At 54.9% G+C, this 118,928-nt stretch overlaps 7 protein-coding genes across 20 annotated transcripts in view; 3 read left to right on the forward strand and 4 right to left on the reverse strand.

The window, feature by feature from the left end:
- SHMT1 (serine hydroxymethyltransferase 1) overlaps positions 1–1,545 on the forward strand; it is a 24,974-nt gene extending 23,429 nt beyond the window's left edge. For both annotated transcript variants that reach the window (XM_059149692.1, XM_059149693.1), the window contains exon 12: positions 496–1,545. In XM_059149692.1, the coding sequence (XP_059005675.1) occupies positions 496–668 (173 nt within the window). In that variant the 3' untranslated portion in view covers positions 669–1,545. The remainder of the gene's footprint in view (positions 1–495) is intronic.
- Positions 1,546–4,882: 3,337 nt separating this feature from the next.
- Positions 4,883–14,199, reverse strand: SMCR8 (SMCR8-C9orf72 complex subunit). The gene is made up of 2 exons (XM_059149691.1): positions 11,840–14,199; positions 4,883–6,515 (listed from the first exon to the last, which is right to left on the reverse strand). Exons 1-2 carry the CDS (start codon positions 14,197–14,199, stop codon positions 6,062–6,064), a joined length of 2,814 nt encoding a protein of 937 aa, XP_059005674.1. The 3' UTR covers positions 4,883–6,061.
- A 692-nt stretch (positions 14,200–14,891) lies between these two features.
- On the forward strand, positions 14,892–42,524 carry TOP3A (DNA topoisomerase III alpha). 3 transcript variants are annotated; one of them, XM_059149688.1, is made up of 19 exons: positions 14,892–15,364; positions 19,724–19,783; positions 20,731–20,804; positions 21,646–21,721; positions 22,875–22,983; positions 23,822–23,965; positions 24,105–24,275; positions 24,544–24,644; positions 26,762–26,836; positions 28,036–28,118; positions 29,549–29,756; positions 31,147–31,332; positions 31,526–31,655; positions 34,244–34,357; positions 34,458–34,623; positions 36,157–36,300; positions 37,929–38,051; positions 39,903–40,564; positions 42,464–42,524. In XM_059149688.1, exons 1-19 carry the CDS (start codon positions 15,185–15,187, stop codon positions 42,502–42,504), a joined length of 2,847 nt encoding a protein of 948 aa, XP_059005671.1. In that variant the 5' UTR covers positions 14,892–15,184; the 3' UTR covers positions 42,505–42,524. The 3 variants fall into 3 exon arrangements, with proteins under 3 accessions (XP_059005671.1, XP_059005670.1, XP_059005672.1); XM_059149687.1 differs by having other exon boundaries at positions 14,899–15,364; positions 41,837–42,524; XM_059149689.1 differs by lacking the exon at positions 20,731–20,804 and having other exon boundaries at positions 15,227–15,364; positions 41,837–42,524.
- Positions 42,525–47,926: 5,402 nt separating this feature from the next.
- MIEF2 (mitochondrial elongation factor 2) lies at positions 47,927–52,997 on the reverse strand. 5 transcript variants are annotated; one of them, XR_009347801.1, is made up of 5 exons: positions 52,768–52,996; positions 50,622–50,776; positions 50,249–50,429; positions 48,544–49,972; positions 47,927–48,451 (listed from the first exon to the last, which is right to left on the reverse strand). XR_009347801.1 is itself a non-coding variant. In XM_059147465.1 (5 exons), exons 2-4 carry the CDS (start codon positions 50,763–50,765, stop codon positions 48,918–48,920), a joined length of 1,380 nt encoding a protein of 459 aa, XP_059003448.1. In that variant the 5' UTR covers positions 50,766–50,776; positions 52,768–52,996; the 3' UTR covers positions 47,927–48,451; positions 48,878–48,917. The 5 variants fall into 5 exon arrangements, 4 of the variants coding, with proteins under 4 accessions (XP_059003448.1, XP_059003449.1, XP_059003447.1 ...); XM_059147465.1 differs by having other exon boundaries at positions 48,878–49,972; XM_059147466.1 differs by having other exon boundaries at positions 47,927–49,972; positions 52,798–52,997.
- Positions 52,998–54,188: 1,191 nt separating this feature from the next.
- On the forward strand, positions 54,189–67,154 carry FLII (FLII actin remodeling protein). Of its 2 annotated transcripts, none has more exons than XM_059147456.1 (30): positions 54,189–54,338; positions 55,927–56,037; positions 56,354–56,425; positions 57,609–57,689; positions 58,013–58,098; positions 58,221–58,382; positions 58,589–58,692; positions 59,092–59,267; positions 59,363–59,520; positions 60,156–60,240; positions 60,641–60,788; positions 60,973–61,109; positions 61,310–61,522; positions 61,806–61,985; positions 62,660–62,742; positions 62,879–62,953; positions 63,199–63,282; positions 63,385–63,556; positions 64,107–64,211; positions 64,301–64,492; positions 64,629–64,817; positions 64,931–65,070; positions 65,156–65,402; positions 65,542–65,696; positions 65,785–65,845; positions 65,933–66,061; positions 66,144–66,250; positions 66,347–66,452; positions 66,547–66,612; positions 66,700–67,154. In XM_059147456.1, the coding sequence occupies exons 1-30, from the start codon at positions 54,276–54,278 to the stop codon at positions 66,832–66,834; spliced, it is 3,822 nt and encodes a 1,273-aa protein (XP_059003439.1). In that variant the 5' UTR covers positions 54,189–54,275; the 3' UTR covers positions 66,835–67,154. The 2 variants fall into 2 exon arrangements, with proteins under 2 accessions (XP_059003439.1, XP_059003440.1); XM_059147457.1 differs by having other exon boundaries at positions 60,976–61,109.
- LLGL1 (LLGL scribble cell polarity complex component 1) lies at positions 67,114–84,115 on the reverse strand. 5 transcript variants are annotated; one of them, XM_059147463.1, is made up of 24 exons: positions 79,886–80,470; positions 79,365–79,461; positions 78,512–79,150; positions 78,284–78,365; positions 78,065–78,195; positions 76,954–77,112; positions 76,712–76,874; positions 76,498–76,633; positions 76,110–76,164; positions 75,793–75,947; positions 75,487–75,710; positions 75,205–75,272; positions 73,979–74,132; positions 73,798–73,902; positions 72,712–73,004; positions 72,019–72,164; positions 71,631–71,786; positions 70,296–70,588; positions 69,537–69,801; positions 69,228–69,342; positions 68,938–69,050; positions 68,539–68,659; positions 68,305–68,381; positions 67,114–67,746 (listed from the first exon to the last, which is right to left on the reverse strand). In XM_059147463.1, the coding sequence occupies exons 4-23, from the start codon at positions 78,302–78,304 to the stop codon at positions 68,306–68,308; spliced, it is 2,949 nt and encodes a 982-aa protein (XP_059003446.1). In that variant the 5' UTR covers positions 78,305–78,365; positions 78,512–79,150; positions 79,365–79,461; positions 79,886–80,470; the 3' UTR covers positions 67,114–67,746; position 68,305. The 5 variants fall into 5 exon arrangements, with proteins under 5 accessions (XP_059003446.1, XP_059003442.1, XP_059003441.1 ...); XM_059147459.1 differs by lacking the exons at positions 78,512–79,150; positions 79,365–79,461; positions 79,886–80,470 and adding exons at positions 80,518–80,615; positions 83,955–84,115 and having other exon boundaries at positions 76,498–76,630; XM_059147458.1 differs by lacking the exons at positions 78,512–79,150; positions 79,365–79,461; positions 79,886–80,470 and adding exons at positions 80,518–80,615; positions 83,955–84,114.
- Positions 84,116–91,034: 6,919 nt separating this feature from the next.
- Positions 91,035–116,619, reverse strand: ALKBH5 (alkB homolog 5, RNA demethylase). 2 transcript variants are annotated; one of them, XM_059147892.1, is made up of 4 exons: positions 114,755–116,312; positions 105,673–105,753; positions 96,071–96,226; positions 91,035–95,254 (listed from the first exon to the last, which is right to left on the reverse strand). In XM_059147892.1, exons 1-4 carry the CDS (start codon positions 115,522–115,524, stop codon positions 95,077–95,079), a joined length of 1,185 nt encoding a protein of 394 aa, XP_059003875.1. In that variant the 5' UTR covers positions 115,525–116,312; the 3' UTR covers positions 91,035–95,076. The 2 variants fall into 2 exon arrangements, with proteins under 2 accessions (XP_059003875.1, XP_059003876.1); XM_059147893.1 differs by lacking the exon at positions 105,673–105,753 and having other exon boundaries at positions 114,755–116,619.
- Between the last annotated feature and the right edge of the window lie 2,309 nt (positions 116,620–118,928).

Raw genomic sequence — 118,928 nt, forward strand, 5'->3', positions numbered from 1 at the left:
TGGGACCGAGCAATTGAGACCCAGCCGCTGAAGGGCAGTTCATGTTCAGGCGGAGTGTGGGGGACAAAAGATAGTAAGAATCACCTTAAGAAACCGTTTAGTCTGAGAGGGCGGTACACTTGTCCTGCCCCAGGAAGAGGGCACACGAGAATCATTTCTGAGGTCCAGCTTCACACCTACGGCTGCTGGGCACACATCGATAGTTGAGCCTCAGGTGTGTTCTTGGGCCCACTGAGCTGCAGCACAGCACAGTTCTAGAAGCTTGTTCTATTGCTTGTGATCAAAACACCTGTCCAGGTAAGAATCCTTGCTGCTCTTTCCTTCTGTACCTCTCCCATGTTAAATTTCTTAGGCCAAAGTTCTAGCATGGTAGTTGGGCGTTCACTCCAGCACGAGTGGGGTTAGAAATGAAGGGATTCTGGAGGCATAGATGGGGACAAAATCATGGCTATCTGCCAGCCCACACAGGACTCGTTTTGTCTTCTGCCGGCACAGGAATAGAACTGACTTTGCAGATACAGAATGACATTGGGGCCAAGGCCACCCTGAAGGAGTTCAGAGAGAAACTGGCAGGGGACGAGAAGCACCAACGGGCCATCAGGGTGCTTAGGGAGGAAGTGGAGAGCTTTGCGTCTCTATTCCCTCTGCCTGGCCTGCCTGAGTTCTAGAGGAGCTGCCCGCCTGCCCACACCTGCCCAGGAACCTGGTGTCCTTCTGAGTCGAGACGAAGACTGGCCCCATGCAGGACCCAGCTGCATCAACTTCTCCATGCCCTCTGAGGGGGTTTCTTTTTGGGCTTTCCTCAAATTAACCTCCTTCATGAATTCATGAATCAAAATTTGTTTTTAAGACCCACTGTTAGTAACTTAGTAATTTTGGGACGTTTTCAAGGTGTTTACATCTGACCCTTTCTCTCAGTTGTATAAATAGTTCTTATGGAAAAATGAAATACTTAGACTGGGTTCAGGGTAAGCGACTGGAAAGACCTCAGTAGGTGTACTCACCCTTCTCTGAGTTACTGGGTTCCCCCACACTGCGATAGACAACCACTCAAATTCAGAGCTGCCCCTTCTTGGTATCTTACTACGTGGAGGGCTGCCAAAGTAGGACTGACTGACAGCTGTCAAAACTGAGAAATTTTGAAGCTTCTGGTGAGTTCTACAAGGTGCTGCCCAGTATGGTAGGAGTTTCTCCACAGCGGCTCGGGACATTGTGGAAACAGCTTCCTTCACCCCCCACCCCTGGGGGCGGGGGTTGCTAGGTCTTATAGGGTGAGAACCAGCGGTGGCGGCAGTGGGGGGGGTTCCCTGCCCTGTGCAGGATAACCAGCTCCCTCCTATAATCAGGAAACCAAATGTCACCTTCCCAGAGAAACTTTATTTTTCACAAAGCTGAAGTGCAAAACATAGATGACCATTTTTAATAATAAGCACAATCAAATTTGTAACCACAGAATGTCTACAAGAATTATAGCTTTAAAAAATACAACCAATTTTTATATTTCAAAAATATCTGAACTCAAATAAATTAATTTCTTAAAAAGTACACTTCTCAGACTATTTGTTTGGCATTGACTCTGGTTAAATTCCAGTGCAGCCCCACCCAGGAGCTGCAGTCACGCGGGTGTCCAAGGGGCGCGTGCTGGGACGAGCGCAGCTCACGCGGTGGTGGGACTCAGCGTTCACACGCGTGGACAAAGGAACATGCAGTAATAAAATAGCTCTCCAAAAATAACAGATACGAATTCATCACAGACTACGCTTTTCACTGTGGCCTTTTTAAAAGGTGGCATTTTTTTTTTTTAGCCCAAGCTGTACAGCCAGCCAGCATTGGGCAGTCAGTGAGCGAGGCACCCCATAGTCCTGCCTGGAGGGCGCCCCTGGGGCCTGGGGTCCAGCATGTTCTTGGCGTTCACTCCAGCACGAGTGGGGACGGGCTGCTTGCAGACTCCATGGCGGGTGGGTGACACACCAGTCCCCATCTGCCTTAACTTTGGGAGCCATGATCCTGCCAAGCCAGTCTTGGCTCCCCCTTTCCGGAACTGAAGACAAACACCACCTCCAATATCCCCTCGCAACGTGGCCTCCATTTTGGAGCTGAACAATTATTCCCAGGAAGCTGGGGCTCCCTAGCAGCAGTTTAATTCACTGCAAAGTGCTTGCGCGGGGCTCCCTTCTGCCCCAGCCCCCACTTCCTCCTCCCCACGGCCATAACCAAACCTTGACAGGTAAGATCAGATTAGGTGAAGGCTCACAGCTTTCTCTGAGGGCTCAGGAACACTTGGTGTGCTCAGACTTTTGCAGCTGAGACTGGTGGTCTTTCCAGCCAGAGGCAAAAATTTGATGCTTTTTCTGTTTCAAGGTCTGTTAATACCATATCTCCTTGGAAGATTCCAGTTCCATCACTTTCTATCACAGGACTGGGGAAGAGCCAGAGGGCTGGCTGGTGGGCTTCAGAGCACAAACCAAGGCACTTTCTTCTGAGCTTTCTAGGGAGATGGGAAGTAAAACCGGATTGCTGGCTTGGGAGATGGGTTCCTCAGAAGGTGATCGGTACTTGTGGATGGGTTCCCCACCAGCTGAGTGTTACCAGCTGGGCAGTAGCATGAGATGCTTCCCTGCCTTGCAACACCCCCAGGGAGGTGGGGGCATGCATCCAGCACTGGCAGAAGTGGGTGGTCAGTGTGTAGGCGAGCTCTTGCTGCTCTCAGCCTCCGAAACACATCACGGAACTGTAGCAACCCTGGCACTTGGGGTACAATCTGTTGACCTTCCTGGTATTTGAACTGGGCTGTGTTCTTTGTCTGAGGTGGAAACCTACTGTACCTTAAATATAGCAACAAAGAAGTTAAAAGCTGGATGGGAAATGACGGCGGGGGGGGACCATGGTTCATTTCCAAATTCTGGTGCAAGTCATGTAACTTCAGCCACTACAGTAAATCATGGATAAGTCACGATTTCTAAAATCTGAAGATTCTACCAAAGGAGCAAGATCCCTAAGGAAACAGCGGCTCAGGTCAGAGCATCCCAAGGGCCCCGGTGCTACAAAGGCTCTGATGACTCTGTCACATGGAGTTTCTAGAAATCACCGCTGCAAGGCCACTAGCTGATCAGCCTGCTCTCGGCCTGGACCTGCTTGAAAAAGGGTTGGGGGTGGGGCAGGAAGTGTGACTAGATGAGAATTAAAGCCGAAATAAACCCCATACACACTTCTGGTGCCTGGGACTTCAAAGGGAGTCAGGACTGACAAAGTAGTAAGAGGCACAGATGTCCTCTATTTTCTGCGAAGTGTTTTTAACACGTTTTATTTGAGACAAAACTCAAATGAAAATTCATAAAGAGAGGAGTCCCACTGTATAGGGCTCCCCCCACCTTCAGATTGAGATGAAGGACTTCCCAGTGGGTTCTCCAAAGTGGAGGGGGTCTGGGAAGTGCAGGTTCACGGTGTCCAGCGCCTCCCAATCTGGCTCTGTCCCAGCACCACCTTGAAATCCCTCTGGAAAGAAACACCCCTGGCATCCAGCCATCCTTTGAAATGGCCACAATGGAAAGTTAGACTTTAACCAAAATTTAAAACCTAGAATCTACCTACTGGTCCGTGAAGCCATGCAGGAAGGTTAAGGAGAAAATCCTTCCTTAGTTGAGCCGGAGGCCAGCCCCAGGACAGGACACGCCTGTTCTGCTCACCCCCGCCTGGTCCCTCGCCTCAGCCTCCTGGGCCTTTGTAACCATCCCTGAGACAGAGCTTCCACGCAAACCCCCTCCAAAGTGACATCTACTTCAGAGCACTGTAGTGATGGCTTTTGCTGCTGGAATGCCACGGAGGACTGACCTTCTGCCTTGATCAGTTTCCTGGGTGACAGCACGGTGACACCACTGTGCTGTCCACGATGGTGTGACACAGAAAAGAAAAGTTAACGAAGGTACCAATGATTACTTTCAGTCTCATCAGTGGACCCCAGAGACCTTCCCGTGCCATGGAGATAAAGTGTCGTAAGGTCATGTCCCTGGAGGCATGAGCAGACAACAGTGAGCCACCCAGTTTGAGAACAAAACAGCATCTTGAACATGAGCGACACTGGAGGCAGCGATGAAGCGGGGAGGCCACGGAGAGAAACAGGCTTCCTACACAGCCTTCACCACGTGCAAACACAAGCTTCGCCTTTCGAAGCTGCCAAGTCGTTCCTGGCGACTCTTCTGCGTGGGAACATATGCAACGGGCACAGGTACAAAGAAAACCCATGGGATGTAGACAGACCATCTGCCACAGAAGGTTCTTTCTCAATCCCAGGCTCAGAAGCAAAATCACACACCTCCTTCCAGGACTGGGGGCCCTGACAGAAGCCGACGGCCGGGAGCCAATGGAGGAGCTGGACAAGGAAGGGGCCACAGGAGTGACATGACACGAACACTCGTCTTGGGTCCCTGCCTGCCCTACACGGCCTCCGTGGTGCACCATGGAGCTGCCGGGGAGGCAGATCTCGACAGCAAGACCCCAAGGACACAGTATGCAGCGCCCAGAGACGTGCACGCCCAGGAGCAACCGCCTTCTGGCCAGTCCGGGTCCGGGTCTGCTGCACAATTCTCTCGGACCACGTTAAAAAGCTGTCATACTAAGGGTTTTCCCTACTTGGAGGAAAAAAACGGGGGAAAAAGAGTATAAAAATTGCAAGGTTGCAAGAAATTCTCCATCTATAAACCAACAGCAACTGTGTCAGGGGCATTAGGGAGGTCACGGCGAGTGAAGTGGGGACTGTCTCCTTCCCTGGGGGGAGGGCTCACGTGGGGCTGGGAGTGAGCTGCTGCAAGGTGAGTGGCCGCGGTGAGGTAACCATACCTGGGGGGCTCGAGTGCGGTGGAAGTGAACAGGGGTGAGGTTTGTGTATTTGCGGGGGCGGCGCGGGGGCAGAAGTGAGCAGTGGGGAGGCTCCCATGGGCCAGGTCCATGAAGACAGCCATGCAAGGAGGCTTTCCTGGCCCTGGGTTCTCGCCAGCTGGGCTGCCTTCCCAGACCAGACCAACCAGCTGGGCAGAACCCCACTGTCCCCATGCCCAGGAGACCCTGCAAGAGGTAGTGAAGTGGTTGCAAAGGTTTGCTGTGGGTAGAGGACTGGGGGAGGGAGGGGGACCTCGGCTGAGACCCAGCACATCTGCCGACCGTCCCCAAGAGCACAGTGTGGCCTCATGGCCTCCAGCCTCCCAGAGGCCTGCTGGCTCCCCAACCCTTGCACAGTGCTGACGGCCTCGAGGCCTCGCGGCCCTGCCCGTCTCCCAGGCTCTCTAGCTACGAGTGTGGTTCTCACTCACAAGCAAGGACGAGTGCCTAACTCTAGCCACTCCTGCTGCCCCGGAAAAAGCAGCGGCAAAGACCACCCACTGGCACTTCTGTGCCTAGTGCGGAAGCCAGGACCAGACAGGGTAATGCTCGTTCTCCCTACAGCCTCGGGGCCCAGAAGGTTCCGTGTCTGCCAGCGCCCAGCTGAGGCAGAGCTGCCTCCCTCCACCTCACTCATCCAGGGGCCTCCTCCGGGATGGTGGGCTCTATGGGGCCGGAGGGAAGGACCCCAGGTGGGATCTGGATGAGGCAATGGATGGTCTGTCGTCCTGTCCCCCACTAAACTGTTCCAGGGAACGGAGTGCTTCCCCTGATCTGGCCACCCAGTGTTTGGGAGCTGACCCTGCCAGCATGCCCCTCCTGTCTGGGTTTCACCTTTCTGCCCTTCATCCCGCCCCATCGAGAGAGTGCTGGCTCCCTCCCGGCCTGCTGCCCAGTCCTCAGGAAGCCAAGTGGCCCCCCCTCCCGACCACAGGAGCCACTCCTTGCTAGGTGGAGTCGGGTCTGTCGCTGTCCTCACTGACGCCGAGAACCAGGCACCCACCTCTGCCCGAGTCCACCTCCCAGCCCACCCAACGCCACCCGGGGACCGGGGCTGCCACCTTGCGTTCCCTCCCCCGATGACACCAGAAGTCTCAAAAGCTCAGAGGCCTGCTTGCTCACGCGCCCCCCCCCCCCCCCCCGTACCCTGGGTCACAGGTCTCGGTCACAGTAGCTGGGGCGGATGTCAGATCTTGTACAAAAAGCTGGGCACGTAGTCGAACCTGAGCGTGGGGCAGCCGGTTCCGGGAGCCTCCTGCGTGTAGCGCAGCTTCAGCAGCTCGGCCAGGTGCTGGACCACCTTCACGTCCTCGTTCACCAGGCCCAGGGTCAGCTTCAGAAAGCTCGCCTGGCGTCCAGCAACCACGTCCGGGGTCTCCTGGTCGTGTGCGGGCAGGTGCAGGTGGTGGCAGAAAGTGTAGAGGAAGGCCTTGGAGCAGAGCTCGGTCAGCACGGTTTGGACGTGCAGGTAGTAGGTGCTGCCCCGCTTAATCTGCGTGCGGTGGTCGGCCAGCCGGGGCACCAGGGCGCCCCGGTATAGGGGGCAGCGGAGGGCCTTGTTGTCTAGGTCCAGGACGCTGGTGTAGCGGCTATAGCGGCTCAGGGCGTGGAGGCTGCTGGTGCCAGCGGGGGACGCCACCCTGAAACACACAGGCCAGCGTCAGGAGGAAAGGCTTGGGCCCGGCCGGCTCCCACCAGCCAACGCTCCCTCGCTCTTTCTGGAAGGCAAATCTGACCCTGATGCCCTTCAAAGGGCTCCTCACCACCCTTGCGATCAAGTCTGAGTGCCTGGGCGTGGCCCATGGGCCTCTCAAACCCCATCTGTGACTTCCACGATGACTTCCTGGAAGCCATGCCACACTCTCGGTAGGGCCTCAAAACCCCGGGCCTGTAGGCTCTGCCCAGGGAACCCTTCCCTCCCATTTGTCCTTGCCTCTACGCCAACTTAAACCTTACCCAGCCACTCCTGATCCCCTCCCTCAGCTTCTCTACTTTTTTACTTTGTGACCTTGGCCAAGTTCCCTACCCCCTCTGAGCCCCATCTGTAACACAGGGATAACCAGTCCTGCCTCACGCAGTCACTGCACAGACAAAATTGGTCGTGTTTAGGACAGTGCCTGGCCCTCAGTCTTGACAGCCTAGCACCGAACAATATGGGGACGGCCATTTATCTCCTGTCTCTCCCACCGCACGGCGCCTCTGCGGGCCGGGACTGGCTGAACTTGCCTCAAGCCCAGTGCCCGCTACGGCCCGCACAGAGCACAGGCAGGCAAGGCTAGCCCAGGGAGGGAAGGGATCAGGGTGACCCACCCTAGTAAGCAGCTCTTTAAAACCCTCTAGATCAGTCTTCCCAGAGAAGCCAGAGTCGGCTGGCCTTGCAGTCCGGCAAAGGTCTGGCTGACCAGAGATTTCAGACCAACACACGTCTGGAATTCACAGCTTGTGTTAGGTCTCAGGTACTGCGTACAGAGGAATGACAGGCACTTGGGGGACCAAGGCAATCTCATTATATTTTTTCCTTCCTGGGTGTTGTCATGTCCTTGTACAGTTAACAGCATCTGCTGTGTGCCAGGCAGCAACCTGGGGGCAGAGGAGGGAGTGAGGTATGAGCCTGGTCGGCTGGGAAGATAAAACATGCCCAGGGGACCCCGAGTGAAAGAGGGAGCACCAGGGCCAGGAAGGTTCTGGAGGAACGGGCCTTATAACAAAGGTGGGCTCCGAGAACCTGGGATGGCATCCGGACCACACAAGAGCAGGGTCACAGACGAAAAGACAGAACCACACAGGCCATGCGTCCTGGAAACCACGAGGCGAGCAGTGGGCTATGGCCCTCGTCACATGGGTGATGAGGCCAGGCAGCTCCCTGGCTTCTCGGGGACCCAGGCCTCCTCAGCCACACTACCAATGTGCTCAGGCAACCTCCACCCCAGGAGGGGCCCCGTCCATAATGCCCCCAAATGCCAAATGCCCCCTTGAGCTGGGCACATCTGGCCCCTCCGAGGTTCTGCTGCGGTGGCAAAGCCAGGCCTCCCCTCCCCATGCTCCTGCCCCTCCACTCCAGCCCCCTTCATGCTGAACACTCGGCCTCAGGCCCGGCCGTCCCCAGGGAGCTCTGGCACCCCACATCTCCCCACAGGAGTCTTCCCACAACACTCCTCACCAGGGGGCAAGGCAGCATGGAAAGCGGCAAGCCCACACCTCTGGTCCCGGTGACACTGCAAGGTGACTGAGAGCCTCCGGCTTCACCTCCCACACCTTAGATTCCTTAACGTCCGTCCCAATGCCGGGGGTAGGCTCTGGGTGGATGCGAACACCGAGGCCCAGAAAGGGGCCGTGACTCACGCAAGGTCCCCCAGCTGCAAAGTGGCTGAGGCAGGACTCAACCAGGGCCTCTGACCCACCTCCTAGCACCTCCTCCCATCCGTACTGAGTTGTCCAGGGCTTGTTCCTGCAACTTGGCAAGCAATACAATTTTCCTTCATTCTGATGTAAAATAATGGGAAACCAACATGGTTATCTGCCCATCGCGTACCCACAAGTGATGGATCCAATGCATGAGCATCTGCAGGCAGAAGGCCTACTTTAGGGGGAAAAAAGTCAAGCACTAATGCAGCTGGCAGCTATGGAGGGGGGAGTCTTTAAAAATGGTTCATCATCAGAGCTGGTTTTCACTGCAGTCCAGAGCACCTGAGTGGGGAGAGACTCTCCTGGGTCTCAATTCTCAGATTCCAGGTTAACCTAGCACACAGGTTAACCCAGCTCCCCCAGACCGGAGCTCCCCCCATTCCCATCTCCACCCTGGGCAAGGAAGTTCACGGCCACACAAAGGCCCCTCTTCTACTATGACTCTTTAATGCCCATCCTAAGATGGGCATCCTCCTGCCTCCCAGTTTCAGCACTGGTTCTGCCAGCTGGGGTGACTCACCACTGATACCCATAGCTCTGAGCACTTCCTCAAAGGGCGAGCACAGCAAAGGGTGTTACGTTCTTTCCAGACGTGACCCTTTCCTGCAGCTCTCCACACATGAAGCCTGGGAAGCCCGGCTCACAGGTGCGTTCAACAAGCTTTGCTGGGTGAATGAGAGACAGAAGAGGCCTGGTCCAAAAATCCACAGGGCCGATCGTAGAAGCATCAGAACCCACAGCGCCCCTCCCTACCTGCCCTGGGCCACAACTCCACGGCTTTTGTCTCTGGATACATTCAGATGGTGTCTGCCATCTACCTCCCAGGATTTCCTCGGGAGAGCTGTGGCAAATCCAGTCCCCACTCCAGTGACATGCCCCCTAGCGAACAAGGCCTAGAGCCCCCGCACACTATCTCACACCAGAGCAGGACCCTCTGGAGGCAGCCCTTGCCATTCCCCAACACCTGTGCACGTCTAGAAGTTCTGGGAAGGTGAGCACTGGGAGACGCTCCCCCTCTCGGGACTGTTTGCAATGCTCTCGTCTGTCACTTCTGATGGGCCTCTCGCCTCCTCAGAGGGATGGCTAAAGGCTCTGAAGGTGGGCTGGTGAGGGCCCCACTCAGCATTGGCGGCCCTGGCCAGCCTCCCTTCAGCCTGTGTGCATCCCTGCCAGGTTATCAGAGACGCGCTCTCACTGATCAGACACAGACCAGATGCAATGGGCCTTTCCACACCCGCTCTCACGAGATAGGTCTTGGCAACTCCGTCTATAGACAGAAAGAGCCTCAGACGTCAAGCTGACAGTATGGTGACAGAGCGGGGACTGGTGTGAGGGACGCTCCCCAACCCCGAAGACGGTGCTCGGCCTGTCACGGGGATGCACCACGGCTGACTCACCGTATGATTCTGGCTGTGGGCTGAGGGGCTAGCGTTTCACAGTCCTCTATAAATATTTGGGTAATGATCATCCAGGGATCCGACCCTCTCATAGTGGAGGAGAGACTTGTTCATGTGCCCACAGTGGCTGACTACTGGCCCAGGACTCAGACCACCTCCTGCCTTCTCCTCCACCTCAGGGAGCCCACCCACCAGCTACCCTCTCTTGCAGCCACAGACTTTATAAACTGACCACAGCAGGCTTCCCAAGGCAGCCCCGCTCAGGCCTCAGAACCCTCAACGCCGTACTCCCGCTGGGTACCTGACGGAACGGAGCTGGCAGAAAAGATTACTTCTTTTGCCATCCCAGCCCGTTTTTAAGGAGGGAATTTCAGGGAAAGCCTCTGGGAAGGGCAAGACTGTCTTGAGCCTGGTCCTGGATAAGCCAGCTGACAACAGACTGAAGTGCATTTTACATTCTCCATCTTTTGGTGGAGAAAAAGGGAAAAGGGTCAGGGCTGGGGTGAGGGGAGACACTCGGAGAAGTGGTATGTGTATGCAAGGGACAAGAACCCGTTCTTCCACCAAGATCAGGGGCAAATGCGATCCCTGAAAAGCCCTTGCCTTGCTGGGACAGACAAGCTACACCTGAGCACAGAGCTGGCATCAGCAGAGGGACCGGATCCTGGGAGGAAGGACACAGTCTGCAAGGGCGCCCAGGGCAGCCTCTCACTCCCGAGCCTGTGTCTGCGCCCATAAGCAAGGGCCCTGCTCGGTCTCCTGGGCGGCCCGAAGAAGGGGCTGCTCCAGGGGTCTGGGCCATGTCACACCAAGTCCCCATGTCATCACTCTTTTCCCACACTGGCAAGCTCGTCCTCCTGGTGCCTCAGCCAAAGACCCCCAGCCTTCCCCAGGCAGCCCCTCCCTCACTTCCCACACGTCACTCAGTCTCCCCCTCTGTTTCCTTAAAACACACGATGCACCTGCTGTTGGCACTCCCCTTCCTGTCACCCATCTCCCCTGGAGAACTATGAATTCCTCCAGGCCAATTCCCTTGCTCAGGCACCTCCAGACGACGCCCCAGCACCCACCAGCACAACCAGTGAGCCAAGGCAGTACGTGGAGGCGCCACCTGCTTAAACACCACTGCCACGACCCCACGGAAAGCCTAACACAGCAAGAGTTAGAGCGAGGGCGGGGTGACTCCTGCAAGAGGGGCAAACACAAGGCCACTGGAGTGACGGTGACCTCGCTGATACTAGGGAACAATGCAAAAGGAGAGTCGAAAAATTGGAACGAACGACTGCTGATTGCAGCGTGGCAGAAATCCCTTCTCTCTTCCCATGGGCATGGGAAGCACAGGCTGGCTGTGTCAGCACCCCTGTCTTACAGATGTGCCAAGTGGGTGCAGAGACGGGAACGAGGAAACGGAACACCGTGCCTACTCCGAGGGAAAGAGACCCTTGGGCCAGACAACTTGTCAAGTAGTATTTGAAAAAAACACAATGAGTCTACTGCAACATAAGCATTGTGGGAAAATGAAATAGAAAGCATTCAAGCAGAGAAGTGGCTCTTGCATTTCTGGAGGTTGGGGGGGCGAGACAGCCTTCTAAGGACAGTGGAATGAAAGCCACGGGGGTCCCCTGATGTCCCTGTCACAGTGATGGTTGCCATCTTCTAGGACTATCACAGCCCTTTCTCAGAAGCCAACCTCTCCTCCGTCATTTACACCAGAGTGTGAATTTGAGAATCAGAAAGAATCTGAAATTTAGAAGTCTGGTTGCTCCCCAAACCTTAACGTATACCAGAGAAACTCCAGGTCTTGCCCTAGACCAACTGAACCAGAACCTCTGTGGGGGGCAGGGAGATGACCCAGAACTCCATGATCTAGAAAACTCTCCTAAATAATTCTGACACAGCAGGTCACGGGCCAGGGCTGGCAACCAGCACTGAACGGCAATCCCTCCAACGACGGATGACGAAACAGAAGACCAGAGAAAGGGAATGATCTGCCGAAAGTTACAGAAGGAGCTGGTGTTGAGGGCCCAGTCTGGAAGCCAGGTCCCCCTACTCTGGGCCCACCACGTGAACCTATGCACCTCCCCCAGAGGGCTGTACGTCCAAAGCCTCGTCTCTAACAGGATGGGGCCCTTCCCCACCCGCCCCTACAGGCAACCAGTTACCTCTGCAGGCCAATAAGCTTCCACTTCTGAAAATCCGTGATATGCAAAGGAGAACAGACCCAGTGCTTCACCGGTTTGGCATAACGGCTGTGGTTGGGGACAAAGATGGACAGCGCCGTCACCAGCTTCCTCACTATGGCCTCGTCCTCCCCCAGGACCACAAGTGTCCTTCCGCTGAGCAGGGAGTAGATGGCCGGGTGGGCAAAGGGGTACTGACGGATGAATTTTAAGGCGTTCTGGCCGGCCCTCTTTTTATGCCTCTCGGAAGAGGAGCCGCTGGAATGAGCGGAGGCGGGAGTCCGGTCTGAGCTGGTGGAGGTTACACTGCTCATGTTGCTGGCAGTGTCCGAGCAGGTGTCCAAGCTGGTCTTACTGATGTCCCGGCTCGCCAGCAGGCGATCTGGGTCCAGTTCATCAGCAGGGAAGCCTTCGGAACTGTCGTCTCGGGAAGGGTTGGCATTTTCCAATGCAAAGTCCACATGGAACCCCTGATCCTTCTGCCTATAGCGCTGCGGGGGGATGCTCACGACTCCGTCCTGGTCCAAGGGCATGTGGGCTGGAGGGGAGAGGGGCACCCGCAGACTGTCACTCTCCTTCCCAATGCAGCAGGAGGTGTCTATTTGTGACGGGGGGGTTTCTAAGCTGCCCTCCTCTGCCTCACCCAGCTCCGGCGGGCTGACGCTGGCCCGGAAGTGGATGGCTCCGTCACTGTCATCTGCATAGGATTCTTCTTCATTAATGGCACTTGGGTAGCTGGCCTTAAAATCGTCAGGGATGAGGGCCTCCGAGGGGCAGGTGCTGAGGACTTCAATACTGTCCTCGCTGATGGTCCTGTGGCTGACCGCTTTGCTCCGGACCACCTGGGGGCTCAGTGGCACCGTGAGGCTGGCCTGGCTGTCAGACTTAGGCAGCACAGCAGCGGACTTCTCTGTGCCTAGAACCTCGATGCTTTCGCCACTGCTGATGCTCCCTTTCATATCCATATCCAGGTAGTCCAAGTTTTCCTGGGGGTCAAGACTGCTCATTTCTGTCACCTCCACTTCCTTGTACTCCTCATCTCCAAGTTCCTGCTCCATCTTGATGGGCACAGACTCCACACTGGACTTGTAAGAACCTACGCTAATTAACACTTGAGGAATTGGACATTCCTCCAAAGATCTGGAAGGCGGCCTGCCTGGACCAGGCCTAGGGGGTGCACTCTCTTGTTTCTCTGCCACCCTGTCATCGACCTCCACAAAATCTTCGAAGAGAAAGTTTGTTATATGCTGTTGTTTTAGAAGTGCTCTGTCAATCTGGCTGGTCAGGAGGTAGCACAGGTCTCCTCTGAACATGTGCTCTATGTGGCTGAGCTGAGCCAGGGTCTGGGTGAAATATTCAGTGTCACAGAGCTCTTCCAAGGTCTTCAGCTTCTTGTCAAAACACTTGGTGGACTTTGCTTTGATGAGTTTTGGGGTATAAGCAGGTCTGCAGGTGTAAAGGTCTGTGTCAGCAGACTCATCAAGGTTAGAGGTAGCGGCTGCCTGGCTGGCCTGATCCTGGGTGTGTTCCGACTCCCCAGGACACGGAGCAGACCCCTGCAACTTTCGATGCGGGTACGAGCGGATCTGTTTCAGCAGGTCTTGATGTTCAATGATGGACTTCTCTACACTGGCCAGTTCATTGGCTTTCTCAATTGCCTGAGATGAGTAAAAGCCTTTGTCATTGGCTTTCTTCTGGATCTCCGTTTCCGTGTGCAGCACTGTCCTGGTGTAATCCAAGTCTTTCAGTTTTTTTTCAAGTTCTCCCGCAAAAGCCTTCCTGTTGCCTGTCTTCAAGCACTCAGAAGCTTTGGAAAATTCAGCCGAGAGCTCTTGAAACTGCTGCATGATTTTGTGCTGGTCCGCTGAGATATAAGCCATGCAAAAGGGCCTCACAAAGCCCCGGGCCTCTAGGTCGTACAGGGTAAGGTGGTGCACATAGGCAAAGGCTCCCTCCTTGGAGTCTCCCAGCACCACCTTGGAGTCCTCCACAAAGTTAAGCTTGGGGTAGGCAGAACCAGGGGGATGGCCCACAAAGGAAGCCTGGTAATCCACAGACATGATCCGCAAGGAGAAATAATTGAGATCGAAAGTACCAAAAACTTTGGTGTCATTGGGGATGGTCAGCAAGGGCTGGGGTCCCACCTGCTCCGAGAACTCGGAAATAAGGATGAAGTCCCGAGAGAACTTGGCCCCGGACAGTTTGGACCATGGGTTGGCTCCCTGGCTGGCGAAGGGGAAGAGTGGCACCGAGTACTCTTCCGGCAGGGGGGGCTCATTGTAAGGCTCCTCTTCGTACTCCTCCTCTTTGGTGAAGGCCACCACGTCAGGGGCGCTGATCATATTTCCAGATATACGGAGAGAACATTGAGAGGAAGTGAGAAAGAATGAAGGGGTAATCAACGCAGGGAAGCCAGGCCTCTGGAAGAGGAAGCAAAGTCCCTACGGTCTTCTTCGCGCCCTTAGGGGTACCAGGCTGCCCCTCACAGACTCGAAGCCTCGAACTCCCACAGTCCCGAGAGGTATAGCTCCTCTAGAGCCCTCAGAGGCCCATGGACTCCGCAGGTCCAGAAGACCAGGTAGGCCGGTTGTCCTCTTCCTCCTTCTTCTCCTCCGGCGAGAGCGTCCAGCGCAGGACACCTGCAGCGAGGTCACCGGCACTCCCCCGACCCCACCGCGACAGCGACAGCCCAGCCCTGAACCGGTGCCTAACGTGGGGCTACGAGCCGCCGCAAGAACCAGTCAAGCGTTGTCGCCCCCACTGCCCGAGGGCAGAAACCGTCGCGGCTCCTCGGACGCCACAACCTGGAGCCAGCTACCGCGGCGCCGCCATCTTGGTGTCACATGACTCACGGTTTCTGCGCCGCGTGACCCGGAAGCGTCCGCCTAGCTTCCGAGCGGGACAGAAAAAGATTGTGAGCGCGCGACAGGTCTGGGCAGAACCGTCCAGCGGCCTCTCCCAAGGAGGAGTCGACTCACCAACCGCTGTCGGGAAGCGAAGGAAGTGGGGCGGAAGAACGGAAACTTGCGGGGGACCCGGGAGCGCAGGGAGGTCTGGGGATTGTAGTTCGCAGTCCCGGGGCGCTCGTGCCCGGCGGATGTAGCGCGAGAAGGCGGGCGGAAACGGGACGCCTTCGGTGCGGGATTCCTGGCAGAGGCAGCGGGTCTGAACTCCGGCGGGCTGAGGGGACGTGACAGGCCGCGGAAGGTGGCGCTGGCGGCTCCCGGAGGCCCCAGTTCGTTAAGGAGGGCGCCGGGTGAACCTCACGTCTGGCTTCTCTATCATGCGTGAGCACCCGGGGGCCGGCTGCGGGCGTGGGGCCTAGGGATGATCTTCCCGGTCGCCCGTTGCGCGCTCAGCTGGCTGGAACGGCCGGGAGCCCGGACCTTGTCCCGCGCTGCCATGGCGGTGGCCTTCCGAGGCGTGCGGAAAATTCTCTGTGTGGCCGAGAAGAACGACGCGGCCAAGGGGATAGCCGACCTGCTGTCCAACGGTCGCATGAGGCGGGTAAGGAGGCGTATTTCCGATCAGCTGTGCGGGTGCGGGAGCCGACCCCACTTCTCTCACTCCTGGGTCATTGCATTCGCTTCCTGTCTTTTCCCAGTGATAGGCATGCAAAAATATAGTTAAGACGACGCTTCACCCGTGTACTTGAAAACCTTGTGGCTCCTCGTCCACAGCAGCGGTTCCCAAACTTGTCTGATAATCGGAACCAGCTGGGGCGCCGCCTGTTCTGTGGGTCTGGGGTGAGATCAGAGAAGTCTGTATTTTTTTTTATTATTATTATTTATTTGACACAGAGAGAGAGAGAGAGATCACAAGTAGGCAGAGAGGAAGGCAGAGAGAGGGGGAAACAGGCTCCCCACTGAGCAGAGAGCCCGATATGGGGCTTGATCCCAGGACCCTGAGATCATGACCTGAGTTGAAGGCAGAGGCTTACCCCACTGAGCCACCCAGGTGTCCCAGAGAAGTCTGTATTTTAACATTGGTCCCTGTGATTCGAAAACTCAGGTTGTTGGGAACCACTGAACAGAGTCCTTTAACTTGGCAGTCAAGCCCTGTTGGAGCATTACCAACTAACTAGCTTTTTGGGATTAGAGGGAAGCTCAGCCTTATTCCTACTAGTACAAACTCCAAGAACAGGCAAGTAAGGAATGAGTATGTGTCCTAGACACACTGCAGGTGCAAAGGAAGGGGAAAGTAAAAAATTTTGTATACGGGTTGGCACAGAGGCAGCAAAACTGTTCAGAAAAATCTGTCCAATTAAAGTGGATCATGAGGGACGCCTGGGTGGCTCAGTTGGTTAAGCCACTGCCTTCTGCTCAAGTTGGGGTCCTGGGATTGAGTCCCTTGTCAGGCTCCTTGCTCAGCGGGGAGCCTGCTTCTCTTTGCCTCTGCCTGCCTCTCTGCCTCTGCCTGCCTCTCTGCCTGCTTGTGCTCTTTCTCTCTTTGACAAATACATAAATAAATAAAATCTTTTAAAAAATATATAAGGTGGATCGTGAAATGGTTTTCTGAAGGTCATTTCTAAGAGTATGGGGCAGAAGAAGTTCCCTGCCCTTTTCTCTTTAAACATCCCAAGGTTGTTAGACCTCCATTTCTAGCTCCTGGATAGTGGGAGCAAGAGCTGCCATTGTATCTATAGAGTTCAGGCCCCTGACCCCTCACACGGAAAACTCCAGTAGCTTTCTCCCTCGCCTTTCACTCTTGAAATTCTCCATTGCCAAAGTGACTTTATAAAACACAGATACAACCCCAGTAATCCCCCACTTAAAACCTATATGGTTCGTCTTAATTGATGCAGAAAGCGCATTTGATAAAAATTTAATCCCCTTCATGAAAAAAGGTATTTTTTGAAAATCCTATTACTAACTTTAGCCAGAGGATGAAAAACTGAAAGCTTTTCCTCTGAGATCAGGAATGAGACAAGATTGCCTGTTTTCACCATTGCTATCCAAAATTACTGGAAGTTCTAACTAAAGCAATTAGGCAAGAAAAAGAAATCTAAATTAAAAAGAATTAAAAATATGTTTATTTGAAGACAACATAATCTTATAGAATAGAAATCCTAAAGAAGCCACAGAAGACCATCAGTGCTAATAAATTCAGCAAAGTTGTAGGATATAAGATCACAAATTAGTAACAATGAACAATCCAGAAAGAGAATTAAGAAAACAATTCCGTTTACAATAGCGTTCAAAAACACATGGCGGGGGTTGGGGGCGCCCGGGTGGCTCAGAGGGTTATGCCTCTGCCTTCGGCTCTGGTCATGATCTCAGGGTCTTGGGATCGAGCCCCACATCGGGCTCTCTGTTCAACAGGGAACCTGCTTCCTCCTCTCTCTGCCTGCCTCTCTGCCTATTAAAAAAAAAAAACAAAAGACACATTGAGGGGCACCTGGGTAGCTCAGTTGTTAAGTGTCTGCCTTCAGCTCAGGTCATGGTCCCAGGGTCCTGGGATCCAGCCCTGAGTCGGGCTCTCTGCTCAGCAGGGAGTCTTCTCTCTCTCCCTCTGCCCCTGCTTGTGTTCCCTCTCTAGATGTCTCTGTCAGCATAAATAAATATTTTAAAACAAACAAACAAAAACACCCACAAATTGAAAACTACAACCTTCTATGTGTATACAGTTTTTTCATGTTTTTTTAATATTCAGAGAGATAAATCTTTTTTTTTTTTTTTTTTTTGGACATAGAGATCACAAGTAGACAGGCAGGCAGAGAGAGAGAGACAGGGAAGCAGGCCCCCCACTGAGCAGAGAGCCCCATACAGGGCTTGATCTGAGGACCCAGAATCATGACCTGAGCCGAAGGCAGAGGCTTTAACCCACTGAGCCACCCAGGCGCCCCCAGAAAGATAAGTCTTAATCCTGCGGTGCATTTAGTGGCAGCAGTGTGACAGTTCCTACAGTGCACTTAGAGAAGGATTTGTTTTTGTTTTTGTTTTTTAACAGAGTGGATGACACTGCAAAAGAAAGCACAAAAGCTATATTCTTGGTCTACCAGGCAGTTGTTTTTTTTTTCTTTTTCTTTTCGTTCTCCAGACTCCAGAAATACTGTAATTTGGGATCATCCACCCTTCCCTGAGCACCTCACACAAATGGGGACTTGCACATAATTGCGTTCCATCAAATGGGAATTATTGGGGGGCAGGTTTGAAATTTCAGGAAAAGCATTTCACATCCTCGAGGCTAACACTGGGAGAGGAAACCACCTGGATGAGCCCTGTTTTGGGGTCATACGAATGTTATAAGACAAGTTATTTCTCTTGAAAGGTGTATCTAGAACAGTGGCATTTTTGTCTGCGTTCTCAAGAGACCCGAGGGACAATGGGTGTGCGCACCTTAGGAATTACTTGCGGCTAGGCTGGGGAGAGGCTGAGTAAGCAGATTTTAGCCTTGTTATATATCAGGGTCTATATTATTGTTTGTTAAGGAAGGCTTCAGAGCTTTCTTAAAAAGTCAGAAAAAGTCCCACTTTCTTAAAAAGTCCCACTTTCCTGGGGGGAAAATAGCTGCAGACCCTGCTTCTGATAAAAAAAAAAAAAGTCAGAAACTACTGATTAGACAATTTCTGATCTCTATTACTAAAAGGCTTAACTAGCAACTAGAGTTTGTAAAGGGGGATTTTTTTTCTTGGTGATATTGGCAACCAGTGAACTCTTAAGTATCTGATACTAAAATAAATTCCCTCTTAAAATTTGTCAGTCTGGGGACACTGACATGGCTCAGTCAGTTGGGTGTGTGCCTTCAGCTTGGGTAGTGATTTTGGGGTCCTAGGATCCAGCCCCATGACTGGCCCTCAAGCAGGGAGTCTGCTTGAGAGTTCTCTCTCCCTGTTCCCCTTCCCCTGCTCATGTGTTCTCTTGCAAATAAATAAATTAATTAAATATTTTTTAAGGATTGTGATTATGCCTCAAAGAGAACCTCATTTAGTATTCCACTCAGAAAAATTCCACTCAAAAAAAAAATAGTGAGACAGAGGAGAATCTTCTCGACACTGACCCTTATTGGCCCTGGAATATTTTTCCACTTCCCAGTAGGCCATTTTCTTACCTTCTGGGTAGTGTTGGTGCAAAACTCACATGTGTAACTACTGTTAATATCCCTGTTGAGGAATGTGGGATCTACTCAGAGAGAGTCTTAGTCATCCATGATTGCAAGCTGAAGAATTGTTTTATAGACTGGGTTCCAGTTCTGACTGGGGCTCATAGTATCACTGGATTTTTTTTTAATAAAAATTTTATTGATTTATTTGAGAGAGGGAACAGAAGCAGGGGCAGTGGGAGAGGGAGAATCAGGCTTCCTGCTGAACACGTGGGGCTCGATCCCAGGACACTGGCATCATGACCCAGGCCAAAGGCAGACTGAGCCACCCAGGCGCCCCAGTATTACTGGATTTTAGAGCCAGAGGAGAACCCAGAGGTAACTTTATTCAAAAACAAATTGATGTTTTTGAAAAGCGAACGACTTACTTGTGCTCACAGTTGTCAGGTATAATTGGACAGCCGGAAAGTAGTACAAGTAAATGGGGAAGAAGGAGAAAATTGTCAAGAGAATTATGTCCTAATCCTTCTGCTTTTAATCTGTGATACGACCTTGGACACTTCCATTCTCACTTATGAGAAGATGTGATGTTAGCTGACCTCAAGGTTACCTTCCAGCGTAAAAACTCCATGGATTCCACCAGTCGTGCTTGGAACTATTTTGAGGACCTACTTCATAAATGGTCTTAGTAACATAGCCTAGTTTTTGTCTTTAGGACGTAATTTAGGATGTACAGTCTTACCGCTTACTAGTGCTCTGTTTCACCTTTAAGGCTGAGGAATCTCTTGTTTTCAATCGATCTATTATATTTTTGTTTTGTTATAGAGGGAAGGATTTTCAAAATTCAACAAGATCTATGAATTTGATTATCATCTATATGGCCAGGTAGGTGCTGTAATATTTCTCATAAAGCTGAAATGTGCTTTAAGATCCATGGGCCATTTGGGGGTACATTCTGGAGTTTTTCGTTGTGGCTATAAAAAGGGCAGCTGTTTACTACAGGTCATCCCTAAATTGTTTCTGTCTTGAGTTACTTGATTGAGAAGAATGATCCTGGCCGCTGTCATAATCTTTTAAGAATAATGACTGTTAAGACCTAAAGATCTCTAATGACAGGTGACCATTTTATAATTTATATGGAAGTCCCACTTTTTAATTAAATGTGGTCCCATCTCTTTATAATAAGAAAGAAGCCAATACACAAGAGTTTGAGGAAACTTTAAATCCCATCAAAGTCATCCAGTGCTAGAATCAGAATGGTGATAGTGTTCCTGTGGTATTTGGCTTCAAAGATAGTGTATTTATGTTCATATCTTATTGATCAACTAGGTTTGGTTTTATTTTTTTAAAGGAATTTTTTTTTAAGAGCCATTTTGTGTTTTTAGAGCAAAATTGAGAGGCCAGTAGAGAGATTCCATATAGAATTCCTGTCCCACCCCCGCCCGCCCACCACCGCCACACACACAAAACACACCACCAGCTCCCCCAACCCCATGATCAACATCACTTACCAGAGCGATGTGTTTGTACCGTCGAACCTACACTGACACATCATAGCAGCCAAATCCATACTTTACATTAGGGTCACCTCTTGGTATTGTACGTTCTATGGTTTGGATGAAAGTGTAACGTGTATCCGTCATTATAACATCATGTGGATATTCCCACTGCCCCTAAAGTCCTCTGTGTTCCGTCTGTTCCCTCCCCACTCCCCACCAAGGCCCTGGCAACCCCCTGCCTTTTTTTCTTTAATAGATGTTTCTCCCTTTTATTTGGATGATTTGGGAAGATACGGTTGCTAGGAGACTAACTCGAATTTTGTTACCATTCAGAATGTTACCATGATAATGACTTCAGTTTCTGGACATTTGCTGGCTCATGATTTCCAGATGCAGTTTCGCAAATGGTCAGTACAATTCCCAGGGGAAGAACTTTCTGATTATTACAGTAAGTTGCGAAATGCTACAGGAATTTTGAGGCATGTCGATCTCACTGCAGAGCTTACAATACTCGGGCAACTGTCTCGATCCTTTCAGACTGCTTTAACAAAATGTCATCAACTCGAGGGGCTCGTAAATGATAGAAATTTGTTTCTCCCAGTTCTGGCAGCTGGAAGTAGGGGATCAGGATACCAGCACAGTCAGGTGAAGGGCTCTCTTCCCCATTGCACTGCTAACCTCTCACCGTGGCCTCACCTGTAGCAGGACCTAGGGAGCTCTGTGAGGCCTGTTTTCTAAGAGCACTAATCCTGTTCATGAGGTACCATCACCCTAGTGACATCATCACCTAGGAGAGTCCCCACCTTCTAACACCATCACACTGGAGTTAGGATTCCAACATGGGTGTGTTGAGTGGACAAACCATAGAGACCACAGTGGTGGCCTAAGATCAGCTGAACCATTGTGAATTTTTGCTGTACGTTTAGAACGAACAACCACTCGGATGTGTATTTCCCTTAAAGGAACCAGACCTGTTTCACGTAGCCACTGGATTACATTTACACTGTTGCAGACATGCACAGAAGAGTTCCAGAATTTCATATAGGCCACTCCTGTTGTCACAGAAAGCAGAAAATACTTTGTGCAGAGGGTAGTAGCCTTGCCTTTACCCCTCTGGCGGTCTCATGTGGGTCTTTTTCTGTTGGGGGTCTATCAGAGAGGACACTGGAGCAATTTTTTCTCATGAAAATGGGAGACTTTCTGTCCCGTGCTGAAGTTGGATGTGTTTTGTTTTCATTTCTTTTCTAGGCAGAGCTGCAATCCCCTGGTCCTCTTTGAAGCAGAAATTGAAAAGTATTGCCCGGAGAATTTTGTAGACATCAAGGTAGGATGTTCTGGAAGACGTGTGGTGCTGGAGTTGAGCAGCTTCGAGTAGAAAATAATTGACCTGCAATTCCTGTGTTCAGAATGCATTAGAACTCAGAGATCAAGTTTCCCACCACTCTTAGTACCATGATTTTATTTATTTTTTCAGCATAGTTTTTTTTTTTAAGATTTCATTCATTTATTTGACAGAGAGATCACAAGCAGGCAGAGAGGCAGGCAGAGAGAGAGGGGAAAGCAGGCTCCCCGCTGAGCAGAGAGCCCAACGCGGGCTTGATCCCAGGACCCTGAGACCATGACCCAGCTGAAGGCAGAGGCCTAACCCACTGAGCCACCCAGGCACCCCTTTTTAGCATGTTTTTTAAAGATTTTATTTATTTTAGAGAAAGAATGCGATCGGGGGAGGGGGCAGAGGTAGAGGAAGAGAAAATCCCAAGGAAACTCCCCACAAGTGTGGAGCCCCACTCTAGGGTCAATCCCACAACCCTGAGATCACGACCTGCGCTGAAACCAGGAGTCGGATGCTCAACCAACTGAGCCTCTCAGGCGCCCCAGTACCATGATTTTAAAAATTACTCCCACTTACCATATAAATGAAGCCGTTTAAACTATGTAGCCAAGGAACTAAAGTAAGCCTTTTTGTAGTAGCAGTTGTTTAAATCCTGGGGATAATACTGTTAAGTTATTAATCCTAGACTCTAGCCCTTATTAGAATGGAGAGACAACAAGGTGTGAAAGGTCAGTTGACAGCAAGCACTCAGGGTGCCTGTAATTAGTTCACTGCTGGCTAGGAAGCCTTCTTGGGGTAAAACTCAATTTAGGGATTTTATTTTATTTTACCAGAACATTATCAGAACCATGAGAGTTACAAGTGTGTGTTAGAACTGAGTTTCAGGTTTTGTCAGACTAGGGTAGTTGTATTAAACCCTCAGGCTTCTAGAAGCTTGCTTACAGGTCTGTGATTCTGAGCTGGAGGATTGTGCTAGTGGCCTTGGCATCCTTAGAGGAGGTAAGAGCAGTGTCCCAGATCTCTCTGTCTTGCCAAGTTGCCATATTCCAAGAACATCCCTAATCTTTGTCAAATCTCTTTAGCATAGAGGTGTCAAGTGATTGCAGTTGTGTTCTCACTGCTCTTTCTCCACTGGGAATTTCAGAAAACTCTGGAACGAGAGACTCGGCAGTGCCAGGCCCTGGTGATCTGGACCGACTGTGATAGAGAAGGTGAAAATATCGGGTTTGAAATTATCCACGTGTGCAGGGCTGGTAAGTGCTGTGGCTTCGAGTTCCTGTAGTTTGGGACCACAGAAGTAGATGGTTCCCCTGCATGGACGGGCCGTGGCTGAGTTCCTCCCCAGAGAGTCTCCCCCGACCCCTGGATCCATCAGTTCTCCCCAGCTGTGTGCCCTGGAGCAAGTTAATAAACTCCCAGGAGCCTCAGCTTTCTGGAAAGTCTGGCCAGTCTGACACACAAAGAATAATTCTAGAATGTTGTGTTTGTTTGCTGTATTCTTTGTACAGTGCCGGGATGTTAACACATACTTGTTGAAATGAACTTGAATGACTCGAACAGGACCAATGATTTAGGGTAACTTAGAGGAAGTGATGCACAGCCCATTCTCAGGCTTCCGAGAATGGACGGTTTCCATTTTCCCAAAATATGTTTTGAAAGCTGTAACGACTCCTGAGAATTTAAGTACATTAACTTTCAGGGATAGTGTAGGCGTCCTGTGTTATTTCCACGCCAGGACATGAAATTCCCCCCCAGGATCTTTTAATTGACAGTATTTTAATTTTCCATAAAAGTCGAAGAGAGCAGGTGAGATGAGGATCCTGAGAGGCTCACCAAGGGAAGAGCTGAAACTCACTTGAATTGCTAAAATTCACACCACTGTTAACATTTCTGATCGCACTAAATTTAGCAGTCATGGTGGAGTTTTCCTCTTTGGTGGCTAGCGTGCTGTTTATTTAACCTAATCAGAGAATTGGTTGCCTCACAGCATCTTGAGATGGTTTACCTTCCATTCAAGGTGGTTTAAGAAAAATGAGCCTTTTATGCTGGGATGGCCCCATGATTTGACTTTGACCCTGGTGACTTCCACAGTGAAGCCCAATCTGCCGGTACTGAGAGCCCGTTTCTCAGAGATCACCCCCCGAGCTGTCCGGGCGGCCTGTGAAAACCTGACGGAGCCCGATCAGAGAGTGAGCGATGCCGTGGACGTGAGGCAGGAGCTGGACCTGAGAATCGGTGAGCCGCCAGCTAGCTCCTTTGGGGATCCACGTGGCCCAGTGGGTGTCGGGTTATGGAACTGAGAACGAGGTTTCTGTGTAAGCACCTTTGCCCTTGCGGTCCCCCATTTTCTCCTTCCTTCTTCCTCCCTTTGTAGGAGCCGCCTTCACTAGGTTCCAGACCCTGAGGCTTCAGAGGATTTTTCCCGAGGTGTTGGCAGAGCAGCTAATCAGTTACGGCAGCTGCCAGTTCCCAACCCTGGGGTTCGTGGTGGAGAGATTCAAAGCCATTCAGGCTTTTGTGCCGGAAATCTTCCACAAAATTAAAGGTAAGGCTGGGGGAGTTGTTTATGGAGCCCAAGGGCCCGGCAAGACCCAGGAGCATAAATGGTGCTAATGTGTGAGTCTTTCAGCCTTGCTGTCCCTCCTCCCACCCCATTACGGGGTTCAGAATACACTTAGTTTTCTTAGAGACCCAGAATATTCCCAAAGCAATGTTTCGTATTCCTTTGGGCTTTTACTGCAATGTACTTTGTCCTGTCTGTCCTATCATGCGGCTTCTGTAAGTCATGGCCTTCCTGTTTGTCCCCAATACAGTAACTCATGACCATAAAGATGGAGTCGTAGAATTCAACTGGAAAAGGCATCGTCTCTTTAACCACACGGCTTGTCTTGTCCTCTACCAGCTGTGCATGGAGGTAAGAAATATTTGGAATTTTAATGATCTGGGAAGACCATTCTGCAGGTTCCCAAGCCGCTCCTTCTCTGTTAGCAGAGGTGGTCCTGCTCCATTTTCCCACTGAACCAAAGCTTTCTGCTTGCTTCTTAGGATATCATTTTTGGGGAACCAGTAAGACTGGAAGTCCATAAAAACAACACTAAACAGTGTGAAAGTAAAGGGTCCGTAGACCTTTTAGATAAAGTCAGAAACTAAGAACTGTATAGCTTCAATCTCTCCCTGCAGTAGAATGCTGTCACCAGAGATAACTCAGAAGCCTCTAGACCAGTCTAGAACAAGAGACTCCTAGAGCTGGAAGGAGTTTGGACAGTATCTGGTCAAGCTCCCTCTTCCACTGGTTAGATGAGGAGATCTAGAGAGAAGAAAGTCACAAACAAGAATTTCCTGCAGGAACTGATGCTAGCAAGTAAAAGGATAAAGGAACAGAGCCCGGGAACAGGGACGGGACTGTTCTCGGCGTGTGGTCATAGAAGGCCTCTCACAGTGAAGGTGCAGGTGATTAGCAGGAGGCGGCCAGCCACAGAAGGGCCTGGGGGGAGCACAGGTCAGGAGGCAGCAGCACGTCAGAGGGCTACCGGCCAGTCAGCGGCCAAGCTGCAGCCCTCAGACCCACCTTCTGTGCTGTGATGCTGCTGCTATCTGGCCAGCGCATACTTGACAGCATTAACCGTGGCAGCTGCGTGCAGTGATGCCAAGGAAAGCTCAAATATCTGTACTTGGATGAGTCACGTGTGCCTCTGGCAGGTTTATTGTCTATTTGATGGGGGGGATGGTAACTTGTGAGCACCTGCTACAGTGCCAGACACTCCATATGTTATGTAATTTGATTCAATCTAGATGGTGCCTGTGGGTGCAGTGGTACTGTCCCCACCTTTCAGGTAATGCATGAGGACGTGAGTAACTTGTGCCCAGACACTCTGCAGCCAGTAAGGAGCAGAGCATGGCTGGATCCCAGAGTATCAGGCTCTCCAGCCCGTTCCGAAGACCACACTGCCTCCCAGGAGTCGCGCTCCGCACCGCACCACCCTTTGACCCTCGAGGTCACACAGCCACCCTGCATGTCTGTGACACTGTGCATGTATCTATTCGTTAGAAGAGAGCTGTGCTTTTTCTCCTTTACTGCGATATGGTGCTGGAAAACCTAGCCAGTTGGATATTTTGAGTTTCTCATAAAGAGCACCTGGACCAACTCCCATTTGCAGAGAAATACGGATTTTGAAACACAAATGTTCTCATCGATGAATCAGTTAGGCTGAGTTCTTTGTCCATTTGTAGTCTCTTAAAAGTGTGAAGTTGGGCAGAGCTCCTGGGCGGCTTAGTTGGTTAAGCATCCAGCTCTTGATTTCAGCTCTGGTCAGGATCTCGGGGTTAAGAGGTTGAGCCCTGCATTGGGGTCCACGCTGGGCGTGGAGCCTGCTTAAGATTCTCTCCATCTCCCTCTGCCCCGCCACACCCTGCTCACTCTCTCTCCAAAAAAACAAAAGTGCGAAGTCAGTCTGAAGATTGAGTTCTCCGGGGCACCTGGGTGGCTCAGTGGGTTAAGCCTCTGCCTTCAGCCCAGATCATGACCTCAGGGTCCTGGGATCGATCCCCGCATCAGGCGCTCTGCTCAGTGGGGAGCCTGCTTCCTCCTCTCTCTCTGCCTGCTACTCTGCCTACTTGTGATCTCTCTCTCTCTCTCTGTGTCAAATAAATAAATAAAATCTTAAAAAAAAAAAAAAAAAGATTGAGTTCTCCAGCTTGTAGTATGTAGTTTTTCCTAAGTTTAACTTGGTATTAATTCTGAATTTAAAAAAAAAAATTCTCCACTGCTTGCGTAGATAGGAAACAGTTCTTTGGAGATGCACCAGCTGCTGTGAGGGCTGGTGCAGTCGCCCCTCAAAGCCTTGGTTTGAGCAGGAAGGGGTGATGTCTTCACCATACTGTGGGCTACAAACTGACCTGCCTCGAGGTCCTCTCACGCCCAAGCAGGGCCCTCTGCTAGTGGTGTCCAGAATGGTGAACTGAGGCTGCCCAGGAAAGCCGGAGAAGGTGCACCAACAGGTTCATATGGCCTCTGCTTTTTCTGGCTTCTAGGATCCCAGGGCAACCGTGGTGGAGGTCAGGTCTAAGGCAAAGAGCAAGTGGAGGCCTCAAGCTTTGGACACTGTGGTATGTTCCAGAAGAGTGCGCCAGGCGTGCAGGAGCTCTGACTTCCCGTGGTTGGGACCCGGTGGCAGCGAGCATCGCCCTTCCTGGGGCCATGCAGGGAGGTGCTTGGGAAGAACAAAAACCCCGAAACAGGGCCCACTTAGTCTTCTAATGCTGGGTTTGTTTGGTTGGCTTTTTTTCCCCTAAGTTAATAAATGCAATATAGCTGCTTTCTGTGGGGTTTGGGAAACAAAAAGAGGAAGACCCATCACCCCTCTGAGTGTCTTCTGTTTTTTTTCACATGGGTTGTGTTTTACATCGTTGTAATTGGAATAGCTTGGTTTTTATTTTCTGCCTAAGCATTTTTTTTTAATGTTTCTGCGTTATCTGTGTAAGCATCATTTTTAAAGATCTGCATTAAGAGCCTACCTTAAAAGCAACAAGAGTTTTTCAAATTTTGAGATCCAGGAAGAGCCCTCCAAGACATAGCTTGGAGTTAACTACCATGGGTGGGGGGTGCCCTTTCCCAGTGACCACTTTGCAGGAAAATTCAGAGTATAGTTTCTGTCGGAATTCACTCTGGAGATTGAAAATACAGAACAGCAGCTAAAAGAAATGTGCGGGGACTGGTGGGCAAGGTGTTGTTTATCTGTGACGTGTGTGTGTGTGTGTGTGGTTGGATCGACAAGGGGCAAGGGGATAGTTATGGATTGATTTCCTATAGCAGATGTACGTGTAATATTCCTCACTGGCTAAGTATGCTTTGACATATAGCCAGCAGCACTGGTGGAATGTCTCCAAGGGCAGGACTGCCAGTTACCTCCCAGAGTTCTTGACGAATGGTACTCATCATCCAGGAGAAGTTACTAGGGCCCGGGTGGTTGTCCCACAGTGTGGTTCCCAGGCTACCTGTATTAGAATCTGGGTATTAGCTGGCTTGCTGAAAAATGCAGATTTCTCACCTCAATCCCAATCCTCCTCTGTCAGAATCCCCAGTGCTCAGGGCCTGGGAATCTGTCAGCTTCCTGGGTAATGCTTGCTTTTCTGCCCATCAGATCTGCCTGGCAGGCCGAGAAAGCTTCCCTCAGCACAGCCTTTTCCCCCTCTGTATGACAGCAGCCAGAGTGACGGGCGAGGCATTTGTGTAGATTAGTTGTGTGGCTGTGTCGTGCCTTCTGACTCCACACTACACCCTAACTTGCCTGTAACACGTTTAACAGGAACTTGAGAAGCTGGCTTCTCGAAAGTTGAGAATAAATGCTAAAGAAACCATGAGGATTGCCGAAAAGCTCTACACTCAAGGGTAAATATTCCACACTTGGGAATAGAATTCAGTGCATCTTTGTCAAGGTGAAATATCTTATTTTTTTAATTATTTTTTGGAGGGAGAAAAGAGAGAGAAAGAGAGAGTCTTAAGAAGGCTCCACACCCAGCATGGAGCCTAACACACCCCTGAGACAATGATCTGAGCCAAAATCAAGAAACAATTAACTGAGCTACCCAGATACCCCCAATTTTATTTTATTTTAATTCTTAAAAGGATTTTATGTTTAAGGAATCTCTACACCCAACATGGGGCTTAAACTCACAGCCCCGAGATCAAGAGTCACACACTCCACCCCTGAGCCAGCCAGGGGCCCCAGAGTAAAACATTTTAGAGCTTACGGGGAAATACAGACTGTCTAGACATCCCCTGAGCTCCAAAGTAGAAGAATTTTGACGCTGGGTTCTCTGATACGGAAAAGGCATTTCAAAATCACTTCCTAAAATACGAGCCCGTAGAGTAAATTCACATCCCACCGTTGACTTCTCAGCAGCTGGCCCCAGGGCCTTGGCCGGTGGCACATAGCACCTTTAGGAGTCGTTTCCCATTGTATGCCATCCGGGGACAGTGTGGTCCACACTAACCAGTGTGGCAGCTGCTCACAACAGGGAACTACTGAGCACTTGAAATTGGAGTTGTGCTCATTGGGACGTGCTTTAAATGTAAAATACACATTTGGTTTTGAACACTTGTATGGAAACAAGAACGTAAATGATCTCATTAATGCCATTTAAGTAGCCAACAAAAAAATGTCAAATTACATGGAGGTTCCACATTATGGTTTATTAGGCAGCATTATTTTTGTCTTTTCTTTTAGCATTATTTATTTATTTATTTATTTATTTAGTGATTTTATTTATTTGAGAGAGGGCTCATGCGGAGTGGCAGAGGGAGAAGCAGACACCCTTCTGAGCAGGGAGCCTAACCTGGAACTTGATCCCAGGACCCTGAGATCATGACCTGAGCCGAAGGCAGACACTTAACCAACTGAGAGCCACCCAGGCGCCCCAGCATTATTCATTCTTTGCTCAGAGCAAAGTCATAGAAACGTGCTTTGTTGCCACGGTTGAGGCCGTGGAGGTCTCTGGCAGAGCAACGATGCTGGGCTGGGACCATGTACCCAGCCACACAGCCGCTGGTGAGCCGAGTAGGAGTGTGTCCCGTCCCGTGCCGTCCCTCTCACTATTCTTTGGCTTCTTGGAGTATCTTCAGCAAGCAGCCCTGCCGTTGCTCACTCCACTGGGGGCCCCATGTAAGAACTTCCCTCAGCAAAGGGAAGCTAGGTTGCCTTCAGGTGAGCCCCCTAGGGCAGATGGGGCACGGCAGGTGTCTCTGGGGGTTTCCAGTTTAATTCAGTTGTTTCCAGAGCAACTGTAGCAATTTCTTCTATTTGTTTGCCTTTGCTCTAGGTACATCAGCTATCCTCGCACTGAAACAAACATTTTCCCCAAAGACTTGAACCTGACTGTGCTGGTGGAGCAGCAGATCCCAGATCCACGCTGGGGCGCCTTTGCCCAGAGCATTCTGGAACGGGGTGGCCCCATTCCACGCAATGGGAACAAGTCTGATCAAGCTCACCCTCCCATCCACCCCACCAAATACACCGGCAGCCTGCAGGTCGGTTTCCCTAACTCCTGCCTCCTGGAACCCAGCAAGGGGAAGGGGAAACAAAGGGCCAGTAGCACTTGAATGTACTTTGCGGGCTCTTACTTTAGGAACTAAGTTATTTTGAAACAGCTCTCCCGTTTTAGCAAAGAGACGTCAGTGTCAAAATTCTGCTTCACCGTCCCGCTTGGCCTCCCTGAACACTCCCACGCCTGTCCTGGGGTGGGCTCTACTCTGTCCAGCCGCACTTCCTGCTCTGTCAAACCCTCCACAGCGGGCTGGGCGGTTCCCCTTCCCCGTGTCCTTGCACAGCTCCCACGGGGCCCCCACAGAACTGCTTGGTCTTCTTGGCCCCTCGTTAACTAGATGCATCCCCCACCGCCCAGCCTCCCCAGACGGGACCGGGTTCCACTGCCATCCTAACACAGGTGGCCTCCTGTCATGGGCCAGTAGTGGCAGGGCTTTGAGGCAGCCCTGAGAGACCTCAGGCGTCTCACCTGCTCTGGCCATTGGCTGGGGGGATGCGCTCCATGAGGCCGAACTGGTTGGGCCGATTTGCAGGCTTAGCGCAAAGCTAAGTCCTGTCTGGTCTTTGTTTCCTTCTTTTATTAATACACACGGTCCTTCTCTGGCTTTAAATGTGATGATATGTTCATTTTATCATATATTAGGAAATTCAAAAGATTATAAGGAAGAGGCATTTGCCGTTGCCCGTATGCTGAAATATTTTCAAGTACAACACTTAACAATTGCATAGATGTACCATAATTTATTTTGCCAAATCGGTTCTTTAAGAATAAATTGCTTCCAGCTTTCTGAGATGTGATGACAGTTAATGTTTGTGTGACTGATCGAGCCTCACTAGGCCCTTGATTACTTACTTGGTAGAAAATCACCACAAACGCTGGGAGCCAGGGCTGCCACCTACAACTTTCCTGCGTCTAATATACAAGGGGTCTCTTGTTAGCTGTTATGCTTTTTCCTCGTTTTCTCCTTGAGCTCAGTTTAAAAAAAAAATGGGGCGCCTGGGTGGCTCAGTGGGTTAAAGCCTCTGCCTTCAGCTCAGGTCATGATCTCAGGGTCGTGGGATCGAGCCCTGCATTGGGCTCTCTTCCCAGCAGGGAGCCTGCTTCCCTTCCTCTCTCTCTGCCTGTCTCTCTGCCAGTGATCTCTCTGTCAAATAAATAAGTAAAATCTTTAAAAAAAAAAAATGGGTTTACATAAAAAGATTAGCCTGGCACTCTGCATGGGTGCAGGACCTACATAGGAGCCCTGTGCCCTCTTCTGTGCAGAGCTCGAGGCAAGAAGGTGGTGTAAACCAGGCCAGATTACCAGTGAGGCTGCGGTCCTTTGGGTGGTAATATTCTGGAGCGAGTTGCAGACTCTTCTCTTGTCTTTCTAGGGAGACGAGCAGCGACTGTATGAGTTCATAGTGCGCCATTTCCTGGCCTGCTGCTCCCACGATGCTCAGGGCCAGGAGACCACTGTGGAGATCGACATCGCACAGGAACGCTTCGTGGCTCATGGCCTCGTGATTTTGGCCCGCAACTATCTGGACGTGTACCCGTATGACCACTGGAGTGACAAGGTAATAAAGCGCAGGCCCGGTCAGAGGTCAGAGTTCACGTCCCCCGTGGGTCTTCAGAGAGAGGGGAAGGCAGTCGTGTTCCCGGCCCTGGTGCGGTCCACTGGAGCAGGGCCATGCTCTTTGAAATGGCAGTTGTCTTTTGCCTCAGTGCCATGAGGAGTGATTGGACTGACGCTTCTGCTGCTCCCTGTAGACCCTCCCTGTCTACGAGAGAGGCGCCCGCTTCCAGCCCAGCACTGTGGAGATGGTGGACGGGGAGACCAGCCCACCCCAGCTGCTCACCGAAGCCGACCTCATCGCCCTCATGGAGAAGCACGGCATTGGTCAGTAGCCTGTTGCCATGGTGACCAGTGGCTCTTGTACTTCTGGTCTTTGCAGCAGCTGTGCCATAGGTGTCCTCTTCTTCACCCCCTCTACAGCTGAAGGGAGGCTCATTTATTTAGGCAGGGGGCCGAGGGAGAGAATCCCAAGCAGACTTCACTCAGTATGGAGCCCAGTGCAGGGCTCTGTCCTGTGACCCAGAGATCGTGACCTGAGCCAAAATCAGGAGTCAGACGCTCCACCCACTGAGCTAACCAGGCGCCCCACTGTACAAGTTATTAAAATCTTGGTCTGAATAAGTCCACACTTACGCTCTTAACCTTTGCTCCACTCCAGCTGGATAGGGATGTGGATGTGTCCCAGAACTCAGAGGTCTGGACTGGGAGCACCCTGGCCATGTCCTATCCGTGAACTCAGGATTTTGGGCCCATGCAGGGGTTTGTTTTTATTTTGCATAAGGTACCAACATCTAAAACTTGAGGGATTCCACATAAACGTCTGTGTTTTTGTCTTGGGAAGTGTTGGGAGGTCTGGCAGCCCAAGCCTTCCCTCCCAGGTAGAAGCAGTCGGTTGAATTGGGGTGACACCTGTCTCTTCTCACTTGGCTTCTCTCACTGCTTGTTCCCTGCCAGGCCCCTGTGGCGTCTGGGTCAGCCACCCTGCAGCTAGCCACAGGTGGCTGTGTTCTGAGTTTTTGTTAAAGCGTTTCCCCTAATTGTTTAGAAATTGAAATGAGGTTAAACAAGAAATTGGGCCAGAATTGTTTTTCCACAATAGGTCCCCTGGCCCCCAGTTTACAGGCAGGTCCCTTGTAACTGATCTGCTGCCCCTTGTCCATTTTTATTGTGACGCTGAGGAGAGTCTCTGCCAAACCTAGTTCAGAGAGGCAGCAGCATGATGGAGAGGGAAGTGCTGGGAAGGGGAAGTGGGGCTCCCTGGGCGTGTCCCGGAAGCAAGCTGTTCCCCGGGGCATGGCCCCCTCACGACCCATTAGTGGCTTTTGTCATCCCGGGCAAGAAGGGCCCCTTCTGGAATCCGGTGGCTGTTGTTGGACTGTCCAGAGAGCCTGTCTGTTTAAGTCAAATTAGAGTTTGTGTGCCCATCTGGATGTACTCATTAAAACCTTGGTCTAGGCCCTGGGACATAGTGAGGTATAGGGCCTAGGCATCCTGTTCCCATTAAGAGCTCATCTCACAGGAGAAACCGATGAAAGCAACACAAACACAGCCTGCTGGGCTCTGCAGGGATGGGGCAGGGACCTTGAAACCTCACAGTAAGAATTCCTGGGGACTGAGCTGGCCCAGCACAGGCAGAGTCCAAGGGAGCACAGAGGGACTGGGAGCACGTGTCCCTGTAGCGGGGGCAGATGGGGTGGTCCCAGAAGGCGAGGCTGGAAAGATGATTGCAGCCCAACTGCAGGGCCTGGCACACTGACCTGAGGGGCTTGGGTGCTGGCCTGTGGCTCGCAGAGAGCCATTTAAGATTTCTGAGGAAAGGAGCAAAGAGAGCTACATTTCTTAAAAATGTTAACGGCGTTGTTGAGACATAATACATGTACTGTACGATTCACTGATCTAAGATATACAGTCGGTGCTCAGTACAGTCACAAAATCATGCAGCTATCACCTTAATTAATTTTAGAATGTTTTTATCCCCTCAAAGAAACGCCGTATCCCTTAGAAGTCTCACCCCATTCCCCCTTCCCTCCCATCCCTCCAGCCCTGGACAACCACTGATCTTTCTGCCTCTGTAGATTTGCCTGTTCTACACAGTTTGTATACTTAGAGTGATAAGGCATGTGGTCTTCTGTAGCTGGCCTCTTCAACCATGTATTCTCAAGGGACATGCTCACGGTAGTGTGAATCAGTACTTGCTTCCGTTCCGTTCCCTGTACTGTTACCTTGTGTGCTAAGACCACAGTTGGTTTCTCTGTTCATCGGTGGATTGACATTGGGGTCATTTCCGGTTTGGGGCAGTTGTACACGCTTGTGTGCAGGTTTGTGTGTGGGTGGGTTTGCAGTTCCCTTACGTGGATAGACCTGCTGGGTCCGGTGGTCACTCTGGGTTTATGTTTTGAGGAGCCTCTGGACCGATCTGCACAGGGGCTGCCCCGTTTTACGCTCTTCCAGCCACGCACGAAGGTTGAGGTTTCCATGCATTCTTGCCAACATTTGTTCTCTGTGCTGTTTGCTGATGCTTCACGCCCAGTGGGTGTGAAGTGGCATTTCTTCGTGGTTTTGATTTTATATCTCCTCGATGACAGAACTTGTTTTCAGAGATCCCTACAGCCACAGTGTAAGAAAGGGGTTGGGTGGAGGATAGAACCAGAAAGGCGGAGGCCGAGCACGCTATCCTGATGCAGAGGACGTGATGTGGGCTCCAGCCGTGGCTCTGCCATGCGGAGCAGAGGAGAAAGACGTAGAGGAGGCTCGTTGCTGGCGTGGACAGCTCTAGTGAGTGAGCGGGCATGAGGGGAGATGCGGTTGTTGCGTGGGCCCAATGCAGTGGAGGAGTCCAGGCAGAGGAAGGTACCCATGGGACAGCAGGGGCAAAGTTTGCATGGCCCTGAGTAACCGTAAGTGGCTTTCAGGGACTGATGCCACTCACGCGGAGCACATCGAGACAATCAAGGCCCGGATGTACGTTGGGCTCACGGCGGACAAGCGGTTTCTCCCGGGGCATCTGGGCATGGGGCTCGTGGAAGGTGAGCAGGAGTTCAAGGTGGGTGGTCGCGGAGCTGTGCAGCTGGAGCCCCTGAGGGGTGCTGCGTGGGGCCCCACGGAACACTGCTTTTCTCCCTGCAGGTTATGACTCCATGGGCTATGAGATGTCCAAGCCTGACCTCCGGGCCGAGCTGGAAGCTGACCTGAAGCTGATCTGTGAAGGCAAGAAGGACAAGTGGGTGGTTCTAAGGCAGCAAGTCCAGAAATACAAGCAGGTTTTCATTGAAGCGGTGGCCAAAGCTAAGAAGTGAGTCCAGACCCCGCTTGCCTGCACGCAAGGTCTTTCAGCTCTGCCTCCTGGGCCTTGACCTTTCCCTGAGCAGGGGGGAGCGGGTGGGACCGATTCAGCAGAAAGCAGGTGGTGGGCCCGCGGGTGTTTGACTGTCCCCCAGCCCGGTTCACCTTCTGCAGGGCAGTCCACATGCAGCTCCTCCCCCTTCCACTTTTCCTCCTGAGTCCTCTTCCTTCCTAGAAAGCCGTGGCAGCTTAGAAATGGTGGGCAGAAAAGTCTGGGCCGGTTATCCCAGGCAGCTGGCTCTAGAGATGCCATCCTCTGAATTTTAGTTCTGTCTTGAGTTAACAGGCACACAGTTCCAAGTCTGTAAACTCAGGGCTGCTGTGTGGAGTGTGTGGAGGTGGCCGTGTAGCAGGCAGTATGTGTGCATGCCATCAGGAAAACACACCTTTTCTGCCTGTGCCACCTCGGGAAAGAAATGGACAAGCAGGGGCGCCTGGCTGGCTGCATCGGTAAAGCGCATGACTCTTGATCTGGGGATTGAGGTCAGCCCTAGGTTGGGGGTAGAGATTACTTAAAATCTTTTAAGATTTTATTTATTTGTTTGTTTTTAGAGCCTGAGATAGAGTGCACACGAGCACGCGTGCAAGGCGGGGAGGGACAGAGGGAGAGACAGGATTTCGAGCAGACTCCACCCTGTGGGTAGAGTCCCAACACAGAGCTTGAGCCCAGAGATCAGCACTTGAGCCGAAATCAAGAGTTGGACGCCCAACAGACTGAGCTACCCAGGCGCCCCCAAAATAAAATCTTTAAAAAACAAACAAACAGATGAGCTCGTTTAAATGTAAACCCAGACAGACAGACACTTCAGGAGCGTGTGCAGGGACTCTGTACAGTTTTGTTTGATGTGGGGTGTGATGAAGCGGAAGTACCTGCACATAGCTGGGTCCCTCCTGGGAGCTGCCGGGGGCCAGAGAGGAGCCAGGGCTGCTTGGCTGACCCAGCCGTTTCTGCCTCTGTTCTCTGCATCAGGCCTGTGGTGAGCAGCCAGCTGCTGTCTCTGGTCACACTCAGCTTATGTGCACATAAGAATATTGTAGGGGCAGCTGGGTGGCTCAGATGGTTAACGCATCTGCCTTCATCTTGGGTCATGATCCCAGGGTTCTGGGATAGAGCCCCACGTCGGGCTCCCTGCTCAGTGGGGAGTCTGCTTCTCCCTCTTCCTCTCCCTCTGCCCCTGCTCGTGTATGCACGCTATCTGTTTCTCAAATAAATAATATCTTTATTTTTTTTAAAAAGATTTTATTTGTCAGAGAGAGAGAGAGAGAACACAAGCAGCAGAAGTGGCAGGCAGAGGAAGAGGGAGAAGCAGACCCCTTTCTGAGCTGGGAGCCTGACGCAGGGCTCGATCCCATGACCCCAAGATCATGACCTCAGCTGAAGGCAGATATTTAACTGACTGAACCACCCAGGCATCCCAATAAATAAAATTGGAAAGAAAAAAAACCCACAAAGAATATTGTGAGTGTTTTGCTCTTTCTTCAGATTGGATGAAGCGTTAGCCCAGTACTTTGGGGAAGGGGCCGAGGTGGCCCAGGAGGAAGCCATCTACCCAAGCATGCCGGAGCCCATCAAGAAGTGTCCACAGTGCAACAAGGACATGGTCCTCAAGACCAAGAAGAATGGCGGGTCAGTGCCCAACTTGCACTGTACGTCTGCTTGCCCAGCACTTGCTGGGTTGGCTGGACACTGTCATTTGTGTCAATATTTAAGGGTGGGCTTGCCGTGGCTGCTGGACTAGGTATTGGAGAGAAGGGTAGCTGACGGGGACCTGGCCTTGGAGGCGTCAGGCACTCTGGGATTCAGAGGAGGTGTGGGATGATGGCACTGCCGCATCCATTGTGGATAGGACATCGCCTACCCTGTGCACTTCCACCACACACCCAGGTTTTGTGTCCCAGAGCAGATTATTTAGCTACTGTGCCCCTATTTTCTTTGCTATAAGCCTAGGGCAGTGATATCTACCAGGGGAAGGGTGAAGATTCAGTGAAATGTGTCCTGGTCAAGAAAGGCAGAATTTGGGGCGCCTGGGTGGCTCAGTAGTTTGGGCTGCTGCCTTCGGCTCGGGTCATGATCTCAGGGTCCTGGGATCGAGCCCCGCGTCGGGCTCCCTGCTCCGCAGGAAGCCTGCTTCCCTCTCTCTCTCTCTCTCTCTCTCTCTGCCTGCCTCTCTGCCTACTTGTGATCTCTGTCTGTCAAATAAATAAATAAAATCTTTAAAAAAAAAAAAAAAAAAAAAAAAGAAAGGCAGAATTTGATCCCAGGTCCTCCCACCCCTTCATTTCTCCGACCCCCTTGGGTTCCCTGACTGCCGACACGTCACTGGCTCGGGGGCAGAGGCGGCCAGCCTGGCTCTCAGAAGCCAGAGTTTAGTGGGCCTGACCTGGGGCTTGGGCTGCCCACAAGCACAGAAGCCAGTGCCGGGGCGGGCTTAGCCCAGTGCACGGTAGCCCCGTGTAAGTACTTACCCACGGGCTGTGGGGTTAACCCGTATGTGCTCCAAGTGCTTGGTCACCCGGGGACGTCTGGAGATTGTCCTGGGGGATTTCCCACTCCGGGGGTTATCTGGCAGTTTCCATTTCTGACTTTGTAGATTTGCTGTTTGAGTAATTGGGGTTTGAGGTTCAGTGGGTTAGTTTTCCCTGGTCCAGTCATGCCCAGGCACACTCAGAGGATGTCGTAAATGGTGTTCCCATTGGCTTCTCTGGCTCTAAAGTTCATGACTGGAAGCCATAAACCATTGGCCAAGAACAATGTGGTTCAGGTGTCAGGAGGGAAGACCCCGTCATCAGGGTGCTGTTCCCAGCGACCCCACCCAACACACCTGCCTCCTTGGGCAGGTTTCCAGACCACCCCCTGCCTGTTTGCCTTGCTGTGACCTAAGTTCTGTCGTGTGGGGCAGTCAGGGAGCATGTGAGAGCGCACAGCCCGGAGCCTGAACGGAGCCCTTGGGACTGGGCCTTGCCATGGCCCAGCAGTTAGTTGGTCAGTAGGTTGCTGGTTTCTAAGTAGAAAACAGAGTCAGCAATGGCGGTTTCTTTTTCTTAGGGAGATGAAAAATAAATGCAGGCCAGTTTTGCTCAGTCATTCAGTACCAGTGACTGCATATATCCATTCATAAATCCTCCAAAAAAGCTAATGCGTCCTTTAATCGGCCAGCGAAAGCTTCCTTGCCAGATGGGCAGTGCCCCAGGAATGTGTGTTTCCTGCAGTCTGGTGGCTCCAGCCCAACCCCGCTCCCTGTGCTCCCTCTCCAGGTTCTACCTCAGCTGCACGGGCTTCCCAGAATGCCGGTCAGCCGTGTGGTTCCCTGACTCTGTGCTGGAGGCCAGCAGGGACGCGAGCGTGTGTCCAGTGTGTCAGCCGCACCCGGTTTACAGGTGAGCTGGGCCCAGGTGAGCTGGCCGGTTTACAGGTGAGCTGAGCCTGCGGGGTGCTCGCCATGCCCAGCAGCAGCTGCATTGGTGGTCTCGAATCGGTTTGGGTCCCATCCCTGCCTTTGCAGTGTGGAAGCTGGGCCTGGGGGCAGGTTCCTGGGCAGCTCAGGAGGCGCCCTCCACGAATCTGAAGAACCATGAGGACGCCCTTTCCCTGACCTTTCCAGCTAGATTGCTGCCCAGTAGACTCTCGGGAAGTGAATATCCTGCTGTCGGATAGCGTTTCCAAGCTCCTCGCAAGAGCCCAGAGCCCTCTGTACAACTGGTTCTCAAACCTTTCGGTCATAGGATCCGTACACTCTTTTTTTTTTTTTTTTCTAAAGATTTTATTTGTTTATTTGATAGACAGAGATCACAAGTAGGCAGAGAGGCAGGCAGAGAGAGGAGGAAGCAGGCTCCCTGCTGAGCAGAGAGCCTGATGTGGGGCTCAATCCCAGGCCCCTGGGATCATGACCTGAGCCGAGGGCAGAGGCTTTAACCCACTGAACCACCCAGGTGCCCCGGATCTGTACACTCTTAAAAATCATTACAGAAGGAACCCAGAGAGCATTCATTGTGGGTTAAGTTTATCAGTACTACAGTATTCTGCATTAAGGTGGATACGTGTTTTTTGTGGGTTTTTTTTTAAAGATTTTATTTATTTATTTGACAGAGAGAGATCACAAGTAGGCAGAGAGGCAGGCAGAGAGAGAGGGAAGCAGGCTCCCCGCTGAGCGGAGCGCCTGATGAGGGGCCCAATCCCAGGACCCTGAGATCATGACCTGAGCCGAAGGCAGAGGCTTAACCGACTTGAGCCACCCAGGTGCCCCAAAGTGGAAACATTTTAAAAAGATAATTGCTGGGGTACCTGGGTGGCTCAGTTGTTAAGTGTCTGCCTTCAACTCAGGTCATGACCGAGGCCCCCATCGGACTCCCTGCTCAGCAGGAAGCCTGCTTCTCCCTCTCTCACTCCTCCTGCTTGTGTTCCCTCTGTCACTATTGCTCTATCAAATAAATAAATAAAATCTAACAATTGTTAAATAAAAATGTACTTGTACATTTTATAATATGCATACTAGCATATATAATATGTTATTTCTACCTATTTTAAAGCAGAAAGATAAGAAAATGCCTACTTGCAAAGCAGAAAACAGAAAGGAAACGTATTCCATCTTTCTGAGTCCAACATCTGGCTCGTTGGAGACTGTTGGCTCTCGTGTCTGCTCGCAGTCAGTGTGCTGGGCTGGTTCATGGGCTGTAGCCTCCTGCAAACTCATGCATACAACATGGGAGGACGAGAGCACAACAGATATAACCTCTTAGCCTTGTTACAAAATAGTTCTGACCTCACCAGGAAGGTCCACGTGCCCAAGAACCGCTGGTTATAGGAAGTCAACCTTTCCAAGGATTCTGTGTTTTTGTTTTGTTTTTTAAGATTTTATTTATTTGAGAGACATAGTGTTTGTGCCTACATGTGCATGAGCAGAGGGGAGAGGCAGAGAGAGGGAGAAGCAGGCTCCCCACTGAGCAGGGAGCCCGACGTGGGGCTCAGTCCTAGGGTCCTGGGATCCTGACCTGAGCCGAAGGCAGACGCTTAACCAACTGAGCCCCCCGGCACCCTGAGCTGTCTGTTCTGGAGATTAATCAGGGTCTCCTGATTAATTTCTTCTGTTTTCACTGTTTCCTCTGTCTCCACTGCGCGCTCTCGACACCTGGAGGGGCTCATGGCTGGCTGGTGGGTGCAGCGCTCTGTGGACAAGGAGAAGACGCTTGCGGCTGGTAGTAAGACTTTCTCTCATCTTCCGACCCCGCTAGGTTGAAGCTGAAGTTCAAACGCGGCAGCCTTCCCCCAACCATGCCCCTGGAGTTTGTCGGCTGCATTGGCGGATGCGACGAGACGCTGCGGGAGATCTTGGACCTGAGGTTCTCACGGGGCCCTCCCAGAGCTTCCCAGTCAGCCAGCCAGCCCTCGAACTACCTGCAGGCTAGCCAGTCCCTAAACAGAATGGACAGCACCCCCTGGATGCCACCACCACCTGCTACCGCCACGGGGGGCAGCAACTCGGTGACCTGCAACTGCGGCCAGGAGGCCGTCCTGCTCACAGTGCGAAAGGAGGGCCCCAACCAGGGCCGCCAGTTCTATAAGTGCAATGGTGGCGGCTGCAGCTTCTTCCTATGGGCCAACAGCAGCCCTCCAGAAGCTGGGGGGCCTCCCTCCTCCGCCTCAAGACCCCCTGGTGGCTCAATGGGCTGCCCGCCTGCCACAGGGGACCGCCGGGGCAGGTCTGGCCGACCCGGGGATGACAGTGGTGGTGGCGGCGGCGGGGGGAGCATGTCCTGCCTATGCAGCCAGCCTGCCGTCACCCGGACTGTGCAGAAGGACGGCCCCAACAAGGGCCGCCAGTTCCACACGTGCGCCAAGCCCAGGGAGCAGCAGTGCGGCTTCTTTCAGTGGGTGGACGAGAACATGGCTCCAGGTGAGGCAGGGGCTTGGCCCCTGGACCAGGCAGAGCCCAGAGGCGGGGGAGGGAGGGAGGCAGGGGTGGGGCTGGAGGTTCCAAAGGAAAGGCTGGGGCAGCCCCTGGAGCAGCCTGCGGGGTGCCCGGTGGTGTGCCAAGGACACCCGCTGTGTGTCTTCACCACCATCAGCTCAGCACCATGAGGCCGCTGAGGCCCAGGGAAACGAGCTGCCTGTACTCGGGGTCTCATAGCCACGCGGCCTGAGGTCGGCCTGACCCCACAAGCCCTGGTCTCCTCTAGCCTCCGTAGGCTCAGGAGGTCCTCGTCATCGGCCGCACTCCTTCAGATGTGGAGCCTGGCCCTGGGAATGTCTGGGAACCTGCTCGGGGTTCCACAGCCTGGGCCTGGTGCCCCCAAACCAGATATGGTGAGAATTGCCCCCAGACATTGGAGCAAGGTGGATAATGCACCCAGAGGCCCTTGGAAACAGTTCCTGCCCGCTCCAGTGCACGGCAGACGCTTAGTTCATGTGCCAGAGCAGCTGAGAGTCCTGGTGGGAGCTTTGTGGCAGACCCGGGCACAAAGCATGGCTGTGGATCCTTGAACAGAGGGCTCGACCTCACGGCCTCACAGTTTGCTCAGTAGGATGAGCACTTGCTTGCCTTTTTCAGGGTTCTTGTCTTTTTAAAGTCATTAGACAGTCTCAGACTATGATTCTGACATACAAGCCGCTAGCTCCGAATGTACAGGAAGAACCTAGAAGGCTTGGTAAGGCGCAGGGCTGGCTACCGGTGCCGGCAAGGGGACAGAGACAGCGTCACTGCCACGACAGGCTCACATTCGAAGTGTGTGAGATGTGGTTTAGCCTTGCACTCCCTTCAGGCGCATTGTCCCCCCATTGGAAGGAAGCATTGTCTGACCTCCAGGCCAGCTGATCAGTTGTCCTGGGTGACAGGGCAGTCAGAATTAAGAGGCCTGTTTGAGGCCTGGAAGGATCCAGAGCTCAGTGACCTTGCACGGAAGGTGGAAAGCAGGCTGTTGGTCACGGGGTGTTGCCAAGTGGGTGGAAAAGAGGTGCATGAAGTGACGGCACTACCCTTCTTACCAGGGTAGTGATTGTGGCCCAAAGGCTCCGGGTTCTTTAGGGAGTGGCATCAGGACCCCCGAAGGTGACAGGAGGGAAGGCAGCCTGGCCTGTGGGTGGTCGCGGCCGCACAAAGGCTGGGGGGACACTCTGCCTCCTCGGTGTGTCTGTTTTGAACTCAGCCTTCCCCTGACTCTTCCCACAGGGACTTTCAGAGCCCTGAGCTGGCCGGGAAGCAGAGGAGGAACCCAGGAGCCAGAGGCCAGAAGCAAAAGAGCCCGGGCCGGTTCCACAGACTCAGGGTCCATGCCCAAGAAACCCCGGAAATGCAGCCTTTGCCACCAGCCTGGACACACCCGTCCCTTCTGTCCCCAGAACAGATGAGGCAGGGTAGGGAAGAAAGGGCCGCTTCCTCAGACCTGCCCCTTTCTTCTCGGGAATAAGCTATTTTCACTAGAACCTTCCCTGCCCTGGAGGCCTTGAGGAAAGCGGTGGCTTTTGGAGCCTGGCCTGCCTGTGCTGGGGAGTCAGGATCCAGATCGCCGCCTGGAGAATCCGTCTCAGGTGGATGGTGGCCCTCCGCCTGGGGCTCCTCGCTGCTGGCGCTGCAGAGCACTGAGTGGCGGGCTGAGCGCATTCCACACTGTGGCCTCTGGGGCTTTCTTCCCTTCTGGAAGGTCCCCTTGAGGGACCTGCATGCCTGGTCCATGTTCCGGGCAGCCCGGACAGGGTTCCACTCGCAGACATTCTGAGAAAGGAGGGTGCAGTTGAGAACGTGGCTCTTGTCCTAAAATCGTGTCTATCGAAGAAGCTTTTTTTTTTCTTTCCCTAGACACCACTGTGGCCAGGACACCCCACAGCTCGTGTTCCTGAATAAAGAATCCTGCCCTCTGCTCTGGTGGGTGTGGTGCAGTGTCTAGCGACAGGTGGCAGAGGGGCAGGCACAGACCACTGCCAGTGCTCGGGTGACCTCTCGCCGACCTCTGGCCCTCTTGGCCTCTCCTCCCAGCCCCAGCCCTTCCTCCCTGTCCACACGGCAGGCGCTGAGCCGAGCTGCTCCCAGCCCCACGGACAGCTTGCCCTGCAGAGCAGAGCAGGGACCGGATAAGACCATGTGCTTCCTTGCTGCACAGAGGTGGCCCCATCCCTTGTGTGTCTTTACAGCAGTCCCGTGATACATAACCACATGGCCTTATTTTGCTGGTTAGGAGACAAGCAGGAAAGGGTGTGGGTTGTCCTAAGACGCATTGCTGGTTGGTGAAGAAATGAACTGTCCTCACTGTCAGACTCTGGCCCGTGCCCTCCAGTTACACAGTGGCTCTTGGAGCATCTGAGCAGTGGAGTGGCTTGTGGCCTGCATTTGTGTTTTAGCCCCCTCTCCTATAGCCCTTGGCCACCCCCTGTCTACTTTCTGTCTTGGTGGCTTTACCTCTCCAAACAGTTCGTATAAATGGAATCACAGAGCCTGTGCCCTTCTGCCTGGCTTCTGCCTTTGCGCATCGTTTGCAAGGCTCATCCATGAGCCTGGGTTGGCGTGTGATTCCTCTGTGCGACTGAGTGGAGCCCAGGCCCGCGGATGAACCACTCCGTTGGTGGGCATTTGGGTCCTTCGTACATCATGGCTGTTGCAAACAGTGCTGCCATAAACAAACATGCAAGACTTGAAAAGCGGCCTTCAGTTCTTTGGGGTACATGCCTGGGACTAGATCCACGGGCTCTTAATGGTAATTCTGTGTGAACAGTTTTCCCAGTAGCTGCCCTGTTTCATGTTCCAACCAACAGTGCCTGAGGCTTTACCTCCCTGCCAGTGCTGTTTTCCTTGATTTTTTGTTAGCGCCATCCTAAGGAGTGAGAAGTGTTCTCTCATTGTGGTTTTGAGTTGTATTTTCCTGATGACCACGGGTGCCAAGCATCTTCGTGTACTGACAAGCCACATGTGGATCTTGGGAGAAACATCTTTTTGTCTTTCGCCCATTTTCCCACTGGGTGGTTTGGTTGCTATGTTTTATAGGTTCTGGATTTTATTTATTTATTTATTTATTTATTTATTATTTTTTTTTAAAGATTTTATTTATTTGTCAGAGAGAGAGAGGGAGCGAGAGCGAGCACAGGCAGACAGAGTGGCAGGCAGAGACAGAGGGAGAAGCAGGCTCCCTGCCGAGCAAGGAGCCCGATGTGGGACTTGATCCCAGGACGCTGGGATCATGACCTGAGCCGAAGGCAGCTGCTTAACCAACTGAGCCACCCAGGCGTCCCTAGGTTCTGGATTTTAGATGGATTGGGGGATTTTAATCTTCCCACAGGTAACTCCCATGCGTGCCAAGACCAAAATCTGTGGGGGTGGATTATAGTGACGTCAGACCCGCCTCGGGTCCTGGCTGTCCCTGGGTTTGCGCCTTAGCCGCCGAGCCCGAGCGGCCTGTGGCCCTCACCTGGAGGCTATTTGGTGGAAGGTTATGGCTGGGCCCGATGGCGGGAGAACTTGCCAAGCAGAACCCGTGAGGGAATGTTGACAGCGTTTGGTGATGAGAAATTAAACTTCCCCCACCTAATGGTGCCTGGAAAGGTTTAAGCCTCTGAAATGACCCCCGTCTGCAGCTTGTGCTGTGCGGGACTGAGGTGAAAGTGACCCCGGCTTATTGAGCACCAGGCCAGGTGGGTCTTGCACCACATTTCTCATCCAGCCTCCCCAAGAGGCAGTGCCCGGGGCCATCTGCTGGTGGAGACCCAGACTCCAACGGGAAATGCTTTCCCATGTAAGCTGCCACGCCCAGCCTTGGAAGCTCCCGGAGAATCCACACCTGAGGTGGGAGCCCACTGGCTGGGGCGGAGCCCCCTGCCACCCCCAGAGAAGAGGAAGCCTGGCCCGTGCACACACATCCCCACTGCTGCCTTGTGCTGCCCTGGCCTGAAGTTCTGCAAGAGGGGCCTCCCCACCCAGCTGCTGCCTTTGGAGAGAACCATCTCTGATGCTTACTGGTCTTGAAGCAGCCGCAAGCCACATCAGCCCCCTGCCCTGCCCCTACCACGTGCACCAGGCCCTGTGCCCCCCACAGCACCGCACCCCATCAGGCCCTAGCTCTTGGGACAGCAGGAGACCCTGCTGCCCTGTGGGGGTGAACTCACAGCCCCCTCTCCTTCCGAGGCCTGCTGCAGCCCACAACAGCTGCTGTTCAGACTGTGGGATCAGGGAGCCCAAGTTCCCTGAACTAGACCACCAGGGCGGCGCGGTCCCCCCTGGGGATATCACTGCTGTCCACTGGCTGTCCCTCTGAGGGACAGATGTGTGCACCCATCCCTGCCTGACACCACTGTCATTCTGCTTGGGAGGTGGTGCCCCGGGCCCATGCGGAGAGGGCCCAAGAGCGCTTTCCCCAGACCATTACCGTGCTGTCTGGGCTTGGTCCACTGCGGCCTTCCCGGCTTTCTCCCTGCGTCGAGTACCACCAAACTGTAATGGTGCTGGATGGTGGTTATTCTTTTTTTATTATCCTTATTTTTCTGACTCCAAAAGTGTACTTCTGGTAAATGCCAGTGCGTGAACCACAGGTGATGGACCAGGTTGAAGGCCCTCGTTTTAGGGAGAGTAGGACCAAGCTGGAGCAAAGCCATTCCAGCCCCACCCCAGCCCCTGGACCCCGCACGGTCAGCTACCCAAATTCCTGTCTGAAGGGGAAGGGCTATTCGCCACCAAAACTCAGGCAGTGCTTTCCTTGCCCGCCTCAGATGCCAGCTCGGGCAACCAGTGGTCCTCGCCAAAGTGACAGTTTTCCCCTCTGCTGCCCCACCCTGGCCCTGCACTCCAGGGAGGTGTGGCGAGCTGCAGACAGCAGGCACAGCTCAGAGGAGTGTGCCTCAATTTCCACTATCTGCTCAAAGTCGTCAAGTCTGCAGAAAGGGGGTTGGGAGCCGGCAGGGGTGGGGGTGGACGGGCTGCCTCCACACCGCCCTGGGCTCCTGCCTCTCAGTTGCACCTGCTGTCCCCTTCCTGCCCGCCTGGGGCTCCAGGCTCATTTTCTGGCCTGTTGACCGAAGTCCTTTCAGAATGCAGTTTGGCTCCTTCAGGGTCTGGACACTGAATACTTTCCACTCCCAGGAATGTCTGTGCCATAGTTTGTGTGCACAGAGACTTTTGTTTTTTTTTTTTTTTTAAGGTTTTATTTATTTGACAGAGATCACAAGTAGGCAGAGAGAGAGGGAAGCAGTCTCACCGCCAAGCAGAAAGCCTGATGTGGGGCTCGATCCCAGGACCCTGAGATTATGACCCGAGCCGAAGGCAGAGGCTTAACCCACTGAGCCACCCAGGCGCCCCAGGGTGTGTTGGGTTTTTTTGTTTTTTTTTTTTTTTTTGGTGTGTTGGTTTAAGTACAGTTTTCCCCTCTTATCTTTGGGGGATATGTCCCAAGACTCCCAGTGGATGCCTAAAAGCGCATAGTACCGAACCCTATATACACTGTTGGACTATGTCTTTTCCTGTACTTACATATGAATGAGAAAGTTTAATGTCTAAATAAGGCACAGTAAGAAAGTCACAATACCTAATAATAAAACCATAACAATATATTGTAATAAAACGTTCGTGAACGTGGGCTCTCCCTCTACCAACTACCGTATCATACGGTATCCACTCCTCGTTGGGACGTGAGATGGCGCAGTGCCTGTGGGATGATGGCAAACTGATCGCGTGGTGCCCCAGCGTGAGGCGTTGCTATGGACACGATACATGGGGAGGATCAGCTCTTCCTGGTCTGCAGTTGGCCATGCAAAACTGAGACAGCGGATAAGGGAAGCTGCAGGTTGGCGGACAGCCATTGGAGCAAAGATCGGAGCAGCCAGGCAGGCCAGCTCTGGGGAATGAACGGTAACCCCACTTGAGAGATTATCCTACAGCTAGGAAGAGAAGGGCCTACAAGGGGTGTACAGAAAGGAAACGTTTTCTACATGGTAAATTTTATTCCAGAGTTAGGGTAGAAGAGCGAGTGGTGGCGTATTTCATATTAGTAAGTTTCTGTTTGCCATGGGGGGCTTGTCTTTTATCTGTACTGGTGATGCCTTCATTCTGAGCAGGGGTCATCTCTGCTGTACCCTAGCTTTGGGTCCCTTGGTAAAGCTACACCGAGGACATGGATAGCCTTTGTATGCCACCGCGGCCAGAGTCTAAGTATTAAGACATTTACACCATGTGCTGAGACCATGGTGACTTGGAGTCGTCCTTGCATTAAAGGGGCAAAGGAAAGGGCAAAGGACCGAACAGCTGCTCTGGGCACCAAATGGGACAGCCCAGCACACAAGGCCCCAAAAAGCCCCTAGCAAAATAATGATGTTTCCAGTTTTCCAGCTAGAAACCAAAGTCCCAGACATTATTAACCTTAGGGAGGTGATGTAACTGCAAGCGCCTCCTTTCTCTCCCTTTTTAATTCATCCTGATTTTTTCTTACTGGAATGGTGGTCTGAGAACTTCAAAGCCACCTGAAGCACGAGGCCCCCACAGAGGGGACCGCGTGTTGGGGTACGATCATCAAAGAAGTGGGGGTCTGGGCCCAGCTGGCTCCCAGACTGCTGCCCCTGGCCATGCCCTACCAGCTCTTCGCCGGGGTCCTGGGGAACACGGCCTTGGTCAGACACAGGCCTGGCACCAGCGCCCCTTGCCACGCTCAGGCTTTGTGACGCTCGTCAGTGGGGGAGGCAGCAGGGGCCCACAGTCGGGTTCAGGGGTGTTTTCCTTTGGGCCAGACACTGAGCTAACACTGCATACCAGTCTTTATGCCACACAGCTGCCTGAGAAGTTGGTATTACACAATCCCCCATTTTCTGACAAGAATACCGCCTGGGGGTTCAGTGGGTTAAGCATCTGCCTTCGGCTCGGGTCATGATCCCAGGGTCCTGGGATCGAGCCCCGCATCAGGCTCTCTGCTCAGCAGGGAGTCTGCTTCCCCCTCTCTGCCTGCCTTTCTGCCTCCTTGTGATCTTTCTGTCAAATAAATAAAATCTTAAAATAAAAGAATACCAAGGCCCACCTCTGCCCTCAGCTCAGGTCATGATCCCAAGGTCCTGGGATGGAGGCCCGCATCGGGCTCTGCTCAGTGGGGAGCCTGTTTCCCTCTCTCTCTCTCTCTCTGCCTGCCTCTCTGCCTATTTGTGATCTCTGTCTGTCAAATAAATAAATAAAATCTTAAAAATAATAATAAAATTTTAAAAATAAACCTTCACTTCTCCAGGCTGGTCCCAAGACCTGTGACTGAGCTTCCAGAACTCCAAAGAGCTGTGTATAAGAGCCCAGCCCCAATCACACAGATATAGGAAGTTTTCCTTTTATTCTTACTCACATTCTTTGAGGCATAGCTTTGCTTCAGCAAGAAGGATACCAAAGCCAGAAAGGACACCTGGGAGGCAAGGCAGAACTCCCCCGCCCCCATGCCAGGCTTTAGTGAGAACTCAGCAGGAAGCAGTTCATGGTGGCACTGTGGAGGCCAGGCTTGCCCCAGTGGCCTCTCTGGGTGGGGAGGGCGGAGCATGGCCTCTGCTCCCTGGCTGTGGGGCATCCTTGGTTCCAGGCAAGGTGGGCAGCACAGGGAACCTCTGCTCCCTCCATCCCCCCAGGGGCCTCTGCTTCCCAAAGAGCAACAGCCCAGGTGGAGAGAAAAGGGCCTTCCCCAGAGGCACGAGGTGGGCAGCACGTCAGACTGAGTCCTGCTCCAGGCTAGAGGGAACAGCGCGACAAGCCACCTGGACACGCAGGTGGCATCAGGAGACACAGCCTTCAAATCCGCCCCAGAGCTGCAATCCGGTGGGGGGACAGGGTAGCAGGTGACTCCGGCCCCTGGCAGATGAAACAAACACACAGTCTTTAGCATCCAGCACCGGAAGCCTCGAGATGCCTGGAGCTGGCACCCGAGGAAAGCACTAACTCACCCTCTGGGCAGAAAACGGAGCTGCCTTTATCCCCTGCTTAGGACAGCAGAAGCCGTGTTCTGTCCATGCGTTCACTGCTGGTGACGAAGGACCAGGCCCAAGGTCCTGGGGCAGCCCGAGGGCTGACGGGACATGTGTGCGTGGCCGGTGCTGCGGGCTGCCTCTGGGGACAGCCAGCTGAGCTCTCAGGGACTGAGAGGTGGGGGGCTCCCGTGACCGCTGCCCACGTGCATGCTAATCCCATGGGCTCACAGAACGCACCCTCTTTCACTCTGGCTAAAGCAGGAGGGAAAGTGCTCTCCAAAGGCCGGGAGGGGAGGTGCTCCCCGCTCACCCGCGTCGGAACGCCTGCCAGCCGCCCCGTCCCCACCCAGCTAGAGCAGCCACTCGGGGGCCTGCAGGCCGCTGTACAGCGCGAATCCCAGGTCGTCGATCTCCTCTGCTCGCAGGCTGCCGAAGAGGTTCACGCCAGGGTTGAAGTGGCAGGGCAGGCTGGCCCGCGCCAGGCTGTCGATGAGTGCCTCCAGGGCCTGCAGGAAGCGCTCCCCCAAGGCCGCCTCGGCCCAGTCTGCCTCGGCCTCCCCCAAGCGCAGCACCACCTGGCTCAGGTGGCACCGGTCCAGCCGCCCCAGGGCCGGGTGGCCGCGGCAGACCCCGCACAGCAGCCGCAGCAGCCGCCGGCGGGTCCCGGCGTCGCGGTCATCCAGGGCCCGCAGCCTGGCAGCCTCTGCAGGATACCAGTCCTGCAGCCACAGGTTCCCAGCCAGCCCCTCCAGGGGCCAGGCCAGAAGGAAGGGATCTTCGGTGGCAGCAGCAGGGACCGCCAGCAGCACAGTGACCGTGAGCTCCAGGCGCTCGTGCTGCACCTCGAGCAGCAGCTCCTCCGAGGCCACGCTGGGCCGGATCAGGCACCCGAGGAGGCCGCCGATGGCCGGCCAGTTGACGGAGGAGGCCAGGGCCTTGCGGAGCAGCTCCAGCAGGACGCGGGAAGAGAGGTAGCCGCCCACCAGGAAGCGGTCCCAGGGGCTGCTCCCGCGGGGACGGAACTCCAGCTGAGTCCTGCGCACAGCCCAGCAGCGAGGGTCCCTGGCCACAGTGTCCAGCCCAGGCACCAGGCTCCACAAGCCCTCCTCGAGCACCACGGGAACCAGCAGACACACACGGTCGGCCGCCCCTGCCTGCAGCCCATCATAGAGCGGCCCACTGGGCACCAGCGCCCCGAAGGGCAGTTCCGGGAACTTGTTCCTCAAGTAAGCCTGCAGCTCAAGGGCAATGTCGCCGGCCAGCTGTTTGGCCAGAGCGACGTGGGCCGCTGGGATGGTCACGTGGTCCCGCTCGAATGCCAGCAGCTTCTCCTGGAACGTCAGGCACAGCGGTGCTGGGGAGCTAAGCGGAGGCGACATCTGAGGACGGGTGTCTGTGGGCCCCTCTGCAGAACGAAGGGGTCGGGGACCACGTTAGCAGACCCCATCAGGAGCCAAGAGAGCTCTACCCATGTCTCAGTGGCAGGAGACTTGGCACAACCCCGGAGCTTAGGAGGGTAGAGAAAACCAGTCACTGTAAAACATGCCAAGAGGCCACAGTTCTGGCGGAGCAGGGACTTGTCCAGGTCACAGTCAGTCAATACAGAACCTGGGTTCCATCTCCCAAATGGGACTACCAGAGGGGGATCCACCCAGTCCGGAGGGGAAGGGGTGCCACTCACGTGGGGCAGCCGGCGATGGGGCAGGGAGTGCCACGGGCTGGCTGAGAGCAGCAGGTGGGCTCCGGGCCTGCTGACGTGGTGTGGCCTTGAGAAGGCTCAGTTCCTTCCAGCTCTCCTCTAGGCATGTGCTGTCTCCCTTGGCATCGTCCTCATCTCGAGGGCTGGTGGCCCTGTCAATTAGCTGCAGGCAGAGTGATACAGAGCAGAGCCTCTGAGGTCTGGGTAGTCATGCCAAAGCCAGGGCCAATGTCAAGCAGGTTGTTGGGGTGGAGAAGCAGGTGTGCACCCTAGGCAGTCCCCACCACTGGTGGCAGCCCAGCCCTGCTGTCCTCCTCTGGGAGCCCCAGGGGTACATGGCTCAGCCCAGCCTTACCCGCTTCACAGCCAGGGTAGCAATCCCCAGCACAGCAGCCCCGCCCACGCCCAGCACCAGGCGGGCATTAGCCAGGAGGAAGTCCACGGTGCCGCCCAGCACCTCGTCACGCTGCTTCCCCCGTTTCTGGGAGAACTCTGCCATGGTCCGTCTGCCTGTAAGAGAGCCCAGGCGCAGAGACAGCTCTGGAGGGAGGCGGCCCGGATGGCCAGCAGGACAGACCCCATCATCCTGGGGCTGCCATGGGTAGAGCCCGTGAAGGGCGCTCCTGGGAATTTCTCAGAAGGGGGTTCTTAGGAGATGGGGAGCTGCCCAAGCTCCCTCCCCCAAACCTGTGAACAGGTCACTCACACCCTAGATAGGGGAGCTCCTATAGAAAGGCCCCGAGACTTGGGGCAGTTCAGAAAAGGAGACCCAGCTTCTCCATCCCACCCTCAGGGACCCCTGACATCACCTAAGATTGCGAGGTGAGTCTTATCGTTGCTAACTGCATTTTAGAGACCCGGACCCATGACTGCAAAGCGTCCTGACTCTGGCCCACTCCCGGATTTCAATCAGTCTCAGGGCCTGCAGCTAGCTCTGCCAGGCGGCTTCATCCTGCTTCCTAACCAGGGCTGGCATAGGCAGGAGGAAACCAAGGCCTGGAGAAGACACAACCTAGGGGTCCCAGACAGCCTGCTCTGGAGGGCCCCTCAGGCCTTTGAGGGGACTTCAGTGATGCTCAGGGGGCCACAATCTCCCCTCCAAATCTCCCTCTGGGGGCTACCCAAAGGGTCGAAAGCAATCGACCCAAAGGATAGGGTGGGTGAGGGGGCCCAAGCTGCCCAGGAAGGTACATGCCAGTCAAGGCTGAAAGCCTGGCTATGGGGGCAGCAAGTTATTTAACTCTAAAGACCCCAACGAGACACCTAGCTGGCTCAGTAGGGAGCACGTGTGACTTTGGATCTGATCTCCAGGTCATGAGTTCCAGCCCCACGTTCAGCATAGAGATTATTTTAAAATAAATAAATAATAAAGGACACTTCCCCCTTCCCCCCCAACAGAGAACTGGCCCAGCACCTCTGGACAGGGGACTCTCTGGGCACCTAAGGTTTGGGACAATAGCAGGGGCAGTGCGGGTGGGAAAGCAGCTGTCCTCAGAGGCTGGAAGCCCAAGCAACAGACAAGGGCGGATGAGAGCCCGAAGCTGTTTTTTCACCTGCAAAATGGCACAGCTGTGGTGAAAAAGGGTTTACGAGTGGGAAGCCCAGACTGTAAAGTTGGGCAGTGCGGGGAGCTTGAGAAGTGGAGACAGATATCTTTCCCAGGCAGAGGCCACCAGCTACAGCCTCAGGTTCCGCCCTCCGGCCTTGAGAGCTGGGGGGAGGGGGTGTCCGAGGTGCAAACTCAGGGAAAGTCAGATACCAGGCAGAGCTGTCTGTCTGCGGATGCCTGAGCAGAGGACCCTGGGCTCAGACCAGCTCAGGCACCAAGGACTTGTGCTCTGTCTGCTCCGCTGTGGGTGCCTAGGGTTCCATTGTCAGGTGCCGAGATGCCTAGAGCAGTTGAAGCCTGAATCATCGCCGGACTCAGCCCCAACCCCCGCCCCCAATTTGCCCAGACTAAAAATAGGACAGGAGGGCTCTGGGGCCTGGGTTGGTCAAAGGCTAGGGGGGTGGTGCGGGTGACCCACCAAGGCCCAGCAGCCACTTTTAATTTCCTCATCGCTGATCAATACTGCAAGACGAACCAAGAATCCACTTGCAAACTGTAAAGCGCTTTAATTACCTTCTGCCTAAACCGGACTCAGCCCAACCCCTGGCGGGGTCGCGCAGGGCCCAAACCGAAGCCTTCCAACTCGGGGAAGGGCGAGAGGGCACGGGTGGTTAAAAATAACCCCACTCAGCGCCCTGAGATGCCTCCCGTCCTTCCCCTCCTCCGCCACACCTGCTGCCCGGGGCCGGGGCTGCGCAGGCCGCGCAGCAACCCCTGGTGGGCCCGTGATGGCCCGGTTCACGGAGAGAGCACCCAGGTCCCGAGGAACGCGGTGATGTGCCCAAGACGTGAAGGGGCAGGCTAGACATTCGAAATCGAGCCTGGGTCCCAAAGCCCTTCCCTCCTTCCCCGGCCTCGACTGCTGGGCCCCGGCGGAGACCACGCCCCCGACCTGCGTCCGACGCACGCTCCAAGTCCGGACCTGGGTAACCAGGGCAGCCCAGCCACACTCCGGCTGTACGTGCGTCGCGGCGTCAGCACAGCGACCGGAGGACACAGCGGCTGTGCTTGGGCCCCCGAGCCCAGACCCGCCAGGGAATGGAACTCGGAGGACCCGGGAACCCAAAACCGAGGCCCCGCGGGTGGCCGCTGACCCCCGACGCACGCAGACAAGCTCCAATCGGAGCGCCCGAGGCCCCGCCCACGTTCCAAAATACTGAGCGGATTAACCAATGATGAGCCGGCCACGCCCCCTCGCCGACAAACAGGGTTCCTCGAGGGCGGGACTCTCGGACACACTCTAGGTTTAAAGGCGCAGAGAGGAATTCGGGACTAGATAGAAGGCGGTGTGGGGGCGGTGACTCGAGTTCAGAATGAGTGGGTCCCTAGGGCCCGTTGTGAAGGTACGTGTGCTGCGTGTGAGGCAGCGGTATAGAGAAAGCAGTCTGGGCTTACGTTGCTTCCGGGGCGAGGCAAACAGATGATACCTGGCCCGAAGGCCCACTTGCCTGGCCCTTTCAGTCACCCTGAGTGTGCCGTGGGGGCTTTGTCATTTTATGTTTTGGCCAGTCATGCACACAGCGCGACGCAGAAGGCTACCCCTGTCGCCTGCTCCATGTACCCGTGTACGGGCCACTTTTCCATTCTGGCCTCAGTTTTCTTTCCTGTGAAATGGGTATCACAGGCCTCCTCCTCCCCTACGAAGGATGATTGTGCTTGTAACCTGGGGCTCACTCATTTATTTATTGGGGACTACCATGTGCCGGCTGGTGGAGGATCGAGGAAATAGAGAGGGGGTGAGTGTTGACTTTAAGCAGAAATAGTAACATGCCACTTATTGAGTGACTGCTGTATGCCACGACCTACACCTGCGTTTGTTTCCGGCCACAACCTCAGGAAGCATTTCACACAGGAGGGAACAGGCCAGGAGCCGACCTGGGGTTTGCCCAGAGCCCTAGGACCCAAGGACCGAGGCATCCTGCTACCACTGGTCGCCATGCAGGTCCCAGTGAGGGGATAGAGACTCCCGGATCCGTGCGCCCCCAGGCCTGGGCCCATAATCTCTCCAAACGCCGTGGCCAGCTGCTGCAGCGGCCCGGGGGACAGTGCTTGGACCTGCAGGGTCTGATACTCTGCCCCTCCCCCATAGGTCGCTGGAACTTAGCCTAGGAAAGCTGCGGGAGCACAGAGGGAGCCCGGACTTTTCGAGCCCCCTGCCCCCCGGCCAGCGAATAGACAGACGGGGACACTGACGCCCAAGGAGGCCCAAAGCCCCCCGCGGGCCCGGTGCTTCCCCCCAGCGCGCGGGTGCGCGGGCTGGCTAGGGGCGCGGCCCGGGCTCCGCCTGCCGGGCGGGCCCGGACGGAGGCGGGTTAAAGGGGCGGGGCCGGCGTTGGCCCAGCCCGCGCCTCGCCCCACCGCCCCCAGCGCCCTGTCCGACCCCGCAGCGAGAGCGGCGCCATGGAGGCCACCGGAGTGCTGCCGTTCGTCCGCGGCGTGGACCTCAGCGGCAACGACTTCAAGGTGAGCCGGCCAGGCGTGGGGCCGACCTCCCTCCAGGCCACCTCTTCCGCTTTGGCCCGCGCCGGTCTCCGCTTCCTGTCCCGCCAGCCTCCGGGCCCTGCGCAGCCCCGAACCGCGGACGGCGCGGGGTGCGGCTCCTCCCGGCGCTCGCGACCCCGCCGGGAACAGACCCCAGTGGCTCCGCTCCGGGCCCGCACGGGAAGACCGGGGCCGGCCAGGGCCGGGCGGAGACACGCCAGGGAGTGGGCAGAGCTGGGGCCCCCCACCCAGAGTTCCACTCCGGGGGTCTGGGCCCCACCCGGGCGGGAGAGTGGCCTGGGGGTCTGCGAGCTTCTGCTCCCGCCTCCCCGGCCCTGCGTCCCCGCCCCTCTGAGGTCACACGCCCAGGCCAGGCCCTGACTCATGGCCGGCTTTGCTACCGGGCTGACGGGGGCGGGTCTGAAGCGCACTCATCACCGCCCCGTCCTTGCCACCGCCACTCCATCCTGTGTGGTCTTGGGCAAGTCACTTCCCCTCTCAGAGCCTGGGTTTTCTCATCCGGTGAAGGGGCAATCAAGTAGCCCTGCTGTGGGCATGGGTTAGTTGGTGTGGAGACCGTCCAGCAGGTGTGAGGCCTCTGGCAGGTGGTAGGAACTGATAGAGGAGGGCCACCGGGAACTGGATCCCAGCCTACAGGCAGCTGGTCGAGGAGACGGTTCTAGAGGGGCAGGAATGAGGTGAACAGTGCTGGTGACCAGAGCAGGCTGGGCAGAAGTGGAAGTGAGAGCTGGCCCAATACAGGGAGGGTCAGCCTGGGTCTGCAGGTGTGGGGGGGCCCAGGCTTTCCTTGGGGTTTGGTTGGGCCACTGCTGAAGAGGCAAGTGGGGCCTTCCTGCATTTACCCACATGTGCACATGCCACTTTTCTCTGCCCCCATCCCCACCGTCCTCACCTGGGGTCTCACTGACCTCTTACTGACCTCGCCTGAGTCTTGAGTCACCAGGTTGGAATGTGGCTGTAGGGGGCTGGGGACACTGGCCAAAGGCCTCAGAGGCATGAGATCGCCTGCCCTTAAGGGCTGGGGGTACCGCAGCAGGCATTTGAAGGTGTTCATGAGGGTATGTACGAGGCTGTACCTGTGCGGGTGGGGACCTGGGGCCTCACATGGGCTTGGACCTTGCCAAGAACGGCTTGTATGCTGATGGCCAGGTGGGGGCATAGGCACGGCCTTGGTGGAAGCTCGGGGGTACCCCCATCTTAGGTGGCCTAGCGAGGGCCTGGAATGGCAGGCAGAGGTATTTGACCCGAGCTGGGGACAAGCCAGTTCCATCCTGGCCCATTCAGGGGTCAGAATCCAACAAGAGATTTTAGGCCAACAGCCGTCATGATTGTTAGTCTGTCCTCACACTTTCGGCATGGGGGGCTTTTATTCGCCCTATTCCGTTGATGAGGTTGAGGCACAGAGTAGTGAGGTGGCCTGTCCAGGGAGCTGGTGAGAGGTGACTCTGTTGTCCTCCAAAGGCTCCCATGGGCGTGGGGGCCACTAAGGGTGGTAGAGCAGGAAAACCCCTCGCCCAGACCAGTCTCATCATAATACCCACCCTCCCAGGGAGGCTACTTTCCTGAGAATGTCAAGGCCATGACCAGTCTGCGGTGGCTGAAGCTGAACCGCACGGGCCTCTGCTACCTGCCAGAGGAGTTGGCCGCCCTGCAGAAGCTGGTAAGGGGCTTTGGGCAGTCAGGGAGGGACCCTAGGGATGGGGCTGGGCCAAGTGGGCAGAGCCAGCGCAGAAGGGAAATGACCTAGAGGAAGACGCTGACAACCATGAACAAGAGCCGGCAGGAAGGGAGTGAGCACCCTGTCCCAGGAGATGTGCAAGAAAAGACGGGCTGTGTGGGGGAAGGGGGCTGCAGATGGTGGTCTAGGCCTGTGTGGCTGAGGGCCCCCTGGGTGGTACAAGGTTTTGGTGGTGGATGGGGATTCCGTAGGCGCCCTACCCACAGTGCTGAGCCTCTGCTCCCTTGTCCTGGCCCAGGAGCACTTGTCCGTGAGCCACAACAACCTGACTACGCTTCATGGGGAGCTGTCCAGCCTGCCGTCGCTGAGGGTGAGTGCTGAGATGGGCCGTCGAGCCCGGGAGTGGGGGCCGGAGTCCAGTGGGTGGTGTGAGGGCAGGTCCAGACCCCATGTGGACCAGCCCCGCTGCCTGTCCAATGTCAGATTCTCGTGCCTGTTTCTAAAGGCGAAGGGATACCATGATGCCCCATGGTCAGTAGTGCATGGAGAAAAAAGGTAAAAAACCCAAACTCCCACCCGCTTTTAGACAAGTGTCATAAGAACATTTGATACCAGCCGAGCATGGTTCCAACTCTTCCTCCTGGTTGATTCCATATAATCCTGACCTTCACCAAGATCACAGATGAAGATGCTTGGCCAGAGAGCCAGGTCACTTGCCCGAGGTCACTTGACCGAGGCTGAGGTCACGCAGCCATGCAGTGGGAGAACTGGAGTAGGGTGGGGTTTGGCCTTGACAAAAAGTAGTCAGGGTGGTCCTATCGCCCCTCGGAGCCTCTGACATTCCAGAACTTCGGGCCCGTCTAGACCTTTTGGGCCTGGGTGAGGGTTGTTCCCATCCAAGGCCAGAGCCCTCAGGTGTTAAAAGCACAGCCTCTGGACTAGGGCGGCCTGAGTTCAGATCTGGACCCCGCTGCTTCCTGGCTGTGTAACCTTGGACAAGTTCCTTCCACGTTCTGGGGAGGGTTTAGCTGGTGACAGCTACGAAGCCGCAGTGTGGTCCTACACAGACGCTGTGGTGGAGGGAAAGGTGGCAGCAGCCCCATTGGTGCTTACGGTCGTGGCATCATCCTGTGGCCTGTCCTCTCTCCCCTTCAGACTTTCTGAGGTTTTAGTCCTGACAGGATACAAAACAGACTTGCTCTCGGTCCACACTCTGAGTTCACTATGGTCCACCCCTCTCTCTCTGTCCTAGAACCTTTGCCTCAGAGCTACTCCCTTATCTAGGCCTCAGGAATGGGGAAGCTCTTCCTCAGGCTCCCTGAGGGCCCCATACTGGGCTCTGGGACACACGTGAACTGGGCTTTGAGGTGTTGATAGGAGCTCGTCAGGAGGCCAGGAAGAGCTCGCCAGGTGGAGGGACTATGAGCAAAGGCCAGGTGGGGACAGCACTTGGGCCTCTGGTGGGTTTCCCAAGGTGCTGTCCTTCCTTGATCTCTCTGCTGCTTCCTGGGGGTGGAAGCTGGAAATCACAGACTCTTGTGGTTTCTTCCCAGGCCATTGTGGCTCGAGCTAACAGCCTGAAGAATTCCGGCGTCCCCGATGACATCTTCAAGCTGGACGACCTCTCAGTTCTGGTCAGTGGTTTCCCCTCCCACCTGGCCTCTGTGCTGGTCCATGAGACCGTCCTCATCTATTAGAGTGGTCCCTGCAGCCCCTGGTAAACCATTTTACAGATGGAGAAACTGAGGTGTAGAGTGCCTTGCCGGAGCCCACTCACAGCGTCAGAGCCCTAACCCAGGCACCCTTTCTCCCAGGGTCCCAACTGCCTCCCTTTGGCTCTGAAACCCCCTCATCCACTCCTTGCTCAGTGCTCTTCCTGATCCCCAAGGCTGGCAGAGGCCCAGCAGGGTGGCACTGGGCCTGAGACCCCTCGCTTGGCTGTTCCACTTCTGCCCAGGACTTGAGCTACAACCAGCTGACGGAGTGCCCGCGGGAGCTGGAGAACGCCAAGAACATGCTGGTGCTGAACCTCAGCCACAACAGGTACCGGTCAGCGGCAGGGGTGGGTGGGGGGAGGACGACTGTGGCCCATTGGGTGCGCTGGGCCTGGAGCTGTGCACCTTGCACTGACGCCTTCTGCCTGCCTCACTCCTACCTGCCCGCAGCATCGACACCATCCCCAACCAGCTCTTCATCAACCTCACCGACCTACTGTACCTGGACCTCAGTGAGAACCGCCTAGAGAGCTTGCCCCCACAGATGCGCCGCCTGGTGCACCTGCAGACACTCGTGCTCAACGGGAACCCGCTGCTGCACGCACAGCTCCGGTGGGTGCCTTCGCACATCACACCCCTGCAGAGCCCGCCCCGGCCCCACCCCACCCTCACCCCTCCAATGGGGGCAGACCCCATCCTTCCAAAGCGTCAGGCCCTACCTCAGTTCGGTGTTCTGTCCCCCAGCCCCCTTCCCACACCACAGCTGCCCCTGACCTGGGCTTCTCAGCCCCACTCAGCCCCGTGCTCTCTCCCTGCAGGCAGCTTCCGGCTCTGACGGCCCTACAGACCCTGCACCTGAGGAACACGCAGCGCACCCAGAGCAACCTCCCTACCAGCCTGGAGGGCCTGAGCAACCTCGCAGGTGGGCAGTCCCTGGGTGGTCTCCGCAGGCTCTGGCCCCTTCAGGTCCCCGGCTTCCTGATGCAGGAAGGCACTGACCCTGCTTTCTTGGCCACCTCCCAGAGGGAAAAGTACACAGTTACATTATGATCATTTTTTTCATTACTGTGACAACTAGTGCTAACTCCAAGTTACAAGCACTGGCTTGATGCCTAGATGACCCCCACCGCCCCCCCACCAACCCCCCTCAACCCCCCGTGTATGGGTTTTCCCAAACAGAGAAACCAAGGCTTAAAGAGATTAAGTCACTTGCTCAAGACCACAGAGCCTGGAGCGGGCAGAGGTGGGGCTCACGTTGGGGCTTCTGCCCCTGGAGCTGGCCACGGGGCCCCTGGTGATGTGCCCCACCCTCACACCCCAGATGTGGACCTGTCCTGCAATGACTTGACGCGGGTGCCCGAGTGCCTGTACACCCTCCCCAGCCTGCGCCGTCTCAACCTCAGCAGCAACCAGATCACTGAGCTGTCCCTGTGCATCGACCAGTGGGTGCACCTGGAAACCTTAAACCTGTCCCGCAACCAGCTCACCTCGCTGCCCGTACGTGCAGGCCTGGGGTGGGAGAGGGAAGGCTGCTGAGCTGCCCTGTCTCCTGCCCCTGACCCCCCTAACCCATGCCCGGCTCACCTCTCCAGTCCGCCATTTGCAAGCTCACCAAGCTGAAGAAGCTGTACCTGAACTCCAACAAGCTGGATTTCGACGGGCTGCCCTCGGGCATCGGCAAGCTGACCAGCCTAGAGGAGTTCATGGCCGCCAACAACAACCTGGAGCTGATCCCTGAGAGCCTGTGCAGGTACTAGGGCGAGTGGGGGCAGGGGGACAGAAGACCCCAGCATCTCAGCCAGAGCCCACCCTACGCCTGCTGCACAGCATGCAAAACGGATGGGTTAATTTGTCTTTAGGGAGGAAGCCCACACAGTCCTGTGCCAGTGATTCCCAATGTGGGTGCACCATAGCACAGTGTGGGAGGACACTGGCAGGGGAGGGCCTCCCTGTCCATGAGAGTTTGGGACACGGCACCATGTACAGCTCCCTCTAGTGGTGACAGTGCCCGCTAGCTTGGCCTCGTCAGGACTCAGAACAGAGAGCCTTTCAGCGGCTTCCAAGTTAATCTGAGGATAGAATACGTGTTTTAGCATCCTGTGGTTCATACCCAGGGGTCTTTATTTCTGCAGAAGGCCACTCTGAAAAGTGCTGTTCCATAGCAGTCACTGAAAGTCCTTTCCAGCCGCTCAGCTGTGCGGGCACCCTGTTCTAGCTGCACGGCCTCTCCCTCCATGTGCAGCTACTTTAAACCCATTGGTGTCTTCGCTAGCTGGGCTGTCAGCTCCTCTGGCCCTCCCTGGTCCCCCATCTCCAAGACTGGAGGTCTCCTTGTCTGTCCCCACACTTTGTCACTTCCCTGAGGCTCTGGCTCTGTCCACACAGGTGCACAAAGCTGAGGAAACTTGTCCTGAACAAGAACCGCCTGGTGACCCTCCCAGAGGCCATCCACTTCCTGACGGAGATCGAGGTCCGGGCAGGCCAGGGCTGCTGCGGAGTGGGAGGAGGGGCCTGAGGGGGAGGATGGAGGTGACAATGGCCCCTCAGGGAAAAACCAAACAAGGCGGTGTCACTGCAGTTGAGGAGGGGGGTGTGGATCTGGCAGAGGCCCCTGGAGGTGGTGACAGTGCCACAGAAAGAGGGCAAACCATACCCCGGTGTCCATGCTGTGCGTGACAGCATCCTCTAAGCCCCGCGGCCAGCCTGCAAGGTCTCACTCAATAGATAGGAAAAGCAGAGCCCAGAGGGCCAGCCGTGGAGCTGGGATGCAAGCCCAGGCCCCTGGCTGCCAAGATCCAGAAAGTCGGGCCAGCATGACTGCGAGGTAGATCTCAAGCTCATTGCCCCCTCTGCCTCATCCTGCGAGGCAGGTCCTGGACGTGCGGGAGAACCCCAGCCTGGTCATGCCTCCCAAGCCTGCGGACCGCGCTGCTGAGTGGTACAACATCGACTTCTCGCTGCAGAACCAGCTGCGGCTGGCAGGGGCCTCACCTGCCACAGTGGCAGCAGCAGCAGCTGGTAAGCAGAGCAGGTCTGGCCGGGATGCCAAGGGGGTGCTTCTCCGGACCTCAGCTTACCCATCTGTACATTGGGTGGGACATACATGGCTTCTGGATCCCTGTGCATCGGGTTGGCCCCTGGTTGCCTGTATGCCCGAGGGGCTGGGCCCAGCTAGTGTCCAGCCGTTTACTCCCCCACTAAGCAGGAAGCGGGCCCAAGGACCCCCTGGCTCGCAAGATGCGGCTCCGGAGGCGCAAGGACTCAGCCCAGGATGACCAGGCTAAGCAGGTGCTGAAGGGCATGTCGGATGTGGCCCAGGAGAAGAACAAAAAGCAGGAGGTAAGCCAGGCCAGGGGCTGGGACAGGAGCAAGTGATCCTGGGCTCTGCTTAAAACAGGCTGTGCAACCTAGGCCAAGAGGGAGAGTGGGTCCTGAGTAGCAAGAATAGCCTGTGCAAAGGTCCTGAGGTGGGTAGCAAATAAAGAGGCGAGACTGAGTGGCTGTATAAAGGCAAGCCATGCCTTTGACTGTGACCCCAGGAGAGTATTGATGCCCGAGCCCCTGGGGGCAAGGCACGGCGCTGGGACCAGGGCCTGGAGAAGCCACGCCTTGACTACTCTGAGTTCTTCACGGAGGACGTGGGCCAGCTGCCTGGTCTGACCATCTGGCAAATCGAGAACTTCGTGCCTGTGCTGGTGGAGGAGGCCTTCCATGGCAAGTTCTATGAGGCTGATTGCTACATTGTGCTCAAGGTGAGGGTTGGGCATGTTGGCGTGGGCTGTGGGACCCCCAGAAACCTTATTTCAGATGACCCCGAGTCTGTAGCTCCACTCTCTTGTTCACTGAGGGAAGGTGGGAGAGAGAGGACTTTGCACAGGGGGCAGGATGGTGATGGCCCAGGCCAGGGTGCATCAGTGCATCACCCCCACCCTCCCAGGGCGGGGCAGTCTGTGGCAGCTACAGAGGACTCTGGGGGTGAGCCAGGAAGCCAGGACCCCATGGCAAGGCCTGACTTGGCCTGTGCCCTGCCCCCAGACTTTTCTGGATGACAGTGGCTCTCTGAACTGGGAGATCTACTACTGGATCGGCGGGGAGGCCACTCTGGACAAGAAAGCTTGCTCTGCCATCCACGCCGTGAACCTGCGCAACTACCTGGGTGCTGAGTGCCGCACTGTGCGGGAGGAGATGGGCGAAGAGAGCGAGGAGTTCTTGCAGGTGCCTGTGGGAGGGGAAGGCCCAGGGTGGGGTGGGAGAATGGGCGTGGGCAAGGGCTGGGGCGGGGCTGGTGGGCGGGGTGAAGAACTCTGCTCACAGTGCTGAGCGCAAAGGTAGGGGGTTGTTGAGACCTCAGGCAGACAGACAGCAGGGTCAGGAGGGCTAGATGCCGCCAAAGGTGGGGAGCCTGGGCTAGGGGGAGCCGAGAGAGAGATGGGGAGCTGGGGCTATAGTACCGAGGGGGTGGGGCTGCCGGCTGGACACCAAGAAGGCGGGCCCAGGGCTGGACCCTGAGTCAGAGTAGGGTGAGCGAGCTGTGCTGTCTTCTCGGCCAGCTGTTCGTATGTAGACACCCATCCACCCAAGATTCTACCCTGATTCACCCCTTGCCCTCTTGCATAAATCTGCTTGGTCCTGTGCCCGATGCAGGCGTATCTAAGCATGCTGTGCATTCCTAAACCTTAACACCAGCAAACACATATTTTTACCCATCCTAACGCTCTAACGTGTTTGTTTATAGACACAGATCTTATTCCTTTTTTTACCCTACCTTCATCCCGGATATATAGCTCGTGAGGCACCTGTAGACAGCTCTGCCCTCTGACGGGGGTGGGAGGTGTCTGGTGGGGGAAGGGGTGGCTCAGTGATGAAGGCCCGCACCCTCACACACACAGGTGTTTGACAATGACATCTCCTACATCGAGGGTGGAACAGCCAGCGGCTTCTACACTGTGGAGGACACACACTACATCACCAGGTGAGGGGGTGTGGGCGTGGCTGGCGCTGGCCTGCACTCCAGTGGGAAGGATGGGGCCAGAGGGTGTTAGGGCTGAATCGGCCCATTTGTGCCCCTCCCCGGCCCCCTCCCCAGTCACTCTTGCTCTGGCCCCCAGGATGTACCGTGTCTATGGGAAAAAGAACATCAAGTTGGAGCCCGTGCCTCTCAAGGGGTCCTCTCTGGACCCAAGGTAGGCCACCCATGCCTCCAGGGGGAGTAATTGAGCCCACACTCCCTCCCCATTAGTGGGGAGCAGTTTTGGGTTCTAGAAAAACAAAAAAAGACCTTCAGAAACCCTTTTAACCCCTGTCTCATTGAGCTTGGCAGGACCAGTAAGGCATGAAACCCCATAATGAGGGATTTGGGCCAGGGTCAAGGGCATGAGGGCAATCGCTGTCCCTGTCCATCACTGTTCCTCCTGCCCCTCCTGCCCAGGTTTGTTTTCCTGCTGGATCGAGGGCTGGACATTTACGTGTGGCGGGGGACCCAGGCCACACTGAGTAGCACTACCAAGGCCAGGTATGAGGACACAGTGGGGTATTTTCTGCAAAGACAGATTGTCACCTAAGAAGGGACATGGGACTCACTAAAGGCTTTGCATATTCCCACTCCCCCCACAAGGCTTTTTGCGGAGAAAATTAACAAGAACGAGCGGAAAGGGAAGGCAGAGATCACACTGCTGGTGCAAGGTCAGGAGCCCCCAGAGTTCTGGGAGGTGCTGGGCGGGGAGCCCTCCGAGATCAAGAAGCACGTGCCGGATGACTTCTGGCCACCTCAGCCCAAGCTGTATAAGGTGAGCCGTGGTGCGGGAGGCAGTGCTGGCCTGACTTCCTCCGCTGGCACCATGATGGTGGCTGTGGTCTTCATCTGGACTTTGGTGGGGAGAGGGTGCTGCTTTCTGGGCAGGAAATAGTCAGAGCAAAGATCAGGAGGCTGGCTCTGAGTGAGGCCAGGAGAAGTAGTGTTAGACTGTGCATTTCCAGGAAGGTGGGGCGGAAGAGGGAAGCTGCAGCGTGCCTGGGTGCCAGGCCTGAGAACCTGGCCTTGATTCTCAAGGTGATAGGAAGCCCCTAGGGGTGTAGCGAGCAAGAAGACAGAGAATTGGGAATGACAATAAGGACAGGAGAGGGCAGGCAGGGAAGGCATCATTTAAAAGCCCTTCCACTGATAGAATGTCCTTCAAACATTAGTGGAGGGAGGAAACAGGTCGGAAGAGGAGCAGGCCCTGGTCCTGAGCTCCCACAGCAGGGAAAGGGCTGGACTTCAAAGCAGGGGGTTGCTGGGGGTGGGGCTCCTGTATTCCGGAGCTCACCCCTGCCACGCCCACCCCTTCCTGCTGCCAGGTGGGCCTTGGCCTGGGCTATCTGGAGCTGCCTCAGATCAACTACAAGCTCTCCGTGGAACATAAGACCCGTCCCAAGGTGGAACTGCTGCCCAAGATGCGACTGGTGAGACACATGGAGGGCAGAGGGTGCAGGGCCGGGATCTCTCGCTGGTGGCCCGGTGTGGGCTGTGACCTCCAGCCTTTGCCCTGCAGCTGCAGAGCCTGCTGGACACGCGCTGCGTATACATCCTGGACTGTTGGTCCGACGTGTTCATCTGGCTGGGCCGCAAATCCCCGCGCCTGGTGCGCGCCGCCGCCCTCAAGCTGGGCCAGGAGCTGTGCGGGATGTTGCACAGGCCGCGCCACGCCACGGTCAGCCGCAGCCTGGAGGGTACCGAGGCGCAGGTGCGGAGTCCAGCCGAGCTGGCACAGGCCATGGCCCCTGGGAGCCACCCCTCGGCCCAGCCAGGCCCCGCCCTTCCACGGTGAGGCCCCGCCCCCAAGCCTCCCGGCCAGCTTGAGTTTTATCCATGCTTGGCAGGTGTTCAAGGCCAAGTTCAAGAACTGGGACGACGTGTTGACGGTAGACTACACGCGCAATGCGGAGTCTGTGCTGCAGGGCCCGGGACTCACCGGGAAGGTGAAGCGCGACGCGGAGAAGAAAGATCAGATGAAGGCTGACCTCACCGCACTGTTTCTGCCGCGGCAGCCGCCCATGGCGTTGGCAGAGGTGGGGGTGGGCCGGGGGCGGGGCGGACTGGCCCAGGGCAGGACCCTGCGGCAGTGGGAAGGGGCTCTGGGGTGGGGGGGGGCTGCCCCGTGACTCGCTGCTGCCCCATGCAGGCGGAGCAGCTGATGGAGGAGTGGAATGAGGACCTGGATGGCATGGAGGGCTTCGTGCTGGAGGGCAAGAAGTTCGCGAGGCTGCCAGAGGAGGAGTTCGGCCACTTCTACACGCAGGACTGCTACGTCTTCCTCTGCAGGTGCTGCCTCGGCGCGCCACCTGGCTCCTCCGTGGATGCTAGGGGTGCGAGCCCCATCCCCGCTCACCGTCTTCTGACCCCCCAGGTACTGGGTCCCTGTGGAGTACGAGGAGGAGGAGGAGAAGAAGGAAGAGAAGGAAGAGGAAAAAGCGGGAGCTGAGGGCAAAGAAGGCGAGGAGGCAGCGGCTGAGGCGGAGGAGAAGCAGCCTGAGGAGGACTTCCAGTGTATCGTGTACTTCTGGCAGGGCCGGGAGGCCTCCAACATGGGCTGGCTCACCTTCACCTTCAGCCTGCAGAAGAAGTTCGAGAGCCTCTTCCCTGGCAAACTAGAGGTGTGCCTGCACGCCCCTACCTGCTCCAGGCCGTGCCCCCATAGCCTCTGTAGGCAGGCAAAGACTGGGGAGGCGTGGCAGGGGTGGGGGGGTGGAGGTGGTGTCCAGGGAGCTGCCCCTAATGCTTCCACACCTCCAGGTGGTACGCATGACACAGCAGCAGGAGAACCCCAAGTTCCTGTCCCATTTCAAGAGAAAGTTCATCATCCATCGAGGCAAGAGGAAGGTGGCTCAGGCTGCCCAGCAGCCCAGCCTCTACCAGATTCGCACCAATGGCAGCGCCCTCTGCACCCGGTGCCTGGCTGGGGGGAGGGCGCGTGTGGTGGGCAGGCGGGGGTCAGTGGGCAGCAGGGACCCCTCGCTGACACCTCCCACCCCGCAGGTGCATCCAGATCAACACTGACTCCAGCCTCCTCAACTCCGAGTTCTGCTTCATCCTCAAGGTGGGATTGTGGGTGTGGCGGGGACTGTGGAGCAGGGTCATGGGTTGTGGGCTGGCCCCAACTTGAACTCCCCTGCACACTTCTCAGGTTCCCTTTGAGAGCGAGGACAACCAGGGCATCGTGTACGCGTGGGTGGGCCGGGCATCAGACCCAGATGAGGCCAAGCTGGCAGAAGATATCCTGAACACCATGTTTGACGCCTCCTACAGCAAGCAGGTGACAGGGGCAAGTGGTGGGCACGCAGGTAGTCCTATGGGAGCAGACCCGAGCCCTGGGCCAGACAGACCCTTTCCCACAGGTCATCAATGAGGGTGAGGAGCCCGAGAACTTCTTTTGGGTGGGCATCGGGGCCCAGAAGGCCTACGATGACGACGCCGAGTACATGAAGCACACCAGGCTCTTCCGGTGAGGCTGGGACCCAGACCCCACAACCCCCAGCTTCCCCCCGGGGCTGGCTGTGCCTGCCACCCTCACAGCCTCTCCCTGACCCTTGACCTGCAGGTGCTCCAACGAGAAGGGCTACTTTGCGGTAACAGAGAAGTGCTCAGACTTCTGTCAGGACGACCTGGCGGATGACGATATCATGCTGCTGGACAATGGTCAAGAGGTGCAGACCCTCCTCTCCCGCTGATCCGGCTGCCCAGGGGGCCCACCCACTGCTAGGTGGGAAGCTGAGACCCCCTGCCCTACTGTCCCTACAGGTCTACATGTGGGTGGGGACCCAAACAAGCCAGGTGGAGATCAAACTGAGTCTGAAGGCCTGCCAGGTGAGCCAGCTGGTGGGGAGGGCTAAGCCCGGGTAGGGGGGCATCTGCGAGGACTGCCCCCAGCTCATGCCCTGTCCGGCCGGCCAGGTGTACATCCAGCACATGCGATCCAAAGAGCATGAGCAGCCACGCCGCCTGCGCCTGGTCCGCAAGGGCAACGAGCAGCATGCCTTCACCCGCTGCTTCCACGCCTGGAGCACTTTCCGCAAGCCTCTGGCCTAGGACAGCAAGCGCCCCCATCTGTAGCACCCCCATCGCAGCCCCGAGCTCGGGGCCAGGGTGGCCCATCCGTCCACTGCCAGTGGCAGAGGCTGTGCGCAGGTGGCAGCCCCTATTTGGCCACCCGGCCCCCAGTGCCACGGTCCCCAGCTGCACAGCCTGAGCAGCACCAGGGGGGACGCCCCGACCCAGGCCCTCAGGGGTCTGGGCAGCTGGAGTCCCTCTGGGGAGAGCTATTGTGTGATGCCCCCTCCCTACCACAGAGAAAGCAGTGTGGTTGCCTTTTAAGAGATATTAAATGCTTTTATTTTCAATATTAAAAATCAGTATTTTTAATATTAAAACAGCGCTAATCTTAACAAAATGACAAGAAAAAAAACCCCAAGGTACAATCTACAGGGAAACCCATCCTGACTGACCCCCCTCCCAACACGTACACACACACGTGTACACACACATACACACACCTCTAACTAGACCCCAATCACGCGGTCACACACACACACGCACTCGTGCACAGACTGGGGGGTGGAGGTGGGTGCTGACCCAGGAGCAAGTACCAAAATAGTTTTAGAAATGCCCGTCCAGCCCAGCACAGGCGTTAGAAAAATACTCTTTGCAAAGGGGTTGGGGAAGGACGGTATGTTGATGGGAGGTGGTGTAGGCTTGCCAGCCCCAGCTGTCTTCTCCCCATGGCAGCTGGCCAACAGGTGCCCATAGGAGGGGCTGCTGCGAATCTGCCCCAGAGGCTCAGGGCTGAGCCCTAGGCCCACAGTCCCGCACCGCCCCGGGGTCGGGCAGGCAGGTCCTGGTGGAGGCCACAGGTTAGCAGATGTGGGTCTAGGCAAAGGGCCCAGGGAGTCCTGGATGCCAGCTCGGAGCAGGGCAGTTGGGAGCCACATAGTTTTGGCCTTCCTGGTAAAGGAAGAGAAGAGGGCTCAGAGAAAGGCAAAGAGCCCCAGAGCGGCCGACAGCCCAGCTGCAGGGGCCACCACGCTGACTGCACCCCCCCAGACCTGCAGTGACAGCTGGAGGCAGGCTTGCTGAGCCGGAGCACTGCGCACATCTGGCCCCACCGAGGTCAGGCTTGGCAGCAGTAACCCCAACAACAGGAAGTGGGAGCTGGAGTGCAGGGCCACACTGGGTGGGGGCACCAGACAGCCAACAGGTGGGGCAGACCTAGGGACCCCCCAGACGCAGACCCCAGATCCAGGTCCTGCTCCCCGGGATCACCGTGCTAGACCCAACCACGCGAGCCTGGGGGATCTCATCTGCAAAATGTGCTGGCCGAGCCAGCCCCCAAGCTCCCAGCTGCCAGCACTGCGAAGCTGTTTGCTCTGGACTGGTTCCACACACCACCTATGACATCCAGGAGCTGACAGGCCGGCCCTGTTTTTCTAAGACTCAGGTATGAAAATCAGGGCTGTCAAACGGCACGGAGCAGGCCGACTCAGGGCCTTATTTGGTCAGCACCTTATTTGATCAGGATGGCACAGGCTCGAGCCTCATCTTCTGCCAAGTTCCTCAGGTTTTCCGATTCCTCTGAAGAGCTGGGGGGAAAGGGATGGTCATCAGAAGGTCCTAGCACTGGGCCCTTCCTCAGACCTCCGTGCCCAGCTCTGACAGAAGGGAAGCCAGAGGGTGCAAGCAGGAGGCTAGGGAGCCTGGGGAGACCCTCCCGCACGCCCACCTGCCCACATGTCTCACCCCAGGAAATCCTTCACATCCTCCACCGTGACGTCCCCTGTCGTGTCCAGTGTGGTGTCTGCACTAGTGGCCGAGTCGATGGACATGGGCGAGAGCATGGCCTCAGGCGGCTCTGGGGTGTCTGCAGGGATGAAGTGGTCAGGCCCCTGCCTGGAGCCCCACGGCACCAAGCACCCTCAGCCCTCCACCTTCCATCCCCACAGACCTGAGGACCCAGACCCAAACCCAGCCCACAGTGAGGCTCAGGACCACGGGCTGACCTCCAGCCCTCTCCTACCTAGCTTGGCCCACGCTGGGCTTCTAGCCAGGGCCAGGCTACTGCCTCCCACGGAGACCTGCCCCCAGGTCTGAGCTGTGTGGAGTCTGGCCACCTTTATTCCCCACCCCAGTACCCCTTACCAGCTCCCTTGCTGTGGCCAGGATCCGGGCTTCCATCGCGGCTCCGTGAGGCCAGGACGATGCCTGGGGTCCCATTAGCCTGGCTCAGCTTGGGTGACTCTCGGAGCCTGTGGCTGCAGAGACGGGGTCATGATGGGGACCCCACACATGTCAGACCCTGCCTGCCCTCTCCCAGGCCCCAGGGACAGAGAGGGGTGCCACCATGGAGGGCCACCCTCATTCCATGCAGAGTTGGGGCACGGGGATGAGAGCGCCCATGGTAGGCCGCCTGGGCCGGGCCTTCCATGCACCTGGCACGGGTGCTATCTCGGGGCCAGCTGATGTCCAGAGAGCAGAGCGGCTCTGTGATATTCCGGGCACTCAGAGAGAAGCGTTCAAATTCAGACGGAGAAATCAAGTAAAAACCTGGAGAGGGGTGCAGGCGAGGAGAGGGATGCAGTTAGGACTGGGACTCCAACCCCAGCCCCTCAGCAGACTCTCCCTCCCCCCGGCCTCTGGGGCCAGTCCCGCGCCGGCCCTGGGGCCCCTCTCTGCCAACACTCCCCAGTGACCCTCTCAGCCCTGCTCAGGCTGCCCACCCTAGGAAGCCTTGCCCTCACCCTGGCCGTGGCGTGTGAAGACGCAAGAAGCGATGCCGCTGATGTCCTCCTTCCGGATACAGGAGTAGTGCACCTGCGGCCGCAGGCCAGGCACCGAGAACACGTGCACGTCGCCCAGGTTGGTGAGGCAGGCCAGGCAGGTCTCCGCGTAGTCCTCACAGGCCACACTGGCAAATGTGGCAAGTGCCACCTTGCGCACGCGACAACCCTCGTGGGCTGTCAGCTTGAACTTGGTCTTGGCGCTCACCTTGGGCAGCGTGAACACCTGGCGGCGGGCAGGCAGCCAATGAGCAGAGCCTGGAGTCCCAAGCACAGGCAGCAGCCCCCACCCTGGACCCAGCCTGCGAGAGCGGGGCCTGTGCAGCTTGGCCACAGGGCCGCCTTCGCCCAGGACTCACCCGCCCCCAGCTACCCTCTCCTCACACTCCACCCAGGCTCCACGCTGAGGGCCCAGGGCCCCGCCAACTATGGCCAAACCAGCCACACTGGCTTGTGAGGGTCAGGTGGCTGCTACCCCCTCAGATCCCAAACTCCAGCCGGGCAGAGCCCCAAGGAGTGCTCAGAGGGTCTTCGTGGGGACTCAGGGGGGCAGGAGGGTGCTGAGGGACTACAGCCACCTGGGCTCTGCAGGGGGCACCTGTACTAGCCGGGGGTGTCTCGGGGAGAGGGAGGGATCTCAGCAGATGAGGGGTACAGGGCAGTTTCTAGAGGGTCCAATGGTGTCTGGGCAGGAGCCTGGAGTGTCTCCCTGGGGCTTACCTTGAACTGCTCCTCAGATGCGATGAGCACGGCGTGGCCGCCCTGCATGTCGGGAGCCTGTGCCAGGTCCCGGGAGGCCTCATACGGCTCGGGCAGTGGGCGGCCACGGCCATCCAGCACGGCGATGGCCACGACGGGGGCGCGGTGCATCAGCTGCACCTCCTTGCCCAGCACGGCCTCCACCGCCCGCTCGGGTCGCTTCTCACCACCCGCCGCTGCTGGCACCTCCAGCGCGTAGGCGAACACAGAGCCCGAGTTGGTGCCTGCCCACATGGTGGGTCCGTGGTGGGCCGCTGTGGGAGGCCCGACCTGTGAGGCGGGCTGCCGGCCGCGCCCCACGGGTGCCTCCTCTCTCCTCCCAAGGCCCCAGAAGCGCCTCTCCCCCGACCCACACCTCCCCAGAGGCCAAGGCACAGACCCTGTGCTGCTGATGAAATGTGGGGCCTGAGATACAGCCCTCGCATGAGGGGGAACGGTTTCATGCAGGTTCCCACATACACCCGGGCCTCTAAACCCCATCCCGTGGCAACCTCAGCCCCCAGCTCTGTACCAGGGACCCCAGCCCTGAGCGTTCCCCAAGGCCACCGTACACCATCACCGGTCCCAGCGACAGATTCAGAACCCCCTCACCCTACAGACATGCTCCAGTTGGCTGCGGCCAACCCCCTTCGGGGTGCTTGCCGCCTCACAGCCACACATGGAGCCCTCAGGCCAGGGCTGGAAGACACTGGGGCCCCCCAGGGACACTGTCTTGCCAGCTTGGCCCGTGTGAGCTGCAACTCTGGGGACAGGCCCTCCATTAGAATCAGAGGCAGGAGCCAGCAGGAAGTGCCAGTCACTGCCATGAGCACTTGATGAACTGCTGGCCTCTGCAGCAGCCGTCAGGGGGAGCCAAACCCCCAGGGAAAGTCAGCAGCTCACTACAGGCCCTGACAAGGGACACTGGCCGCTGGGAAGCCGTGACCCATCGGCCGCCTCACAGGGACAGCAGAACGCGGTAAGGAGGGCTGCCACATCCAGTGAGAAGAGCCACGGGACATAGGATCCCCGACATAAAAATGACACCAGGAGGGGGTGCTCCCCTCGCAAACCCAGGGACTGGAAGTCCCATAAGAAAGATGCCAAGCAGGGCCTGACTAGATGCTGACCCAACACCAAGCATAAGGTGTTCTTGAGATGAATGGACAAAGGCACCAGGAACCAAGTGTGCCTGGGGGACCAGCTCCGGGCAGCATGCGGTCGGCTTTCCTGCTTCCTGGAAGGTGCAGTGCCCTCCACCAACATGGCCTAGATGGCCAGCTGAGGCCCATTCCCCAGCCCACCCCCCCATCTCACCATCTCGAAGGAATGTGTCAGCAAAGTAGAGGCAGCGGACGACGCCAGAGAGGGAGTCATCAGCAGAGCGGGGCTCGATGCGGCGCTGCACCGGGGTCATCTCCACGTCGTGGGGACACGTCTGCTCAGCCAGCTGTGCGTTGGCCTCCTGCAACTGGAGGGGCAGCGGCCTCCAGGACGCCTGCCGCCTCCCCCACAGCCCAGTGCCCAACAGCCCAGCACCCTCCCCGCCCTGTCCTCATCACGCTGGCCGGGGCAACCGTGGCGACCAGACACCGGGCCCAGGGCCCAGGGCCCAGGCCAGGGCTGGGGCCTGGCTCCGCAGCTATGCCCAGCCCGCAGAGGCAGCCAGGCGGCACCCGGGCAGCCGAGCCCCAGCTCACCTTGCTGCTGGTGGTATTAGCAGTCCGCTTCTTGCCCGAGACTCGGCTCTTGCGGATGCGCCGGAAGGACTGGCGCAGAGACTTCTTCAGGGACTTCACCCGGGACAGTGGGCCCTCCATGGCCAGAGAGTCATTGGGGTGAAGTGTGCACCTGCAGGCAGGCTACATCAGCGAGGGTCCAGAGCAGACTCCGGGAGTGGCCACCATGCAGCCGCCAGCCCCAGGGGTCTGGAACCAGAGGCCCAGGGATGCTGCCCCACCATCCCAGCAGCTGGGGCTTAAATTCCCCAGCAGCACTTCCCCTAAGAACAGGGCTGCCAGGGGCGCCTGGGTGGCTCAGTGGGTTAAGCCTCTGCCTTCACTCAGGTCATGATCTCAGGGTCCTGGGATCAAGCCCCACGTCAGGCTCTCTGCTCAGCAGGGAGCCTGCTTCCCCCTTCTCTCTATGCCTGTCTCTCTGCCTATCTATGATCTCTGTCTGTCAAATAAATAAATAAAATATAAAAAAAAAAAAAAAAAAAAAAAAAAAAGAACAGGGCTGCCAGAGGGGCAGGGGGCTTTCAGGGCACCCTATCTCCATTATCTCAGACCTTAAAAGGGGAAAGCGAGGCCCAGACAGGAGGCTGGGGTCGGGGGTAGGGGTAAGGGGGGCAGTACAGACCCTTCATCACCAGGCTCCAGCCCCACCCCCCACACACCTGGCCAACACTGGGCTCCTGCGCTGATAGTCGAAGAGGCCAAAGCCGTGACTGGTGCCAAAGGCCACAAGGCTCCACTCAGCATGGAGCGTGACAGCGGTGACAGCAGCTGGTGGCAGGCACTGAACAAGCACTCGGGGCTGGAAGCCAGCAGGCCACGGCAGCGGTCCCGTACGCGGACTCAGCCGCTCGTGGCCTTTCCATGTGAAGCCCTCTCGGTCCTGGAGGAGGTCCACGCTGGCCACGCTGACCGCCTGCTCCGAGGGCACGTCACTTAGCTCCAGCACCAGCACCTGAGCCCACAGTCAGGGTGGCGGAGGGGTCAGCATAGAGGCGGATGGGAGTAGCCAGGCCCCACCCAAGCCTGCCAAGGCCGTCAGGGTGGTCCCAGTGGTATCGTCTCTAGTTCATCTACTTAATAAGCACTTACTGAATGCCTGCTGTATACCAGGACCTTCACTGAGCACTAGGGAACACAATGGTGACCAAAACCTGCTTCCTTGTTTTTTATCAGCCAAGTATCCTATCCCTCCAAGCCCGTCTTCATTAAACAGAGTTTATACAGAGTACAAGGCATAAAGTATACAGAGTGTACTTTCTTACTAAGTTCTTATGTTCTTATATATATTAAGGTATACCTTAAGGTATAAGCTATAAGGTGTAAGGTCTACAAAGTATAAGGTATACAGAGTATACCTTCTGTATACTGCATGAGTGCCAGTGACAAAGCAGTAACCAAGAGCCACTGGCCTTTGGAGCAAACTCCTTTCCACTCACCAGTCTCCCATTTAACAGTAAGTGCCCGTGGAACACATATGTATCGTGCGGGGTGCTGGGGGCACCGCAGAGACCGAGCCCTGCTGGTCCCCATTCTCCCAGAGCTCACCTTACACTTGTGCTCCCGTTCCCAGCCCCAACCCTCCATGGCTCCCCAAGAGCCAGTGTCTAGCCTCAAGGCCCCCAAGAGGTTCCACCTCCCTGGCCGGCCTCAACCCAGCCACTCTCACCTGGAGCCCCACTCTGGGTCAGATCTACTTCCTCCAGAAAGCCCTTGGAGACCCCAACCCGAAGCCACCTCTGCCGTACCTGGCCTGCTGTGCCAGCCACCACCATCTGGGCTGTGTACTTGCACAGGGCCACCTTCTGTACACCAAGCCGAGGGTCATCACTGTAGGGATCAAAGCAGCCCACCTGGGGGGCAGAATGGAGGAGTGAGGACTCAGGGCAGAGTAGGGCCCAGGTCCCCAGAGCTCGGGGAGGGGCCCACCTTGCGAAAGGGGGGCCAGTCGTCCTCGGCGGCCTGGGCCAGGCTGTCAGCGTGCTCACAGTCTGTCTGGAAGAGGCCGGCTGTGCTGAGCTTGTAGAGCGGCCGCAGTGCCACACCAGAGGCATCCCAGAACCGCACAGTCCCGTCCTCGTGGCTGCGGGGAAGGCGACATCAGCCCCACCCCTGGTCCCCCTGCGCCTCCCTGGCCACTCATCCTGCGACCACTCACTGAGCACCCACTGCAGACACCAAGCACTGACCAGACTCCCACAGCACACAAGGACGCATCAACTGCAGCAAGCAAACACATACTGAGCGCCCACTGTATGCCAGACCCCATGCACCTGGGCCTCTCAAATAGGGTGAAAAGGGGTGGAAATAATCACCAGTGTGATGAGCAGGAGATGGTAGAGGAGAAAATGCAGGGAAGAGAGGACTACGGGCACATCCAGGAAAGGCCCTCGGGAGCTAGCCACAGAGCAGAAGGATCAGCTGGGGCATGAGGCAGCCATGTAGGCAGAGCAGCAGGAAGCCTGGGGAGGCTGGGAGGAAGCAGGGAGGGGAAATAGGGGGAAGGAGCAGACAGATCTGGGGTGCAGCCTCAGGACACAGCTGCAGGGCCCACGTCAGGGGCCTCCGCACAGTGGTGAGAGCCCAGAGCCAGGGTGTGAAAAGGTGCCTGAGTCTCAGGGGCCAGTTGGGACACTTCCAGAGCCACGATCAGTTCCCCAGCAGGGGAGGCGACGCTGGAGCCAGAGGCCTGAGGGTTCCAGCAGAGAGAGGCAAGGCAGGAAGCTAGGGCCTGAGTCATTGGGCACGTCAGCGCCCGCCAGGCCCAGGCTGGGCTCTGCAGCACCTGCCCAGGGCAGATCCGTGCGTGGGCCAACCCAGATTTTCCGGTCCCAGGGCAGGCCGGGTGGGTGGAGCTCAGTTCCAGACCAAAAGGCAGGGCAGGGCGGGGCCTAGGGAAGCTTCATCCTAATCCACCCTGCAGGAGAGGGGGTGTCCTGGTCCCACCAGGGGCGGGGCCTGGCTCATCAGGCAGATCAGAATCCACCAGGCCCCAAACAGGCTCTCCTGCACCTGTGGGGTCTGCACCAGGCCCCATCTGCACACACACACACACACACACACACCAGGCCCCATCTGCATACATACCCACACACACACACGCACACATAAACATGTCACATCTGTGCTTGACCATGGAACACACATCTGCCTACCCGGTCAGCAGTAGCCCTCGCTGGGATGGCTCCTGGGCCAGGTTCCGGCCCCCAGTGATGGGCCAGCTCTGGGAGAGGGAGGCAGAGATTTGGAAGCGGAAGGTCAGGACAAGGCCTTCTTCTAACCCTGGGCCTGGTACCCAGGGCCCAAACTGCCTGAGTTCCCTATGCATGTCTGCCATATTCCCCACTCCGGGCCTAGGCCTGTCAGAGCCTGGATCACCATTGCCATCCTCCATCCCCCACCCATCCCTGGCCCCGCAGGAGGCCCCGGGCACATACCGAGGAGCTGGAAGCAGGCTGCGGGCTCTGCTGCTCACCAGCACTCACAATGCGGGCCCACAGCTTGGCGGGGACATTGGCGACGTGTGCAGAGCAGGTGATCGCGGACGAGTGCAGTGGGGCCAGGTACGGGGCGGGCACGGCAGGCCAGCCGGGCGTCTGCAGGTCCAGCACCACCAGCTCCTCCTCGAGCAGCACAGCCAGGGCCTGGGGCTCATCAAACTCTGCGGGATGAGGGCTAGGTGAGCCCAGTGGCAGAGGGCATGGGGCACAGGGCACGGAGCACAGGCCAGGGCGGGCACACACCATCCTCAGGCCGTGTGCTGTGCACCGTGAAGAAGTCGATGATGCGGGAAGTGAAGTCCAGCGTCACCAGGGTCTCGGCCCGGAGCACACTCACACAGTGGCGGTCACCGTAGCTGGCACGGGGCATGCCTCCGCTGAAAATGATGAAGTGGTCCCTGCAGGGCCGACAGGGGAGTCGCATGAGCCACAGGGCCCCAGGTGCGCACTGCCCAGCCCAAGGAGAGCGATGCAGGCCGTCCCTGCGCCCCCGCGCCCACCCTGCTCCCCGCTGCAGACACAGCCCCCAGCCCACGTCTGAGCACCCGCTCCCCACCTACCCAGATTCACAGTTTCGCCACAGAATCTTGTTAATGGCTTTGCAGGGGAAGGGGCCTGGAGGGGTGGGACAGTGTCGGGCTCACTCGCTCCCCAGGACCGGAAGGGCCCCAGGTCACACTTCTCCAAGCTTCTCCCATTCCTAGTCTGCCTCCATCGCTCCCCACCTCGCAGCTGCTTCCTGACTCCCTGAGGGGAAGGCCCACTATCCCACCGTGCACCCCCCCCAGGGGTCTCACCTTTGAGGATGGCGCTTGGCACTGCCGCCTTCCACCAGTTCTCTTGGACATCCCCACCAAGGCCAGGCAGCCCCAAGTGCCTGAGTTTGGAGTCACCGGCCAACCCCATGCTCAGGTGGCAGGAGCCGCCCTCGGCCTTCCCGGCACTCACCATATGGCGTGGTGGCCACTGTGGGCTGGGTCATCAGGGAGTCGCCGGTGTCGGCGGACCAGACGGCGTAGCTGCCATCGCTGTGGGAGCTGACCAGCGTGCTGCCGCTGCGTTCCCAGCACAGGCTCTCCAGCTGCTGCCGGGCAGAGGGGGGAGTGTGAGCAGGGGTGTGAGCAGAGGGCCTCGGCGGGGGCCGCCGGCCTCCCCCACATACCTGGTTACCCAGGAAGACGCGGTCTGCGCACTGCGCCGCCTGGTTCCAGATGACCAGCAGGCCCCGGCTGTAGCCAATGAGGATCTTGGTGGGGTCCCGCAGGTGTCCCTGGAGTGACTCCACGGGTCCCAGTGCCTTCCCACACCGGTAGTCGTCTGGCACGCTGAGGAGGGGCTCATGTGAGCTGGCAGGAGCACCCCCAGGCCTGGACTGGCTGCCAGGGGAATCCGCCTGCCTCTCACCTGCGAAGAACCTCGTCTGGGACAAGAGTCCGCCCCTCGAGCAGTGTCAGGGTGGGAACATCCAGGAAGAAGACGCTGCCGCCCTCAGTGCCCAGGGCTGCCATGTCACCAGCTGTCACCAGCAGGACCACTGTGATGCGGGCAAGGCTGAGCGGGCCACTGCACAGGAGGAGGGGAGGCAGGTGAGGGTGAGCCCAGGCCCTGCTAAGGAAGGGTATGGATGGGGCGGGGCTGCTCATGACGGCCCCTCTGCGCTCACAGAGCCCTGGTTCTCGAGTGGGCTGGCGCACCGGGAAGGCAACGGTGACGGCTGCGGGCCTCGTAATTAGCTCAATTATTCATCAGGATGTTGGGAAGGAGAGGGATAAAAATAGGTTCCCCAGGTCTTGGAGACAGACTCCCGAGCCCCTCCCACTCACTAGGAGGGGAAGGCAGGAACCAGGCCAGTGCCCAGGCCAGGACCAAGGGCTCCAGGACATACACGACCCTCCTGAGCCCAACCCGGGGTCCCCAATCACCAGCCCACAAATGGCCCCCTGACTTCACTGGAGGTGCCCCAGACTGACCCTGCCTGCAGAAGATGAGAGACCTCCCTGGGGGACACATCCCAGGGGGAGGGCTAGATGTCTGGGGGGGTCTCACTCAGCCCCCAGCAGGAGCAGGACAAGCCGCCCACTTAGGCAGTACAGGATTCTTGAAGGGTTAAGGACTTGCCCACACAGACAGTTTCAGCAAGGGCCAGCAGGGCCGGGGACCGAGAGGCCCCTTACACTCTCACCGGGGGTCCATGCCCACTCAGTTGCCCCCTAGAGGGTCCTCTCTGGCACCTCACACAGCCTGGTGGGACCCTCCTTGCTCCCAAACTTGCCCTGTCAGCCATGCACTTTACGGCCCATTACCCCAACCCCAACCATGAATGGCCCTAGTTGCCACCAGAGCATCACCTGAGACTCAGCCGGGACCCCCTATTTAACACCCGAAAAATCCACCAGAACCCAGGCGCAGCTCGATGGACTCTGCCCCCCTAGGCCCAGAGCAGAGGCCGGCTCCCACCACCTCCACCAGGGTCCCCCAGGCCCCACAGCTCATTCCCAGCCAAGTCATCTGGTACCTGGCCCCATCAAAGCCCGGCCGACTTGGTGGCTGGAAGCTGAGAGCCTCCTCCAGGTGGGCGCAGCCATTGTGGTGGGCGATCTCCCAGAGGTGCAGGCTGCTATCGTCCAACAGGGTCAGGAGGCGGCCCTGGTGGATGAGCAGAGACAGAGACCGGGCTAGGCGGGAGCTGGGCAGGGCACAGAGGCTCGGGCAGCCGAGGAGGGGAGAGGCTCACCTGGCCGGGCAGGAAATGCATCTGGGTGACAGTGGCTGTGTCCCGGTGCAGGCCGGTAAACTCCACACCAGGTGCACCATAGCTGAGTGCAGAGGTCAAGGGCAGAAGCAGGCATAGGAGATCCTCCCTTCCAAGAACCCTCCAACGGGCCCCAGTCAGGCCTGCCCTCCAAGGTCCAAGGAGGGACACCCATCCTTGAAGAAGCACAAGTCTGTACCCCCAAGATACGCCCAGGATCAGAGAGCAGGCTTCACTCTGCACTGCAAGTTGGTACTGTGTGACCTTTACTTCCTCATCTGTAAAATGGGCTTGAGTCCCACTCCCACCTTGCAGGGCTGATGCAAGTGAGAATACAAACACACTCAGCACCTTTGGCCCAGGCCTGGCACGTGGCCAGGCTCCCATTCTGTGTCAGCCTCAGAGCATGTCTGTGTACATTAGGAGCTGGGCCCCGCAGGTTGGGATCACACAGGCAGAGAGGCCAGGCTGGGCCTGGGCACAGAAGCCTGAGGCACAGCAGAGTCCAGGCTGCCTCTTCCCACAACTCCAGGCCAACCTCCAGCTGCAAGCAAGGACATCAAACTCCCCCTGCAGCTGGCAGCCAGCAGCCCCTGCTGTGATCAGGGAGAGGCCACGACCAGCCCATTTTACAGACATTGCATGGAGGCTGGAAGGCTGGGTGAGTTGCCGCAAGTCCCTGGGGTCAGTGCCAGAGTCACGGCAGCTCCAGGCAGCTCCAGGTCCGACAGTGGTCCGACAGGGGTCCAAAGTTGGGGGAGGGGAGTCAGGAGGGAGGGCTAGGGAGGGGTCAGCGTTGCCCAGCAACAACACAGGGGCTCGTTGCTTTGGAGCTAGAGCTGGGATTCCCTGCAGGAACCAGAACACAAGAAGAGGGGACAAAAGAGAGGGCAGGAGCTGCTGGGCGGGAACCAGGGTTGCCAAGGAGACGGCTGCCCTTGAGGGGGAGGGGTAGCTGCTGTGGCCAGCCTCAGTTTCCCAACCCAGGGCTCTGGTAGCTTGGGGGAAGGAAGGAGGGGAAAGAGGAGGACCCCAGCCTCCTCCTCTGGGGCTGTCTCCTCACCAGTACATCAGGTTCTTTGTGAGCACGCAGAGGCTGTGCGCGAGAAACACCATGGACGGACAGCTCAAGCGGCTACCAGAGTCGCCTGGACACGGGACTGAGCAAGGGGTTGCACTGAGCAAGGGGCTGCGGGAACACAATACACGTGCAGGGAGGGTACAACAGCAACCAGAGGGGCGGGAGCAGGCCAGGGCCGGTGGGGGGCGGTTCAGGGCAAGGGATCCGAGCACTGTCCCCTCCCCACCCCATTCCCTGCTCCACAGTGCCTCCCTGGGAGCCCATGGGAGAGGGGCACCCTGGCCCCACCACACTTCCTAGGGAAGGCAGACTCCCAAACTACAGGCCCAGTCCCCCACCCCTGCCCAGCCACCGGCCCAGGGGTGGGAAGGCCCCCATGCACCCCACCCCTTTCCAGGCACTGACTCAATTTTTGGCCAACCAACATCCCCAGTGAGGGTACTGAGAGCCGGAGGATCACGGGGCACGGGGGGAAGGGCAGGCAGCCCCCAGTGGGCCCTCACCTCAGTTTCCCCACTCGAGGGGCTTCCCGGAGAGCAGCAGGGATGGGGTCCTCCATAGCAGGCAGGGAGGCAGTCAGCTGCCGGCGTGCCCCACCCAGCCCCCACTCCGTCCTGGCAGGAAAATGCCCGCTTTGTGCGGCTCACACGGCCCATTGTGCAGCCGCCAGCACCCAGGTGGGGGCCCTGCCGTGCTCACCATGCTGAGCCTGGCACGGCCCCCAGCCCCTCGGCCGCACACATGTATCTTCACATTCGCACACGCGTGTGTGCCTGGTCATCAGGGCAAGGCCCACTAGGCGACCCTGGCCCACTCGCCACCCCTGCTGGGTACTGCGCCTGGCCAGTCTCCCGGCCCAGTGTTCCCGGTCAGTTGCTGGAGCAGTGGCAGGGTCACCTAGGTAACTCATCGGCTGAAACACAGCTAGGGACAGCTGTGACCACTACAAGCTGATCCCTCCCCCACAACCATTTCTGTAAAGAAGTCTCAGGGGTAGAGGCCGCACAAACCTCCACCAGGACCCAGGCACCGACTGTGGCCTCCCAGAGTGGGCCAGGCCCCAGGAGTCAGCACACAGGGGGCTACGAGCAGGAGGTCCCGACCGGCCTTGAAGGCCTCGGTGCGCAAAGGATACATCTTGACGGCCCCAGACCTCGTGCCGATGGCCATGATGCGGAGCTCTGGGTCAAAGGCCAGGGCGCTGGGCTGGTTGGGGAAGCCATGCTCCACGGTCTGTGGGGGGAGGGGAGGGCATGGGCAGCGGCATGAAGCCCCCGGCCCACCTGAGGCCCACCCCAAGGCAGCCTCCAGACTAGTGTAGCTGCACGGTGAGGACGGGCACCCGTCCATCTGAGCTCAGCATCTCGATGAAACAGGTGATCACATCTGCAACCCACACCTCACAGGCCCTCCCCCAGCCAAGGCCTTGTCCTCCTCTGCATCCACATCTGGCCCGCCGTGTGCAGAGCTCTGACAACAGAGAGAAGCAGGAACCCCGAGGTGCAGGCACAGAAGTCGACCCGACCCATCTCACAGAGTGGGGCTCTGTGCCCCACTCCTGGAGATGAGCTGCCATGCTTTCTGAGGTCCTGTATGATGTGTGTGGCACTCCCCACGGGCCCGACTGGAGATCGGAGGGCAACACCCGGGATCAGCTCGTCCGGCTCCCCCAGGGCCTCTCCTTCTGGCAAGGCCTGTCCCACGGCAGACTCCAGCCCTCCGGGTTCTCAGTCCTTCCTTACACCAGCTCATGCTTTCGGCCACCTTCCCACATCCACCATGGAACTCCCACTCATCCCCAGAGGCCTGCCTGAAGGGGCTCCCACCCTGTCCTCAACACCAACGCGGGACACCACAAGTGGGCACAGGCATCTCCTGACCAGTGCCTCAGTAAGGCACACATTTCAAAAGAAACCGTGGTCCCAGGCCTGCTGCCCCAGCCTCCCTCCTGCCTCAACCAATCCAGGCCAGAGACTGCGCCCTCTATGCAGCTTGCTTGGATCACCACATTCTCTAAGCCTCAGTCTCCCATGTGGGCACTAGGGGCAGTGAGGGCACCTGAGGACAGAGTCACCCATTTGGCTGGCAGTGCGGGGGGGCGGCGGGGGAGTGCCCTTCCCTTTCCCACCAGCCTCGCCATGTCCGTATTAGAGCTAACCAGGTCTAGCCAGTCCCATCCTCTGCTCAGGGCCCTCTCCGAGCTTCCACCTCACCACCTGGCCCCTCTCTGTCCTCCTCCTCTCTCTCTCCCCCAGCTTACTTGATTCAGGCCCAACGGCCTTCTGCTCTCCAATTGACTAGGCAGGCTCCTGCCTCAGGACCTTTGCATCTACTGCCCCTCTACCTGGAAAGTGCTTCACCCAGCATTCCCCAAGGAGGGCTCCTCCTCATTACTCAGGTTTCAGCTCAGTAGTCACCTCCTCAAAGCCCTCCCTGAATCACCCTGCTCTAGCGGCTCCCTGTCCCCACACTCCCTACCCTCACCCTACTTTATTATATTCCCAACATTGGCCATCATCCTAACTGCTGCATATTTCACACTTCTGCTTTGGCTTTCACTGCCTCCCCCACGAGTACCTCAGCACCCCAAGTGAAGAGGCATTTGTCCCTCTTGGGTCACTGTGGTGTGTCCTCAATACCTAGAAGGGGGCCCTCACACAGGAGGAGCTCAGGATATAAAGTGACATAGACTGGATATCCCATGGGCACGGTGTGGGCAGGACAGGGATCTGGATGCAAGGCAGTCCAAAGTCCACGCTTGCTTCTGACGCTCGCCACCACTCAGGATCTAGGACCCATTTGTTCTCTAGTGATCACCTATCTCCTGTTGTGACCAAGCCCCTTGCCCCAAACTACACCAACGCTGCCACTCGGAATGGGGCCTCACTCTCCTGAGCAGGGAGCCCTTGGCTTCTGCCAACCCAGATCCAGCCAGGAGGACCCACCATATATCTCCAGTCTCCACTTCACAGTCCCTGACTCACCTGTCCCCACCATCCACCTCACACCTCACAGGGGCTCACTCACACTGTCACCCAGCACACGAAGGGAACCAGCTGGGAGAAACTGGACACCAGCCACCCTTCTGGGCTCCCCAGGCCCCTGGCAAGTTCTCAGCCACCACATCTGAAGGCCCTGGCAGCCCCACCACCACCAGGAAACCCTGCTTGCCCTGAGAGACATTCCCACCTCGGCCACTTCACCTCTAGCCATTCCGGAGCCTTCTCCTGAACAAGGGTCTCCTCGCGTCTGGCTCAGGACCACAGCAGCCCATCCAAAAATCCCTGCCCCTCAAGACTCAAGTCATATCTTGTCGACAAGGGGCCACAAAGACAGAGAGCCCCAGCGCAGTCTGTGACTTTGGGCAAGTCATCATCCCTCTCTGAACCTCAATTTTCTCACCCGTATAATGGTAACAATAACTCTAATCCCTGAGAACAGTGAGGGGCTGTGCAATCAGAGGTTGGGAATAAAAGTGAGGATAGAAGAAATACCCTAGAAGTTAGCAAGCGAAAGGCGGGAGCCTGGATCTACCACACATCAGTGCAAAAGCTGGGCAGAGGAGGGAGCTGAAGGCAGCCCCTTTCCCATGGCTCCCTCTTGCCCTACCAAGGAAAAGAAAGGAAGGAGCAACCACCTCCACCTGGCCCAAAGGATAGGTCAGTTGCACCATGTGACACAGGGAGCCAGAGCCCACAGCAGGGAAAAGGTGGCCCCATTTAATAGCAAAGGAAACTGAGGCCCCAAGAGTTGAAGTGTAGTTGCCTACACAGCCAGCATCTTCCCTGGAGGCCCCAGCAGAGCAGGGCAGGTCAGAGCCCTGGAAGGCACAGCCTAGGACCTTGGGGGAGGAGAGGAAAAGAACATGGACCGGATTTCCCAGCCCCACTCCCCCAACATCTGCCTCCATTCCTCACTCCTCCCCACCCGCCTGGGTGCGAAAGCAAAACAAACTGGGGCCCTGGGCTGCCCCAAGGGCTGAGCAGGGGCTGAGTTCCCCCAAAGGAAGAGAGAGAAAGAGATAGCAAGAGCCAGGGGGAGAGTTCCCAAAGACTGCACAGAGATGCATGTAGGCAGAGACACACGCAGGAGAGACAGGCGAAGACTCAGAGATGAAAAGACAGAAAGAGATGAAGGAAGGCGGAGAAGGGATACGCAGAGACACACAGGGACAGAAGCAGACAGGCTGAGGATAGGGAGGTGATCCTGGGCAGAGACGGGCAGAGACCCAGAGGCATGCAAAGAGTCGCACAGAGACAGATACACACACAGACCCAAGTACACAGAGACCCGCAGAGCCAGGGCCAGTGAGGCCCACAGGGACCAGGAGGAGCTGACTTGGAAAGTCAGCGAGGGACCCAGACCCACCCAGAGTCCGAGAGTGGAGCAGGGGAGAAGACGAGAAGTGGGACCCGCCGAGGGGCGCGCGGCCCGCTCCCCGCGCCGCGCCCCAGCTGGGCGCCCCCTCCCCCTGGGCCCGACGTGGCTCCGGCCCCCGGGCCCCCGGCTCGGGCCCCCGGCCCGCCCCCTCCCGCCCTCTCCCGTCCCATGCCCGAACCGCCGCCGCCGCACCTTGTTGAAGGCGAAGAGCTCCTGCTTGAGCTTCTCGCGCTGCGGGTCGGCGCCCTGCCGCCGGAACCGAAACTTCATCATCTTGCGTCCGGCTGCCGGCGCCGCGCCCGCCGCCGCCGCCGCCCGCAGGATGCGCCGCGCGGCCCCGCCGGTCCTGAGGCGCGGGCGGGGCGCCAGGCGGCCCGGGCGCGGGCGCGCGAGGCGGGGCCTGCACGGGGGCGGCCGCAGACAGCGACTGACGTGCAGGCCGACCAATGGGTGTGCCCGTGCGCTGTTCGCCCCGCCCCTACCGGCCAGACAATGGGGGAAGATTGGGCCCCCGGGCTCGGCCGGGCTCGCGAAAGTACTCCCGCCGAGCATGCGCCGCGGCGCGGGGCCTGCCGGGATTTGTAGTCCATGAGCCGGCCGCCTCCTTGGGCGGCTGGGGACGAGCTTCGAAGGGGGCCGGTGGGTGTTCCCGAACTTGGAGGAGGACTTTTCCGTCCTCCAACGAGGAGCAGCGTGCTTATTCAGGTATTGAGGCAGACCTGTCCCGAAAGCCAGGAGAGTTCCGACTGGTCCAACTCCCAGACTCTTCAGCCTCAGTTTCCCCATCTACGACACGGCTCAGTGATTGCCGAGTTATATTTATAGTTTCACGGGACACCAATTTGTTCCCCTGTGTGCCAGAACACCTCCCACCGCCATGTTTCGCTCTGGCTGGGTGGTCAGTCAGGAATGCCCTCCTCCCCTGGGCAACTCCTACACATCCTTCAGGGTCCACCATCAATGGCTCTGTGTAACAGCACGGGATTCTGAGGCAGGCCATCAGCTAACGAGAGGGGCAGGTAAGAGGCCCTTTCTCAGGAAGTGGCATTTGGGACGATCTTGAGATTGGATCTGGGCCGCTCCAAGATGGGGGAAGGGCCACCCCGGCACAGGAACAGGGTATAAACAAAGCTGCACCCTGCCCCCAGACTCTGAGGGACCATTGGGCCTGTACCCACCCACCTCCCACCTGCCTTTTCTCATCTGGAGGATGGCCTCAAGGCTGAATCCTTCCTTCCAAGGCTGAGGATAGGCCACCTAGGCTCTGGGCCAGGCAGGAGGGAACTCCCAGGAGCAGGTGGGACAGGTGGACCAGGGCCCAGCCCCATAGAGCTGGGTCAGGGGAGGAGGGCCTGACTTCTGACCCCGAAGTAGCTGCCAAGTGACTGAAGCCTTGCTGTCCCCCCCACCACCCGCCCACGCTCAGAGCAGCCCTGCTCAGCCCTTCCCTGGGCTTGGGGCTACATCTGGAAGAGGAGTGGGTGGGAGAGCAGGGAGGTGAGTGCAGGGAAAAATGATCGTAACAAAGTTGAAGGGTACCTCCCGGGTGGCAGGCACTACTCCAAAGCCTTTCTCATTTCAACTGACTTAATGCTCTCAATTTATCTGTGAGGGAGGAAGCAGTATTCCTGCTTTACTGTTGAAGAAGCTGACTGATGGGCAAAGGCAAGTGGGGGCTTTGACCTGAGCTGTAGGCAGAGCTGGCTGGACAGAGTGGCCGCAGAGCCCACTGAACGCCCCAACACAGGCTGCTCAGGCCACTGGGAGGCCCAGGTTCTGGTCCCTGCCCTGCCACCCACTGACTGAGTGACAAGACCTGAGCCCCAATTGCCTCCTCCGCAAAATGGAAGCCTCACAATGGGAAGTGTGAAGTTGTTAATTTACATTCCCACAAGGTTGCTTAGAAGCTGTGTGGCCTGGGGCAAGTTTCCTAAACTCTCTGTGCCTCCAGTCCCCACCTGTGAAAATGTGGAGACTATTAGTACCTACCTCTAGGGGTTGCTATGGAGATGAAATGAATTAGGACTTGTAAAGCCCTTAGGAAGTTCCAGGCAGACTGGCAGGGCCCTGTGAGTGTTAGCAGTTCCGAGAGTTCTTGCTAATTGCCAAGGGAGCTCTTCCCCTCATCACCTTGGGCCAGTCCCTGCCCTTCCTCAGTCTCCCGTTCTCTGTCTTTGAAAGGGGACTTAGTCATCATGCAGTGAGCAGCCATGCCTCCCCACCCCACCCCCAGCTCACAATTGCAGGGGGGTGGGGTGCAGAGCTGAGTGGAGACCATGACCACCCAGGGTTTATTCTGCTGCGATGGAAAATGTGTGGGGGCTGCGGGAGCCCAGTGACCTGAGATAGTGTCCTGGAGGTCTGGGGGTAGACAGAGAAGGGTCCTGCGGCAAGGAGGGGTACATAAAGTGTCAGAATGCACCCTCCACATTTATAAATAATGCAGATTCTAGGTCCCCCAAATTTGAGTGCCTGTGGTGTGGGGGCCCAGAATGTGGATTTTAAACTAGCGCTTTCTCAGGTGACTGAGAACCAGCTTGGCTTCATCCGATCGGTTTGAAGGGGGCTCAGGGGGTCCACTAGGGTACAAATGGGTAAACTGAGATGCAAGCAGACTGGTCCAGCCTAACCACTTACAGGGCAGCATTTAGGAATGGCACCAGGGAGGGTATCAACCCAGGCTGGGAGGGCCTGGGGCACTAATGACTCTTTGTCACTCCCCTCCCCCAGAGCCTCCTCCGCAACAGGCCTGTGATTACTACAGTAGCCCAAGGCAACAGGGCCCCTACCCCACCCCAGCTCATTGCTTGATGCAGGAAACAGAGGTTGGGAAGCCCGGGCAAGGGCGTGAACACAGGACCTTCGGTGATCTCAGGCACCATATTCATCCTGGGAGCACTGGAAGGGAAAGCAGGTCCCTCCTTAGAATCTTCCAGCCTTGGGTCAACCTCAGGCCAGGGAAGGACTGTTCCCTTCTCGGCATTTCCTGGGTGGGGTGGCCTCTCCCTCCTCTGTCCTCCTCCTCAGGCACTCCAGGGCCCTAGCCTAGCTCTGAGGTGAGAATCAGGTCTTGCTTCAAATCCCAAGACATCTCCTTGTTATCTGGATGACCTCAAGTAAGCCATTTGTCCAGCTCGAGCCTCAGTTCCCCCATCCTCATCTGTAAAATATACCGAGGACTATATGAAATTATTCCAAACAGGAATTAAGCATGGGGTAGGTTCTGGACCTTAGTGAGCCACCTGGTTTTAGGACTCTCTCCAGGACCTGCTGGATGCCTCACCATGCTTCAGATATGCTAGACATGCTTCTGCCACAGGACCTTTGCACTCACCGATTCCTTGTCTGGAACACTTTGCCCCTAGGTTTTCACTTAGCCAAATCCCTCACATCCTTTTGGTTTTAATTTAAATAACATTTGCTCAGATAAGCCTATTTCCCTCACTTGTGATGCCCTTCTCTGCCTGATTCTTCTGATGACCTTTTTGTAACCACCATCTATTTGACTTTTTCATTTTTACAGAATTACTTGAGAGACAGTGTGAATGAGTGGGGACAGGGTAGAGGAAGAGGGAGAGAGAGAGAGAGATCTCAAGCAGACTCCCGCTGAATGCAGAGCCAGAATCGGGGTTGGATCTCATCACCCTGAGATCATAACCCGAGACCCTAAATTTATGAGCTGGATGCTCAATCAACTGAGCCACCCAGGAGACCCTTGACTTCTTTATGTGTATATTGTCTCCCCAGCTTGAGAGTGAGCTCCCTAAGCTCTTGCTGTTTTGTTTTTTTGGTTTTTGTTTTTTATTTTTTTGACACAGAGAGAGCAAGCGAGCGAGCACGCACCAAGCACAGGCAGGGAGAGTGGCAGGAAGGGGAGAAGCAGGCTCCCCACCAAGCAAGGAGCTCAACACGGGCTTGAACCCACAACCCTGGAATCATGACCTGAACCAAAGGTAGCCACTTAACCGACTGAGCCACCCAGGGGTCCCAAAGGTCTTTCTGGTTAATTCTGTTCACTGCTGTGTCCACTGTGCCCAGAACAGTGCCTGGCACAGAGTAGGTACTTAACACATAAAAATAAGTAAACAAAGGGACGCCTGGGTGGCTCAGTGGGTTAGGCCACTGCCTTCAGCTCAGGCCATGATACCAGGGTCCTGGGATGGAATCCCGCATCAGGCTCCTTGCTTGGCAAAGAGCCTGCTTCTCTCTCCACCTCTGCTTGCCTCTCTGACTACTTGTGTGTTCTCTCTCTCTGACAAATAAATAAATAAAATACTTAAGAAAAAGTAAACAAATAGATAGGTAAATAAAATAAATTTGAAAAAGATCTGAAGCCAGTACAACAAAATATTAACGTGTGTGGGCGGTGGGTGCTCCTGTGGCTTCTCTGTTCGAGTATTTTTCAATGTGTTTGAAATAATTCATTAAAAATATAAAACACAGGATCTTAAAAAAAAAAAAAATGGGGCACCTGGGTGGCTTAGTGGGTTGGGCCTCTGCCTTCGGCTCAGGTCATGGTCTCAGGGTTCTGGGATCAAGCTTTGCATCGGGATCTCTGCTCAGCAGGGACACTGCTTCCCCCCTCTCTCTCTATCTGCCTCTCTGCCTACTTGTGGTCTCTGTCTGTCAAATAAATAAATAAATCTTCAAAAAAATATATATATAACACAGGGACACTCAGGGGGTGCAGTCTGGTAAGCATGCAGCTCTTGGTTTCAGGTCAGATCATGATCTCAGGGTCATGGGATGGAGCCCTGCGTCAGGTTCCATGCTTGGTGCAGAGTTGGCTTTGGATTCTCTCTCCTCTCCCTGCCCTCCTGCTCATGCTCTCTAAATAAATAAATAATTTTTTTTTTTTTTTAAAGGTAAAACACAGGAGCCCTGATTTTGGGATGCTCAGGTGGCTCAGTTTGTTAAGCATCTGGCTCTCAATTTTGGCTTAGGTCATGATCTCAGGGTCGTGGGACTGTGATAGGGTCCCTGGGGAGCATGGAGCCTGCTTGGGATTCTCTCTCCTCTCTCTGCCCCTCCCTGCTCCCACACTCTATCTTTAATAAAATAAACTTAAAAAAATAATAATCCACACTGCTTAGGAGTCAAATCCATAGAAAAGGGCAGTGGATGGCATGCGGAGAGGCAGGAGGGTAAAGAGGGGTGTCCCTGAGTGTAAATGGAAGCTAAGGTCAGAGAAGTGACTTGCCCAAGGCCACCCTGAGTGGGGAAGGAGGGAAGAAGGGGTGACATGGGAAAGCCCCAAAAAGGCAGAGTAGAGGCAGCGAGGGAGGGGGAGGAAAACCTGGCTGAGGGAGGCAGGCCCTGCCTTCTAGGAGCTGGCCCAGATCCCGGCTGAGGCCACGACCCTCTTCTGCTGCCCAAACCACACACGCAGCTTCTTCCTGGTGGACCCTCCAGGGACCTGGCAGGCCCGAGGATTCCTGGAGCAGAGTGTGGGCTGGGGCCCAGGGTGGGCAGGGCCTAGGGTGGGAGAAAGGTGGGCGGGGGTTGAGAGGCCACAGGGGAGCCTGGCCTAGAGGTGGGGAGGAGAAACCCCCTCATCCTGCACAGCATGCAAAATGAAACTGGCTCTGAGGGCCATTCTTCAGGAGCCGGACAGGCGAAGGGCCAGCGGATCTGGGGCCCTCAATCCGCAGAAGGCGAACAGTGTGCTGGGCCTCCATGAAAGAAAGAGGCCAAACAAGTAGGGAGAGTATTGGAGCAGACTCAGCCTGTCCTCAGCCTGTGAGCCCGGAGGAAACGGGCTCACAGGGCTCCTTTTCTGGGTGCAGGACTCAGCCCTGACACTCCTGATCCTCTCCGAGCCTGGATCCTGAGCTGGGCTTTTCTTCAGCTCATGCTGCGCCACAGTGGGATTCACGTGCACCTGCCTCCTGCTTCAGCCTGACCCTGTGGTAGGCTCATCTATGCTTCATTCCTGTGGCCCCCCAAGTTCTAATCCTGCCTCTTCCACAGCACCTTTCTAGGCCTGTTTACTTGCCTGCAGAACAGGGGAAATATTAATTGCTACCATTTATTAGCACTGAGTATTTCATCTGTGCCAGGCACTACTGTCGTTCATTTAATCCTATGCCCATCTTACAAAAGAAGAAACCAAGGCCAGAGAGGTTAAGTAAGTTGCCCAAAGTCACACAGCTAGTATGCAGCAGTCAGGATTTGAGCCCAGGACCCAAGGAAGGTATCAGAGTTTGTGGTGAAAATAAACTGGGATAGCTTGTAAAGGGCCACACTCACAGAGTCCAGGAGAGGGTGGAGAGTTGGGTCTTAGTCTCCCAGGCTGGAGTGGAAGCAGTGGGACCACACAGCATAATTGGGACTGTGCTGAAGCCAGCCAGGGGTCTGGGGAGCCCAGAGGCAACCCTGAGGAATCTGGGTGGGGGCCAGAGACGGCAGTGGGCACTGGCACATGATTCACAGAATCATGCCCTGGTGAGGTGAGTTGGGTCCCCTCCACACACCCATTAAGCCTGGGGTCCTGGCAGAGCAAGGCAGATGCAGTGGGGAACCTAAGTTCTTGCCTCTGGGGCCTTAGCTCCCCAACCAGACAGCAGCCCCCTGCAACCCCTCCCCACCCCTCACCTCGCAACCAAGCACTGTTGCTTGGGCTCTGCTGCCACCCTGTGGGCATGGGGGGGTACTGCACTGGTGAGCATGTGGACACCCAGCAGGGAGACTCCCAGCCCCACGGTAGGCGGCAGCTCTTGGGTTTGGAGCCCCTTAATCTCCTGCCAATACCAATCTTTTAATGATTTTGACTTGTCTTCAACATAGCAGCTTGAGGGATCCTATGTTTGATCATGCCCTCTGCTCAAAACCCTCTCATGGGGAGTTACTCGCAAGAGTCAAATTGTCAAATTTTACGGAATTTTGCAATTCATTTGCGAAACGTTCTTAAAATTACTTAAAATTTTGTTGAAAACAAAGATAGTATTCAAAACAAAGCAATTCCTATGTTAAGGTTTTGCTACAGACTGTATACTTTCATTCCTTCCATCTGTGGGATTTGGGGGGTTGAGACCCTGTACAATCATGTGCTCTGTCCACCTGTCTTCAGGACTCCGTGTTGTGATCTCACGTTGACAGCTTTCAGTCAGCCACCAAGCGAATGTTTACACCACAGAGATCGGCAAACGCCGCGGATCAGGCTGAATTTATTGCTACTTTCTAGACCAGTGCCATCCAATAAAAACAGAGTAAAAACCACATATGTGATTTCAAATCTGAGTAGCTAGATTTAAAACAGTAAAAGGAAACAGGTGAAATTAAAGTGTATTTTATTTAACCCAGTATGTCCAAAATATTGTCATTTCAACACGTAATCAATATAAAGTAACTAATGATATATTTTACATTCTGTTTCATACTAATTTCAAATTCTAGTGTGTATTTGACACTTAAAGCACATCTCAATTCAAACCAGCCACATTTCAAGTGTTCAACAGCCAAACTGTCCAGTGGCTGCCATATTGGACAGCACAGGTCTAGATTTAAGAAATCAGTAGAGAAAATAATGTGGATCAAATTTAATAGCAGTGCTGAGGCTGAGAAATTTCAATCCAATTAACATAGTTTGTTCCAACAATGAGAAATCAGTAGGCCATGTATAAGATTTAGTGACAGACTATCTGGAAAAGAGTAGTGTAGTAGGCTGAACAGTGCCCCCCCGCCAAAGATTTCAGCTCCTAATCCTTGGAATTTGTACATTTTTTCACTTTGTGAATGTGACTGAAGATCATTACATGGGCAGATTATTTTTGATCATTCATGTGAGCCCTAAATCCAATCACTAGTGTCCTTGTGAGGGACAGGCAGAAGGGGATCTGGTACCCACAGAAGAGGCAGTCATGTGGCCACAGAGGCAGAGATAGGAGTTACCAGGCCACGATCAAGGAACATCAACAGCCACCAGAAGCTTTTAGAGGCAAGGACTAGAGCCTCCAGAAGGAGCGTGGTTTGAATTGTGATCTCAGCCCAGTGATCATAATTTTGGATTTCAGACCTCCAAACTGTGAGAAATAAATTTCTGATGTTTTAGCCACAAAGTTTGTGGTAATTTGTTACAGGAGCCCTGGAAAACTATTATCAGCAATGGGATCCAACTCCATTTGCCGTATCACGGTTGAATTACAACCACCGGCACGCTACAAATAAAAGAACCTATCAAAAAAGATCAACAAAAGGCTTCTATAAGAACACTTGGCTATACAGAGCTAGAATGTACTGTGTATTTTATTCGTAATTTCTGTGCTACACATCTTTCATGCTGGCACAATTTGGAACAGCCGTGTGTGTGAGAGATCTATACCAGGTCTTGTATCCTCAGTACCCTGCACAGAGCCTGGCACACAGTAGGACACTCATATTTTTGAATGAAGGGGACTTTGGGCCTCAACTTCCCCCAGCACAGGAGGCTTGAAGGAATGGGATGAGGTACCTAAGAAGGCAGGGCTGGTGCCAGATGTTGTTAGAGCACCCACTGTGTGCAAGACTGGGGTGCGGGCAGAGTCAGATTCATGGAGTCAGGTACGGAATCCCCACAGGCTTAGGGACTACTCAGAAAATTAGTTTAGTCCAGAGATGGGATGCTGTGGAACTGCTGGGCAGAGACTAAAGCCAGTGATACAGCAGGACCCATAAGGGCCAAAGCCCCTTCCCCTGGTCTCTGTGTCCCTTATTTCTGCAGAGCAAAGAGCCTTTTTGGAACTAGGAAGAGCCCAGGTGTGATTGTCACAGCTACTGTAGAGTTTCAGCTCCCCAGGCCTGCATATGAGCGCCCATTCTATGTCCAAGTCAGGGGCCTGGGCCCTAGAGTGGGAGGTGTCCCCCTCTGCCATGTAGTCTAGATGACTTTGAGCAAGTTACCATCCCTTTCAGCTCTAATGTCTCCTCTCTGGGGCAACTGTGGCCCTGTCTACCCCCGGAGGCCCAACTAGCTATAAAGCATATGGAGGCTCTCCCCCAGTGCCCTTTATATCTTGTCACCGATTTGCAGGACTGAGCCCTAGCCGGTCACCTGCTCCCTCTAGAGTCTCTCTTCTCCTCTCTGAAATGGGCAGGTAAGTGACTTGCCAGGTCTCCACAGCAAAGAATTGGCCAGACTGGTTTGGGCACTGGAAATCAATGAGGGAGACTCTACACCCAAGCTGAACAGAATCTGGCAGCCAGGTCCAGAACCTGGAGGGACTAAAACCCTCTGGGCCCCAATGCCAGTCCACACAAACACATCTGGCTGAAGCCTCTTACTGTATCCCACAACTCTGTAGTACACATCTTGAAAGCAAGGACCAAGACTTTTACTCACTGATGAGGCCACAATGAGGGCTTGGCCAGAACATAGTAGGAACTCAAGAATTTGCTTAACGAGCAAAACCACTTGCCTATCTTTTATAAAGGCCAGGCTCTCCCTGCCTTTGTTCACCCTGTCCCTCCTTCACTGGCACACACCCTATCTAATCACACCAAGGGGGAAGGGCTTCAAAATTCAGCAGGGTATGATCCTGGCTCCTGCAGGACCACGGCATCCTGGGCACCTGGTCCATCCTCCTTGGAGTGGGAGAGAGCACAGTAAGCAAAGGGCAAGTTCACTGTCGGCCTTCAGCCCTATTATCTCCCGTGAGGACCTGGATGGGCAAAGGACTCTGTCTGGCCTCCCCAGCCCGGGTTCAGAGTTAAGAAAATAAGGGGATTAAGGAAGCACCAAAGGCAAATCCTCTCTTTTAACAGTATCAGACAACTGTTTCAAAATATATTAGATTTGGTTTTTATTGTAGAGCACACATATCAGGGCAAAGTGCTGCACACACAACTACAAATCATTTTTGGGAAAAAAGCTGTAAGAAAAATAAACCTGCAACTGCTTTAGTTATGCAGTCCGACTTGAATCCACGCTGGCAAAGGAGTTCTGGCCCCTGAGAGGGGACTTCTTGATGATGGCTGCCCCAGACTTCTGCAGCCTCAGGCCTGGGCCTCTGTAAGACAAGGCCCCCTGGGGTGGTGGCAGCCTGGGGACTGGGAAAGCCTCTGCTCTCAGCAGGCCCGGGTCTCAGCCATGGCTGGCAAGGAGACATTCCTAATGAACCTACATCATCAAAACCTTGCAACCTTCAAGGATCTGAGTAGGTGGGAACTGCCAAAAACTTTATTATCTTTTTCCTTTTATTACTTTTTAAAAGCCCCTTCCCCAGCTCCTACACCCCTGAGGCAGAGGAGGCACCAACCCAGTCTGCAGACCTGAGCTCTGGCCTTGGATGCATGCTACAGGCAGACAGAGCAGGTGGGCAGGCACCTTCCTATGGGGATGACATGGAGAGAAGGCCCAAGCTGGCCAATGAAGGAGAAAGGAAAGGGTTAGGAAAAAGTCTGGAGATCAAATGAAAAAAATAACTCAAAAACAAAAGAAAACAAAAACCCTACCACACACCACAACAATTTTCCATACCCCAAATGCTAGACTTGGAAGGACACCAGTCCCTCTAGCTAGAAACCATTCCTAAAACTGCCCCAACATGGTAAGTCTAACTGTTCCGTACAATCACACGCATATGCTTGAAAGAAGCAACCCAGCAAAGACGTGTGCTCTTGGCAAGAAAGGTCAGGACCACTGTAGCCAGCCCCTCAGCAGCTCAAGGACCCGTGGGCAGAGCAGGCCAGTGGACACAGATGAAGCCCGGGAGCTCAGCCAATAGCTTTGGGGTGGCAGAGGACTGTTTAAACCTCCACCCAGTCATCCTGAACAACTCTGCTGCGGGAGGAAAGGGTACTTGTGTAGGCTTCCAGGCCCTGGAGAACAGGTGAGAGGTGGGAGGACAGCAGGCCTCCGGCAGAACCAATAAGGAGCATGAGACCTCAACCCAGCACGCAGACACAGGTGGAAGGGAAAGGGGCAGAAGACTGAACTTCATTTACAACACTGAGAAGATTTACATTTAAAGCAAAACAAGAATTTTCTTAACCAAAACATTTTGTTGCTTTTAAATAAACCCAGCCTGACAGCCCCACTTGAGGACAGCTGCACCCCACATCCCTACTGGCCACTCCAGCATGAGCTTCTGTCCCCTATAGATGCCAACAGCCTTTCCATTTCGTAGGAAAACCGAGAACACGAGAATCAGGTCCCAGCCAATTCTGTTCTTCAGCCTTAACAGGCAACAAACCCGAGGAAAAAAATTCAGGATCAAAAAAACAAAAACCAAAAAATGAAAACAAAAACAAAAACAAAACGCCAAAAAACTGAACTGAACAAAAGGAGGGGGCAACTACGTGAGGAGTAACCAGAGTTCCCAGGGGCGCACAGCACACCTCAGTGCCTCCGCATCTTCACCTTGCGGGCGGGGCTGCCTGCCGCCTCCGAGCAGTCCTCCCCGGACTCATAGGACTTGCGCCAGTAGTTCTCAGAGCTGAAGCTACTTCTCCGACGGTGTGTGGGCAAAAGCACCGAGCGCCGGTTCTCTTCTTTGTCCATTTCTAGGATCCGAGGCCTGCAAGGAAAGGGGTGGGTGGAAGCGTTCCCTCACACCTCTGTGTCTGCGCTGGGCCCTCACCATCTGCAGGATGGTGAGCTCCAGCTCGGCGGTTCTGCAGAAGGGATGGTAATGGCAGAAACACTGGCATCGTCTCTTTGCCCACTAAGTGCAGCAGCCACACCTAGTCTCGGAAACACTTCCCAATTACCCTGGGGGATCTGCTGAGTCGAGGACACCACCAAGGCTGCCAGACAGGAGGCGGCCTTCCCTAGTACAGCCTCAAGGCCCTGCCCGGTCCTGCCATCACCTCCCCGCACTCTGCTCACCCACTCCACTAGCCCCTGACCAGCAAGCTCTTCCTGCCTCGGGGTTTCAGGCCAGTATCTCTAGCCTAGATGGGACTTCACATATGGCTTCCTTATCCTTTTCATCACAGCTTAAACACGTTCCCAGAAGTCTTCCCCAACTCTTCTGAAATGGATCCCTGGTCTGCTATCTTCCACATCCCGAGCTTCCCTCCTAACATTTAAGTACTCATGAGAGCGTTTGTCTGGGTGGATGGAACAAGGAAGTCATGGGAAGCCCACAAAGCCTTCCCACTTGTCAGAATCTCATCCCAAGCCCTGCTCTCTAAGGGTGCAGGCAGCTGGTCACGGGCTAGGTGGGAATGCCGCCAATTCCACTGACCTAGAAGCAGACATTAAGGCTTGGAAAAGTGGTCAATGCCACGCTTCTAACCACATACCCCAGGTTTCCCCCACCTATTTCACCCTGCAGCCGGGCCATGGGGCTGCTTTGTTGGCTCTTGTTGAAGGTCCGGAAGCTGAGTACCTGTGGGCAGCATCAGGGTCTGCCTTGCGATGGGACCGCTTGGGTTTCAGAGCAGGGTCCCTGTTGTTTCCTGACAGACGATCTGAAGCATAGCTGGGTGGTAACACAGAGCTGCTCAAGGACTTTGTTTCCAACCGGGGTGCGTCTAATCTCGTCCTGCAAAGGAAACACGCATGGGGTCACCAGTGGGCCTTGGGAAGGGAGTAGGCCCCATGAGACCCATTCTCTGGCCAGGGAGAGGGGAGCCAGCAGCCTTCGCTCTGTGCCTCAGTTTCTTCCTAGTTCAAATAGATCTGGCTGACTTGCAAACACCTACCTTCTTATATTCAGGCTTAGGAGTAGGAAGAGGAACATTTCTGTTTGGAGGCCTCTAGTGATAGGGATCTGCTACACCAGGGGAAAGATCCAGGGCTCGCTCTCTCAGTTGGACAAGCAGCCCCACTCACCCTACTCCAGCCCAAAGGTTCTCCAGGGGCTTCCACTCCACCTGCCAGACTCCTGAGGGCCCCAAAATACTCCAGCAGATGCCCTCATCCTTCCTGAAATATCAAGACAGGAAGGAAGGTTCACCTGGTCCAGGCCTACAAAAGGAAAAGAGACTCTTCTACTCTCTTACACAGTAACACTAAAGCTATGGGAGAGCCAGGAAAGTCCAGGCCCAACTCAACATTCACACACTTGGCTCTGATCTCACTACAGCCACCTGGCAGCTTCTGCTGGTTACGGGATGCTAACTAAGTCAAGGCCAAAGGGCTTTTGAAGACAGAATCCCCGCTGAGCACTAGGCCTAAGTTTTAAGGAACATGCTGCCCAATAAAGGGAAAACATGGAAGTATGGACGGGGCAGTGATCGGAGTCCTTTATAAAGCCAGGCCAAGAGGAAGTTAAGCCTGGGAAACCTCGAAGAAACCCCGACTCCGGTGTGATACAGAGAAGGCTGGCAAGTCAGGCTGGTACCAGCAAGGGGCAGGAGAAGCCTGGTTTGGGGAGTGATGGGAACACATCTGGCAGAAGGCCCTAAAGGCACCCTTCCTGTAGGCAGCTGTGCACAAAGTAGTCACTTGGTTCTGAGGAAGGTGCTGTGGTCAGAGCAGAGCACCTTCACAAGAACACTGCAGGGAAGACAGCAGGAGGGAAATCCAAGAGCTGCCCTGGCCTAAGGCACACAGTGTTCTTTTAACAACTGCATGCAAAACTCACAGATCCCTCTACCTACCCCCAACTGGCTAACCTGCTGTAAACAGATGGGGAAAACTAGATCCCAAAGGTTATGGTAATTCACGGGTCCTGGAAGTCGTGGGAGAAAAAAGTTTAAGCCCAGGTGAGATTCCAAACAAGCCTAACAAGCAGGAATGACAGGGCTCTGATGCCAGGCAGTGGTTTTTCTCCTGAAGCCAGCAGGGGGCGCCTTCTAGCTGGGAAACAACATTCTAACACCCTCAGGCCCAAAGTGGTGGGCAGACCAGCAGAGCAATTTTGCCTGCCTCCCTGCTTTGGCCTTATGTACAGAGAAACCAGAACGGTCAGCTGTACTCACTGGCCCACCAGTCTCGGCCTCCACTCTGAGCCCTCCAGGCTCAGGGAACCAGGACCTATCTAGCAGCAAAAGGAAGAAGATCCAACCCTAATGGTGCCACTTAGAATCCAGGCTAATCACCATCCTTTTCTGGGCCTTCTCCATCTAAACAAAGTAGGGAGAAATGTGGCTGTCCCTAGGTCCTCCTTCAGTTCTAAGAGTCTAGAAATCAAGTGGCCTCCTTCAAGGCTAGGACTTTCAAGAAAGCAGGGGGTTGGCGCCCAGGTGGCTTAGCTGGTTAAGCGGTGTGCCTTCGACTCACGTCATGATCCTAGAGTCCTGGTATGGAATCCCACATCAGGGTCCCTGCTCGGCAGGGAATCTGCTACTCCCTCTGCCCTATTCATGCTCACCATTTTTCTCTCTCCCCAAAATAAATAAAATCACTGGGGCACCTGGGTGGCTCAGTGGGTTAAGCCTCTGCCTTCGGCTCAGGTCATGATCCCAGAGTCCCAGGATCGAGCCCCACATCCGGCTCTCTGCTCAGCAGGGACCTGCTTCCCTTCCTCTCTCTGCCTGCCTCTCTGCCTACTTGTGATCTCTGTCTGTCAAATAAATAAATAAATCTTTAAAAATAAATAAATAAAATCACAAAAAAAAGTTTAAAAAATATTTTCTTAAAAGATTTTATTTATTTACTTAAAAAGGGGAGGGGTTGCAGAGGGGAGGGAGAGAAAGAGGGAGGGAGGGGGAGAAGCAGATTCTCTGCTGAGCAGGAAGCCAGACTGGATTCCAGGACCTGGAGGTAATGACCTAAACTGAAGGCACATGTAACCGACTGAGCTACCCAGGCACCCCTCACGTCTAAGATTCTTGAGAGGGGTTAAGGGGAAGAGAAGGTGCCAGGTAACACCCAGACACAAGGGTGGGAATCAGAAATCACTAGAACCCAAGGACCTCCTCTTTAACAGGTCAGGCCTCATCCCCCCCATTATGGGTGTAGAGCCGCTGGAGAGGTTAGGGGCACAGGTATGAAACTAGTCAGGCCAAGAACACAGACTGGCTCTGCTCCTCTCTCACTGCCTGAAGGAGGGGAAGGGGGTTCTGCACATGACAATACCACTGCCATCAGGATGCAGCCTCAAGAGAAGAGATGATCAGGAGGTGGACCTACTAAAAAAATCCCTGCCTCCTGTACCTACTTCTGGGACAGTATAAGTTCTGGGGCCTGAAAGTGCTCCTGGGGCTTTACAAGTACATCTCAGAATAGCTGGAGGAGTTTCCGCCCTCCCTCCATTTCCAAAAAGCTACCATGCTGCAGGAAGCCAGGCTAAAGCAAGATCCCAAACCCAGTGCCCACTGGTAGCTTAATTTCTGAGAACAGCTTCTTAAAAGGCAGCTAACTTTCAAGGAGCATGCTAGACCCCTCAGGGTTCAGCAAACATATCCATAAACTTCTGAAGTCAGGAAGTTCTAGCAGTAAGGGCTGGGCCTGGGTCTCCTCAGATGACAAGAGGCAAAGACACCTGGCTTAAGATCTGAGTCAACAGGGTTACAGAAAGGCACCCCAGGTATACCAGGTCACCCAGGCATCAGGACACCCCCAGGACAAAAGCAGGGATTGGGCAGAGGTACTTAGGAAGCCAAACCAAAGGGAGGATGACTGAGCATTAATATTAACACATTAACATGTGACCTGAGGGTGAAGAGAGGGGGCTGACCATCCCAGGAGCTCTCCTCTTGTTCCTTTATTACTCACTGAATCCTCTAATCTTCTGGAGAAGTTGCTGAGGAGGACTATTCCCACTGTAAGGATGGGAAAGCAGCAATACTAATTGGAGACCAAGTTGTTGGCCTAAGCCACACAGCCACTATCCCATGAAGGCCTCTGAAGGTGGGCTCACTGCACTGCAACAGAACAGATTGCTGTCCAGGCAGACACCATTTCTAGGAGACCAGGAACCAGCCTGCGCCTCAGGCCAACCATGCTTCAACTTCTGGCTCCACCCTCACACCAAGCACCCTTGTGCTTACAAAGCTGGACATTCCCAATGGAGCAGAGAGGCAGTGTGGCAAGCCTGTCTGAGCAACCCTTGCCTACTGAGTGACCTGGGCCTCTAGGTCTAAGCTCCAGCACCAGAGTGTCAGATTCCCACAAAGCACAGACCTATACCATTGTCTCTCCTGCAACAGCATTCAGACCTCCTGCCACCACTCCCCATCTTCCACCAAACTCCTTCCAACATCACATGTTGTTGCCTGCAAGGCAGTTCTGACCCTAGCAGGCTTCCACACCAGTCTCAAAGAGTCTAAAAAGCATGTGAGGGGTATAACCCAAAGAGAGGGCACCCAAGGCCCATGGTCCTAGCAAGGCTTCCAGAATACCTCCATACCCAGGCCTGCAAGATAACAAGGCCCCAAGGGCCTCTCCAAATCATTCAACTTGATTACCAACATGTCATACCACATACTTGTAACTCAGGGCTCCAGAAGCCAGTGTTGCACAGATGATAGCCAGACAACAGGGCCAGCATCGTGGGTGCCCAGGAAGCTCCCGTTCAGGCCTGGTAAGGTACTGATATCCTCCACAACACCAGGCAGTCAGACAATAAGCTTGCTTTCCCTGGCCTGGGCCAGTAAACAACCTATCTCCAGGTTCCCTTTCCTCTCATTCGCTGTGCCTGTACTCATATCCTACCTTGACTGGACACAGCCTTCCTCATCCCCTACCCCTAACTCATCAAATTCAGAGAAGCAGGCATGGCATTCTTCGATTTAACCATCCCTAGCACCACTGCTGCCCCAATTTATGAGAAAACACAGGGCTCAAGTAACCAGCTTGTCTTCAGTGAAGAAAGGGCAAGGCCGGCCAGGAGCCTAAGTCAGTTTCACCTCCAGGTGGTCTTAATGCTCTCCCACTCCTTGTGCAGGATAAATGCACATGTACACACATACTCACTGGACCAGGAAACTAAGGTGGGCTAACTCTTGGCCCAGGGGATGAGAATCTTGGAGACAAAACAATGGCACATGTCTTGATGGGGGCAATATCTCAGGCCAACTCAGGGAAGCCAAGAGTTGGCCACCCCTGCCCCAAGGGACGAAGCCCAGAATACACCCTCCATTCCCACCCTCCCCTCATCACAGAGCCTCATACTTGGGCTACTCTGCTTTCAGGAACAGTCTCCCCCTGACCCCTGCAAACCCCTGGTCTGAAGGACCAAATAAGCCATTTAGCTCGGCTGCCTACAATCTCTCTCATGCAAATCCCTCACCCCACTGCTTCCTGGCACACACCAGCCTTGGTTAACATTTGGCAAATGAACCTCTAGCTGCTCTTCCCAGCTTCAACCCACTGCACTGAGCTCACTTAGCCAAAAGCAAAGAAATGGGCGATTAACACTGCCTTGAGCCACTTTATCTGATTAACTGGAGATTAGCTGCGCAGGAATATAAGGTCTTATAAGCAGACCAGGGTGTCTCCTGAAGGCCAAGGGACTGGGTGCCCTGGCCACCAAATGAAGGCTCTGAAGGCCCACAACCCATCTCTGATGATCAAGTGTTGATCCAAGACCTCCTTCCCACACCTCCCTGCAACTACAGAGATCCTCTATACTTTGTACCTTCTAGCCTTTGAGCTGTTTTTGTGTTTCTTAAGAATTTTTATTTAATTGAGAGAGAGAGAACGCGCACATGGAGGAGCAGAGAGAGAAAAGCAGACTCCCATTGAGCAAAGGAGCCTGACGCGTGCTAGGCACGAACCCAGGAGCCTGGGATCATGACCTGAGCTGAAGGCAGACACTAACCAGCTGAGCCACCTAGTAGTCCCAGGCTTACCATCTCTGCCTGGCCAGCAATTTCTAGCTCAGGAGTCAGATTCACCAACCCTGTCCCAGCCTATCCCCAACCCCTACCCAAGCTGGATATAACTGCTAAATCTATTTGCTGGGCTCCAGCAGATACACTTTGTGGTTTTAAGACAGTGTTTACTCTGATGGTGGTGTACTAGCATGCAAAATGCCAGCTCCATTACACACCAGCAGACCCGGGTTCAAGGTCTTCCTCAGCCATTTACCGGCTGTGACCCCGAAAGGACTGTTAACACTGAGCTGCAGCCCAAGGATTCCACTCATGGGGAAACTCTCAGGTGATCACTCCTAGCCTCGAGTCTTCTCTGTGACAAACAATGGTGCCACACACTTGAAGACTCACATTCAAAGATGCCACACTGTGTTGAATCAAAAAGCACTTGGTGGCTACCCACCCATTTCCCCCCATGAGGCGTTTAAGACTGTCCCAGCTCTGACTGGCCCTAGGCCCTCCCACAAGAGCCTGTGCAATTTTTTTTTTTTTTTAAAGATTTTATTTATTTATTTGACAGAGAGAAATCACAAGTAGATGGAGAGGCAGGCAGAGAGAGAGAGAGGGAAGCAGGCTCCCTGCTGAGCAGAGAGCCCGATGCGGGACTCGATCCCAGGACCCTGAGATCATGACCTGAGCTGAAGGCAGCAGCTTAACCCACTGAGCCACCCAGGCGCCCAGAGCCTGTGCAATTTTTATCCAAAGTTAAGAGAAAGCAAGCCTGGCTCCATCCCCTCTGTCTATGGAGCAGGGCCAGGCTCAATGCCCAGATTCCACCCACCCAGATGTGGCCTCACCAGCAAGCAAGTCAGCCAGGTGCCCATCAGGACCACATCCTTAATGTCTGGGCAGTGTCTGGGCCAGGATGCTCCGTTTTTCATCCCATCATTAGCTTGTCCTTTTCTAAGAACAGCCCATATAACTACTCTGGAGCTGCTCCTCATTCACCTGCGTTGTCCCCCTCTGGTATCTCCTCTGGGCTGGGCCTCAGTGCTGGGTCTGGATGAGCAGGGTCCCCCGTCCCCACAGAATGCAGATCTGGAAATTCACAATGGCAAGTATACGGGCTCTAACAATCTAAAGAGGGAGGGGATACACTGATAGGGCTACAGGTATGTGTCTGATGCTTTCTGCGTGTCAAAACAGTCAGCACCTGAGCCTTGAGGGATGGCTAGGTCAACCAACTTTCACTGTGCATAGGTGGGTCATTTGCAGGGTAGGATGTGGAGGAAGATGAACATGTTGATGGGAAAACATTTCTAACAGAGGTCACACTGTTGCAAGGATCCAAGCCTGTGGACCACACTAGGAGCTGCAATACTTTAACGTAAGTGTGGAGGACAAGACAACAAGGAAAACTCCAAAAGGTTAGGCTGGATGGACAGGCAAAATCCAACAAGGAGCCTAGTGTTTATCCCGGGTCTCTCGTCTGGTCCCGAGTTCTCTCTCTATAGCTGGGCGGTATTCTAGCTCAGCTGACCCAGGGAAGCGGAAGGCCATCTTCCCATTCCTCTCCAGCCCCCTCATACCAAAGCTCTGTGTTTCTGCCATCTAACCCAGGCTGTGGTTGGTTCTTGGGCCCATTCAAGTTGGTAGATGACTGATGCTCTTTGACCTTTCAACAGTCATTCTCCAAAGTTAGACCACTGCCAGGAGCCCGGCTAGCCAAAGAGCTTCCAGGGGACCTGATTAACAGTGTAGGCTCCTAACTCTACTGAGAAGCATCCAACCCAGCCAGCCTGAGATGGCAAGTAAGGGAGTAACTGCCGAAGAGGAAGGAAACAGCTGGAAGAATGATCTGACACTCCAGCTATGGCCACTTCATTTGCACCTCCAGTGAAGATTTCCCTGGGATAAACTATTTTGAGAGCCTTGCAGGGAACACCTGGGAAGTTGCTGCTCTGGTTTTGTATCACCCTGGGGGTTCCTCTCCAAGCTCCTGGCCTAGGTGGGGCACTTATCCCTGGCTGTAGCTGAAGTGCCAGTACAGCCCAGGAAGAAATGACTGGGGAGACGAGGCCAGAAGGGAGCTACACTCTGGACAGCATCACTTCCATGTTCTGGGTTTTGGCCTGTGCTGGGAACCACAGGAAAAGAAAGCAGAAAGGCAGATCAAAACCCTTCTTCTGATGAATTCTGGGAATATCTGTAGGCTAGAGGCGAGACACTGCCAGCTCCTATACAGACTCCCGTCTGCAGCTCCCACATGTGCCTGGTGCTATACCTGCACCCCAGGATCGTCCTTTAGGTCTCTATCATTTCCATGCTACACAGGTACAACAGATACTCAAAGTTTTGACTTGACAAAGTGGCAGAGACATGCCAAAGAGACTTCATCCACCACATTATGTTGGCATTCTAGACCCAAAAGGCCAAGATGCTTTCAGTTATAAACTGAAGCTAAAAAGATGGTAAGTCAGGGGTACCTGAGTGACTCAGTGGGTTAAGCCCCTGCCTTCGGCTCAGGTCCTGGGATCGAGCCCCACACTGTGCTCTCTCCTCAGCGGGGAGCCTGCTTCCCCCCCTCTCTGCCTGCTGTTTTGCTGCTTGTGATCGCTGTCAAATAAATAAATACAATCTTTAAAATAAATAAGTAATAAAGAAAAGATGGCAAACCAGAAAATAAGGATGTACTTAAAAGAGAGAGAAAGAAAAAAAAGAAGAGAAAAAACTCCTAATGGCCAAAGCTGGCATAACTGGAGCATAAAACAAATACCCATGAATTCATACTGATGTAAGTAAACAACTGAATAAAGACATAATGAATGAACAGGAGAAGAAGAAACAAAATCTCCTTGCAGAATTCCAAGTAACTTGGGCGGCGACTCCCCACTCAGGGAGCTGGAGCTAACTCCCCACTGCTTATGGGCCGGCTGTGCACGGAGATTTCCCTCCTACCCCAGGGGAAGCAAGAACTTAGAGCGCAGAGCGCAGCCAGTGGACACAACCTCAGCCAGGTGTTCCCAGTCGCCGTCAACAGTGAGAAGTCCTGTGCCCTAGATAGGATGGAAGACGAGTGGGCCTCACCTTCGTGGTCTTCCTCCCCCAAACCCCGAGCCCCAGTAGAACCAGGAGAAAAATGCCAAATTCCAATGGAGAGATGTTCTACAAAATATCTTACCAGTGATATCATGAATAAGGCAAGTCTGAGAAAGTGTGACAGCCAAGAGGAGCCTAAGGTGATTGACAACTAAATGTAATGTGGGGTCCTGGCACAGAAGAAGTATGTCACAAGAAGACTAAGGAAATCCCAATACATAGGAACTTCAGTTAATAATAATATATCAATTTGCTTTCTGGACTATGACAAACATATCTTACTGATACGAGACGTTAATATCAGGGAAATGGTGCTTGGAGTACAGAGACTCTGTACTATTTTTACGATTTTCTGTAAATCTAAAACTGTTCTAAAAATAATGTTTATTTAAATTAAAAGAAGAAAAAAAAGATGACAAGCTATAGGACACTGTGTTCTAGCCGGTGCGGAGGGTAGGGTAGGGGATGTCCCGGCACTGGTTCTGCTCTCCTCACTGTCATCTGTACAACCCTGGACAATCATCTAGGCTCTTGCACTCCACTCTAAAGACAAGACTGTCTTGACCCAGCATCCGCTTGGTTCAGTCCATTCATCCCATGAGCAGAAAACCAGAAGTGCGGAAGAGGCCAGGACTGGTGATATTGGTCAATATATCCCTGACTTCCTGGCCAGAGAGGAGAGACAGCCACAAGCTATACACCTGCTAAACACTGCAGCCTAACCTCCCACCTTCGTTTCCTCTTCTCACTCCCTGCTCCTCCCAGAAGTGAAAACCCAGGCATTTTTAAAGCAGGCTGCTAAGGCGCAGTCTAAAAATAATCAGCAAGATCACATGTGACAAATCAGAACCAAAGAGATGGGGAAAAAGAGAGGGGGAAGGGAGGTCTGGAAGAGGGGGTCCCTAAATCTTGTCTCAAGACTGTATCCATAAACACAGGGAGCATACGCTTTTGCTCAGCCCCCAACTCCCTAGTTAAACAACCACAGAACTTAATTTTTCAATGAAGAAAAGACAAAACAGCTTTTTCCTCAAAGAATTAAAATAAAAAAGTAGGAGACCTGATAGCCTTTTCCTCTCCCAGGCTTCATGCTGCTATGCTATTGATACAGAGGAGCCAAGTTCTAAGAGAATCCAGACCTACATCTCCAGACAGGCCTGCAGGTGCCAGACACCGGGGCACTTACTTCCTGAGGATGATGACCGCTCTGCGCTCCTTGATGTCCTGAGGCCGTATGCAGTGAGTGATTTCATCAGCAGCATATCCACTGAAAATAAACACAGAGCATATGAGCTTGGAAAGTGAACAGACAACCGAAGTTCCCAGAGGGTAGAGAGAGAGAAATATGGTCCAGGTTTTATGGACACCGCTGCCATGTTATTCTGAGAGGTTCAAGGATCTACATGGAAAGGGAATTCATCTGTTAAGATCCAGGTTGTGCCAGTCAAGAAAAAAACCTGGGATGAGGCAAAGACAAGCCTGAAGGTATAAACCAGAGTAGCAATCTCTCCCTCCACACAAGCCAAGAGCCCTTCTTTTACAGGGCCCCCAAGAAGATACACCTTTAATCACTCTGGAGACAGCTAGAGTGACTCAGGCCAAACCTTGGTGAGAAGACAAGAACTCCACCTCCTCCTCTTCTCCCCGCCCCCCACCCTTCAGCACAAAGAGGAAGCCTAGGCAGACACTGACAGCCCTGAGTCACCAGAGAGAACTAAGGCTGCAATGTTTAAAAAGACAATTTGTCTACTTGAAAACAAGCTTTCAAAAACCTCCATTTGGGGGGATCCAAAAATCTTGAAGACAGCTGTGTTTGGGATATTTTAAGAATTCCCATCACACTCGAATATCTATTTATTTTCATCAAGTTACACAATTTAAAAAACTGCTTAGACCAATGAATGTGGGTAGATGACTGTCCTCTTCACAGTTACCATCTTTCCGATTTGAAACTCTGGAAGCAAACTCAGCATCCTGAGCCTCCTCACATGCCCTCGCCAGGAGCTTGGCACCCAAGAGGCACTCCCACCCCAAGTTCCTCCATGGAGCTGAGGCAGGGCTCTACACAGCCAGACCCACGCTCAGCCACAGGCATAGTGGGAGGTGAACACCTCGTCTGGTCTCGCTCAGCTTTTCCCTGGCCACCCCTAGACCGCAAATCTTCCTCTCCAAGGCTGCTCATCAGCTCCCTTCTCAAGGGCAACTAAAAATACAACCATGTAACTGTTAGAAACACTGCAGGCCTGGGAGGAACTCCTCAAAATGGTCAGGTTGCCCCAATGTGAACAAGAACTAGAAGCAAGACAAATAAAAAAATAAGTCCAAGAGGGGGAAAAAAAACCCTCTGCTTTGAGGCCATGCTGGGAGAGACAAAACCTTTATTTTATTATTATTTTTTGAACATTTTATTTATTTGTCAGAGAGAGAGACACACACCCACACACACACCATGCATGTAACCGTGCGTGCACACACGAGCAGAAGGAGTGGCAGGCAGAGGGAAAAGCAGGCTCCCTGACTGATGTGGGACTCAATCCCAGGACTTTGGGATCATGACCTGAGCTGAAGGCAGACCCTTAATCGACTGAGCCACCCTGGCATCCCCAGAACCTTTATTTATTTATTTGTGGCTTGTTTTTTAAATGATTTTTTTTTTTTTTTAAGATTTATTCATTTGACAGAGACAGTGAAAGCTGGAGCAGAAGCAGGGGGAGTGGAAGAGGGAGAACCAGGCTTCCCACGGAGCAGGAAGCCCAATGTGAGGCTTGGTCAGGACTACGACCCCAGCTGAAGGCAGCCGCTTAACGACTGAGCCACCCAAGCGCCCCTTATGTATTTAAGATTTATTTATTTATTTGACAGAGAGAAAGAGCACACGAGCACAAGCAGGGAGGGCAGCAGCACGCTCCCTACTGAGCATGGAGCCCGATATAGGGCCTGATCCCAGGACCCTGGAATCACGACCTGAACCGAAGGCAGATGCTTAACTGACTGAGCCAACCAGGCGCTCCCAGAACTTTTAAAGATTCCTTCTCTGAGCTGCTCCTAGACCAGAGGTTTTCAATTTTCTCTGTGAACATAAGTCCTAGAAGAGACTAAGGATAAGTGTCCACAATCAAATCAACGTGGAAAACATTGAAGAGTTAAAAAACAGCACGACTATGTTAAGAGATCTGAGAATTACTACAGCAAAAGAATCTGCTGACTTTGTTTAATTGAGCACTGACCAAAGAACCTTCTCTCAGATAACACCTATTAATATCTGTAGGCCTACAGCGAAAAATGCCACACAGAGCTGGAGGAGTTGAAGAGGCCTGAGTGAGAATCTGAGTTTTGTTGCCTACTAGCGTTGTGACCTTAGGGAATTCACTTGCTGGGCACCTAAACCTGTTTCTTCATCTGTAATAAGGACAGCAGTAGCTTTTGGGTGTTTATTTTGTTATGCTTTACAACTTAGGTATTCTTTTATGACCACTAACAATTAATAAGATTTTCTTTCTTATTTGAGAGAGAGAGAGAGACACCATGGATGCGATGCACAGAAGTGGAGAGGGGAGGCTGATGGAGAGAGAGAATCCCAAGATGACTCCGCACTGAGTACAGGGCCCAACACCGAGCTTGATCTCATGACCCTGAGATCATGACCTGAGCTGAAATCAAGTCAGATGCTTAACCTACTGAGCCACTCAGGCGCCCCAATTTTAAGATTTTAAAAAGGGGGACACTGCCTCTTCCCTTGAAGAAAGAATTAGAGTTCTATGACTACAGGGTTGGCACCCCCTGAAAACTGTAGGGCTGTTGTGAGAATTAACTTAGATAATGCACTGTGCCTGGCACAGCATTCCCATTTACTAAGCACAGGACACAAGCCAGAGGCCCTGGACCACCCTGGGGGAAGCTAGAGACTTGGGTTCAGTACACGCCAAGGAAATGAGATCTGGGTTCCTCTTATGGGGATCTGCCAGCAGAGGAGGCCTCATGGGCCAGGACTAGTTCTAGAGCTCATTCTAGGCTCTTGTCACTCCAAACTGGGAAAATACAGGTGTAGGGTGCAAGAGAGTCCTGTATGAACATAGGACTTCCCCCAAAGAGCTAAGTCCAATTCCCCAAAGGTAATCCAAGGCACATTTCTAAAGCCTGAACCTGAAGTACTGGCCACAGGCAATCTTTCCTACTATTAATAAGTATCAGTCTGTTTGACACGGCTATAGGCAACTGGGGACCCCACCTCCCATATTCAGCAAGGACCCACTCCCCTTAATGCAGAAGGAGTAAACCCAGATGTCTGTCAAAACTTATCTGCCCCGGGGCGCCTGGGTGGCTCAGTGGGTTAAGCCGCTGCCTTCGGCTCAGGTCATGATCTCAGGGTCCTGGGATCGAGTCCCGCATCGGGCTCTCTGCTCAGCGGGGAGCCTGCTTCCCTCTCTCTCTCTCTGCCAGCCTCTCCATCTACTTGTGATTTCTCTCTGTCAAATAAACAAATAAAATCTTTAAAAAAAAAAAAAAAACAAACTTATCTGCCCAATACGTTATATGATAATAAAAAAATTAAAATTTAAATTAAAAAACAAATAAATCTTAATTGCCCCCACTCCCCAAGGGCTCCAGAATTGTGCCACTGAACACAGGCCTCAAAAGAGCTAGTGCAGAGGTAAAACCACCTGGAACCCCAGAAATGACTGTGTCACTGAATGCACCTGAACAGCTCATTAGCACTGGTCTTCTAGAACTTCCAAGCAGCTGTGACATGGCCCACTGACCCCTCCTCAGTATCTCAGGCTCCTCTGGGAGCAGGAGGCTCTAAGTCCTGGCCAAGGAAACTCTTCTGGCTAAACTTCAACAGAAAATGTCCAGCAGAGACCACAGAGGATTACTTACTGCTAAGGAACCTACTTACCACAAGAGAAACTATCTGCAAGTCCCAGTCTGCCAGCTTGAAATTTAATACGCCCTGGGTCCAGCCCTACCCTTGGCATGAAGATAAGTTTCAGTGCCTCCTGCTCTTTGTTTTCACAGGGAAAGAAGAGGAAATACTTCATGTTGGTCAGCCTTCTGCTCCCTGCCTGGGCTGAGCCCTTTCAAATTCCCCCCACCCCATATAGCAGTGACCAGCACAAGCATCAAGAGTGACAGACCTGGCTCTGTAACCCACTAGCACTATGCCTTACAGTGACTCTTAAGAGTCTTTCCTCTCCACAGGGAAGCTTTCCTCAAATCCCCCAGGATGGGTTTCCCCCACACCAACCAACCACCCACCCACCCACCCTCCTTTACTACTATGTCTGGCCCTGTGGAAATTGTGTTTTCCCTGTAAGACAAAGTGCTGCAAAGGCCTTATTCATCTCTGCACTCAATGGACACTAAATGAAATGTGTGTTGGACTCAACTATTCTGTTCCTACATCTACAAAAAAAAAGTTCTCACAGCAAATCCTTCCTTAGAGGATTAGGTGCAAGTTAAATGAGTCTGAAAAACTCTAAGGGACTGTGCAGGACTGTACATCTCTCCTCTAGGGAACAGTTTTGGAGACAGTGTTAAGGTGAATTTCCAAGACAGTGACCGTTTTCCATCCACTCTGTGCCCTGCCCGGGACAGAACAGAACCAGAGGTGGAGGGACTGGCCAAGATCACTAGCACTGCCAGACAACCTTCCTTCAGCTATAGCTACCTGCTCTGGACAGCCCCCACAAGCTTGCCTCACATTCCTAATGAGCCTAGAGGATTAAGAAACTTGGGCTTTGGGGAACAGCAGGCCAGCCACCTGGGCACAGGGGTGGGATTGTGAGCTCATGCTCATTATAACCAGACCTAACCTTCTAAGAGGACACATGGTCTAGCTTTATGAGAAGTCCTGGGAATGAATACAGAAGGAAGGTCAACCTGTTCCAGGTCCCAATTCTCTCCACATCAAGGTATAATTAGAGAGTAGCTAAGCACAGAAAGTAGCTCATCTCCAAAGACGTTTTACCTAAACTTCAAGCATTCAATAGTGTGAAATTCAATCTCCATTAACAACTCTATGCCATCAATAGTTCATTTTGCAGAGAAAAACTAAGGCCCGGAGAGGTTAAGTTACTTACCCAAGGTCAAACAGCTAAAGTGGTGACGCTGGAACTCTAATCAAACTCTTGATTTCAGTATCTATGCTATCCTGGTTTTTGGTTTCTTGGTTGGGGGAGGAGGTAGGTAATAAGGTGTAGAGAGAAAAGCCCATCTGTGTTTTCTGGTAACAAGGTCCAATCTATCCTGAGGACCTCACTGGCCTTAGAAAAGGACATTTAATACCTACCACCCCCAAGGAAGAAGTCTGCAAAGACGAGCCCATGCCTCCAGAGAGCTAGCACCGTATCTCAGCAAAGGCTGAACACCAACTCCCCAGGCGAAAATGGCCAGCCAGCCAGCCCTGAAATCTGTGCGGCCTGTTTACTTTCTGCTTGCTCTGAGCTTCATGATTAAGACCATGGTTTACCTGCTAGCCTCCTTCCATTTGCTGCTGCTGCCTTCTTGTTAGGCCTGGCACAACCAAAGCCAGCCAATCCCCTTGGCCCAGAGCTCCTCCTAAGAACGCAGAGCACAGCCCTGACTTCATCCTGAGGTTCCTCCCCCTTTCATGGAATCAGACTGCACACAAGAGATGTGGCCCAGGACCTATCTGCCCTACTTTCCCAACTATTTTAAGCCAGAAAGCTAAATATTGCTTTCAAAAGCTGAATAAGATCAGCCCTTAGCCCAGAATGAACAGGGGTGCCCATTCCACCCAATATCAGTTTTTACCTAGAAGGCACAGGCTATGCCCACCTCTGCATGTCCCATGGCTGGGTGGTAACAGTCATTTCCAAACAGGTGGCTAATAAGGCTTGGGTCTCTGGGCATGCGGCCACAACCACAGACCATGGAGCAGTGATTAAAGTAGCAGCAAGTAAGCAATTAGTCTTGAGGTAATTATTCTAATTAATCCAACTAAAATGTGTTTTAATCTGCCCCTTCACCCTACAGAAAACAGGAGAAAGAATGTGAAAAGAACTGATAGAAAGAGGTGAAAGATCCTTATTTCCCTGGAGAACAGTATTAAGAGGGACCCAACCAGGCCCAACATGGGAAGGTTACAAAAACAACCACAACAAAAACTGGGTTTGGAAAGACACTTAAAGCATTTTCAGAGGGGTCTGTGAGGCAATGCTCTAAATGCCCACATTTGGACACTGCTGAGTCAATGTTTGCCATATGCTAACGTCTACGCTGACAACTATTACACATAAAACAGTATTCCTGCCATGTAGCCTTGGAACGGGTATAGACTCTACTGCCACCAACAACTAATGTCTGAGTCACATGAGAATTACTAAAAACCCTCCCCACCTGCAGAGAACCACTATCTTCATCAGCCCCCATGTTCCAATCTGCAGCTTTACAGCTCATCACTTCTGGGCTGGGATACACACCCGGAAGTCAAAGAAAGCATCCCCTCTTACCAGCCTGGGGAAAAGCCCAAGGAGCACTTAAAGAGGCACTACTAACAGACAGGTGTTCACCCACCTGAATACCAAGTAAACAGAGTACACTAAGTAAGCAGGTGCTAGATAATTAAAATTAGTAGGGACATCCAGAACCCTAGAGCAGTGGCTCTTAATTGGAAGGATTTTTGCAGCCCTACCTACCCCAGGATAGCTGGCAATACTTGGGAAACATTTTTGGTCACCATGAAGATGAAACTGCTATTTCGTAGACAAAGACCAGGGCTGCTATTAAACATTCTGCAATGCACAGACCAGCCCCTACAAAACGAAGAATCAGCCAACCCAATATGTCAACAGTATTACTACGGAGAAGATCTGATGTACTGTTTTCCCATGGCAAGCCTCGCCAGACTCTCTACTTCATGTCCAGGTTGAAAGGTAGAACTAAAATTGAATTCCATCAGCCTCAAGTTAGCATCTACCTGTCCCCGCTCCTTACCTATGGCTACTCTCTGCTACTGCCACCAAAGCTTCCGTGATCTCCCTGCTAACTTCTTTGCTTGGCTAACTTCTACTCACCCTTCAAGTTCTACCTTATTTCCTCCTAAAAACTCCTAACACTCCAAAATGAGTTCCCCCACCTTCAAAGTACTCCTGCAGTTACTTACCTGGGCTGTAACTGCCCGTGGCTTCCACTGGGCTGTGAACTCCATGAAGGGAAGAGCCATGCTGTAGGCTCCACCAAATGCCTAGCCCTTTCCCCAACAAGAGAGCAAGGGATCATTAAAAGGTTGTGTATGAAAGCAAATATCCATTTAGGAGCCCACTCCGTGCCAGGCTCTGTATAAACACCCAATCACCGTGTTTAGTTCTAACAGGTTTTGAAGTTGGCATTACCCCCACTTTACAGACGGGAAAGCCAGCTCAAAAAACACCCACAAGGTGCCAAAGCAAATGACAGCCGAGCTGGATTCAAAGCCTGGGGCAGCACTTTTTAGGATATGGCTGAGCCTCCCACATTAACTCTACAGCCAAGTCAGAATTAGGGAGCTGGAAGAGACTGGGAAAGCTTTAGGACTTCACTATCCCAAGGAAAAGATGAAGAAAATTTTCCTGATGATGCAATCCTATTGCTGATCACTAGCAGACCTGCATTTTAAGAACTTGAAACTTCTGCTCTTCAATACAGCGGAATGTGTGTGTGCACGCGTGCTGGGGAACAGGAAAGCCTCAGAGTCACAAACTATTTTTTATGACCACCCATTACACGTCCAACCACTGCTACAGCTCATGACAACCTTAAAGACCTGTGACTATGTGGAAAATTACTATCCCCTTAAGAGACTAAATGGCCTTTGTGTGAGGTCCTTTTAGCATCAAGAGCCCTTCAACGAAGTCAGACACCAAACTGCCTTACAGAGTAAGCCACTTGTGAGGGTCTGCCCTGGAAATCCCACCTTAAAGGGTTCTACTAAGACATCAATCTGGGATCACCACTTAGATAAGGACAAGCTCTGAAGCCCAAATGACAAAGGGGCACCTGAGGATAAGTGGCTGTCTTACATTTCAGATGCAAAGTACTGTTTTGGCTACCAATGACTTCCCAAACTTCCCCGTGAGGAGACGCTGGGGTATCACAAGGCTCTGCTGCCACCCTCAAATACAGAAGCAGCCTCAGCTGTTAAATGAGACTGGTGGCCTGCCTCATATTAAGAGGGCTCCAGGGTACCCGCTTCTCCCCAGGACCAGGGCCCATGGCACAGACTTCAGAGGTTAAGCAGATCACAAAAACTCAGCATGTCCTGATCCTATACTAGAATTCGGTGGTCAAGCAGTGGCTCTGAGAAGCTGCAATCTAGAGCTCCTAAGAGGTTTTGGGGATTACTGAAGTACAGTGCTAGGTTACTTGTTCTAGGGCTGGAAGGACGCAGCCTCCAAACAAATATTCCACTTTATATAAACAACAAAGGGGTTCCAGCAGGCAACCTTTTTGGGGGCCAGGGTACTGAGTGAATTCTCAGCAAGATCTGAGACCCAAAATAGGCCAAGAACCTAAGTTCTGCGGCTGATGCAACTACAAAGCCAAATACCAGGTAAAGAGATCTGCTTTATTTGGTTTCATAGGGCCCCGGTAACAGGTAACACATTCTTACCAAGGCCCAATAGGCTCTTCGGCAGGCAAAAGGGGCTGAATTTTCAGAGTCCGCTGCACCCTATTTCTGCCCCAGCCACTAACCTATTTGATTCCAGCGAAGTCACTCCCTGTGCTAGGAAGAGAGAATGTGCATCTATTAATCTCAGGGACCTTCCTTCCACATTTTCGCTGTTAAGAAATCCTCACACATGTCCTTCGTTTTTCTGTTTTTGTTTTTTAACAAACATGAAAACGGCAGAGTTGGAGAGACTTTCAGATAAGAGTTCAACTTATTTTTCAGAAAAGCACAGATCTGGAAACAGAGACCCAGAAAAAGGGAAAGTGACTTGCTAAAATCACACACGGAAACAGCCTCCTTAAATCTCAGCCTTCTAGAAAGACGCCTTTGTATCAATTCTTGGTCAAGCCTGTGTGATCATGACAAACCTGCCCTCGGGATACAAAATTCTAGACTGTTATCCTGACCGATCCCTACTTTATTACTACACGTGTTTTAAACACAGACCCCTTTTCCCTCCACACCCTCCTCCCCCCAAAACCAGACGAATGGGTCAGAACTGTAAAGCGCGGGCTCCTGTCTGCTGCTGCCCCGCGGCTGAGGGTGGGCAGCTATGGCAGCAGGATGCAGGGCCGCCCCCTCCTCCCAGGTGGGTTACCTGAGCACAGTCACGCTTCCCCTGCGCACTGGCAGAGAAAGCACCGGTTCCGACACCCGGATAGGCTTGAACTGGAACTTGCAGCCGAAGCAGAGCGCAGAGTCGCTAAAGAAGGACACGGACACGATGGGGCGCTCGAAGATGTGGATGGGGTCCACGTGAGACACGATGCAGCCGCCGGGCTGATAGTCGTTGATGACGGCGCTGTTTACGAAGCCCTCGGGGATGACGCGGTGCTCCACCAGCTTCTGGATCACCAGCTGGTGCACCCACTCTGGGATCTCGTCCACATCGCCCGGCGGATAGAGGCGCTCCTGGCCAGGTCCGCGCTTCTGTAGCTGGGCACCGTACGTGTAGCCCTCGCCAAAGAAGTACTTGTTGCGCAGCGGGGCCCGGTCCACCGTGTGCTCGTTGTACAGGCCCTTCTCGGCGCGGGACACCACCTCATCGATGCGGGCCTCGATCTTGGCGCACTCGTCCTGGCTGAAGAGGCGCATCTGGCGAATGCCGCTCTTCACCTTGCGCGCCTCCTCCTCTTTCTGCAGCTGCTGCTCCTCGTAGTCGCTGCGCTCGGGGTCCGAGTCCTCCTGGTACTTGCGCTTAGCCCCGGACACCGGGTAAGGCTCGGCGGCGGCGGCGGCAGCGGCAGCGGCGGCTACGGCGGCGGCGGCGGCGGCCGCAGCCTCCCGACTGCCCGCCTTATAGTTGTCCCGGGACGTCATGGACTTGAGCTTCTCACGCAGGTCCGTGTAACCGCTGGCGGCCGCCATGGCCCCCGCGACGTTGCTCTAGGGTCCTCCGGGGCGGGAGGGGCGGCCGGGCATGGCTCTTGGAGAACGCGCCCCGGCGCCCCGGGAGAAAAAGTGTTCCTCAGCGCCAAGCCCCCATGCGAGACCGGGGGACCCGGCGGGGGGCGTCAAGGGACCGGGCGCGGGGTCGGGCCTCAGGGGCGGGGGGTCATGCAGCGGTGGCAGCAACAAGGCTTCCTCCTCCTCCACCTTCTCCACGTCCCAGAGACCAAAGGCGCCGGCAGCGCCTCATGCCGCGGAGGGCAGCCGCGGAAGACCGACCCGACTCCCAGCCAGACCCTCAGACGCCCGGCCCAGCCCGCACTTTAAAGCGCTCCTCACGACGTCACGGGCCGTCCGCCCGACGTCCGCCAGCGCCGCTCCTCAGCGGGCTCTTCGGCGCGCACGCGCAATACCGCCGGCCACCGCGGCTCCACGCGCAGCGGGCATGCGCGTCCGTGTAGGCCGGGTCACCGGAGGCGCCGGCGCAAGCGCAGACGGGGACCGCTCGGCGTCCGCCGCCCCTCCCCCACTCACTGAAGGGCTCCGAGGGAGCACCCTCAAATAGCAACCTGCCTTCTTGACGCGCCACCTCCGCGACCGAATGGCTCCCTCCACAGGGGTGCGCTCACGCTGTCAACGCTGTCGCTATGCTGCGTCACGGCATCGTCCAAATGCTCGAAAACGCCTCAGCCCTCAACGCGCAACCACCGAGGAACCGCCACAACCTAGGGTGCCCCGTCACCGCCCCCTTTGGCGTTTCCAGTTCTTTCATTGGGTCACCGGCCACGCGCCGGGCGGGCCCAGACTGCAGCTTCCGGAAGTTGGTTTGCATGCAAGCCTGTCGATCAAGCGGTCGCCTTGGCTACTGCGTCCGTCACTTAATTAGCTGCGTGGAGGGCGTCGAGGACCCCTGAAGGGTAAATGGGTGGCTATGTAAGTGCCGGAATGTAGACGCCAACGGAGAAAAGCCCTCAGACTCCTTAGGAAACTTATGAAACCAGAAGAAACTTTTCAAACTCCTGGGCCGAGAGCACTGGGTCCCAGCTCTAAGTCCAAACGGCGACGGCCGCAGAAGCGGGACTCAGGGGGCACCTCCCAGCCCCCCCACCCCCGTCGTCCGGAGTGGACGTTCCACGAGTCACGTTCCGGTGGCGGTGGGCGCGTGCGCAGCCGCGGGGCGCGCAGGGATTTGGCGTCGGTTTTCCTTCGCGTTAGAGATGGGTATAGGGGCTCCTCTTCGAAACGACAGAAGGAAACTCAAGGGGACAAGTAGACTCACGGTGAAGGCAAAACTATAGCTGGTTACCGGGGACGATTCCAAAGTTTTGAAGCCGTGCGCTCGGACAGCGTGCGCGGCGTGGGCAATGGCGTGGCGGTTCCGCGAGGGCCGGGTCCCCAGCCAGGGTTTCTTGTCAAAAACCTCCCGTGGCTCCCGGGATTGAGTTCTCCTGTTTTGCTTGGCGTTCCAAGCCTTTGTTTGAGACCTTTTGGGCCTCGCCCCCTCTACCCTCCCCGCGAACTCTGAGCGCCAGCCTTGCTCAGACAAACTCTGTCACACCTCCTGGCCTTCGCCCAAGCTGTTTCTTCCTCCTGAAATGCCAGTTCCTTTCCACCCATCTCCTTTATGTTGATTTTTTTGAGCCTCAGCTCACCTCCCTACAGCCTTCCCGGACACGCACTAAAATGAGATGTGTCTTTGGTTTCGTGATTTGGCCTCGGCCTCTGCCTTCAGCCCCACCTCCCTAGCCATTTTGCTCCCAGCCCACGTGTGTGTCTGCATCCTCTCCACGGCTGCTCACCACGACCCACCACCCGACCCCCAACTTACCAAAGCACCAGACTGACAGAGGTTTGAATCTTGGACGGGTGGATGGGCTCTCTGACCCCGGGCCGTGACTTAGCTTCTGAACCTCAGACTAGTGGTCTGTAAAATGGCATAACCTTAGTACCCCATCATTTGGTAGTTGTGAGAACTAAACCAGGTCATGTATGTTAAGCGGAGGGGATTGTACACCGGTAGTCAGGGTCTCAGTTTCCAAACTGAAGGGCCTGCCAGTTGCTATTGGGAAGTGTGCGTTGTGTTGTTGCTGGGCAAAGCTAGGCTGGCAGGGCCTGTTTGATGGCTGGGACTCTAGAGCTGTCCCCAAGCTCCCTGCTGGGCCACCTTCCTAAGCAGCAGCAGGTGCAACAGAAAATGCGGCACGCCTGAAGCCTATAGTAAGTTTGGCTCCTGCCCCTTTCTGACACAGCGTAGTGGGAGCGCTGATGGTGGTGGTGGTAGGAAGGCAGCTGCAGGTTGTGAGAAGGTGGCCAGTGGGCAAGGTTGTGGTCAGCCAGGGGCTCCCGTTTCAGTTGTGCCTGGGCCATGCTGTGTGAACGCATGGGCAGGGACCCCTTGCCCGCATAATGAGCAATTGGCCTGTGGTGACTCAGGCCCTTCAGAACCCAGCACCCACCCACCTTTAAACTGCCCTCTAACATGGGGGGGGGGGGGCACTGGATTCTGTCCACACACCTGCTTAACAGGGAGGTCACCATCACACAGTCATAAGAAAATCCTTCCAGAGACGACTCTGCAGAGACCAGCTTCTCTCACCCAGCCAAGGATGAGGATCACCTCTTCTCTGGGTCTCAACGACCCCTCCCATCCCAGACCCCTCATTGTAAGCTTCCACGTGCTCTTTTCTGATTCTTCTGGAGCCAGGGCCCTCCCTTCTCTGAGCCTCAGTGAGAGACAGCCACCGACTCTGGAACCAGACTGCCTGTGTTCGAATCTTGCCTAGGCCACTTAGTGGTTACCTGCTTCATCTCTGTGGGCCTCAGTTTTCCCATCTATGAAACAGTGATAATAGTACCCACCTCACTGGGGTATTTGAGGGTTAAGTGCATTAGTGTATGTAAAATGCCTGGTGTAAAGTAAAAACTTGGTAAGATTTAGCTTTTTAAAGGAAAATATGTCTTCCCCACCCCCACCCCAGACATGTGTTTGTATCCTGTGTTGGACATAATAATACCCCTTAGGAAATATTTGCTCTAACACCTCTGTCAGTGCTTCCCATTTACAAAGAAGGAAGCAGAGGCTCAGAGTGGACAAGAGACAAAAGGCCACACAGCTAAACAGGAAATGTGGAATTTGAACACAGTCCTCTCTGGCTCCACAGCGAAGATTCTCTAAATAGGCTTGTGGGTTCTGGGCAGCAGGTGGCACCCCCAGGCAGGGGGAGCCAGCAAGGAGAGTATGTGGACACCGGAACCTGCAAAGTCTAGCCACTTGTCCCACACAGGGGATGCAGTGAAGTCCTTCTGGTTACTTTTCGGTGCCCAAATATGATGCCTCCTGCCATACCCATCTGGGACCTCAAGCCTGTACCAGTTGACTGTCG

Source organism: Mustela lutreola, chromosome 15, assembly GCF_030435805.1.
Source record: "Mustela lutreola isolate mMusLut2 chromosome 15, mMusLut2.pri, whole genome shotgun sequence".
Lineage (NCBI taxonomy): Eukaryota > Metazoa > Chordata > Mammalia > Carnivora > Mustelidae > Mustela > Mustela lutreola.

Coding starts and splice junctions, on each gene's coding strand:
- SMCR8 (XM_059149691.1), bottom strand. CDS start 14,199: ATGATCAGCGCCCCTGACGTGGTGGCCTTCACCAAAGAGGAGGAGTAC. Junction 6,516..11,839: donor AAGCTTATTGGCCTGCAGAG/GTAACTGGTTGC, acceptor TGTGTGTTTCAG/GGTGGCGTCCCCCGCTGGCA.
- LLGL1 (XM_059147458.1), bottom strand. CDS start 84,035: ATGATGAAGTTTCGGTTCCGGCGGCAGGGCGCCGACCCGCAGCGCGAG. Junction 78,196..78,283: donor TGCATTTCCTGCCCGGCCAG/GTGAGCCTCTCC, acceptor CTCATCCACCAG/GGCCGCCTCCTGACCCTGTT. Junction 76,165..76,497: donor AGTGGCCACCACGCCATATG/GTGAGTGCCGGG, acceptor CCACCCCTCCAG/GCCCCTTCCCCTGCAAAGCC.
- MIEF2 (XM_059147466.1), bottom strand. CDS start 50,765: ATGGCAGAGTTCTCCCAGAAACGGGGGAAGCAGCGTGACGAGGTGCTG. Junction 50,430..50,621: donor CTACCCTGGCTGTGAAGCGG/GTAAGGCTGGGC, acceptor CTCTGCCTGCAG/CTAATTGACAGGGCCACCAG. Junction 49,973..50,248: donor CCCATCGCCGGCTGCCCCAC/GTGAGTGGCACC, acceptor TTCGTTCTGCAG/AGGGGCCCACAGACACCCGT.
- TOP3A (XM_059149687.1), top strand. CDS start 15,185: ATGATCTTCCCGGTCGCCCGTTGCGCGCTCAGCTGGCTGGAACGGCCG. Junction 23,966..24,104: donor GGAGCTGGACCTGAGAATCG/GTGAGCCGCCAG, acceptor CTCCCTTTGTAG/GAGCCGCCTTCACTAGGTTC. Junction 38,052..39,902: donor CAGCCGCACCCGGTTTACAG/GTGAGCTGGGCC, acceptor CGACCCCGCTAG/GTTGAAGCTGAAGTTCAAAC.
- ALKBH5 (XM_059147892.1), bottom strand. CDS start 115,524: ATGGCGGCCGCCAGCGGTTACACGGACCTGCGTGAGAAGCTCAAGTCC. Junction 105,754..114,754: donor GGAAGCGTGACTGTGCTCAG/GTAACCCACCTG, acceptor GTTTATTTTCAG/TGGATATGCTGCTGATGAAA. Junction 96,227..105,672: donor GCGGTCATCATCCTCAGGAA/GTAAGTGCCCCG, acceptor TTTCCTTTGCAG/GACGAGATTAGACGCACCCC.
- FLII (XM_059147456.1), top strand. CDS start 54,276: ATGGAGGCCACCGGAGTGCTGCCGTTCGTCCGCGGCGTGGACCTCAGC. Junction 64,212..64,300: donor TGCTGCCCAAGATGCGACTG/GTGAGACACATG, acceptor TTTGCCCTGCAG/CTGCAGAGCCTGCTGGACAC. Junction 65,697..65,784: donor GGCAGCGCCCTCTGCACCCG/GTGCCTGGCTGG, acceptor CCCACCCCGCAG/GTGCATCCAGATCAACACTG.